Here is a 133927-nt window from a genome sequence, read left to right as displayed (position 1 = left end):
GTTTCCCCTTTTGCCAAGAGCTGAAGGAGGATCTAGCCAGTCAGTTCTGCCCTGGGAGGGAAGGCGTGGCAGGAGGCAGCTCAGTTGGCTTGTTACCCTCTGATGTTGCAGCATCCCTATGTGTGGATGTGATCCCTTTGGTCCCTCCCAGCTCCCAGGACTTTGGCAAAAGAATGAGGTCGCTTGAGAGCTCCCATTCACCCTCAGCCTGAACTTCCAGCACCAGGGCCCAGACACAGCTGTGACCATCCTCTGGGCCATCCATGGAGACCCCGAGGGGACCAGCAGGAGCAGGGAGGTGATCATGCCCCTGTACTCATCACTGGTGAGGCCGCACCTCGAATACTGTGTTCAGTTTTGGGCCCCTCACTACAAGAAGGACATTGAGGTGCTGGAGCGTGTCCAGAGAAGGGCGACGAAGCTGGTGAGGGGTCTGGAAAACAAGTCTTATGAGGAGCGGCTGAGGGAGCTGGGGTTGTTCAGTCTGGAGAAGAGGAGGCTGAGGGGAGACCTCATCGCTCTCTACAACTACCTGAAAGGGGGTTCCAGAGAGGTGGGTGCTGGTCTCTTCTCCCAAGTGACTAGTGACAGGACTAGAGGAAATGGCCTCAAGTTGCGCCAGGGGAGGTTCAGGCTAGATATTAGGAAAAAGTTCTTTACTGAGAGAGTAGTGAAACATTGGAATAGGCTGCCCAGGGAGGTGGTAGAGTCACCCTCCCAAGGAGCGTGTGGATGTGGCATTGTGGGATGTAGCTTGATGGGCATGGTGCTGTGTGGTGTTGGGTGGGTTGGTTTTTGGTGTTGTGATTTGTTGTTGTTGTGTGGTGGGGTTTTTTTGTTTGTTGTTTTTTTGGGGGGTTTTTTTTGTTTGTTTTGTTTTGTTTTGTTTTTTAGGTTGGACTTGATGATCTTACAGGTCTTTTCCAACCTTAGTGATTCTGTGATTCCGTGATTCTGTGACCACGGAGTCCAGGGGCCCAGAGGAGGTGACATGGACGCATGACTGAGGATGGCGACAAGAGTGCTGTGCCTGGTTCCCTCCTGGCTCTATTCACTGCCTCCTGGGTGGCTTTACCTGGAGCCAGATGCAGAAAAGCATCCTAGGGGATGGTACTACCTCTGTGGATAGTGGTGAATCTCCAGCTAAGCCAGCTTCCCTGCCACTATTTTTCCAATGCGGGTAGGGTCCCTTAAGTCCTGTCTGGACCTGTTGGCCCATGGTCTGGTGCCAGGTATGCTCACTCTAACAGCAGGCTCAGGCTCCTTACCAGAACTGTGGCTGCCCAGACCAGATGTGTTCTTGCCACATGGCTCCTGCCAGCAGCACCCAGCAAGCTGCTCCTTCCAGAAGCCCAGCTTCCACTGGTCTGAGCGTGCACAGCCAATGCAAGGGCCATGATGCACTGCAAGGGTGACAAAACTAGCCAAGAGGACAGAGCCAACCGCAGCCATGGGGACCATGGCAGGGCACTGGGTTTCTTTGTGAGTCCCAGGCGGTGGCAGAGGTGAAAGAAGGGTGAAGGATGGGTGCCCCAGCCAGATGCCCAGCCTGGGAGGCAGAGGTGCCTGGGGAGCAATCCTGAGACAAACTAAACAGCTGGACATTTATGTCACCGCTTCTTCACATACCTGGTACAACAGCTTTGGTCCTGGTCGGGGGCTGTGTGCGTGGGGCTCCCAGCAGGTGAAAAGGCAGCTCCAGTGGGCAACCTGGCACAGCAGCAGACGCTGCCGGGAGCCTGTTTTAAAAACAGCCTGCCTGCGCTGCCTCCAAGGGCAGCTCAAAGGGCTCCGACATGACAGCACTGCTTCAGCCTTGTTTGCTCCACAAAGAGCTCATTGGGCTCATCTCAGAAGCATAGCCACACCACCCAGGATTCTCCTCTGAGTGGAAAGAGAAAAACCTGGGCATACTATTTTGAACAGTTGGATGAAAGCTTGGATGATTGCAATTTCTGTTGGGAAGAAGGCAGCGTGGAAAACCCTCACCCTGCAATCAGCCACCACCGGCCACCAGTGGCTCAGCCCACATGAAGCCTGCGGAGTCAAGCGCTTCACAGCCACCCGAGGAGACCCAGCAGCGCTGTTAAGCCCAGCTGGCAGACTGAGGCACAAAGAGCTTATAATCCAGCTCCTTAACCACCTTTTGAAGCCTCTGGGATTCAAAAGGGCCCTGGGACCTGCTCAGGCTCCCAGGCAATAGGCAGCCCAAGGCCAGCAAGCGCCTGGACATCCTTCCCCTCACGCAGTGCTGGTGTGACAAGGCTCCAGGGATGCATGCGAGCCCTTTGGGATCTGTAGGTCAGCATTTGCTGACCCTTGCAGGCTGGTACTACTCTCCTGGCCTGGAAGTGCACTCTGTGCTGAGACCTTCTGCCCCCAGTGTGACCCTGAGTAAAGAGGGATGAAGCTACAGCTTATTCCTCTCATCTAAAGCCACTCATGAAAGAGCTTCAGTTCCTTCCAGAGCTTTCCTTTGCAGGATAAAACTGCTCTTACCTGGCAGCTGCCTCTCAGCAAAGCAGCCCAGGTGAATATCAGGGCTCCATCTTTCACACTCATGGGAGAACATGGTGGAAGAGGCCTCTCCCTGGCTCCAGCCTAGCAAGCTTACAGAGGAGATTTTGCTGCACATTGGTCACAATGGGACTGGGAATTGGAACCCATTTCAGGATTTAGTAAAACCTTAATCTGCAGCCTAATCTCTGGGTACTGCATCTGTGCAAAAGACAAAAAAGACAGATGAAAGGCCTGTAAGGGAGGGTTTGTGACAGCAAAGGCTGCTGCAAAGAGCCAGCTCCTCTTGGCCTTCTGGTTTGCAGAGCTGTCAGGGATCTTTGCCAAGGCCTCCAGGATGAGCCGAGTGCCTGGTGCTGCACTGGCCAGAGGGGAAGAGGGGAGAGCTGTGCTGCTGCAGGCGAGGGACCTCCTGCTTGTGGTAGGAGATGCGTACCCCTGGGTGCAGGGAGCAGAGTACTGCGCCCGAGAGATCTGGCCCTGGGGCATGGGTGGGTGGACATGGGTCCTGATCGCCCACCTCCTGTTTTGGAGCAGCGTTCCCAAGGGCACAGAGCAAACGTTGTGGGCACCTGCTGAAACGCAAGGTAAATGCCTGGCATCAGGACTGAGCTCAGCAACACGGGAACAGCCAGAAGCAGCTGCATGAGCAGCAACGCTGGTGCCACCACAGTCCCCAAGGGTTTGCGCCTTCAAATCCACTGGGGATCCTCATGGGGCACGAACACGGTCTCCTTCCTGATGCCCTGTTCCCTTTCCCTATGGGCACTTCTTATCCTGTCGATCACCGCCTTCAGTCAGGTTGGGCTGAAGATTGCTGATAAGCTCAGCCCATATTATCAGGGGACAGGCACAAGCCCAGATGAAACCTGACAGCGCAACCTTGTTCCAGTAGAAACTGTGCTGCCAGCCAAAGGCTCAGCTCCTGACACTGCTCAAGGGCAAAGCCAGGACCAAGCAAACGGCAAGGTGAAAGCCTTTGCTAGCAGAGTGAATCGCAGGCAGAGCTGAATCAGAGGCAGGAAAATCAAACCTCAGAAGAAGTGGAAGCATGCTGCCCAAGCTGGCAAACAGAGGATAACCAATTTCTCCCTGAGCTCCCTAACAGCACAAATCAGCTGAGTTTTTGCACTAATTGCAGTGTTCCACATCAGACCTGACTCAGGACTCCCCAGCTTCTGGGGCAGTTGAAGGTGCCGCAGGGTGTCAGCAGCACAGACACAGCCTGGCCCACTGCTGGCAGGCACCAGCAGGGCAGCGGCATCCCCCCCACAGCCCCATACCCTTATTGCCACTGTGCCCACCACCATGAGGGGGCAAAAGCCCCAGATATCCCTGGTCAGCACACAGTGCCTGGGCACAGCCTCGCTTCAGCGATGCCCCATGCTCTAGTGCCATGGCTGCCAGAGGGAGGCACAGGTGTGTCAGGGGCAAAGGCACTACTCCGACCCAGAGCCAAATGTGCAGGGACTGCCAGGGCCATGAGGGGTGATGAGTAGATTTAGGGGGCATCTTCAACCTGAGCCCCCCGAGCACAAGCTGTGAGGGACAGGAGCATGGCCCCAAGCCAAACCATCACAGAGAGGTGCCTGACACAGGGCTATGAGCCCCAGCTATTGCTTATCCCCGGAGCAAGCACAGAGCCATGGAGGGTGACTCATGGATGGGCTCAGTGCAGCAGTGAGAGGTGACTGGCACTGCTCTTGCCCTACATTTTCCTCTCTCCACTGCTTCTCCACTTGGTGAGGATGTGTGGGATGAGGACCTGAGCTTTTCAGCCAGTTCTGCAGTGGGACTGCTGGGTCCTGGGCATTCAGGCCTTAAAGAGCTAAAGACCAAGCCAGTCACAGCCCACCAGCCCCACCAGCAGCAGGGTGGTCTTGCCAAACATTTTTGCCCAACACCCAGACTGCTCCATAGCCTGAGAAGCTCTTCTCTGCCCTCAAGATGAAGGAGAGGCATTAGGGAGCAGTAGACCCATAGTAGCAGTAGAGCTGCGCCATAGGGAGCAGCAATGCCAACATACCTCAGCAAGGTAAGCTGAGTAGGCCCAAGGTCCACCGCCATCCAGTAACAATGAGGCAGGTCCAAGGTCAAGCAGGGAGGTAGATTCATAGCTGACTATGGTCCAGGTGAGCAAGGCACAGAGCCAGGCACAGCATGGCTGCACTCTCCCTCCAGCCAGGGCTGGAGCCAGGGCTGAGCTTGGATGCAGCAAGGACGAGGCTTCTCACAGCTCTTCCTCACACCTTAGCTGTTTTCCCATCAGGTTTTGCTAGTGCCATTTGGATGTAAATAAGCCCAGCTCCTGTTCGTTTTTAACCATGGAGTTAGCCAGGTCGGCAGTCCTTTCTCAGGCACACTTTGGTCTCTTCTCCTTGTGGGTGATCAGAAATCACTATTAACTGCCTGTAGTGATCCATCCATATCCATCCTGCTCCATACAGCAAAGAGGAGACTTATTTTTTAACCTCAGGGTGGCTGATACATGAGTTGTCTCAAAGACCTTTGCAGAGCGGGTGCTTGGGCTTTTACCATGAACTTCGAAAAACTCATCTTCGTTTTTTCTGCAAGAGATGCATGTGGCTATCACAAGAATGTTTTTACTCCTGCTCTTGTACGTCTTCTCCTTTACCTTGGATGAAAAGCCATCAGTGCAGACTGGCCTGCCATTTGCACAAACAGAGCAACTGTCTGGAACAGAGGGATGGGGAGGATGGAGGCAGAGTGCTCCCAAATTCTTGCCTTTTGGTTTGGGATGGTGAATTTAGGATTCGGTTTTATGAAGGTTGCATTCCCCTTACTGCCTAAAATCTCTCTGGACTCTCTGAATAGTTTATTCTCTGGAGAGATGTGTGTATTAAAGATCACGGTACTGTAAGTCCCGGGTATTTTCAGGATGACTGCAGCTACATGGACCAATATTCAAAGAAGGGGATGGAACTGAAAGCTGCCTTGTTCTCACTAGGTTCAGGATGAGAAGTGTTTTTGGCTCAGGAACCAGTTCCTACTGACATGGCCATGGTGGATGGCAGAAGTCGGCAGGAGCACTGGGCACTCATCACCAGCCTGTTGTCAGACACATGAGCATCCTTTGGGAGGGCAGAGCCCAGGAGGCTGCAGTCTGCTGAAAACAGGGCAGCACCTCTAAGGAGCTGCCTTTCCCAGATGTCCTTTCAGATGTTTTTTTTTTCTCTTACCTCTTTTGCACATAACTCCCACCTGATGCTGGCATCTTTGTGAGTCTGAGTTTAAGGCTAGAAAGGAGAGCTCCTCTGCTTCTGTTTTACTGCTGGGTTTTGGGGTTGAGAGGTCAGTGTCTGTATGACCATCGAGAGCCCATCCCTGTAAATGACAGTAGTAGCAGGCACCATCATTCAGCTCAGTGCTAAATAATTACAAGAACAACTATTGGTAATTAAAAAGATGCCTCATGCCATCCAGCTTCCTGGCTTTCTGCTTCTTTAAATGGCACTAAAAAGTGCTGGAGCATCAGCAGAGAAATTTCCCTGCTGTTTTTTATTCCACTGCTTTGGAGAATCAGGAATGGTCTTATCCCTCTGTTGGCAAATGTTGGCTTGGTGCAGGAGGATGGGCTTCCCTGCCACCACTGTGAGCCACTGATCTCCAGGAAGAGACACTGGTCTGTCGCTGTTTGACCTCAGCAAACCTGGCCACCCATTTGGGCTCTGGTTCATATAAAAGGTAGTGAACTGTCATCTTTATTGCAGTTACCTGCTTTTTTTAACTGCCCAGTTTCCACTTTGCACATGTCATGACTGAACATACCAATAAACTGGAGTCATCTGCCTCCTTTCACTAATCCCCTCAAACAGGAAGTGGTACAGAACTGCAGTTCAACCTACACTACACAGGACTTGCATTCAGAGGAAGAAACTGTTGCTCGTGTGGCAGATGCTCACGGGAAGCAGTATCAGAGCAGTGTCACACATGGCCACAGGAGGGACGGCATCCAGTTTGCTGTGCCTCCACGGCCCCCTGCTCTGGGATGCTCTCTGTGAGAGACACAGTGGTTTGGGGGCAGGAAATATCATCAAGCTCTTCGGGGAAATCTCATCCATTTTCTTGCTGGTTTATGATGGCTGTTGGCACCTCAGACTTCTGCTTCTACTCCAGTGCTGAACAGCAAGAAAACTTTAAAAACATACCTTGTGTTGCTCATTAATAACACAATGTGGGCCTTACTGCAAAGCGGTTCCTTTAGTCTGGCAACTCTTCTTGGCTGGCTTTAGCAGTGACTTTTTTTAAGTCCTCTCGAACATGTCTAGGTATCAATTCCTTGGCATCCACCATCACTTAGAGTTTGGGAGTACATTGCTATTTGCCATGGGGAAATGACCCTTTTTTTTTCTCCAGATTTAAGCCTTTGCATGGTTTCTCTATCTCCAAGACTGTGCATAAGTCACTGCTTTGCTCAAAATCAGAAAAACTTACTGAGTCATTTAAATTAATTCAGTTTGTGATGGGAACTGGAGTTGATCAAGTGCTGCATGAAATGCTTATGTACTCACTTCTCATTATCAGCAGCTTAAGGAAAGACATGTGGCTTGAAAAAGAACAAAGAGAAAAGATGCAGCGTTCCTTGCTCTTGGCTATACTCTCACTTAGTTATGTGTGAATCTGAGCAGCTGATCCAGATGCTTGTTTTCTCCCTCTTGCTCTTGCTGTCCGTGCTTGTGGGACCTTGTCCCTGCAAAGGCTGGTAAAGAGAGTATTCTTATAATGCTGGTGGTTAGTGACTGGATCATGGAAAATGTGTTGAAATTTCTCATTTTTGCTTACACTCCTGGTAACTACTGTCTGCTGAAGTCTTATGCCAAGTATACACCTCAGCTGAAATGTTTCTTTCTAATGGAAAAAACAGAGTCAATTTTGACTCTTTAAAAATTTTATGCAGTGGCTTGAATATAAATGCTGGCATTAACAAACAGCTATTCTAGAAGACCCCCAAACCTGACTCACTGTAAGGCCCTCTCTGGTGCTGAGCGGCAGGAAGCATTCTCAGCTTCATTTGTGCTCCCACCCCTCCACTCCTGGGAGCTACGAACTCATCCTGAAACTTGGGCCCTGAAGCCTTTGGCCAGAAACTTTCTGATTGCTTGAAAAGGTCAAATTATGGAGCCTTGCAAATCCAGGATGCTTCTCTATCTGGGGCAGGAGGGGAGAAGAAGCCAAAGGTAACTATTTCTGAAGTTTGACAATAGCTAAAAAGATCCCCCAGGACCTACTTTTATTTGTAGCCTTAAATCTTATATCCATGTAATTTCTAAAGAGCAGGTGAGCTTGGTTGATAACTGTGCAGGTCCAAAGCAAAGAACACTTTGTGCATGATGATGCTTTATTTTACAACCAGCTTGTGCAGTGGTGGTCACTTCGTGAGGCTGAAATAAAACAAGTTATTGGCAGATAGATGTGCATGCCAGCCGGCGAGGGTCATGTGCTTTGATGAAGAAAAACACGTATGTCATGTTTTGCAGAAAAGTGCTTGTAAGGTTGGCGATGGGTACACCTTTCATGAGGAAACAGCTACAGGAGGTGAGCAGCAATGACTGTTCAGTGGTGCTACGCTGCCCTCGAGTGTTGCTTTTTAGCAATATCCAAATTTTCAGTGTCAGCCTGCACTACATTGCACTTCTCAAGTTTTGTGGTTGTGCTCCAAGAAAGGTCCTTGCAAGCACATGGATTTTTTTTTTTTTTTACCTTTCATGTAGCAAAAATACTGCTTGAAAAGTGGGCTCATTTGAAGTGGCTGAGGAAAATGGCAGGTTCACTGAGTTCACGCCTGTCTGTGGTTAACGTTTGGCATCCTGCAAAGCAAGGAAAACAGAAGCTCAGCGCTTCGGCTGTCAGCCACGGTTGGACTCTCACATCTCTCGGACTTAAACTGGCTATTAATTAACCACCTCTGCTTCGTGCTGCACCTGCTACTGACATCACAGTCCCTTTCATTTCCTCTTCCCAATGGCTCAGGGGGAGCAGTATAATATGTATGTGGGGTGCATATAAACTGAGAGCCAGCAGCCTGACAATCCAGAAACCTTCACAGGGCTGTCTCGATGCTCTTGCATGCTGCCTGGTTTAGTACACAGCAGTGACTGCAAATTCACACCTTTAAATCCTTGAGCCTTTAAATCCTGGTTTAGCATCCATGGGGGTAACATATACATAAAAACCAACATCCCAATGTTTAATTAAATTGTTAGCCAAGCATCTGAAACGTGCATTTCTCACAATTCCTCAGTCTTGCTTTTAGTTCCGTAGTGCCTGTTTCCCAAGTTGAAAGTGCTGCAGTTTGTGTTTCACTGGCACCTTCAACAGGCATGTTAGACGGAGTATGGTCGCCAGCTTAACTGTGCAATGCTTAGGTCTCACAGAAAGGTGAACAGACAAAGAAATGGAAAAACAACTTAAAAGCCCCAAGTAGGGAAGAAGGGTTATTTCTGGGTGCCAGTTTGGGCTCACAGGTGGCTCAGGGGGCCCGCACAGGGTCCTTTCTTGTGCCCAGCTCTTTACTAACCCAAGCCTCTTACTAGCAAAGAGACAACTGCCAGCTATAGCCTTTAGACAGTAACTTCAAGGTGTTAGTTTTAGGGAGTCATTTTTGTTCTTTCCTCATCAATTTTGTTCTGGCCTCTGGTGCTGGGGTCTGCAGTAAGAGCAGGAGACAGCCAGCTCAGCCAGCCTGCTGCTCCCATCATAGCTGAGCATCCTCCCGGATATGGCTGGTATGGCATGAAGCTGTTCAGGGCAGGAGTGACCAGGGTAACCACGGCAGACATAAATGCAGAGAGGATGCCCTGAGTCACCGTCTATCCACAGCAAAACATCACTGACATCTGAGCTGCTTCAACCACTGAGGAAAGAGCCCACAGTGTTGTCTGCACAAATACATCCTGCTCATGAAAGGGAGAGGAAGAGGGGTTAATTAGGTTGGGGCATGTTTTGTCTCTTTTTCCTGCTCCTGATACTGCCCTGGGCTGGACGCAGCCTCCTGAGGCCAGAAAGCATTATCTCTGCCCTGAAACCAGCAGCAGGAGAGAGCTGAGGGGGACTGCCTCCTCCTCTCGCTATTGAGAAAAGAATGGCTGTCTTGGTACTATGGCCTAGGACCAGGAAGAGGGTGGGAGGGATCTTGAGGCACCACACTTGGGACCAAACATGTCCTGCCACTTGTGCCTAACACCAGCCACAGGACCCGTCACTGGACCCCCCCAGTGCAGCTGTCTGCCAAGCCCACAACAGCATCCCAAGGCGAGGGGTTGCCACGAGAGCAGTAGCAGAGATGGGATGAGACACAGACTCAAGCCCTTAATATTTTGGTACAGATCCCTACACTGGAAGCTGCTTGCTACCTTTCTGTGCTCTACATCTCTCTAGGCTGGAGCTGCAGTAGCACACATTCACCCCACACACAGCTTTTCACTAACTAACACGTTGCAGATAGCAATCCCCTGGGGCTCAGCTCCTCTCCACGTGCTAGGGACAGCACACCCTCACCTGAGGGCTGCCCTATCTCCTGCATGGGCTGTGGGGACAACATGCTCTTCCTGGCCAGCCCTACCGGATGAATCCCCCCTTCACCTGCTCTGGTGGTACAAGGATTGCACATGCATCGACAACTGTCTGCTACCTTTGGGAAGTCACCTTTGGTGGTCCTTGGCTTTTCTGTGCTGGCCTGGAAGGCCTGGAGGCACTGCAGCACACACAGATGGAGAGGGGTCCCCAGCTCTGCAGCTTCCCAGTGCTCCCCCTCTGAGGGGGACATAGAAGGGGTGCTCAAGTGGTGTAAATTCCCTTTTACCTGAGAGGGGATCAAGTCAGAGTTGGTATTTATTAGAAGACCTTTAAGAATGTCCATTAGAAGACAATTAAGCATTTGCTATTAACAGACTCAAGCTGGTACCAACCACAGATAACCAGCCCCACAGTACAGTCACTGACTGTCAAGGGTCACTCACACCGGCTCAGGCAGCAACAGCTGGAAGCCGACCCCGGCTGCTCCCTGGAGTGTTGTACTGACACACCAGAGCCCACCAGGAAGGTGCTCATGAAGTCCCTCAGAGGGGCTCTTCTCTCATCAGATGCTTGTATAAAATCCTGCTGCGTGCAATGAACCCGGCCCACATTACACAACCCCCAGCTGATGCTCGCCTGTGCTGGGAGCCTTGTGGCCTGGTGAGCCTACGCTCACCAGCTCCTGTGGATTCAAAACCACTGCCAGCCTCCAGTCTCTCATCAGTTCTTGGAGGACTTTCACAGGCTGCCTCTCAGCATATACTTCTCCTCTCTGGCCTGCTGTTCTGTGGTAGCTATTTCTCCGTCCACACCTGCAGCATCTGGTCACACAAACTTACACAGCAGGGTCCTTTGGGACACAAGAACTGGCCCATGTGGGCCTGAAGGCATGGTACCCTGTGATGGGCACCACGTACTGACCAGCTGCCACCCAGGTCACAGGGGAACATCTTCTCCCTCTTGGGCTGGCAAGGGAAAAGTGGTCATCCATTTGTAAAATATCCGTGCTGCTATGAAGGACAAACCAAGCCCCGTGTCACTGCTCACAAGCAAGGCAAGACTCCAGTATCCTTGGGGCGCACATCCGCACTGAGGTGCCAGCCGATCCTCCATGGCATGGCTACAGGCAAACCAGCAGAGATTTCTTCAGCCCAGCCCCCAGACGTCCTGGGGAAGAGATCCTGAGGGAACAGAGGCTCCAGAGGGGCAGGTCCTGGAAGCCTGGGGTCACAGCTGGGGCGTGCCAGCCTTGACAGCACTTCCTTCGAACCCCGGCTCTGGACTCTCTCACCCAGCTGCCTTCACTCTGTTTGGTACCTTGACATTGGCCTTCACATGTCTCCTCTTCTGACAGCAGCCCCTGCCCACAATCGCAGCATCTTTGGGAGACTGCATGTAGAGGCAAACAGACCGACAAGTGATTCCCTCAGCCACAGCTCCATATAACTTGCTGTCACCTCAGCTAACTTCTGAGCTACACTGAAAAGCCACAGCACAACACTTGGAGGCCTGAAGCACGAGGGCAGAGGAAGACTGAGGTTTCTATCATCACAGACCCTACTTACCTCCCTGTTCAGTTCAGGCAGTGGGAGCAAGAGGAAGGACAGTGACTCAAAGACTAGGCCCAGCCTGCTCCTGTCCCTGTCACTTACCGTGCAGCAGATGTGACGTTCCTGCAGTGATCTCCACTTGCCAGAACCATCCCTGTGGGGCTGGCAGGGGCAGGCTGTTCCCACACCGTGCTGTGGTTTGTCCTCCACCAGTGGGCCAGAAGCCAAAGGCAGCAGCATCCCATCATCACCTTTTGTTGTACCCTTCACAGGCCCTCCTGCTCATCTTCTGCTGCTCCCTCCCCAGACCTGAATATACACTCAGAATGTGTCCTTCCCACTAGGCTGTGACTGGGACCCCAAGCCCAAGGTAGAACTTTGTGTTGTGTGGGCAAAAAGGGCAGGCAGGGGAAGTGGAGGGCAACATTACGTGGGGCTACTCCAACACCGCAGCCAACCCCAGCACCTCAGCAGAATCTTCTGGGACAGAGACAAGAGGGCTCTTGAACACTGAGCTCTGACAAATGCTCTGCCAAGGCCTGGCAAGCCACTGAGACTTCTCCCTGCCAGCTTGCCAGGCCAGGGAGGGGAATGCCCCCTGCACTGCCCAGGGCGGATGCTGGGCTGATCCTCAGACCTTCGCAACCGAAGCTGCCACGCAAAGGCATCTGAAAACACGGACACACGCATGTGCACCGATCCTGTGCTGAAGGCCTCCATGCCCCAGCCCTCCCACAGCAGCTCCCGCCCGCTTGGGGCAGAGGAGGCCACCGACACATCAGCAGCAGCCCCCAGCCCCGCTCCAGGCCCGCTGAGGCCCTTCCCTCCCGCACACACAGGCCAAACAGGTCCTCTCAGGGTCTGCCTTCCCCAGCACCAGCTACTGCTCCCCGGACCCCGAAGCTGCACCAGCAGCAGCAGTCCAAGCTCCCCAGCCCGGGGGCCAGGAAGGTGGCTAGGCCACGGCAGGCGCTCTGAGGAGTCCAGACCGTGCTGAGGGCGGTCGTGAGGTCCGGCTGCCTCCCCCCAGGAGCGGCCCCAGAGCTCCCACTGCTCTGTGAAGCCCGGTACTGGCCTCGGCCTCCACCCCGGCACCCGGAGCAGGACCGGCGCTCAGGACGGAGGCGACGCCCCCACCATCATGGCGGCGCCCAGCAGGCGCCCGCCCCGTCTCAAGATGGCGCTGGGCGGGCGGGGAGGGGGGGTGTCACGTGATTCCCAGCGGACCAACCAGCTATGGGCGGTCCCTGCGCGGTGGGCGGTGCCTGCGCGACGGGCAGCGCCTGCGCTAAAATGGCGGACGATAAGGTGAGTGAGGCGGCGCGGCGGGCAGGGCTGGGCTGGGCCTGGCGGGGTGGGCCCGGGGCTGAGGTGAGCGCTGGGCTGGTTCCTTGTTCCCGGGCGCTGCCTGCGGGGCTGGGCATCAGCCTGCGTGTTTCCTCCAGGACCCGCTGCCCAAGCTGAAGGACCTCGCCTTCCTGAAGGACCAGCTGGAGAACCTGCAGCGCAGGGTGGAGGACGAGGTGCACGCTGGTGTGGGGCAGGTAACGCTCTTCCCCCGCCGGTGTGTTGACCCCTGTGCCTCGGGGCGGACCAGTCACCCGTCTTGAGGGGGCTTGGTAAAAAAAAAAATCTCTGGGGCACATCTCTGCTCTGCATTCCCTGCACAAGCCCACCCTGCCTGGTGGACTCACTCTTCACTCTTCTCCGCAGGATGGCTCTCTGCTGGCCTCACCCTTTCTCAAAGGCTTCCTGGCAGGCTACCTGGTAGCCAAACTTCGCTTCTCGGCTGTCTTGGGATTTGTGGCTGGGACCTGCACAGGGATATATGCTGCTCAGAACTACGCCGTCCCCAATGTTGAAAAGACAATCCGGGACTATTTCAGTTCACTGAAAAAAGGTCGGGACTAGCAAGGAGCCCTTTGGCAGCGGTGACTGTAGGAACGGTACTCCTTAGTTAGCAGACGCAGAAGATTCCTAGGGCTTTCAGAGGCACGTCACATACACCATTCTTTTACACTGGAAGAGGGCTTTACATGACATCATTGCAAGACATCAGTGGGTCTGGTCATGCGGTATTTATTAGAGCATCGTGACAGCGGTAATCACTCCACTAACCCACAGTAGCTTGGAAGCATCAGCAGCCGACGGTTTGCCAGCTGCCTTTTCCGCTCACTTCTCTCCCCATGCCCCTGTGGACTGAAAGGCTGCTTGTGGCATGTCATCACGCTCACCGCCCATACGCCCTTCCAGATCTTCCAGGAGATCTTCGTGATCTCCTGAGTGCACGCTTTGCCCTAGGAACATCCTTTGTGTGGCTTCCTGGGGAGGCTTGTAGTTCTCTCCCTAACAAAAGACAAAACCATGCTTTTCCACTGCATCAGAAATGTAGCAGGTAACATCCTGTTTTAATCAGGCTCATTAAATTCATGGTATTTGGTCTCTTCTTGAATGTTCTAGGGTGCAAGTCTGTCTGGCCTGTCTGCGCTGATAGTGGCTCGCCCTTGCTGGCTACCACCTGAAAATGGTGATATTTGGCAATGCTGCTGGCTCTGCAAACCGGGTGCTCCGGAGGGGGCTGTGGGGACTGATGCTGGTCTTATCTGTAGCCATATACGGCTCTCATGCTCCCCTCCTGACCCTGTGCAAGGTGGACGGGATGATCCCCTTCAGCTCCACGTCTGTCGTCGTTCTTGTTGAGCTGACAAAACTGATGCTCTCCCTCCTGTTCCTGCTGACCTGGAACCGGGAGCTGTTGGGAGTTGCCGTGTCATGGCGCCATGTTGCTCCCTTTGCCCTCTCTGCCCTGCTTTATGCTGCCAACAACAACCTGGTGGTTCACATGCAGCTCTTCATGGATCCCAGCACCTACCAGATCTTGAGTAACTTGAAGATCGTCAGCACCGCGCTCCTCTACAGCCTCTTCCTGCGCCAGAGACTCAGCATGCGCAAATGGCTGGCTCTCTTCCTGCTGGTGGCTGCTGGGGTGAGCTACAGCTGTGGTGGCCTGCAGGACCCTGGCAGCCCCTCCAAGATGCAGCTGCACATCACACTGGTGGGCTTGTTGCTGATCTTGGTGTACTGCCTGATATCAGGCTTGTCTGCTGTCTACACGGAAGCCATCCTGAAAACCCAGGCGCTGCCTCTCAGCCTTCAGAATCTCTTCCTTTACTTCTTTGGGGTCCTGCTCAACTTGATCGGCTATTTCTGGAGCAGCGCAGAGGGCAGTTTCTTGGAGGGCTTTTCCTCGTGGGTGCTGGTGATTGTGGTCAGCCAGGCCTTGAATGGTTTGATCATGTCAGTGGTCATGAAGCACAGCAGTAACATCACCAGGCTCTTCGTGATCTCCTGCTCTATCCTGGTCAATGCCCTTCTGTCCGTCACCCTCTTCAACCTGCAGCTGACCGTCCTCTTCTTTGTTGCCGTCTCATGCATTGGCCTCGCTGTTCACTTGTACTATGGGGTCACGTAGCTGCTGCCTTCCTGCCTGCGTGCACCGGGGCAGTCTTTAGTCGTTCCTCAGGGGCGTTTAGTGCTTGTGGTGTGGCTGGCCATGTGCCTTCCTGCCCTGCTCTTTGCGGGAAGTTGTTACTGGTGGGTGCATGCAAAACTAGCAAGGAGCCCCTGGAGCAGGAGTGCTGAGGGGGAGAGTGCCCTGTCTCTGTTTCCACGGCAGAAGCAGGGCCCTGCTACAGCCCAGCCAGGCTCTGCCACAGGGTTCCTGCACGATCAGGTGGACCCAGCCTCGAGGGTGGATCCCGAGTGCCTCACTCATGTGGCATATTGCATTTTCAAGCTGCTTCCCTCATCTTCCCCGCACCAAAGAGTGCACCTGTTTCTTGTGCCTGTAAATGCTCCTGCAGTGGTTAGTTCCGCTGTGCTGCAGGCTCTGCATGCAGGCAACCCTGCTGCCGGGCCAGCGTTGATCTGACGCTGTTTTCACTCCCATGGATGGTGCTTCCCTGTGGCAGGGGGGCCATGTCCATCTGATGTGCCCAGCTGATCCCCAGCCCTTGGCTTTGGGGGAGCTTCGGCACTGTGGGAGGTGACCCCCGCTGGCCTGTGCCCCCCTGAGCCCCTAGTGAGGTGGGGAAGAGGGTTTCTCCCTCTGGGACTGTAGAGGTACAAGCTGTCTGCATGGGGCTGGGTGCTGCTGCCTGGAGAGCCTCCTGCCACGGCCAGAGGCGTTTCTCCCACCTCTCTCCATGGTTTTTCAGCCCACTGCTTGCACCAGCCCATGGCTGAAAGGCTGCTGTCCTTGGGCCACATTTCCCCTTCTCAGGAATGGTGTTGCTGGGGACTGCTTTGCCCACTCCCCAAAAGGGAGACAGGACCTGAGTTTGTACCAATGCTGTGGCTAGTGAGTTTCTGGCAGGCAGAAGTCACCGTTGGCTCTGGCCAGGGTTATTAAAGTTGCGGTTCAACAGCATTGTGTGTCTTTGTCCTCCCTGTAGGAAGGTATCTGTTTCTCTTGGCAGAGGTTTGGGGGCCAGGGGCATGTCCAAGCCTGGTGACACTCATCAGTGAAGGGGCACACGCTTTATTCCACGTGGCAGCAGCTTGGAGGCCACCAGCCTTCCCACCATGCCCTCTCTGCTCCTGTTGCAGAGCTGTGCCAGGGCCCATGCTCCTGCAGGCAGGTGCCCCATGACAGAGCAGGGTTTTCCCCATGGGGGCAGAGGCATGAAGCGCTCCCCCTCTTCTGCCAGCAAGCACCTTCCCTGGGGCCAGGTTTCTGCAGGGAGCAGCTCTCAGCAGCCAGCACAGGCAGGACAGGAGGCCTTGCCCTGTGTAACTGTTTTAGCTGGGGCTGGCAGGTCCCCTGGCATCAGGGCTGGTGGCTCACTCCAGAGAGTGGGAGTTGAGGTGGCAGGGGTCTGCAGGCACCCCATCCTGCCTGCCTGCCAAGGCAGCTGCCCTGACCACCCTGGGATGCTGGCTCAGGGTGTCTGTGTGGTGGCATCAGCTGAGCCCAGCCATCTGGCTTCTCGCAGTTGCTGGTTGTGCGCAGCGAGCTCCACGGCGTCCCGGAGCACCTCCTGCAGCAGCACCCGGTGCTGGCGGTCCAGGGCCTCCCTCTGCTCCTCTGCCAGGCGCTGCTGGTCCCGAAGTACCTGCGTGGACACCTGGGGCTGCCTGGCATGGCCCTGGCAGCCTGGAGGTGCGTCCCCAGCCCTCCCTGCCCACCTGCAGCAGGTGCTGCCTGCAGGCCTGCCTCTCCTGCCGGTAGCTCTGCAGCAAGGCCTCCAGGTCCCACTCAGCCGCCTCCCGCTCCCTCCGTGCTACCTCCAGGTTCAGGCCCAGTGTGGCCACCTCCTGTTGCCAGCGAGCTGTGTCCCACTGCAGGGGGTAGGGATGAGGACAGGGCAGCTCTGGGGTGTCTCTGCTCCCTGGGGCTGCCCTGCCCTGGAAGAGCAGAGCCAGGGAAGGAGGAGAGCCTGGAGCCCACGGTGATGGGCTCACTTCCCATGCCCACCTCCTTGGTTGCTTCCTGGCCTGGTGCTGCCCTGTCCCCCAGCTCTTGCTGGAGGAGCAGGCAGTGCTGAGCCTGTAGCCGCTGTCTCTGTGCCTTGGCCAGGGCATACTGGACCTCCAGGGATGAGCATGGCTGGCGCTGGCTCCCTGCCTGGTGGAGGGCAGAGCTGGCTCGGGCAGCCTGGGGACCCAGGGCTGCCGGTGCAGAGGACTGCGGGCCCTGGGTGCTGCCCCTGCCCAGGAGCAGCAGCCAGGGACCCAGTGTGCTCCCACTCACTGTGTCATCCCCAGTCAGTGGCCACGGCTGTGGCGCTTCGCTCAGCAAGGGCTCCTCCAGCAATCCCTGCCCTGTGCTCCCCAGGGCTTGGCTGTCCCCTCCCTGGCTGCTCTCGCTGGCACCCATTCCTGGGTGGGGAGAGGGAAGGACAATGAGCGTGATGTGGTGGGGCTGAAGAAGCCAGTTTAAACAAAGGACTGAGACCTCTTCCAGGCCCTGAGTGAAGCTGTTTCCCACCATGTAAAGTGACACTCCGTGCCCGCATATCAGCCACCCAGGTGTGGCACACGTGCCTGTCCCCATGCTCCAGACCTGCTGGCTCCAGCCTGGCACCAGTCAGAGGTGTTTGGGTCCCAGGCTGTGGGCCTGGTGCTGTATTCCTTGTGGAGACCTGGTCCTGTAGGAGCAGGAGGAGATGTTATGGGGCCACAACCAGGATTCAGGGCTTCTCCTGCACCTGGGTTGTCCCTGGATGAGGGAGCTGTGGCCTGACCTGTGCCCACCTTGGCACTAGGCTGGTACATCTGACTCGTCCTGAGTACCTCAGCCACTGCCTGCTTCTTCTCCCACCTTTGGCTCTTCAGCACCTGGAAAAAGGAGCTGGGGGGTCCTTGCTGGGGCGCCGGAGACCTCCAGGCATGGCGCAGCTCCAGGGACACATCCCACCCCCACCATCTTGTTCCCCCAGGCAGGCAGCCCCTAGCCCCTGCCCTCAGTGCTGGACAAGGATCTTGACACCAGGATGGAGCCTGGATCTCATCTGATGGCGGGGGGATCAGTGCCATCCTGGTCCCATCTGGTGGCCCAGGGCATTCCCCTACCTGCAGCTCCCGCAGGGCTCTCCGCAGCTGGGCCATGACCATCTTCTGCTCAGGGAGGCCAGCTTCAGCCAGCAGCTCTGTCCGCAGCCCTCGGATCTCCCTTCGACGTGCCGCGACCTCTTGCACTGGGTCCCAGAAGGTGGCTGAGATTGTCTTGGCCAGCCCTTTCACCCGCTTGGCCAGCCCCAGGGCTGCCAAGATCTCTTCTCCGGAGGTGTCTGGGAGAGCAGCAAGCCCTGGGCAGGGGCCATGGGGGTCCACCAGCAAGGGGACATCCCAGTGCCTGGCACAGGGTCATGGCTGACAGGAATGAGCAGAGCCAGTGTCTGGCTTCCGATGACTGCAGGTGTCTCCAGGCCAGGGACCAAGTGCCAGGCGTGGGGCAGGGTAGGGGGGAAACCTCAGGGAAGGGACATCCCAAAGCAGGGTCCCAGTCCCAGGGGCTACCTGGCAGCGTCACACACAGCAGCAGGAATGTCAGGCTGTTCCCCTTCAGCAGCCGCTCAACAATCCAGGGCAGGCAGCCGGTGTCAGGCAGGGGATGGCCAGTGGCTGGTGCCCTGTGTGTGGGGCGAGACACACCCCAGGAGAGGGGTAGGGCTAGGACCTACATGCCTGGGCAGGCTAAGCCCTGACCCATGAGAGCCTGAGGATGGGTTAGCCACACTGGGAACAAGCCCACATCCCTGACAGGGGGAAGCAACCCTGTGGCTCCCAGGCACGGTCTCCTACTGGGGTGTCTGGGTCTCTCCTGCTTCACCTCTGGGTACCGAATCCTCACTGACCCCACAGCAGGCACCGCAGTGGTGCCAGAGAGGGGACCCAGCTCAGCCCCAATGCAGAGCCACAGCTCTGGTACATACGGCTCGGAGCAGGGCCTGGCAACCTGGGGGGATGCCAGGATCCTGAGAACTGAGCGCTGGCGCTTGCCGCCCTCCAGCTCCCGCTCCACGGTGAGAGTGAAGAGGCTGCTGGTGCTAGGGAGAGACCAGTGCATGAGCAGGGCTGCAGCAGTGCCTGAAGCCAGCCCTGGCACCCCGTGGCCCAATCCTTCCCGACCCTGTGAGATATCGGCCGAATCCCTCACCCCTGCATGGCTGAGTGACTGTCTGCGGGGGGCTGCAGTGCCAGGATGGCACCCAGCCCCGAGGCATAGACACTGATGGCAGCTTGGGCATTGGGCACAGCAATTTCCATTGCCTCCTCCACCATCCTGGAAGCAGAGAGAGAAAAGAGCGAGCAAGGAGGGTCACATCCACCTGCCTCCTGCATGCCTGGTGCCCCTGAGGGATACTCCTGGCTATCCTCTGGCTTGGGCACCATGCTCCCTGGCCAGCCCCATGCTCGATGTTGGGATACCAGGCCCCCAGGAGTAGCTGCCTGACCACGAGCATCAGGTACCTACAGGCCCAGGGGTGCGACATCCATCACTTGCAGGGCTCGGCTGTCAGAACGGAGCAGGTCCCGGGCTTTGTCTGGGGCGCAGACCTGGAACAGGCTGCGTTAGGTGGGGGGGCAGAAAGAGGGGGCTGCTGGCATCCCACATTCACCAGGGCCCCCAGGTTGCTTGTGGCTGCGCACAGGTGAGGGCTGGGAAGGGAGATATCTCAGAGTCGCTGCCAGCTTTTCCAGCCCTAGGGCCAGGGAAAGGCAGAGCCCTGGGAATGCCAGGCCCCTGTGTGGAGCTTGGCAGGTCCCTGGCAGCATCCGGGAGCCAAAGGGCAGGGCTCGACCTGGTGGCAGGAGCTGGCATCGCTCCTGTGCCAACCAGGCGCACACCGGAGGGACATTCAGGCCACAGGGAGCAGTGGCTGGCAGGAAAAGTCCAGCCACATGATGGGCAGGAAGGTGTTAGAGGGCTCCCCCATTCCCACCATGCTGCTGGAGCCTGGGAGACACTCCATGGGCAGCCAAGGCTTCCCACGCCCAGGAAGTCCTGTGAAGAGGTGAGCAAACCTGGGATCCTAAAGTCTTCAGCCCCTGGTCACCCTCCAGCATAGGGGACTGGATGCCAGTACTGGGGCAATACATGCCCCTTGGCACACCAGAGTCCAGCCAGTGGCAGGGCGGTAACGGGACCACACCCCAGGGCACCCTAGCCAGCCCTGCTCCTGCCCTACCTGGACCAGGCTGACAGTTTGCAGGCTCTGTGCATCACCCCCTACGGCCTCCAGTTCTTGGAAGACGGTGTCGATCACCTGGGGACAAGCTAGTCAAGCTGGGAGCCATTGGTTCTTGGAACCCGTGGCTGGGTGTCACACCCGTACCAGCAGGACTGTGGTCAGTTGGATGACCAGGGAGCCCAGCACCGTGCAGTTGCACTGTCACCTCTCCCTGTCACCTCATCGCTGCCATGCCCTGTGCCCTCACCTGCCTGATGATGCTCTGGAATGGCAGCTGTGTCCCAGGGCCATGGGGGTCCCACAGCAGCAGGGACACACTGTAGCCAAGGGGAACCAGGGCCAGCTGGGGTCTTGCCAACTCCAGGACCTTCTCCTGGTAGGAGAGACATAGCCAGCAGAGCAGGGATGGCATGGCACAGCCAGCATGACATGGCACGGACAGCATGGTGCAGATGGCCCAGCACAGAGGGCATTGGCATAGATTGGACAGCACAACACAGATGGTATGGCACACGTAGCACAGCACACGTAGCCCCAGTATGGATGGCATGGTGTAGATGCACAGCAAGCACGGCATGGCATGGCATGGCATGGATGGCATGGCACAGTGGTGCACAGCATGCCAGAAAGAGCATGGCACGGACAGTAAGGCACAGACAACGTGGCACAACACGGCAGCCATGTCCCAGCACCCAAGAAGAAACAGGGAAGGGATGAGAAACACCAGCAGAGCCACACATAGGACCAAGCCCTGGGTCCCCAGCACTCCCTGTGACACCTGAGGAGCTGGCAGCGGAGCCCAGCACCTCCAGGATCACAGCTGCATGCCCCAGCCCATGGCTTAGGCTGGCATGTCCCTGGCTCATCCAGCTGGGGACAGGGGTGCAGAAGAAGGACTTGGGGCCCACAATACCTGTCCTGTATCCAAGCGGAAGACACCATCAACAGTCAAGCAGCTGTCCTGACACAAAGGAGGGAGGGTGATAATGTTCAGCTTTCCCCCATCCCAGTATGACCAGTGCAGGCTAAAGGAGGGACTGGGCACACTGGGATGGAGATGGCGGGGGTGGAATGGAGGGACTGGCACAGGTAGGGGTGGGAGGGGAGACCCCCTCCCTTTCCCTGCTATCTGGTAACCCCCAGGAGCTGTCCACAAGAGAGGGGCCCGTAGGGATGTAGGGCAGGATCAGCCCAAGGCCTCAGCACCCATCTGGGTCCCGAGCATGGCAGGTGGCTAGGACAGGGCCCCATGCTCCTGTTGGGTTCCCTGGGGACCCTCATTGCCTTGATGCCCATGCCCCTGCCACTCTCACCTGGACCTCCTTCCCAGCGAAGAGAAGCTGCAGGGGGTCTTCGCTGCCGGCCGCCCAGCTTTCCCCTGGCCCTGAAAACACTGAATGTGGAGTGGTGCTGGGGGGTATCTCCACCTGCCCCAGCTCTGTCCCCCCCTGCAGCCTGGGGCCAGGTCCCAGGGCTTCACATCATCCCTGAGCCCTCCCGCTACGACCATGGTGCTCAGAGCCACCAGGGTGGAGAGGACCCCCCCTCCCCATCACCACCACCCAGGCCAGCCCCACCAGCATGGCCAGTGGTCCCAGTGCCACCATGGCTGTGGCTGCCACCCTAGCCCTGTTCCCTGAGTGGGGGTTTGGGCTGAAGGTAGGTGTCCCCAGCCCCAGCTCTACCTGCTGCCTGGTGGAGTCCCACGGCTGCTCGTACACACACATCCTGCTCAGCCTGCCAGGACACAGGGCAGAGGGGGAATGGGCCGGGTCCTGCCCCATGCACCCAGCACCTGCCAGGAGCTGGATGAGCCCCTGGGGAGCTGGGCAGCGCCTGGCCATGTCGCACCGAAGGCAGGGGACAGATCCCTCCAAACCACTCTGTGATGTCCCCCACGATGGCACTCACCTCCCCAGCGTCCATGGCTAGCTCAGTACTGGCAGCCCTTGAGCTGCTGTTTCAGACAGGGCAGGGGATGGGGTTACACAGGGGGATCATGTTCCCCTGCATTATTAATGGGTGTCGGGCACAGTCGTGTGGGCAGAGCCGGGCAGGGACCAAGCCAAGCCTGGAGGCACCATGTTCTGGAGGCTGAGCCAAGTACTCAGCAGGGCCATGGGAGGCAATTGGGTGCCTGGAGCCACTCGCACCATTGACGTGCTCCTGCCTCCAAGAGCGACATCTTTGCAAGCTGGAGATGGGAGATGAGGGACCTTGGACTATCATGAAAGTTTTTGAGCCACAAGAAGCAACCACAAACCACAGAATCACATTTATTGGAGATCAGTCATACCAAGAAAGCACAAAAGGAAATGCTGAAGCTGAGGATCTATGAGGTCTCTGGAAACACAGACTGTGGGAGACAGAAGAGAGTTCCCAGGACAGCCCTGTCCCCTTGCATTTGGACAGGACCAGGCACAATGAGGAGATGCACATGTGTCCCTCCATCTACCACCATTCCCCCTATAGAATGAGATTACAACACTGCCCCTGCCTCCCTGAGCCCCTGCCTGCCCAAATGTCTTCAGGTATAAGGGTGATGCCAGGCTGAACACGAGGCATCATTGCAAATGGAGCAAGCAGCATCCGGGGCTCCATCAGGACCAGAGCAAGGGGTGGGGTTGTGCCTCACGTGGGTGGTGTAAGGGAAAGTAAATACTGGGATTCTGAGACACAGGGATTTCTCGTTCCTCATCCGTTAGACAGCAGCTGCTGCTCCCTATTCCCAGGTCCAGCCAGTAGCAAGGCTGAGCACCAATCCCCAAGATGCAAATGCAGACGCTTGGTGCACCCACGTCCACACAGGTCAACGCAAGCAGAGCAGTGCCTTTGCTAGCACCCATCTAACCACCAACAGCGCTACCACCAACACAAGCACATGGGCGGCACGGCTCCATCCCTCCCCTCCAGCTGCTCAGGGCTGACGTGGGCAGATGGCACAACCTCACAGCCCCACTCTTAACCCATGGGCAGATGCACACCTGTGTGCCCTCGACCACGCAGCAGACCCCAAACCCATCCCAGATCCACGGCTGAACCCTGGGCCCTGCTCAGCCATGCCCTAGCTCCAGACTTGGCCTTTCCACACTCTGGTTTCCCACCCCCCAGCTAGTCCAGCCTGTGTTTGCTTGCAGGTCACATGCACATGTCCACAGACAGAATAGAGAGTGAGGTGACACAGAAAATACCCAGGAATAGATTTTACTGAGAAGGCAGGACAGACCATGGGGATGAAGTGTGGGGCTTGGCCAGGCGAGCGCTGCCTACCTACGACCAGCCCCTTTCTTCCCCGTCCCCGTTTTCCCATGCTTGTTCCCTCCCCAGCCACCCACCGTGATCGTCCCTTTGATTCCTTCCATAGGCATTCCCCAGTAAGTTTTGCACGTTCCCCTGATCTCCCTCAGCATCCCATAATCAATTTTCTCTTTCCTATGAGACGTTTTCTGAATCACCCAGAATAAACCCGTTTTCTTCTTATCAGTTAAGAAGTTTCTGATTGAACCTCTTCGAGGTCACACTTGAGGGGTTTGTCCACCAGTGCCTTGAGAGCTTGGGTCTTGGTTGCTGTCTCTGTTACCTCCTGCTCGTTAGCGTTTGTGTATAGGGGTGTTAAATTTATCCATTTTCCTGTCTTTTGTGGTTTTTCTCTTATGCTGAGTAGCAGTTAAGCAGACATCCTCACAAACCAGACATGCTCGCACCCATGGCCCAGCCATAGCCCCAGGTGAGGAGAGGTGAAGGATCAGCAGAGGGGCTGCGGAGGCTGCAAGGATGGCTGGGCTGGGGGCCACAGGGCTACAAGGTGATGGGGGGCTCTGGGCAGGGACCACCAGACCCCAGTGAGGCTTCGGGCATCTGAGCGCCGCCCATAGCGGTGCAAATATCACAGGGGAAAATGGGTGCACATTGGGGCTTAGGGAGTTAGAGTTGGCCATAAAGAAAACCCCTCTGGGAGGGTGCAGCCCTGGGACAGAGCAGGGCAAGGGGCTTTGCTTGGGGGTTCCCCCAAAACCTGCATGGGCAAAGCCACAGCCACTGTGGGATAACGCTGGGGACGGTCCTGCTCCACAGGGGAGCCTGGACTGGGGACACCGAGAGAGCCCCACACCAGCAGCTGGGGATCCTATGAGTCTTCCCACAGAGCTCCTGGCCTTGCAGCCCCTGGGGCTGAGCCCCTGCGGGGAAGCACTGGTGGGAATGGTCACACGTCCCCTTCACACTCTGCGGCAGGGCCGGACAAGCCCGGGCCTGGATCTGACCAGGCAGACAGCCCCGGCCACGCCAAGCAGGGCGAGGGCAATACAGACAGGGGCAATCACTGCAGCACTGTTACACTGCAGCACTGAGACCGGCACGTCCTTCACCAGTCTGCCCTGGTAGCGAGGGGGAGAGTGACACATGTAGTCCTGGGGCCAGCCCTGCCCAAGGTGCCCCATGCCCGCCAGCGCCTGGAGCCCCCCAGCCCCAGAGCATGAGCAGTTGTAGGGGTTGTCAGCTGCAGCCACATCCTGCAGGTACCCCAGGAGCTTCACCTCATCCCACGGTAGCTCTGTAATCGAGTTGTTGTCTAGGTGGAGGGTGTCCAACATGGGGTAATTCCTGATGGAGGGGGCAGCCTGCAGCATGTTTTGGCTCAGGAAGAGCTTCTTCAGGGAGCTGAGGGAGATGTCTACAGCATGGAGGTGGTTGCAGCTCATGTCCAACACTTCTAGACTGGGAGGCAGAGGTGTGAGGACTTCATCCAAGCCAGTGTCAGACAAGTTAAAAATTCGGAGGGCCACTGGCCACTGGCAGGAAAAGGATGGGTCTGCCATGAGCTTGTTCTGGCTGAGATCTAAATGCTGGAGCTGATGCAGCAGCTGCACACTTTTGCACACGCTGTGGTAGGATGTCAGGTTGTTGTGTTGCAGACTCAGCACCTGGAGCTGAGGGAAAGCCCCCTCGCAAAAGGCAGGCATCAAGCTCTCATCCCCAAGGCTGTTTTGTGCCACGTCCAGGGAGCGCAGAGCTCTGAACACCCTTCCAATGCCACAGGGCAGGCTGGTGACATGGGAGCCGGTGATAGCCAGCTCCTGCAGGGTCTCCAGCCAGCTGCTCAGACTAGAGAAGTCCTGCTCGCGGCCTGTCAGCAGGGCAGATGTCACGTTGTGGAAGTGCAGGGACAATATGGGCAAGTCCTGGCCGGCCATTTCAGCCCAGTTTCCTCTCCCCTTGAAAATGCAGCTCTCAAACACCAGCTCCTGCACCTGGGTGTAGGAGAAGAACCTCAGGACTCGGGCAAGGAGTATCTCAGGCACCAGGAGATCACCAAAAACTATTTTCCTGATGACAAGGGAGCCCAGCATTTCAATGGCAGAGGGGTTCAGGTCGCTGATGGGGAAGGCTACGTATCTCTCCAGCTCTCCCCCCCAAAACTCCACAACAGAGGCTGGGAGGCACTGGATGATGCTGCTTAGGCTTTCCTGGGACAGGTTGTAGCACACACAGTGCTCCTGAGCGCGATCGAAGAAACACCTGCCTTCTGCCTCCAACAGCCCCAGCCCCAGGAGGAGGAGAACAGCCACGTTCATGGTGAATAGCCTAGAAACAAGGAGAGCAATGGTGACAGGCAGCACTCTTGTGGCAGTGGCAGCTGAGGGGACCATTCAGATCCAAATGACAGGAGGGCTGACATGGGCACGTTCAGTCCCTGAGAGCCAACCCTCAGGGACACAGCGCTGCCCTCACCACTCCTGCCCAACTTCCCTTCGCATGGGTCCAGCGGACCCCATCAGCACCCGCCTGGCTACTCAGCCATGACTCAGGGCAAAGCTCCCAGCCCGTTTCACCAGTGAAACACCCAAGAGCCACACCTGTGCCACCTGCTCCTTGGCAGGGAGTCAGCAGCACTGGTCTCACCTCACCCCAAAAGCTGGGTTTCAGCAAGACAGAGTGGCTCCTCCTGAGGCAGCAGGTGCCATGCTCTGCGCTTTTCTGCCTGGGCTGCCTTGCTGCAGAGACTCCCTGTTCCTAAATGACCAGGAAATCCCAGCGATCATGAGAAACTAGAAATGCTGAGTTACAGGCAGCAAAGCCAGATACATCAGTCTGACCGCAGGGTGGGAGAGCCACAGCTCTGTTTGTTTCTCTGCGTGGCGCGCTCTGTAATCTGGGGCAGGAAATTGCAACAGAGGGCTTCATATTTTCCTTTTTCTCACCCAGCAATTTGATTCATTACCAGCCTCCAAGGGGACAGTAGAAAATAATTTCGGAGGGTCTGTATGCATCCCTGTCAGCACCGAGTATTGCTTTGCTGTTCAACTGACGGGAGAGTCCTATCAACAGATTGCAAAAAAGCAGCAAGCAAAGATTAAAGGCTCCTAAGAATGTGCTGACTCAGCTCTGTCCAAGCACCCAGATGGGGTGGTGGCAAGGCAGCTTTGGGGGTCTCCAGTCCAACCTCCTGCTTTGAGCAGGTCTGTTGCTGGCACTAGCCCCGATCAGCCACAGCTTTTTCTGGCCACATCTCAAAACCTCTGACGACGGAGCTCTCCTTACCTCTCTGTGCTGTCACCAGGCTACACCACCCTCCCAGGGAGAAGCTCTCCTCAGCACTTGTGCAAAGCCCCCCTTGCTGGGGGGGCAGCATGAAGCAGGGGTTGGTTTGTCCAGTGACTCACCAGCCAGCTCACCACTGAAAAGTTTCCTTGCCCCACAGCTGCTTCCTCTAGCTGCTGCCAAATCCAGGGCTTAAGTAAGTGCCAAAGACTCCGCAAGTGTTCAGCTCTCCTGCACGTGATCCTCCCCTGCCTCCAGCCAGATGAGACCTCAGTGCTTGCAGGTGTCTTCCAGCTGCTGTTGGTGTTTCCGCAGCCCGTCCTGCCTGCGTTTAGATCCACGAAGTCAGCGTTGGCAGGCACCTGGAGGCAGCCTCCCGACTGCTGCCCTTGCTCCCACTGCGTGACTTCCTGAGCAGGACAGGACTGGCTGTGCCACGAGAAGCAACACGCCACACAGCAACCGCCCAAGTCACTTCTGCTTCACTTCCCTGCAGCAAGGGGCTCTTGCAGCTGTGGGCTGGGAATGGTTTTGGTCTAAATGACAATGCTGCTCGCTTTCCTAGGAGGGATCAGGGAAGAGAGTACCCTAATGCACTGGGGACCAGCCCAAACACACCTTTGTTTCCAGATGCTCTGGGCTTGCTGTGCCTCAGAGCCCACTGGGTGCTGAGCACCCTGCAAGAGGCAATGCAGAAGGGTACGGGACTGTCATACCCGGTATCCACACCATCACCAGATGCCTGTGTCTTACGTAGGATGGGGACAGGAAAAATTCCCATCCACTGTGTATACAGCCCAACCTTGTGAAGGGCGCTTCTTTACCCAAGATCGGCTTCCTTGGCAACCTGGCTACTTGGCTTGGCCAAGGAACTCACATCACTTGCCCCGAGTTACTTAGGCAGCTGGTGGCTGCGCCTATGCCAAAATGTTAATGCTCCCCATCAGCGAGCGGAGACCACTAGGCATTTGGAAAGATCCGTCAGGGATTTTTTCTTCCCCAGGGATTTCTCTGCCTATGTAGGATTTCATAAAGGGTTTCAGAAAGGCAACGAAACTGCATGGCTAGAAGATGCAATTCCCACTTTGTTGTTAATGCTGCATTGCAGAAAGACACTATCAATGCGAGAAGAGCTGGGGCAGAAGCTGCCTGTCCAACACGCTCTGGCACTCTGCTGCTGGGGTGGCTGAAGGGAAGGTGTCCTTTTGGTTGTTCCACCTACTGCAGCTCGTTTTCTTGTTCTTGGTGTCTCAGGTGGCCCGCTGCACTGCTTTTGCTGCCTTTGCTTGAGCAATTTCTTGTGCAGAGGGGTTCAGCAATTCCATGATTCCTCTTCTCCATTCTCAAGTTACATGAAACTGCTCCTGTCTGCATTGTGGAAAAACCGTAGCTGGCTTTCTGAGTTCTCCTTGCTACTTCCCTTGGGTGAAGTCGGCAGCTCTAACTGCCTGGGCCTGCTACCTTTGAATTGCTCATTCCTGGCCACCAGCTGCAAATTTCCCCAAATGGTTTTCTGGGGAAAAATGAGCTCTTCTATCTCCTCAGTGGCCAGCCACGCCCTGCTTCAAAGACATGTGGTTTTGGAGCTGTCTTTTGGGTGATGACTTTGTCACCACAGTGGAAGATCCCAGGACACCAAGCCCTGTTGTCTCACATTTCTGGTGAGTCTCTGGGCTTTTTTGGCTTCAACAAACATGCAAACCAGCCCCGTGCGAGCAGAAACCTTGCCTGAGCCCACAGGCTGGCTGGTTTCAGCCCTGCAAGACCAGAGGAGTTCATCCTCCGGCTGGTTTCCCCCCGCCATGCAGGCTCATGTCCACGTCCCTGCACCCATCCCTAGAGCCGGTGCCGTGACCGCTCCGATGAGGGTCACCACACGCTCCCCATAACTAACGCCAGCCTCGCAGGGCGGCCGGCCAAGCTCCCTCCCGAAGCCGGAGCAGCGGGATGGCGGGGAGTGCCCCAGCAGAGCCCTTGCCCCGGGAAGGGCCCACCCTGGTCCTCCTGCGCTGGGAGCTGGCGAGGCAGGGCGGTGATGGGTGATGGGTGCTGGGTGATGGGTGCTGGGTGCTGGGCCCCGGGGCTCCCCAGGCTGCGGGCGGACCCGCCAGCCGAGCCCTCAGGGGCACAGCGGGGCCCTGGCCGCCGGGGGCGGGGGGGGAAGTCGTCCCGGGCACACCTCCAGGGGCTGCCCGGGGACCAGGCTGCGGCCACGGCAGCAGCGGCCCCGCCGACACCTCCCCGATCCGGCCCTGCCCACCGCCCCGCCCCGGGCCCGGCCCTGCTCGGCCTCCTCCCCGCGGCCCTGCCCACCCCTTGTCCCCGCGGCCCGGCCCTGCCCGGGCCCCTCTCTGCCCGCGCCGCCCCGGCGCGGCCTCCTCCTCCCCACCGCCATGTGGGGCCGGCGGCGGCGCGGGGTCGGGCCCAGCGGCCGCGGCGCGGAGGAGCTGCGGGCCCGGCGGCGGGAGCGAGAGGCAGGTCCGCGGCGGGGCCGGGGCCGGGGCCTGCCCGGGCGGGGAGGGGGCAGCGCGGCAGGACGGGGCCGGGCCCTGGAGAGAGCTCTCGGGGGCGGCCGGGTGGGTTTGTGCCCCCCCCCCCGCCCCGTGGGTGGCGGGGCCACTGGTGGGAGCCCCCGCGGCCGCCAGCTCTGCCCCACAGCGGGACCCAAACAGAGCCCCGGCCCCCGCCCCGTCTGGCCGCGCGTCCCGGGTGGACGGGATGGTTGGCATCGGTGGGCTCCCTGCCCACTCGGGGAAGCGGTTTACTACCTTATTCCTTTTTTAATCCGCGTGGCTTTTCTGCCCCGGATGTCCCCTTTCCTCAACCACCTCTCTGCGGTTTGGGTTTGCCAAGGTCTCACCTACCTAAAACCATCTTTGGGTCCCTCCCAGTGCTGCCGCTCTGGTCCTTGCACCTCTGTTCTCCCTTCATGCTGGTTTGCCCAGCCATGACTTCATGCGTTGGAATATGCCCGTCCCCATGGCGTACGAGGTCTAAATGCAGTCACTGCCTCATACATCCTTCCTGGCTCACGTGAGGAGGAACTGGCAGTTTCCCCCTGTTAAAAGGAATGAGGGTCTTTGGTGGGATGGAGAAGTATCTTGACCTAGGCAGGTGGTGACAGTGACCAACTTGATTGCAGCTCTCAGGAAAGCCCGTCGGCAGGAGCAGCTCATCAGCAAGCGGCTTTTGCGGGAGGATACCACGGCAGAGGAGGATGGACACAATGGAGCAGAGATCGTGCCAGACCCTCTCTCAGAGAATGAGGTGAAGAGCATGACGTTCTCCATGGTGATGGGGGTCCCCGGGGTCTTCCCCAGCCTCTAGGCATGTAGAGGAGCCTGGGTGGGGGCGGGTTCGGGAGTGTTTTCCGAGTGACTGCCAGACATGGTGAGGAACGGTAAGGTTCTTTGTGACCATCTTTGTGCCCTGGGTTTCTTTGCTTCCAGGATTAACGGAATGAAATCTTAACCCTGGTGCTGCTTGAAATTAATTTTTTAATTTTCGGATAGGTTCTTGAGCTGCTCAGAGGCGTGCAGAGGGGTTCAGAGGACAGGAAAAGATCACTCAACCGCCTCCGCTGGGCTCTGCAGAATGAGGAGACTCAGCAGAAGTTTGTCAGGTCAGCCCAGGTCTGGCACTGCATGGCTGTGACCAGGGGCATGTCCAGAGTGGCCCTTTGTCCCAGTTGTTGTGTGGGTGAGCTGGTGTGTGGCCGAGGGTGGGGAGGCAGGAGGTGACAGCACCCTTTGGGTTCCACCAGGCTGGACGGCAGCATCCGGACACTCATCGGGCTCTTCACCAGCAGCCTGGCTGACTTGCAAATGGAGGCAGCCCGCTGTCTCCACGAGCTCTCCCACTCCAGTGACCCTGCTGTGGCTGAGGCATGTCTGCCACTGACCTCTTATCTCCTCACCTACCTCTCAGGACACAGTGTTGAGTTCACGGTAAGACTCATGCTTGTGTTTGCCAGGGCTCTGGCACCTGATAATCCTTTGGTAGCAGTTGGGTGTTGACCTCTTTTGGCCAGCCTTAGCCTAACATGGCTCACATAGGCGTGCCGGTGGGAAGGGGCCCTCTGGAAGTCTCTAGTCCAGCCTTTCCCTTGGAGCAGGACTGTCCCCTGTGCTAGGCCAAGGCAGTGAGGCTTCATCTGGCCAAGTCTTGGAAATATGGAGACCCCCTTCATTGTGCCCCGTCACAACACCAAGAGGAGTTTGGTTCCATCGTGTTTGCGCCTCCTTCCAGGTAGCTGCAGGCTGCTCTTAAATGCTCCCAAACCTCATCCAGGCCAGGCAAATCCTTCTGCCGCAGCCCGGGACGCGGTGGTTTGCCCCATTTGAAATGGGTTCCTCCTCCTCAGCTCCAAGTTCTGTTTGGGGAAGCAGGGACTGAAGGCTGTGGCAGTTGGACTCCATCATCAGACGTGTGGTCTGGCCTCTTGACGCAGGCTGGGCCTGGGCAGGAGGTACCTTGGTGTCTGTGTGGTGGATAAAGCAGAAATACTAGACGCAGGTCAGTTTAGGTGTTTTAAAAGATCTTGGAAAAGTGAAAGAAAGGAGCAGCTGCAGGCTGGGATGCAGGGACAGCTGCTTTGTCAGCTTACCTTCATGCAAAAGCAGGCAGGCTTTCGTCAGGTCGGGAGGAAGAGCAGAGCGCCTGTGGCTCCAAGCTGTGCAGTTTGATCCAGGCGAAGGAGCGAACAGTTGGAGTAGCTCTGGGACACCCGTGTGTTCTGCCAGCTGCCGAGCAGTGCACCTTGGGCAGCGTGCTGTGCTCCTTTGAGAAGCAGACAGGATCAGAGCTAAGGAACAAGATGGGGAGCAACCCCAAGGTGATGATCACATTTTAATGCAGCACATGCGCAGTCTCCAGGAGAATACTGGTGAATTAGGGGGTCTCCCAGAAATGTCAAAGCAATAATTAGAAGCCTGAAAAACCTCCAAAGTAGAAGTGATCAGATCCCAACCTGAGCCAGATAGAAAAAGGATAAATTGAAGCTGATACAGCTGGGAACAGGGTAGCTGGAGAGTCCAGCAGTATCCATCTATGTTTACCCCTCTGAAGACAGCTTCTCCCCTGCTCAGGGGAAGTGTGTGCCCTAGTCCTGGGGTGCAGGGACCTAGAGGCCTTGCTGGCTGCCCAGGCTGGCCAGGGTCCCGTTGGGGAGCGCGGAGAAGGTGACCTGCTCTCTCGGGCATGTTTCAGGAGCTGTGTTTGTACACGCTGGGGAACCTGGTAATAGAAAGCGAAGCTGTGAGGAAGCAGCTTCTGCCTCAAGGCATCATTCCAGTGCTGGCATCCTGCATCCAGGTGGGTGAAATAGCTCAGCCACACGCGTCTCCTTCCCTGTCCCAGAAAGACGCCTTTTCTTACACCCTTTAGACACTGGCTGACAGTATGGAGTTACCAGCCCTCCTTCCAGCTGTGGCCATGGGCAGAGACCCCTCTGCAGACAGTTGTTCCCTTGCGCGTGAGGGTCTCTCATGGGCTCTCCTGCACTCCATTTTCGGGGCTCAGGTCACCACCTTGTGCTCTTCTCCAGCTGAATCTCTCGCATTCATAACTGTGGCTTGTCAATAAACAGTCTGTAACAGAGGGAGCTGCAGGCTTCTCCCTTCTGCACGGCTTGGGTCCAGCAGGCATACGAGGCCAACACAGTGAGCAGGGCTGTTGTTTGCAGATCTGAATGCTCAAAGCAGCACTGCTGCTGTGTTGGGGCTCCTGGATCCCTACAGCTGCAGCCCATGTGAGTGCAGGGAGGGGGGACAGCTCAGCTTTGGTGTGGCCACAGTTGCTCCATCACTCCCAGTCCCCTGCTGTGGCCCTCTTCTCCAGGCATGGAGAGATTGCGCCGCTCAGCTGCTTTGGTTTGGTGTTACAAAGAGGTATTGCCCTCTCACCAGCACAGCAGCTGGCAGCCTGGGATCCCCCAGCTCTGTCATGCGGGATTAGCTTTGTTCTGTTTGATTGCAGTCCCCGCATGAGGCTGTGCTGGAAGGTCTGGGCTACGTCCTCTCGCAGCTCCTCCAAGCCAAGGAAGCCCCCACAGAGATCATACCGTGAGTCCAAGCCTCGTAACCCTGCATCAGGATGGGCCCTGGGGCCCGGCGTGGTATTTGCGTGCCAGGGACAACGACGCCTTTCCCATCCCAGTGACATTAATAGTTCAGAGCGGAATCCTACCAGAACTATGGAGGTTTTGTTGCAGATCAGGACACGGGGCTTGACTCTTTTTCCTCAGCCTCATCTAAGCAGACAGCTCTGGTATTTCGGTAAAGGACAGTGTTGAGCAGGGTAGGCTCGCAGGGAAATTCTGGCTGTATTCCTCCTGCAAAGGAAAAGATCAGCTTGACAGCCCCAAGTGCCAAAATGTGACCCCAGCCAAGGTGTCCTGAGTGCCCCCAGGCCCTGCCACGGACAGGGAGAGCTTGTGCTGGGCCTTAGTGGTGCCTGAAGCTGCAGCCCTTAGGTAAGAGTCTCTTCCAGGTGTGTTTTTTGGAGCATGGGGTCCTCACAATGGGGGAGAGCTGCTCCCTGCTCGGTAGCCAGGGCTAGTGTCTCCCTGTTAGTTGTCTGCCCTGCTTGTGCTCTGGCCCATACCTCCATTAACTCTGCTGTTCTGACCCCAGCTTGGTTCTGGACTCTGTTCTCCCTCAGCACATGCTTCGACTGGTTTGCTCTGGCCTCAAGGCTGGGATAGGAGCAGCCGTGGAGTTTGCATGGTGTCTCCACTACATCGTTTGTAGGTAAATGCACTTTTCTCTTCATTTTGAGTTCCCTGGGGGCAGCCAAACAGGGAGGCATGAAGGCTCGGGGTCCTGTGAGGAGACCTGGATTGCCTTCTCTTGCCCCTTTCCCTTGGGAAAGAAATTTCCCTGCCATCCTGGGCATTTCCAATCTTGTATTTGAGCACACATATGCCGTTTGCAGGATCACTGAGTTCCTTTACAGGGTGATAACAGGTGATAAAGCTGAGGAGGCTGTTCCTAGTCCTCTGAACCCCCCAGTCGCCTCCCCACGTCTGGAGTTGTCCCCCACACTCCCCAAGGCAAGCTCCCTGAATCCTCACGCTTCTGGGGTTGGCCCAGTGTCACCTGGCCGGGCTGGCTGCTGCCAACAATCTCTGCCTGCCTTGGTGTGGCTGCTCTGGTGCCATCCCTTTCAGCAGCCCCAGCAGAAAGGAATGTGTGGGTACTCAAAGAAGAATCGGGGCTGTTGTTTCCAGACCCACAAAGATGATTCCAGTGGATCTGTTTTCCATGGGCTTTTAAACTTTCTCATAAGCTGCTATTCAAACATGAAACAACCCCTACGGTGGTTCAAGAGAGCACTCCAAATTTCCACGCCCCATTGTTTGGCGAGGGCTGCAGCAGTTTTCGCTCTCTGAGCGCTGAGAGCAACTACGCTGTCCCTTCCCTTTGCAGCCATACAGCCAACGCGGCATTGCTGTCGCTGGGGGCCTTGCCTGCTCTCACCTCACTCTTGCTCGACCTGGCTTCTGAAATCCCCCAAGATGCTCCTGAGGGCCTGGAGCTGGTAAGACGTGGGTAGGATGCTGGCTGTTCTCGGCATTGCTGTGGGGATGCAGTCCAGCTAAAGGGCTTTGTGTTTGCCACCATCACAGCTCATCTGCCCAGTGCTGCGGTGTCTTGGCAACCTGCTCGCGGAGGAGACCGGCTGCGAAGTCCAGATGCAGGACGAGCGCCTGCTCATCGCCCTCTTCCTCATCCTGCAGTGCTTCCTCCAGCAGCACCCGTTCATCGTACAAGAGTGCCTCTGGCTGCTGAACAACCTCACAGGTGAGTGTCCCAAGGGGCTGTCAGCAGAGCCAGAGCTGCTGCAGAGACCTGCCTTGATTGCTGGGAGACTCGTGGCATCTTTTCTACAGAGACCTCCCTCAGAAACCTCGATTTTATTGACACATTCCTCCTTTGCCCACCCTAGCGGATGAGCCCTTCTTCTGCTCCGCTCTGCTCTCCCTGGACTTGCTCCCAGCCCTGCTGCAGCTCCTGCCGTGTTCCCAGATGGCCAGTGTTTTGGTAAGAACTTGCTTCATGCCCCAGGTCTGGGGTCAAGCACTGGACTTTCAGGAACATGAATCCCGCACGCACGGTGCTCAAGTTGGAGGTTGGTGTGGGGCGGTAGCAACAGCTTGGCAGAAGGTCTCATGTTGTGGTAGAGTCACCATCCACCTCCCCTGAAGTCACTATGTCTGTATTTACCCTTGACAGAGTCTTATACCAGCAGAAGAGGGGTCCCAAGGCGGGTGCCTGCCAGCACCTCGAGTGGGCCCAGGGAGGCTGTTGCCACCTTCTTTTGGAAGACCTTAAAGCTTTAGGGGGTCCTGGGGCAATGCTCTGCCAAGGGGTGGGTGGTACAGCTGCATCTGCTTGGCATGGGGATGAACAGTGCCTTGGGGTGGGGATGAAGGCAGCTTTTAAAGAGCATTCAAAATCCAGCCGGTTGGTGAGCACATGGCTTTGGGGAAGCACCTGGCAGGACCTCCAGGGAGGACACGGGGAGTTCTCTGGAGCCCTCCTAAGCATCTCAGGAATCTGCCCACTAACAAAGCATTCGTTGCTCACTCCCTCTCATGGCTTCTCCGTCCAGGTCCTGACAGTTCTGTGCAATATAGCAGAGAAGGGGCCAGCCTACTGCCAGCAGCTGCACCAGCAGCCTGCCCTGCCCCTGCTGCTGCCCACCCTCGCACTGCCCGACCCCGAAGTGGTGGGGCAGTGCCTCGAGCTGCTGCACCTCCTCTTCCTGCACTGGCCAGAGGTAAGAGTGGGGAGTGCCTGTCCCAGAAGCAAGCATGAGATTGTAAAGCCAGGGATGGGGATTATTATTATAATTTAAATAATACTGCCTTTAGTCATTGCCACACTAGCCCCCCCACTCCTCAGCACACAGACAGGTGCCCGAAGGGAGGCACTTTTGTGATACAGAGGGTGGAAGCCCTTCTTACGTCTCTGGGGAGTTCCTTTTCATTGACAATGACTGGTTTTGGGCAGGTTGGTTGTTCCCTTTGAGGTTATTACGGGGGGATTCTTTTGAGCCTGTTGTGCTTACTTGAAGCTCTGTGCACTCCCGGCCAGCGATCAGCATGGCTGGATTTACCTGGCGTGGGACTTGAGTGTCTGGTAGGGCTCTGGGGAATGCCTTCAACCCCGTTCCCTGGGCTGTAAAGTGGTGGCTCTGGGCAGACAGGATCAGCTGTAGCAGCTACTCAGGTGGCAGCCAGCCAGCTCTCACCCCTCTCCTCTCACACAGGCTGCTGCTGACTTTGTCAGGCAAGGTGGGCACCAGGCCCTTGAGCAGCACCAGAGCACCCCAGAACTGCAGGAGCGGGCACAAGCACTGCTGGACATGGTCAGGCAGCCCCTGGGAGCCTCTGCCTTCGGTCCCTGCCACGCCACGTTGTCTGCCTTCTAGGCCACACCACCTCCCTTCCCTCCCCCTGCGCTCCAAGGAGTAAACTGTTTGTTCACCCTGTGCCCTGCTTTCCCAAGGGCTGGTTAGGGGTCTAACCGCCAGCTGTAAGCACTAGTGCTGGCTGCACAGGGACGCTGGTCCTTGGCAAGATATGGCTGTTTCCGTCCTAGTCGCCACCTCGTAGCTACCAGCAGTCTGCCCCAGGCCTCCCCAGAGCTTGGCGTGGGGGCAGAGCTGAGCTGCTACCCGGGCAGACAGGCTCTTGATGCTGGGTAGGTGGTGTATAAACCTGGCAGGATTGTCCATTCTCTCCAGCATCTCCTTTTAGCTTTAAATCCAACATGTGAAGCTCGGGGTAAGCACATTGCATTTATGTGATTGATAAGTTAAAGATACATGTTTTACATTAAAGATCATCAGTCATGTCTTCAGCACGCGCATGTTTACTGTCTGTCTTCACACCTTGCTTTTCACAATGTTCTCCAAGGCCTTGGCCACTTCGTCCACGGTAAGGTTGTTCAGCGGCACGCTTTTCTCTTTGCCAAACTCTGCGGGAAAGACAGAGGGTGGGAGAGAGGGCAGGTGCCTTGGTCCTTTTCTGGTGCAAGGGCAACCCAAAGGCCTGATTTAGGTTTCCCAAGCGACATTGGCATCACAGCCCAGGCTCCCGTCACCACCCTTTTGCACCCACCACTCCCCCGTGTGCCTCCCTGTGCCCAAGTTATTGTTTCCACCTTCTCTTTATTCTCAGTCTTTCTCTTGGAGAGAAGCCAATGCAGCCTAACGCATTTCCTTGCCTCTTTCTGTTAACTTCTGCTGCGCAGCAGCTGGGCAGAGGCCACCACCACATCCCAAAGCAGCCTGGTGGCTTTCAGCCTGCCCACATCAAGATGCTCACCAACACTTCAGTAAAATAGTGCTGGAAAATTTGCTGTTCCTACTGCAGGCCCTACCCGGGGGTATATTTCCCTGCAAGTCACACACAGACAAGAGACAGGTACTATACCAGCAGGTTGTACTGGCCTGTGTGCTCGCACTGGGAAACTCATGCTTAAAGCCTTTAAAGAGGAGCTTTTCTGCTCCCTTCTTGGCATTTTGCTGAGAGCACAGTGAACACAAAGAAAAAACAGAAACATTTTTCTGTATAGGAATTCTAGGGAGGCAGGAGATTACAGTCATAACCGGCAAATCACCTTCTGAGGCACAGGTCCCTTTTTTGCCTCCCACCAGATCACGCAGCAGTAACACACTTCTCTGAAGTCAATCCCCACCTTGCCTCGTGGACAGCTGCTCCCTCTCCATCAATGTCCCTTACTGTAATCGCTGAAGCCCCCATTTGCTGCAGACCGCAGGGCTCTGGCGCTCGCTTCTAGTTGTCCTCAGGGGGTGCATCCCGGCGGGCATCCCACACTTACCGTACCGAGCCCAGAGCTTGGGCTGGACACCGGAGCACTCGCGGATCAGGATGGGGAAGTCGGGATTTGCCTTTTTCAGGGTCACATAGTGCTGCTCGATGAAGTCTCTGGGGAGGGAAGGAGGAACAGCGGATCCCCGTGACTAAGTCAGCTGGGATCGGGCACGGGGGGGCCGGGCAGGCTGAGGGCAGGCCTGTGCCTCACTGCCCCCCATCAGGGCCCGGCCCCGGCCCCGGCCCCGGCCCCGGCCCCGGCCCCGGCTCACCTGACGCCGCGGCTGCCCGCGGAGCGCTGGCACAGGTGGATGCGGAGCTCCCGCAGGCTGCGGCCCAGACCGCCCCCAATACCCCTGACAGCCGCCGCCGCCGCCATCTTCTCTCTACTCCTGACAACAACATGGGGGCGTGGTTTCGGCGCCCGCCAATCGCAACCCCCGCCAATCGCAGCGCTCGCCAATCACAGTGTTCGCCGGCCAGCGGCCGGCCAATGCAGGTGGGGGGGCGGGCCGGCCGGCCGCGGGGGGTGCTGGGAAAGGGGAGCGGCGGTGGAGAGGGGCTGTGGTGCGGGACTGCGGAGTGGGGCGCGATGCCGGAGCGCGACAGTGAGTGGGGCGGGGGGACAGGGGACAGCGGGGGGCTCTGGGACACCCCGGGGGCTGGGGCGTCCGACCCTCGGGCGGGCGGTGCCGCGGCACTCGGGGGAGTGGCCGCGGGGGGGGGGGTGGCTGTAGGTGTAGGCCCTCCCCGGGCTTGGGGCACCGGGCTGCGGCGGGGGAGCGGGAGGACCCCCGGGGAGGCACGGGCACACCCCCGGCCTGGTGAGGGGAACAGCCCTGCTGGGGGACGGGGGACGGTGACAGCATTAATAATCGGAGGGGGACACTTCCCGGGATGGGGCCCCGGGGCAGCCCGGGGGTGAGGAAAGGTTCGGGCGGGAACGTGGGGACAAACCCGGGCGGGGGGGAACTGTGCGCGGGGCATTTACATTGGGGGTACACTCTGGGGATGGGGCAATAGGGCATTTCTGGGGGTGGAGGGGATGCAAAGGCAGTCCCGGGAGGTGGGGGGGATGGAACACCCCCGGGGGAGGCAGTAGGACACTCACTGGGAGGGCGCAGAGTCACTCGGCTTGGGGGGGCGGCAAGGTCTTGTGGTGGGCAGTGACACCAGGACCCCTTTGCCCCATGCACCCCGGTGAGGCTGCCCCAGGGTGTCAGCAGCCTGGGCTTGGCAGAGGAGCAGGATGGTGGGTGAATGCTGCTCCCTTCCCTGTTCCTGAGCAGGGATTGGGCTGGGAGGATCGTGGTGGTTGGAGGGGGGTTGAAGCCACGCAGGCAGACTCTGAGCGCCCTCTTTCCTCTCGTCCCCCAGATGAACCGTTCTCCAACCCCCTGGCCCCTGACGGCCACGATGTGGATGACTCGCACTCCTTCCACCAGTGAGTACGGTACTGGGGTGGGAGTGGACCAGGACTGTGGGGCCCAAGGCTGATTCCCCTGTGTAGAGGCTGAGAGTAACTGGTGCAGTGCAGCCTTTGGGCTCCCTCCATGGCTCCCCATGTCTGACTCTGTTGTACAGGACGTGCTGGCAAACCCTCTGCCTCCTCAGAAGCCGTCAGGCTGCTGAAGCTCATTAGGGAATGATGGTTTCTATTTTCTCTCTTTCTTGCAGGTCCAAGCTGACCAATGAAGACTTCAGAAAGCTTCTCATGACCCCGCGGGCTGCACCAACATCTGCGCCACCATCTAAATCTCGCCACCATGAGTGAGTAGGACTCTGTTTCACAGGACTGTGGGACAAAGCATGTCTGTTTTCTCTCTGGGGCTCCGTTCCTGCCTGACTCTCTCCCTCTGCGTTCTGCAGGGGAGTATCTAAAGGGGCTTTTGCTAATGAGCGTGCAGACAGGGCCCAAGGAGCAGACCTTAGCCTTCCTTTGTGCTTGGGTCCATGCAAGCTGTACATGTGTGTGTGTTAAGTGGAAAAACAGGTGGGTCAGGACTACTGTAAATAACAGAGCGAGTCTTGCATGGCTGTTAAGACTCTTTGTGCAGGCAGCAGATTTAGTTTTGTTCTGTGAAAATTGGTGCTTTCCCCTCCTCTCCCTGCTGACAGAGTGGAATTGGGGAGAAATGGGACTGTGCTGTTCCCATCTTTGAGCATCTTAGTGCCCTGCTGTGTCTGAGGGACTGTTCTGTCTAGCTGCTCATGTTTGTATGGCTCTGCAGACTGTACGTGTGGTTTCTCGCCCTTTTCCAGGATGCCCCGGGAGTACAATGAAGATGAAGACCCAGCTGCTCGCAGGAGGAAGAAGAAAAGGTAAATGGGGAAAGCGATGCATCAGGACTTGTCTTCGTACATCATGCCCCTCCCATGGAAGCAGGTTCTGAGCTCTTGGGCTACCAAAGAGGACCCTGAGTGGCCTGGATGAGTTTGGGGCTTTGGAGGCAAGCAGAGTGAGAAGAGCGCAAACTGAGTGACTGTCACTGCTTGTGGGAACAGATGTGGGAGGGCAGCAGCAGGATGGGGGTGAAGCTTCACCTCCAGAAGAAGCAGGAGAGACTCTGCAGGTGTCTGGCAGAGCAGAGCAGTGGTGGGAGATCTGCACTGGTGACTGTTGTCTTTTGGGGCACATCTGCACAGCAGGACTGCACTTGACCTCTTCCCTTTGGAAGGAAAGACTGAGCTCCTCTTTAGTTAGTCTTGGTACAGCAGTTTCATCTTGTCTGGTGTCCTCCAGGCATGTTGTCTCCCGTGGTACTTTAGTACGTTTTTGGGGAAGGGGTTGGGAGCAGAACAGGTACGTGTGGGGCCTCGCGGGCTGTTACCTGACCAGTGTGTCCAGAGTATGAATGTGTCACTCTAACACCGAGCTGTTTTTCCAACCCCAGCTATTACGCAAAGCTGCGCCAGCAGGAGATAGAGCGTGAGAGGGAGCTGGCCGAGAAGTACAGGGATCGAGCCAAGGAGAGGAGAGATGGTGTGAACAAGGACTACGAGGAAACAGAGCTGATCAGCACAACTGCCAACTACAGGGCTGTGGGGCCGACAGCAGAGGCGTACGTGAGCTTGCAGCATGGCCTTGTCTTGCCAGTCTGCTCCAGAGGGGCTGTCTCGTAACTGGCTCCATTTTTGTTGCACAGGGATAAATCCGCTGCAGAGAAGAGGAGGCAGTTGATCCAGGAGTCCAAGTTCTTGGGTGGTGACATGGAGCACACTCACTTGGTGAAGGGTCTGGACTTCGCGCTGTTGCAGAAGGTGAGCGCAGATACCACTATGCTGCTCTTCTACCTTGTCTGCTCCCACAGACAGAGAGGGTGGGCAAGAGGGCAGTAGTTGCCGCTTACAGGTGCTTCAATCTTGTCACTGTGGATTTCTCTTTCTGGGAAAGATTTATGAAGGGTTGGAGAGCTGGTGGAAATGGGCTTACTAGTTCTGGTGGGCAGCAGTGTCATAGATTGGTCTGTAATGTATGTATTTACTCTGTGGCCAGGTACGGGCTGAGATTGCCAGCAAGGAGAAGGAAGAGGAGGAAATGATGGAGAAGCCCCAGAAAGAGACTAAGTGAGTGGTTGAGGTTTTTCCCTCCCGAGCGCAGCTGCCTCCTAGAGGAGGATGCAGAGGAGGCATGCGCTTAGCATAATACTTCTGTTTCTTTTCTGTTTCTGTTCAGGAAAGATGAAGATCCTGAGAACAAAATTGAATTTAAGACCCGGCTGGGTAAGACTGTGTGGATGTGACTGTTCCCCACCTTGTGTTGTGCTGTGAATGTGGAAGAAATCCTGGAGGGTGAATGGAGGAATGAAAACCTTTAATCATTGAAGGGGGAGAGTCTGAGGTATAGGCATCCTGAATTTGAGGGCTGGAGGAAATGTGTCTCTTGAGAGGTGATTGTGATGTTTCTGATAAAGTAAATATGCTTCACTATGGGCTTGTCCGTTGCTCTCCGAAGAGCAGCTCTCCCACGTGTTTCCTTCCCCTCTAGGTCGCAACATCTACCGCATTCTGTTCAAGAACAAGGCCTACGAGCGGAATGAGCTGTTCTTGCCGGGGAGGATGGCCTACGTGGTAGATCTGGATGATGAGTATGCTGACACCGATATCCCAACCACGCTGATCCGGAGCAAGGCTGACTGCCCCACCATGGAGGTACCCAGCAAGCGTCCAGGTTGCCTGACCGCATTGGTCTGAATTGGCCAGAGCAGGTCTTGGCAGGAGGGGTTCTCCGACGAGGGAGTCGGATGCTTCCTCTGGGATTTCTCTTTCAGGCGCAGACCACGCTGACCACCAATGACATTGTCATCAGCAAACTGACGCAGATCCTCTCCTATCTCAGGCAAGGGACCCGCAACAAGAAGCTCAAGAAGAAAGACAAAGGTAGGAGCTGAAGTGAATCAAGTAGAAGGACTTAGTGCTGGAAGCATATCCCAAAAGAAGGAGATGCGTTGTGGCTTGCTGCATTCCTCTGCGCCATGACGCAGTGGACTTAGAGGACAGTGATTTCCTATAGCTCCCCAAGCACTGCATCCTGAAGGGAGGCTGTTCTGTGCCAGGATCGCAGGGGACTGGCTGCTGAGAAATTATAGCTGCAAGGGTGGCTCGTGCTGCTCTACTCTTCCTGGTTAAGGCCCATTTCCTTGGGGAAATGTCCCCTGTTGGGGAGGAACATAGTGGCTTCCTGAGAGGGCTAGATATGATGTGGTAACCGAAGAGGAAGTCAGGAGGACACCCTCCAGGTCACCACTTTTGGGGCTTGGAAGCCAGTTTGGGGACAGGGAAGCAGTGCGGGTAGCAGTCGATGATGTGCCTCTCACTGCTCTTGTGTCCTTGCAGGGAAGCTGGATGAGAAGAAGCCCCCTGAAGCTGATATGAAGTAAGTGCCTCCCTGCCCACAGGCTGTGGGGTCACAGCTCTATGGCTTAAGGAACGTCTTTTTGGCCCAGCACATTTGGAGAGGGCTGGGTTTAGTGTTTCTGGAGTGAGCCACCTCTTTGGACCTGTGGTTTGAAGGACAAGGCTGGAGGCAAGCTCTGTTTTCTATTTCAAGCTTGAGGCAGGCAAGGGCTGTCTGTTGTCCTCATCTACCAGAAGCAGGTCCAGGCAGCAGAAGGAAGCAGTAACGCAGCGATACCTCTGACAAATGTAGAAGCCAGTTCTAGCGGGCATCCTTAGCTCTCAGTGTTGCATGCTCCTTTTATTAGGTTCCAGTTCAAAGGGAGGTGGTTGTGGCCTCTTCCCTTGCACCACCCATAACTGGAGGCTCTTTTCCACTTCTAGCATCTTTGAAGATATTGGGGATTATGTGCCCTCCACTGCGAAGATGCCACGGGAGAAGGAGCGGGAGAGGTACCGTGAGAGAGAGCGTGACAGGGACCGGGAGCGTGACAGGGACCGAGAACGTGACAGGGACCGGGAGCGCGAGAGGGACAGGGAGCGTGACCGTGAGCGGGAGGAAGAAAAGAAGAGGCACAGCTACTTTGAGAAGCCCAAGGCTGATGATGAGGTGAGCCTCTGCTCGTGAAACCTGGACTGTCCTACCTGATCTCTGCCTTTAGGGAGTGCAGCTGTGGGGTTGGTGTGGTGAGCCTGGTGGCTTTGGGTGTCTCTGGTTGTGCAACCACATGTGCCAGTGTTCAGCTGTTGCTGAGCTCTCTCTGTCCAACCAGGGGCTGGTGGGTGGCTGGGTGCTTGTCCTCTCCTTCAGCAAGTAAGGCAGGACTAGCACAAGCCAGTAGCTTTTATGGTTTAGCTCTGTGCTTGCCACAAACAGTCTTAAAGTGGAGCTGCACTGTCACTTGCCTGCGTTCAGCCCTCCCGGGTGACTTGTATCTCTCCCTCTTCTTTGTAGCCCACAGACATCGACAAAGGTGAGCCAAGTGGTGTGAACATTTGAATAAGACTGGACGTTTGAGTGAGGCCATACGGGGTTGCAGACTGCAGAACTGCTTGGCTTGCTGGCCTGTGTGAGCTCCCTGCTCTCCCAGAGACTGCTATGACAGAGGGAATTGCCTGCCATGAGGGTTTTGGGGTGAAGAGTCCTGTGTCTACAGGCTGCTGCATGCCTGCCCGGGTTGAGTGTGTGTGCAGATCCTTCCCTGGCAGCAGACCAGCCTGAACAACCTTATGCTGGCTGTAAGCTGAGGAGGTTTCAGGGTCTCCTAGGATCAGCCTGCCCCAGTCTGTGCTTGAACTGGTTTGCTGCTCCTCGGTGTTCTCCTGGCTCCTCTTCTTCAACCTCATATGCACCCTGTCCTTCTGCCTGTTACCCTGGTCCCAGTGAATTGGTGGTGTGGAAGGGGACTCTGCCCAGCCCAATGTGTATTGCAGTGAGTTGTTCCTCCCCCAAAACTCAGCCTGCTGCTCTGTCTGTCCCAGGACCCGGCTCAGCCAAGGAGCTCATCAAGTCCATCAACGAGAAGTTCGCTGGAGCCGCTGGCTGGGAAGGAGCAGAGTCATATCCTTTACTGTCTGTGCCAGCCCGGCTGATGTGGGGCCAGGCTTCCCTTGCAGGCAGGCCTTGCCCAACTATGGCTGTGTGGCTGTCCTTCCTCACTTGGGAAGGTCTTCCTCCTGTAGCGGAGAAATGCCGCCCAAACCTTGCTGCCTGTACACTAAATGTAAGCTCTGCAGCCTCTGATTTGGTTGTGTTGGGGCAGGAGATGACTCTTTGGCTGGCTGTGCTTAGCCCTTAGCTGTAAGGCTACATGGTGATGCTTTCCTTGACTGTTGTAACATTGAAGAAGCCAGAAGACAAGAAGCAGCTGGGGGACTTCTTTGGCATGTCGAACAGCTACGCCGAGTGCTACCCTGCTACGTAAGGAAGCAGCAAGAAGCTGTGGGTTGGGAACAGGGTGTGCCAAGGGGCTGCTTTTCTCTGGCAGCAAGAACTTGAACGTCAGCCCCACTACTTGTTGGCAGAAGCGGGCCGGGCTTTGTCTGGGGTTGCAACCTACTGTTAAAATGCTCCCCAAGTCCTGGCAGGTTCTGGCAGACCTGGCCTTTTCTTAGCTGGTCTCTGCTATAAATGACTAACTGGAGTCTGCTGCCCCTCAGTGCCAGGGAGAGGCTGAGGTGGCTGGGAGTCTGCTGGGTTCCCTGGTAATTCATGTGCTTGTTGAGCTCTGGCCACAGAGCGGTCCCTTGGAAGAAGAGGAACAGCTTTCAGCCTGCAGAATCATCTTAGGAGCATTTGCAGTCTTGGATGCCCTTGTGGTACAGCTCACCTGCAGGGCTTGCAGCTGGAGGAACTTGTCTCTGGTCCAGGAACTGAGTGTGTTAAGTCTGAGGCCAGGGGAGATGGCTCCCACCAGCTCGCTGCCTTGTGAGCATTGGAGCCCAGCTCCAAGGTCCTGACCCATGTCCCAGGGACCCACTTTGAGCTCTTTCCTTGTCTTTTCTATTACAGAATGGATGATATGGCTGTGGATAGTGATGAAGAGGTGGACTACAGCAAAATGGATCAGGTATGCCATCACCAGCTTCTAGGACCAGTGAGCTAGGCATCGGTGCAGGCTGAGAGGATCCCACTGAAGAGAAGCAGGCTTGTGCAGAGGGGTTGAATGCCCTGGAGCTGGGTCTTGAATGTGTTTTGGGGTTTGCTGATCTGCTATGGACCTGGGTCTGGGCAGGATCTATTGTCCCAGGGAGCAAATGTGCGTCTCTGGCACTTGACCAAGAGGTGTTGGGGAGGTGCTCTAGTCCGCCTCAACTCCCTCTTCCACAGAATCTCCTGTCTGGGGCTTCTTGGGCAGGGGATATCGGAGCCAAGGCCAGATGGGGTGCACAAGCCCATTGAACTGGGGCCGATGAGAGATTGAGATCTTGCCTGGGCGTGTGGGGCTGCATGAGAAGCCCTGGCCAGCGTCAGCTAAGGACCTGCTCCGAGTTGTTCTTTTGCTGCAGGGTAACAAGAAAGGACCTCTGGGCCGCTGGGACTTTGACACGCAGGAGGAGTACAGCGAATACATGAACAACAAAGAGGCTCTGCCCAAGTGAGTGCAGCCTTTGTAACGGGCTGAGCAAGGATTCTGGGTGGCGGTGGCAGTGCTGGCCAAACCTGGGTCCTGGGGGAGCTTAAAGCAAGAAGGGGGTTCCCTGGTGAGGACCCAAGGAGGAGCTGTGGATCCTGGGCCTGGTGGCTTCTCTTTGCTCTTAATGTCACTTTTGAGGACTCCAGAGCCCACTTGGGCCCCTGAAAGCACCAGCTGGCCAGGAGTATGGGCTCGTGGCTGGGGCAGACATGTCTCTTCCCTGGGCAGGCTGTGGATCCCCTGCGAGCGCTGAGCTCTGTCTCGTTCCTTCCCCAGGGCGGCCTTCCAGTACGGGATCAAGATGTCTGAGGGACGCAAAACCCGTCGCTTCAAGGAGACGAATGACAAGGCAGAGCTGGACCGGCAGTGGAAGAAGATCAGTGCGGTGAGTGCCTGGTGCTGCGGTATCATCTGTTTAGGCCATGAGCTGCCGGCATAGCCCAGGAGAACTCCCACCTCGTCCTGCCCTCGCTGTCCTAGGCACGGCTCTTTGGTCCAGCCCATGTCCTGGCAGCCAGGCACTGCTGCTCTGCATGTACAGCAGGGCTAGCTCTCTAGAAGCTGGATTTGCTCCTTGTGAGAGCATCAGCCAAGTATTTGGGGCTTCAGGACTGCAGAGGCATCTGGAGCTGTTGCCCTGGGAGTAGTCCAGATCGGGGGCTTTTTGGTCTGGACTCTACAGCAGATGGACATGTCTAAAACCAGTAGCTCGGAGCCATCCAAAGGGGCTTGGAGGGGACCAGGCATGTTTAGCAGCTCCCTGTTTTCTAACCACCAGAGGTGGGGGTTGTCCTGGCAGGGTGAGCTGGCCATGAGCACCCCAGCAATACGGGATGGGCTAGGGAAAGGTGAGAATAGACAGTCCTTGATGACCAAAATGGAGCAAAGGGGGAACAGACCAAGCTTCTGCAGACTTTGGGCACCTTGTGGACAACTTCAGCTCACCTCAGCTTGCTCTGGCCTGACTGCAGCTCTCCCTGGGTGTATCTTGCACGCTACAACCCCTCTGCTGGGGTTGTGGGCAGTCAGCTACCCTGAGGGTAACAGGACTTTGTGCTTTCTCTGCAGATCATCGAGAAAAGGAAGAAGTTGGAGGCTGATGGGTTAGTAAAGTTGTCTCTGCTCTGGGCTCAACCGCAGGGCAGTGCTGGGGCTGCAGCGGGCAGAGACCTCCCTGCCAGCTCTCAGCAGTGGGGCTGGAAGGAGATTGGAGAACATCTTAGTCCCCTCAAGCTGCTCCTGCCCTGGTCAGCTCAGCAGAGCCTGCAGGGCACCTCTCCCCTGCGCCATGGGTGGGTGCTGAGCAGACCCCAGGGCAGTGTTGGGGCTCCTCCTTAACCAGACAGTTCTGCCCCACCCAGCTGCGTGCCCCGAGAAGCTGTTGGCCCGCTCCCCCCACTGTTCTGTGGGGTGAAACAGTGGACCTTGGTGCTGAGCTCTGGATGGGAGGGGGACAGAGCTGTCTCCCCTGCATCCTGACCTCTGTCCTGCCCCTCTGTCTCTTCCAGGGTCGAGGTGAAGCGGCCCAAGTACTGATGCCTCCAGTATCTTCTCCTCCAGCTCCTGGAACCCTGGCCTGCTGGATGCTGCCTTCCCAGAGCTTGCTGGTATGCTCTCCTCTCCCCCCACGCCATCCACTTTCTGCTCTGGGCTGGGCAGCACGTGTCTCCCCCAGCTATGTGCTGTGGGGCTGCGCTGAGGCTCTCCCCTCCAGTCTTTGTATGTGATGTGTAAATGTTTTAGTCGTAATAAACCTGCATTAAATTTGTGTGATGGTCTGTTTGTGGGGGCAGAGAGAGGGGACCTGGGCTGGGCTCGGGTCAGCGGGGCTGCCAGGACTCCTTTTCCCACCCACCGGGCCCCACGTGGGTCTCAGGGGGTGAGCCCTAGCTAAGGATGTTTATTGTGGGAGTCTTTTGGGGTGGGGGCACAGCCCCTGTCAAGCCCTGGATAAAATTAGCAAATAATCCCAGCTGAGCACCCTGTGCCTCAGTGTGTGGGGAAGAAACGGGACCCTTGCGTGGGGTACAGCAAGATGAAGCAGAGGACACGTACCGCTTCCCCTGCGCAACCTGCCACGCCGGCCGCCAGCGGTGGGGCTGTGGTGGGGCTGCGTGTGCCACGGGAGCTGCAGGGTGGGTGCGATGGGGCCAGCACCAGGCACAACTGGTCATGGTGGTGCAGGGCCAGCAGGGAGCTGGAATGGCAACTCTGGGCAAGGACGAGGATGCTGCTGGTGGTCCCTGGCTGGGCTGGGGCCCTGGGCAGGACCTCGGGGCCAGAGCGACGCCTGGTCCCTAGCCACCCCCCTCCCCCGGGACATGGGGGAAGAGGCCACGGTGTTCCCCGTGGTGCAAATTAGGGGGCCTGTGGGGGCTCCCACTGCCCAACAGCTAAAAAGCAGGAAAAAATGAGGCGGCGGGGAAAAGGCCGGGGCGAGTCCCGGCAAAATGGTCCCCCGGTACCGAACCCCTCGCGGGGCGCGACACAACGAGCGTGTGACACACGGCAGCAACCGCCCGGCCCACGCGCGACGTTGCCGCCCCGCGCCGCTAGATGGAGCGCGCCCTGCGGCGGGGCGGTCCCATGCAAATGAGGGGGGCGGTGCTATGCAAACGAGCAAAGCGCCTGCGCCCGCCGGGGACGCGCCATGGCGGCGCCGGGGGAGGTGAGCACACGTTGGGGCAGCGCGGTCCCGGCCCCGCCGGCCCCGGCCCCACCGCCCCGCTCTCCCCCAGGGGTGCTCGGAGCCGGCGGGGAGGGAGCCGCGGTTGCGGGACACCCCCGAGGACATCTGCTTCGAGGCGACGGCCAACGCCATCGCCCTGCACCCGGCCCGGCCGCTGCTGGCGGCGGGGGACGTGGACGGCGACGTCTACCTGTGAGTGGGGCCGGGGGGGCTCCGCCGGGGCGTGGGGTGCCGGTTATAGGGACCGCTGGGCACCGGCCGTCGGGGCTCCCCGCCCTCCTGTGGGCCCTGGCGAGCCCGACCCGGTACCGGCAGGTACTCGTACTCCTGCACCGAGGGGGAGAACCGGCAGCTCTGGTCCTCGGGGCATCACCTCAAGTCGTGCCGGGACGTGGCCTTCTCTCAGGACGGGCAAAGTGAGTGCGGGGGACGTGGGGTGGCACCGGGGCGCGGCGGGGGACGCCGGGGCTGGGGGCCCTGACGCAGCTCCCCAGAGCTCTTCACCGTGTCCAAGGACAAGTCCATCCACATCCTGACAGCGGAGGAGGGACGGCTGGAAACGCGCTTCCCCAAGGCCCACGGGTAGGTCTGCACAGGCGGCTCATCCCCAGCGGTGCCCACTGGGGCAGCGGCCCCTTCCCTCCCTGCCAGGGCCACGCAGCCCTGGGCCGGGCAGGCAGAGGCCGGAGCATTGTTCCCTACTGCTGTGGGAGCCATTCGCCCATGGCGTGAGCAATGACTGTGCCGACGCGGGGCTGGGGTCTCTGCAGCTCGGCCCTCAACTGCGTGCTGCCCATCGATAACCACGTCTTTGCCACGGGCGACGACGGCGGAGCGCTGAAGGTGTGGGACCTGCGCAAGGGGGATGCCATCTTGGAGGCCCGTCAGCAGGAGGAGTACATCAGTGCGATGGCTGTGGATGGTAACGGGAAGATCCTGCTGACCGCCAGGTACCGGGAGCTCCGTGGCGCCGGGGTTGGGCTCCCCCGTGCCCACACAGGGCCTTCCCTTAAGGCTGGAGGAAGCACCCTGTGCCGTGTCCCATGCTCACGACATGCCCCTTCCATCTCCCGCAGCGGTGATGGCACCCTGGGCGTCTTCAATGTGAAGAGGCGGCGCTTTGAGCTGCTCTCAGAGCCGCAGAACGGGGACCTGACGTCTGTCGTGCTGCTGAAGGTTGGCACTGGGCCCTGCTACGGAGCAGGGTCCCGCGGATCCCTCTCCACACCCCGGGTTTCTTGTTCTGCCTCTGCCTTACTGTCCTCCATCTTGCCCAGAGGGGGAAGAAAGTGGCGTGTGGCTCCAGCGAGGGCACTGTCTACCTCTTCAACTGGGACGGCTTCGGGGCCGCCAGCGACCGCTTCGCTCTGAGAGCCGAGTCCGTCGACTGCATGGTCCCCATCACGGACAGCATCGTCTGCGTGGGGTCCCTGGACGGAGTCATCAGGTCAGGGGGATGGAGTGGGGCGGGATGGCGAGGGATGGAGTGAGGAGGGTGCGGGACAAGGTCAGCCTCGCTTAGGAACGAGGGAAGGGAGGGTACGCCAAGCTTGTGCTGGTGCGGGCAGGCGGGCTCGCGGTGGACCTCGGGGCGCTGCCTCCCTGCAAGGTCCCCACTGGGCCCCATCCGTCCCCAGGGCGGTGAACATCCTGCCGAACCGGGTGCTGGGCTGCGTTGGGCAGCACCTGGGGGAGCCCATCGAGCAGCTGGCGGTGGCCCCGGGCGGGCGACTCTTGGCCAGTTGCGCCCACGACCAGAAGGTGAAGTTCTGGGACGTCTCCTCCCTGGGGGGGCTGGTGGTGGACGACTACCGGAAGAAGAAGAAGAAGGGGGGCCCGCTGCGGGCCCTCAGCAGCAAGGCGGCGGGCAGCGGGGAGGACTTCTTCGCCGACCTGCAGGACGAGGCCGAGCCGGAGGTGGCGGCGGGGAGCGACAGCGACGACGGTGACTGAGGGGCCGCGCCCGGGCCGGGGAGTGCCGCCTCCCCTCCGCGCGGGGGCGGGGCTCTGACTGGCCACGCCCCGTGGGTGGGCACACACCCGGGGGTGTGGCTCTGTTCAGCCACACCTCGAAGGCGGGGTCACGCCCGCATGGCTGCTGTCGGCAGGCCGGGAGCGGGCATTCTGATTGGTTCTTAGGGCTGCCGCTCAGGCTGGGCTGCAGGGGGTTCTTAAGGGGACCGAGCGCGGGGTGGGCAGCGCTTATGGGGCGTCGGAGGCCCTGGAGGGGGGAGCCGGGGAGGAGGTTGGGGACGGTGTGGCTGAGGCTCCCTGGGGAGGGGGGGGTGTCTCTGACATAGGAGGGACCCGGCGGGGGGTCTTCCGTATGGGGGGGGGGGGCTTGGTGGGGAGGACTTGGCTGGGGGTCCCTGGTGAGAGGGACTGGGGAGGGTGGTGACCGAGGGTCCCTGGTGTGTTGGGGGTCCAGGGATGGGGGGATGTGGCTGGGGGGGGGGGGGGGGAGGTCATGACTGAGGATCTCTGGTGGACAGGGTGGAGATGGGGGGGGGCAAGGCTGGGGTTTGCTGGTGTATTTGAGGGTCCTGGGACTCGGGGGGGGGGGGGGGGGATAACATGGGGTCCGGCGTGGTCCTGAGGTGCCTGCCCTGGGCAAAGGGGTCCTTCCCTTTCCCGAGGGCCCCGCTGTGCCTGCAACGCTGACTGGGCCAGCGTGTTCATTAATTTGACATCAACTCTATTACAAATAAACCCAGTGCCTTTCAGTTCTTAGTGCCTTGTGCCAATGTTTGGCTCACCCCAACTTCCTTGGCACCCCTGGCACCTGCCTACAGGGCGCTGGGGACAGGGGGGACAGGTGGTGGCCCTGGGCAGAGCGCCCTGTGCCCACGTGTCACGGCTTGTAGCTGGTGGTACGAGGGAGCCTGGGGTTTTTTCCCGCTGCACCGAGTGGCAGGGGATGTCCTGGGTGGCTTGGCCGTGGGCAGAGCAGCGGGTGCCAGCTGGTCCCTGCTGGGCAGGGTGGCTGGTGGCCTGGGGAGGCTGCGGGCAGTCTGGACCTGGGCAGGGGACAGGCACCACCTTTCCCTGCCGTGGCGGAGCATGCGGACTGGGTTTCATCCGCACCCGCGGAGTGGCCCTCCTAGAGCGGTGCTCTCCCCCCAGCCCCGCAGCCACCAGCTGCCCCACACACCACCTTTGAACAGCGCCCTGGGCTGGGAGCCAGATGTGCCCAGCGGTTGGGCATCTCCAGGTACGCAAGGCTCTGGGTGCAGCAAGGGGGTCACCGCCAGCACCCAGCTTTCCTGCCCAGGGGCCAGACCCTGCCCTCACAGCCCAACCCTGGGTGCCATCGACCTTCTCGACTCAGCAAGGGCCACGTGGTTGACTGACTTGGAGAAGAGCACGCTGTTGGTGCAAGCAGCTGTGAGCATCCAGCAGCTCTTCAATGCCAACACCCAGTCCGGCCTGTCCCAGTGCCATCAGGAGGCAGGGACCCTGGGAGACCACGGGTTAGGGGGTGGCCCACATACCACTGGTGGGTGACAGGCAGCACGGACCAGGAGAAGGGCATGCAGGGCTGCAGCATCCCATGCCATCTTGTGCCCCCCACATCCTGTTGAGGTCCTGGCTGAAGGCAGAGCCGCCTCTGACCCGAAGATCCCTGTGTCCTTGGTGGCAATGAGATGCCTGCGAGGCAAAATGCCACTGAAACCCTCGGCATCGCCTACATGTACTGGGTGCCCAGGGCATGGTCCTCGGGGCTCTCCAAACTGGTACGTGCTCCTGACCCCCCCAGCTGGCACAGGAGATGCAGTTGAGGGTGCCACACAATGCTCTTGCCCAGGCTGCCATTACATTCCTGGCTCGGAGGATCAGCAGCACCAACTCCATCAGTGCCCTGGGTGAGGTGACCAGGGCCAACATAGAGGAAGTGGCCCATGCCATCGGCACAGATCAGCACATCAGCAACTGCTTCCTCAAGGGCAATGTGGGTGGGTCCTGCACCCCCTCTGTCCCCATCAGGGACAGCACAGCAGCTCCTGGGAAGCACAAGGAAGGTCTCTGATCCACACCAACATCCAGGCTGGGACACCATTTAGCCTTGTGGAACCATTTGCCTGACCAACCTAGTAGCCTTTTATGACAGAGTGACTACATCAGTGGACAAGGGAAGAGCTACAGATGTCATCTATCTGGACTTCTGGAAGGCCTTTGACACGCTTCCCCACAACATCCTTCTCTCTAAACTGGAGACAGATGGATTTGATGGGTGGACTGTTTGGTGGATAAGGAATTGGCTGGATGGTCACAGCCAGAGAGTAGTAGTCAATGGCTCAGTGTTCGGATGGAGATCAGTGATGAGTGGTGTCCCTCAGGGGTCCATATGGGGACAAGTACTGTTTAATATCTTCATCAATGGCATAGACAGTGGGATTGAGTGCACCCCCAGCACGTCTGCAGATGTCACCAAGCTGAGTGGTGTAGTTGACACACCTGAGGGACAGGATGTCATTCAGAAGGACCTGGACCTTGCAGATGTCACCAAGCTGAGTGGTGTAGTTGACACACCTGAGGGACAGGATGTCATTCAGAAGGACCTGGACAAGCTTGAGAAGTGGGCCTATGTAAACCTCATGAGGTTCAACAAGGGCAAGTGCAAGGTCCTGCACCTGGGTCCAGGGAAACCCCAGTATCAATACAGGCTGGGGGATGAAGGGATTGAGAGCAGCCCTGCCAAGAAGAACTTGGGGGTACTGGTGGATGAAAAACTGGACATGAGCTGGCAATGTGTGCTTGCAGCCCAGAAAGCCAACCGTATCCTGGGATGCATCCCCAGCAGCATGGCCAGCAGGTCAAGGGAGGTGATTCTGCCCCTCTACTCTGCTCTGGTGAGACCCCACCTTTAGTACTGCTCCAGCTCTGGTGTCCTCAGTACAGGAAGGATATGGACCTGTTGGAGCGGGTCCAGAGGAAGGCCACAACAATGACCAGAGGGAGGAACACCTCTTCTATGAGGAAAGGCTGAGAGAGTTGGGTTGTTGAGCCTGGAGAAGAGAAGGCTCTGGGGAGACCTTATTGCAGCTTTTCAATACTTTAAGGGTGCTTACAAGAAAGATGGGGACAGACTTTTTAATTGCATCTGTACTGATAGGACAAGGGGTAATGGTTTTAAATTGATAGAGGGTAGATTCAGACTAGATATAAGGAAGAAATTTTTTACGATGAGGGTGGTGAAACACTGGAACAGGTTGCAGAGAGAGGTGGTAGATGCCCCATCCCTGGAACATTCCAGGTCAGGCTGGACGGGGCTCTGAGCAACCTGATCTAGTTGAAGATGTCCCTGCTCACTGCAGGGGGGTTGGACTAAATGATCTTTAAAGATCATTTCCAACCAAACGATTCTATGATTCTATGACAGATCTACCTGGCAACTTTTTTTTTCCCCTATCATCCCTCATGGCCCCTGCACTTGTCCTGTCTTTTTCCAGCTTGTCACCTGCCTCTGGATGCTGGGAGTGGAGGGAGAGGCTTGCAGCGTCACCCTCCCTAAGGGAACTTGTCGTGTCCCCAGCTGGCACTGTCTGCCAGAGCGTTTGGGGGAGGGCAGCTGGCTCCAGAAAGATGTCCTCAACCTGGTCTATCTCCAAGGCTCTGAACCCCCTGGAGGTGGCTCAGTAGTGGCAGCTCAGCTCCTGGCCCAACCCGCTGCCGCACCTCCTGCCAGGTCCTCCAGCCCAATGAGTGCCGGTGCCACCGCGTCACTGTCCACATTGCTGCCTGACTCTTCAACACCATGGTGGCCAAGATCACACCGTTGGGCTTCACCTTCCAAACACAAGGTACTAGAGGGGCAGAGGTAGGGAGGAACAGTCGAGCTGGGCCATTCCCCTACCTGCAGTCATTCAACAAACAAACAGTCACATATGTGATGAGTGGCCTGATCTCTGCAGCTACACCTCAGAGCAGCAGCAAGGAGGAAGATTTACATGCCGGGACCCAGCAGAGCTCAGCTTTCCCTCTTGGCCCAAGGTGTCATCCAGCAACGCCATCAGTAAGCACCAGATGGCCAAGTGTGCCCACCTGCACATCTATAGCCTCAGAGTGAAGAACAAGCAGATCATGCAGGACCTGTCCCACTCCATGAACTCAGCTGAGGGGGTAGGGCCAGTGCACACCTGAGGTGGCCAGGACCACAAGCCACTGGTGCTCCCCAGCCTCAAGGCTTGGAGCAGGTCCCCGGTGCCATCCCAGGCCTGGCAATTGTATCCCTGAGAGCATCATCCTGCTGTGACTGTGCCAGTTTCCATCTTGCCTGGTCTCCATTGCCCATGCATGCCACACCTGGAAAGACAGGTTGGACTTGGTGTTGGCTCTCAAGTTCTGCTGGATGCTGTCTTCTTGAGACCTTGCTCAGCCTGGTCTCCATTGCCTCAGACCCCTCGGAGACCTGTGGCAACACACATGCCATTGTCATCTGCACATCGACTTCTTCAAGGTAAGATGCTCCAGCCTTTACTGTGGTAGCAGGAAAGACTCGGCACCCTTGGGGCTAGTCCTCTTGACATCAAATCTGCCCATTCTCCTCCCCTGTGGGGTTGCTTGTTCCTCCCCTTTCAGCTCTGATCTGCCTCGTGGAGTCTCTACCCCCACAACTACCTCCACCCCGGCTGCCACTGGGCTTTCCCCTCAGCAGACCCCCTTGGCCCCTGTGGTTCAGGGCTCTCAGCCCCGTTCCCATCTTCAGCAGCTCCCCTCAGGTGTTTTTCCAGGAGCTGGACTATGAGTGAATCTACTGGGCCATACTGGTGCCCTGAGGCTCTTAGGGGCTTGTGCTCCAGGTTCAGACCATCAGCAAGAACATCAGGCAGTGCCACCCCTTCACCACCACCAGCACCATCACCCAGCTGGACATCCAGGCTCCTCCCGTGAAGAAGATGAAGCAATGATGTTTCTGTAGATACATCTTAAGGTAGCTGTGAAGATGTAGTGTATCCATACGCGGTAGATGCTGCTGACCATGGATGCACATGGGTGGGCTCCCCAGGGAGGAAGATTCCCTCTCTCTAGGGCGCTTGCCGAGGCCAGGCTTGTGTCTCTCATTGCAGGCTGTCTTAATAAAAAGACTTGGCTGCTTTGGGAGCTGGAGTGACCCTTCCTCCAGCCCTGCTCCTGGGCGATCAGTCTCCCACGTGGTCCTGAGCCACATGAAGGCTGGAACACATCCCCAGGGCCCGTATAGCCCTCAAGGCCTTTGGGGTGCCTCAAATAGCACTGGTAGATCTCCAGGGTGCACAGAATGGCCCGCAGAGGTCCCAGAGGAGGGTGTCAGAAGAAAAGGCACATTGGAGCCCCCGCAGTGCAAGGAGGAGCACTTTGAAGACACCAAAATTCACTCAGAGACTCTTACAGATGCACAGCCAGAGACAGTGAGGGTCCTTGTGCATGTCAGGAGGGATGCACAGACCTCCGGGGAGTAGAAAAAGGCACTTGGAGCTATCTGAGGGTGCACCAGGCGGCTTGTGGCGGATTCCCCCCGGGGAATCTCCAAAAGGAACAAAGATGTCACTCAGGTGCTGCCAAAGGGAGCTGGAGGGTCCAGATGCGTATCAGAAGGTACCGGTTGAGCTCTGGGAAGCAGAGAGAGGCATGCAGGGCCATTCGAGGTGCACCAAATGGACTCATACCCCACGGGCCACATCCTAATGCTCTGGGAGACCTTTGGGGCCCTTCAAAAAGCACTGGTTGACCGGTGTTGAGTTCAGAACGGCCCTTGGAGGACACGGGAAGGCACTGTGGAGTCCCCTGGTGTTGCACTGCAAGGCACCTGGGCAGCATAGAGAGACACATAGAATCCCCTTAGGTGCACCAAAATGCACTGGGGACCCTGGTGAGCACAGTGAGGCCCTTGGAGGCCACCAGGGACTAACAGCAAGGCACCCGGGTCCTTTACACAGGAGAAGGGACTAGCAGAGCTCTGTACCCAGAGGCACCCAGGTATGCCCTGACATGCACTGGACGCCCCCAGTGCTCATCTGAAACCAAATTTAGACCACTGGGCATGCTGAAATGCACTTGGGAGGCTGTGAAGAAGAGCATAAAGGCACTAAGATTCCCCAGAGGTGCACCCAAAGGCACTCAAAAGACCACTGGGGGCTCATCAAGAGGTGCTTGGAGGAGGCTGGAGCATACCGAAAGGCACTCGGAAAGACCCCAGTGAGAAGCTGGGGACACAAAGCTCTATGTGCCAGGGACTGCTGCTTCCCACAGGAGCAAACGCTGCTTTCAGGAGCCCAGCAGGCTGTGGCTCTGTAGCCTAGAGGATGGATCCAAGTCCCACCATATCCCTTCTCCTGCCATTGGAGAAGACAGGCTTCCTGGTGTGGGGGGAGAGCACCGATATGGTGCTGGACAGGCAGGGAGCTGAGGATGCAGGAGCAAAGGACAACATTAACACAGCCGGTGCTTTCCAGGCTACTTTAATACCAAGTGAACAGCATGCAGCCAGACCTCCTGGTCCCGAGGAATCATTCATAGACAGCCGGTAACCTCACGGCTGCTTCCCCACAGCGCAAACGGCCCTGCACCTCCCAGAGCCCGCAGACACTCCCCCTCCTTTAAAAAGCAGCTCCACCAGCCCATGGGACTTCCCCCATTCACCAGGACAGTCCCTGTGTGTGGCTTTGTCCTCACCTGAGGCTGTTCCTCAGGAACCAGGCATGCCAGCGGAGGACAGATGGTCCCTGGGTGAGCCCAGGCAGCCCCAGGGTGCCCTCCACCCCCCCGAGCCGACACTGGCACTCTCTCCAAGCAGCTGCTTCTTCTCCCAAGACCTGCACTGGGCCCCTCCACCGCAGCAAAGCAACACAAACCAACTTAAAAAAAGCCAAACTAGGCAGGTAAACCTACAACCCCAAAAACCAGAACTGTCCCCAAGGGCCGGCCGGGGACAGGGCAGCTGTCACGGAGCAGGCCAGCAGTCCCATCCCCCAGAGCCGGCTCTCAAAACAAACCCAAACAAACTCAAAGCAAAGCTGGGTCAGGACCAGGTCCCCAGCGGGGCTCGCACGCCGCTCCTGTGGCCGGCGGCACCGAGGCTGGAGGCTCAGGTTCAACTCATGGCTCGGGCAGAATGGCTGCCTACGTCAGCTGGTATCCTACAGCGGAGAGGAAAGCGTCAGGTTCTGCGTGGTGCTGTGGGGAGCAACACCCCAAAACCCCCTCCCCCCTTGCATCCTCTGATTCCAACCAGGAATCCCACAAGGAGCTGAGAGCCACTGGGGTCACATCTAGCAGGGGGGTGACAGTGTTTCAGCCCTGCCTGCCAGGCTGGGTCCCCCCACGTACTAGAAGCACCACAGCTCCACACTCCCAGGAGACGCTCCAAGACTTTGGGGAGGCAGGGGGTTGGCACCGATGCCGTGCGAGGACTCACCTAGCATCCGGAGAACCTGCAGCGCCATTGCAACCTTCGCCTCCTCATGCCCGCTCCTGCCTGGCCCATCCTGCCGGACCCACGTGAACCCACTGAACGGCACGGGGCACCCTGGGATCACCACCCGGCACCAGAACCGCAGCCACCCGTTGGGGTTTGCCTGGACGCACTTGGTGAGGAACAGGGGGGTCCCCAGGTACTGACTCTGGCACAGGGTGTTCAGGCGGTCCAGTGCGTTGCGCAGCACCGGAGAGAGGGGCGCCTGCTTGGGGACCCCCAGGCACTTGACCCCTTGCACCCGTCCGGATGATGGCTTCTCCTCGCACGACTGCAGTTTCAGCTTCAGATCGGGGTTCAGCCAGTCCACCCTCATCTCCACCCCACCAAGCCTCATGTTGCCTAGGAGAGACCGGCAGCAGCTGGCAGGAGATTCTCACGCACCAGCCCTTCAGTATCACCCCACCCCGTCCCCCAGCGTCCAGCGCAGTGACCCCCCCAGGTAGCTTGGCACTGACCCACAGTGTACAAATTGCACAGGATCCTTTCCCCTGCCTCCACGGCCCTTCACGTAGCCATAGGGCAGTTGCTTCTCCATCTCCTTTTGCTACCGAGGTGGGCTCAGGGCTGCAAATCTCAGGGGATTTTAGGGGCAGCCCGTCTTTAGGGACAGGTGCAAAGATGTCAAAGCCAAACGCTTCTCAGCTGCGGCAGAAACGGGTACAAATCAGGACTTTGGAGGTTCCGGTTGGATGTGTCCCATTGGAGGGCAAGCACAATCACAGGATGGGGCACTGAGGGGTAGGGGATCTCCATCAGGAGGGTTTAATAACTTGGTCAAAGCTCTGGATGCCTTGGATTGGTACTGGTGATGCTCCTGCTCTGAGCAAGCAGCTACCTGAAGACCTCCAGCAGCCCCTTTACCCCACCACCGCTACATCTGCACAAGGACTGCTGGGGATCAGCCCCACTGAGGACAGCTGGCCTCCCACAGGACACAGGGAGAGAACAAGGCATGTCTCAAGGCTGAAGTCACCTCGCAGTGGAGTCTGGAGATGGAATCAGTCCTTCCTTAGAGACACCAAGAAGACCAGCCCAAGCAGCATCCCACAGCACCCTGGCCTCCCACTTACCTTCCATCAGGGTTTTCTTGGCCATGGCAGCAGCCTGGTGCGAGCTGTATTTCAGCACAGCGAGCTGGGCCCGTTTCTGGCAGGGGCTAGTGTACAGGGTGATGCTGAGGACCCCCTCCGTGATCCGCCGCAGCACAGCCTCCAGCTCCTGCCGGCTCACCGAGGTGGCCAGGCCATCCACGCTCAACTCGCACTTCTCCGTGCTCTTGCACACCACGATGGCATATCCCTTCTGCACCTCAAAGTTGTTGAAGGCAGCGATGGCCTCCTTGGCACCACGCCGGTTGCTGTACTTGGCGTAGGCAAAGCCCCGGTTGAGCCCACTGAAGGTCATCATGAGGCGAAACTCGTAGAGCTTCCCCACGCTCTGGAAGAGCGGGATCAATGCGTTCTCGTACACGTCCTGCGGCAGCTTCCCGATGAACACCTCTGTGCCGGCCGGCGGGGGGTCGCCCACCCAGCCTGCAGGCACACAGCGACATGGTGCACGTGGGTGAGACCCACCTCGCCTCCGTGCCCACCGGGCACCCTATGTGCCATGCTCCCAGGGCATCACGGCACCGAGATGCTCTTCTCACATACCTGGGGGGGGGCCACCATATCGCCTCTGCCCATTGATCTGCACCAGGTCGATGCCGGTTTCTTTTGCCCAGGCAAGCAGGGCCATCTTATTGGCCTGGTTGATACTGTTGGTCCACGTCTGAGGAGGAAGATGATGCTGGTGCTTTTCTTGGCAAAGAGTTTCCAACCTCCCAACTAGGGGCATCCCAACCCTGTGAAGCAACTGCAACACCTAGCACCAGCCAGCACACGGAGGAGCAAATGCTGAACCCCTCTGCCCTCAGGAAACCTGAGGAGCCTCTCAACACTGTGCATCCAAAGGACTGCCCTGCCCACTGTCCAAGCCTGCTCCACATGAGTAAGTCCAGCAACTTTGGTAGAGCACAAGAACACCAACAGTTCCCCTATGGATGCCTGTAAGGGCTTTGAAAGCCAAGGCACAGGCAGCAGCTGGTTGGTGCTGCAAGAGGGGGCTGAAGCACAGAGCCAAGGTGACCCATCACATCATAAGATCCCAGGCAGGCTGGGACCCCAAGACAGCCAACTCTCTTCCACCAGCATCTCCTCAGGCTTTTGAGGACGTCAAGGAGGGTCTGGAGACACCATCCATGCAGCAACACCATCAGGTTTTAGCTCATTAAGTACCGCGAAGTCTCATCAGGGCCTCTGAAACTGCATACTGAGGGGGATTAACCCTAGCTCAGCCTAAAATGAGGTTTGGCTGCACCTCGTGCATCTCCAGGTGCATCACCAGGTGGTGGCACCTTTCTATCTCCAACGAGTTTCATCTTTCTTGAAGACCAGAAAACACCTTTTGATGAAGGTGGGGACCCGTATAGGGGAAATCTCTGCTGAGAGGGCACAGAAAGACCAGCCACACACACCACAAAGCCTCCTCCATGGTTCTGCAGCTCCCAGGGCTGGGGCCCAGCACAAGGCACCTCCATGCCCCCCCGGTCCGGGGAGATGCCAGGGGCTCTTGGGAGAGGCAGGACCCGGCTCTTCCCCAGCGGAGCCCAGCTGAGCCCGCAGCCCCCGCCCATTAGGTGCTAACGCGGCTCATCACCACCCCCACGGTCTCCGGGGGGCACCGGGGCCGCCAGCCCCAGCACACCGCGGGGGGGGGGCGGAAGGGGTGCGATGGGGGCAGCCCCGGGCTGGGGATGGCACCGGGCTCGGGACCGGCGCCGCCCGCCGGTGCGCTCCGCGATGGGGCAACGCACCGAGACGGGTCTCGGGGGCTCCGGTCCCCGCCCGACGGCCCCGGGGGCGCCCCGAGAGATCACCTCGCCCCCCCCCCGCCCCGGGACGGGACACACCGAGGTGAGCCGTGCCCCGCACAGGGGGTCCCCCCCGCCCCCGCCGTGCCCCCCACCTCCACCTCCATCGCTGCCGCCGCTCCTCCTGCTCCTCTTCGCCGCCCGGACGGGCTCTAGAAGGTTCCAACGCCGCCGCTCCGCCCATCGCGCCGCGGCTGCTCCGCCCCGGGCGGGGCAGGGGGGACCCGGCGGCAGCGCCCGCCCCACCGCCAGGGAGCAGTGACCCCTCCCCAGCGGCCCTTCCACGCGAGGAAGCCGTGGGGCGTGGATTTAAAAACCTACCTGGTTTGGGGGAGATGCGTGGGTCGGCAGCGAGGGGAGCTGGGGACGGAGGGCACCCCAAGTTACCCGCAGGAAGTCGGGGGACCCGTTTCACCCGTGGGTGGGGCACGGGGAGCCCACCCAGGGCTGCGCGGGGAGCTCCAGCCCGGCTTGTGGGGGGTTTGCTCTGCACATGGCACAGGGGGTGGCAACAGCGGTCAGATCCGGAGGCAAGAGGGAGCATGGCAGCTGAAGAAACATCCCCCGTGACATTTAAGAACCAGCTCTTGCTCAGAGGGGAGGTGAGCAAATCCCCACCCCAAGTGGAAAGCAGGGACAGGAGTCACAGAGTGGGAGAGACAGATTTATTATGTTTCTGGGAGCAGCGCCTTTACATTTTGTTTGGGATAAGGTCACCTCCCTGCAGCCAGAGCAGAGAGATGGGGTGGGATGTTTATTCGAAGCGACAGGAACAAGAAGCTGCAGCCAAGACCCCGGGGTCTGCTGACAGCACGGGGCTCACGTGTCACCGCAGCGACGGCAGAGGGGAGGCCGGCGTTTGCCAGAGCCACCTGCAAAACATCTTGCCAGCAACATACTTGAGGGCCAGGGCATGTCATAGGAGTCTGTGCAGCCCCTCTGCTCCCGCCGGGAAAGGGAGGGCGTGAGACAAGAATAAATACAGCTTTCAAAGGCCCCCCTGACCCACTGCCACGCAGCCTGGCGAAGGCATTGACAGGAGGAAATCTGTCAGCCAGAATCCAACAAATGAGTAGACGTGTCCGGAAGGGGTTTAAGGCTGGCTCGTTCGCATCCTGATCTCCTCAACCAGGCTCTCCCTGCGAACGTTGACCTACGCAGGGGAAGCACAAAGTTCCTTCGATACAACACAAGCAGCTTGACGTATCGTGACCTTCTCTGGTCCCAGAGGGATGGCCCTCACCACATTCACAGCCCTGTATCTCGGGAGATCACACCATGGTGCTGTCACCAGTCCCTCTACGGGGATGGAGTGGGCTGCAGCACATGCGGAGCTCAACCTGTGAGAGCAAGCACCTGCCTGCGACCCTGCCGAGCCCTCTCCTGCCCAAAGACCGTGAGAGCAACGCTCTTCCCAGTCTCCTACTAGTTCCAAAGCCAAGACCAGTGCATACATCAGCACTAGTCCCACTCGTTCCAACAGGGCATCTCCAGGACCTTCAGCGATGGTCCCGTGCCCTGGAAGGAAAGCGCAAGCAGCCATACAACCCACTAAATCACCCCCCCACACTCCAGGCTCCTGAACTGAGGAATAGCTGGAAGTTCACAAGGAGGCCACGTGATGGGAGACCCTCCAGAGCTGGAGACAACAGTGCTCTGCAGCACTGGGAAACTGCACGGGATGAGGAACTGGACCATGGGGTGTTTCAGAAGTCCCTGGAGAGACCACTGTTTGAAAAGATCTCATGAGGAAGCCAATGTATAAAATCCTGAGAACCTGTGATAGGGAGCTTGGTGGCAAACTGACCCTAGAGCACACACTCCACAGCAAGTCAAGAGGGGCTGAGAAGACTCACCTCGCCCAGTCTCCAAAATTGCACCCACAAGGCCACCACCATCAGTCCACAGCCCTCACCTTCAGTCTGCCAGCCCTGGCTTGCACCCCGCTGCCTACTGTGTGTGGAGAGCCTCCCCCTCACCACACCTTCTGCATAAGCAGCTTTCCTGAGCCTCGGAGGCTTTTCACATCAGGTGGAAGTGCCTTACTCCTCTGATCTGCCCTTTGGGCACTACACTCAAAATGTGGGCCTGCAAAGCCACCTTGCCGTGTACAACTCGATGGGACCACTACAGAGCAGGGTACGGATGGGTCTGGAGGGCTGGCCTGAGCTGGGATCAAGGGTCAAGTAGCCACCCCCCTCACGCCAAGCTACCATGGGCCTCACCTCTTCCCTGGTTGCCACGACCCGCAGCTTGACAACTCCATCCTTGAGCTCCTGCTCACCCACAATGGCAACAAGAGGGATGCCTGTATCCTCACAGTACTGCAGCTGATTCAGCAGCTTGGGGTTCTTCTTGTACAGCACTTCTGCCTGAAAGAGAACGAGAGCAGAACATCACCATCAGCACTGGCCTGTTTCTCTGCACCCCCGAAGCAGGCACTGCTGGGCCAGTCTGCTAATTGCTGTCTGGTGAGCGTGGGGGTGTGCGGTGGGGGAGAAGATGGGCTAATGGAGAAGGCCGGACATTACAGCTAACGGATAATGCAACACAGCTCAAAGGTACTCACAAGACCCTGCTTACCCTGGGAAAACACCAGGTCATTAGCTCTAGTCTGTATCAGACCGGGGCTGACGCCTGCAGTGTCCCTACAGGGTCAGGGGCCCGACAGAGCACCCAGGCATTCTCCACTCAGGGAGTCTGCCTGCAGCAGGCAGGGAGCAGGGCCCTGCCACACAGCTTGCCTTCGGCCTGCAGAAAACACAGCCCAGGCTCCTCCCTGGCGCCACTCTCCTCCTTGCAAGGCTCCACGGTTTTTGCTTTTTTTTGGAAGCAGCATAGTATCCCAGCAGCCACGCTTCAGGGACTGGAGTGTTGCCTGCTTTGGGAATCTGTTCTGAGATACAGACGCAGCCAGAGCAGCCCCTGCAGTGTTACAGGGCTAACCAAGTCATGCTGCCCAGCCCTTCCTGGAGAACATCTGATTCAGAACACCAAGAAGAGACAGGCTCCATTAACAAAGGTAATCTGCTGCCCACCTTTTCCCTATGACTCCTTCCTCCCAAAGCAAACCCAGATCTCATCCATTCCTGGCACAGAGAGCGGACCAGGCAGCTCCTGACGTTGCCATCACCTGATCATACCTTGATTCCAGCATCCCACAACTCGGAGATGAGCTTCAACCGCTCTTCAAGGAGCTTCTTTTGGGCAGAAGCCACCAGCACCTGTGTCTCTGTTGTCCTGATCTTTTCCTCAGAGGCCTAGAGAGAGGACAAGACTCAAAAGATGCCATGGACATACAGAGGTATCTAAGACCCTATGAGCAGGAAGGGTCCCCACCCCAGGCCCATCAGTTTAGGAGTGATGAGGATCAGGCTCAGTGAGATGAACAGCATAAACTCAGAAGAGTCAGGGAAGCTCCACAGACCCCACGCTGGAGCAGAAGCTCATCTTCTGCAGTTGTTCCACGATGGGGGCTTAACACAGCCTCCCTCCTGCACTGCAGGCATGCACAGACTGAAGGATGTGCTGAGAATGAGCGATTTCCCTGCCAGCTTCTGCCTAGAGACTGTTCCTCCACACCCAAAAGCCTCCCAGAGATCTGCTCTGAGCAGCTCAGTAGCAGCAAGCTCAGCAGAAACCGGACAGAGGCAGCTGCCTGCTCTACAGCTGGGATGGAAACTATAATTTAGATTAACAGCAGCGAGCTGAGATGCTCCAGCACTGTCAGGAGCCACCTGCTCCATGGCAGAAGTTGGATACTCAAGGTGGCATTTTCCTGCGCTGCTTTCACTGAAAAGAGTTCTTTGAAAGGTCACTTGCAGAGGAACGAACCTGGCCAGGACTGGAGGTGGTGGGGGAAGAATTCAGTTTCCACTTAGAAATCCTGGTTGTGTCTGGCTGCCAGGAGAGAACTCCCCACAACAGGCCTCTGGGGGGGGGCGGGGCGGAAATGTGCAGCAGTGTTGTGGGAGCCTACAAAGGCCTATTTTAACACACATTGAATGGGACTGAGGACAGCCCACTGGTAGAGCAACTCTGAGGAGGGGGGAAATAGGAAAAAGGTATCTGGGAACCCCCTAGAGGCACTGCATTCTCTGTCCTGCGACATCTGATCCCTGTCTGGTCTCTGTAGTGCCTTGGGCAGGACAGGTACATGTGCGAGGCTGCCTTCTCCCTGTAGAGAAGTGCCAGCTTGCCAAGGAGAACGTGGGGTCACACGGATGCTTAATGCAGTGGGGAACACTAAGGCACCTGACCTGGGTACCTAGTAGCACTGAGAATTGAAGTGTCCCCTCCAGCTGCAGCTGAAAAAGCCACCTCCAAGGGCTGCTGGAAGAGGGGTCTTGTCTCCAGTGGGAGCCCCAGAGATCATTTCTCAAGCCAGAGAAAACAGAAGATAACGTCCTGGTTCTGACTCCTGCTGCAGAGCACAGTAGGGGCCTGGCTGGCTTCTCCATCAAAGACTGCAGCAAGGAAGACTCACTTCAGTATCTGTTGGACTGGGGGTACACAGGGAGGATGTAAATCCTTGCCCTTCCTCCATGCTTAGTTGAGCACCAAAGGCACCTACCTCTACTCTCTGCTCTAGGATGGAGAAGATCCGCTCGATCCCAATGCTGACCCCCACACAGGGCACCTTCCGTCCCTTAGGATCAAACATCCCCACCAGCCCATCGTAGCGACCGCCTCCAGCCACGCTCCCAACGCTGACTGGCTCCTCCACGTGGTCGTTCTCCTGCTGCAGCAGGACAGCCTCAAAGATCACCCCCGTGTAATAGTCCAGACCCCGCGCCAGGCTCAGGTCAAAAGAGATCTGTGGGACACAAGGGAAGCCCCGTCACTGGGCGCACTCGGGGGGCCCAGCCACAAGGGCAGCATCCCCTCCTGCCTCCGCACCTCCTCACCTTCCCTGTGATGCCAAACAGGGTCAGGTACTCAAACAGCAGCTTCATGTCCCCCAGCCCCTCCTTGGCCAGCTTGTTCTGGGACAGCTTTGGGTCCTGGAGAAGCCGCTCGATCAGGTCCAGGCCACCTGTGGGAACAAACCATGCCTCAGGTCTGTCAGCGCAGCAGCACCCACAACCACGGGCCCAGCCAGCCGTGTACGTGCCTTGCACCCCTCTGTCACTGGCCCTGCCTGGCCTGGAAGAACAAGGTCAAGGGCTTGACCCCACAGCACTCACCGTGAAGCTGGACATACTCCCCAATGTGATCCGCAGCCTCGGGAGAGAGCCCCTTCTCTCCTACCATCTCGCTCCTCACTTCCTCCCACGGCATCTGCGAGGGGAGAGAAGAACATCAGCCACTGCCCCAGGAATATGGTCTGTCCTGGGGAAGGTCTCTGGTGGTCCTGCTCCATGCAGGTGAACAGACATACCTGCCCTCAACACATCTTGACACTGCAGAACCCCATCAGTGTCAGGGTGGTTAAGAGATGCATGAGAGAAGCAGCAGATGAAATGCTCTCAGGGCATGGTCATAACTCAATCTCTTGTACCTCTGCACCATCTGTTTGCATCCCAACCCTGCAGTCAGCAAAGCGACCCAAAACCTTGGAAGCTCCAGGACAAATACTTTGGTTTTGATTTCTGGACAAAAATCGAACACCTGTACTGTGCAAGCACTGAGTTTGAGAGATGTCTTGCTGCTGTGGTTTCCCTGGTTGGGTACTTAGTCATAAACACCAGCCAAGAAAGTGTTGCTTGTCATGCCTACCACCTGGAAAGGCATGAGGAGATGGCTAGGTGACACAAAAATCCAATGTAAGCAGAATAACCTGTTGACCAAACTGACCAAAGTCTTGATCACATCCGGCTGCACTGAGATAAATCACAGCATTTCAGTAGAAAACCAAGGAAATGATCCCATTCTAAAAAAGGCCAATCCTCCCTTCCTGTTGCTTTTCCACGCATACACAGTCCCAAAACCTACATTTTGGTCATGTCTTTGCAATAGATCTCACTGCTAACAGAACTTTAAGTGAGCCTTCCTCTAGTTGACTTCAGTTGGCCATCAAACAAGGCCTCCAAAGAAAAACACAGTTCGTCCTTGAACAAAGCAACATGAACATATGAGATGTCATACAAGGCCGCTTTGTTTAACAGAAGGTTAGGACCACTGCTTTAAGCAATCATCCCACAACCAGCGTGTTCCACAGACACACACACACGCCTCCAAATTCTACTTTGGATCCCAAGACAAGAAAACTGGGTTTTCAGACTGCGCTTCATTTTAAGGTTCCTCTTCCTTAGCTATTAGTGGAGGACTAATATAGACTAATGTTAGTGGAGATATTTATGGACTGATCTCCAGCATCCTTTTATCTGACTAGGGCCTAAGGCCAAGGCAATTAGCTGCAAATAAGAAGTGTACTGGCACCTCTCCTTCCTCCCAAAAGACCACATAAGGGCCTGAATCCCTTAGAGACCTTCACAACAGCCAGTGCTCTTGAGGCAGCTTGCTGAGCACAAACCTGTGGGTACCTCCTGCCTTGTGTCTTACAGAAACAGCTGCACATACAGGGGGCTGTTCTCTGTCACACCAAACTTGAGTAAGCCATACAAACAGCAATGTCTACACACAGCACATTTTATAAAAGTACCTGTGCTGCATGCCCAAATCAGCAGCGGTGTGAATGACGTGACCAGGAGATGTGGGATGGGCTATCACAGTCTCACAGCACCGGGAAGAGAGATTACAGCACTGAGCAGCACGTTGTCCCTGTGACTGTGTCCACCCTGCTAGAATGCTGCACAGGCCAGCCCCAAGGAGCCCTGTTCCTAGCAAAACATGCTTGCACTCACGGCAGCCACAGATGAGTGTGAAGACAGGATGTGAGGGCACACAGTGCAGTGCAACACCAAAACAGACCAGCCTTCCCCTGCCCAGGAGGCAGGAATATGCTGCTGGGGTTATTTTTCAGGTCCGTGTTTCTGATCTTACTCCTTCTCATTCCAAATCCTTTTCTCTACTTCCAGGTAAAATACAGAAACCTCATCCATACACGTCCACCTCACTTCTCTTTGCTGTCTCCCTGCTGCTCCTCACCACCTCCTGAGGGTCCCACAAAAAGCCAGAGGCACATGCTGTCCAGTGGTGCCCTGATCACGCTGAAACAGCCTGGCCAGCAACACACACATGCTGCAGACTTCGTGTCCTTGGCAGGGATGCTAGAATCACATCACTAATCAAGAATACCACCAGCTTGCAGGACAGTATTTATGAATAGGGTCCTGGACAACACAACAACTCTGGCAGCCTACTCACTTGTGGATTTCCATTTAACTTGGCCCTGTCACCTGCAAGCTAACTGCCTTACAGGCTACGATTACAGACTATCCCTTATGATTGCACTTCTATACTCCTGCATTACCACAGAGATTTACCATTTATATCACGCTCGCCTTGCAACTGAGGTCTGAAATTTTAGTAGAGATTGGACTAGATGATCTTTCGAGATCCCTTCCAACCTGGGCTGTTCTGTGATTCCAGGACATAACTGTGATTCCTCACACCATCCGACTGAACCTGAAGCATTTGAAAAGGCGTTTCAATGCCCTGGCCCAGTCTGGGAGCAGGTTTTCATGATCCTGGTTCATAAGCAGCAGCACCTTAAGAAGGCTAAGGTTTGGGATGTTGAACCTCCCATGGGAAGAACATTTCTCCCTTCCTCATTTCCATTTGTCAGGACCTCATGGGATACTAGAGAAGAAAGCATAGGATCCAGTTTTCCTATGTGACTGCCATGCCCTGCATGCCTCCCCTCCAGAGGAAGGGGGCAACAAGAACAGCTCAACGTTTATCAGCATTTTCCAGCCAGTTCTCATGGACCATGGTAAGAGCAGCCCAGAGGGACAGAGACTCACTGAAACTCCAGCAGCAGCAGTTGCAGCCCAGGGCTCCAGCCCGTACCTTATCCAGTTTGTCAACACTGGAGCAGATCGTTCGGAACTTGCTGTCTGGGACACCACAAACTGCAAACATCCCATCAAGGATGCGCCGATCGTTGACCTGGGGGAGAGGGAACAAGTCATTAACTATGAACTCAAACAGATGCTTCAGCTGCATCCAGTTTCTCCCCTCTCTAGTTTCAAGCATGGAAGAGAAACTAGCAGATGTCTGCCAAGATTTTTTGCTGTTTGCGATTTCTGTCTCTTTCCAATTCCTGGGGAGCTAAGCTGCCTCTCTGCCCACAGCAGGCCAGCTAGTACAACTGACCTACCAAGCCTGGGTAGATGTATCACATTCTCCTTCTAGAGCCACAGACACATCCACTCAACAGAGAAGAAAAACCAATGGGGCCTATGAGTCCTCTCATGTGGACATGTAAAGACAGCTTAGAAACAAAACACGGACTGAGGAGATAAGTTCAGTATGCTACCCTGCTCTCTCAGTGAAAGAACAAAGGGACATCTGATTATGTTAAAACCTCGCTAAGGAAATTTTTTTGACAGTATACTGAATTCCATCATTTAATTATGCTTTGTAATAGTAGGTAATTGAGGCCAAAGGCTCAGATGGATTCAACATTTCCATGGGTAGAGAGAACATCTACAATTAAATTAGGCAGAAACAAAGAGTGCTCGGAAGTTTGTAATCCTCCAGCATGAGGCATGACTGCCACGAGACAGTGGCTCATGGAAGACAAGAATAACCGCAGACAGGTTCTTCTGCTGTTCCCCATTGCAGGGGTGCCTTCTCATCCTCAAAGGCATCCGCTTTCACCCCTGCCCAAACACACAGTAGCTGGACAGGCAGTTCCCATGCACAGCTCTTCAGCTCATCCCAGACAGGTTCAAGGGTAGGTAACTGCCCCCCTACCCAGTGGGGGCTGCACACAGGAGCGCAACACCCAGCCCGCACTGCTCACCTCCCCCGCAGAGCCCAGCAATGACCCAGCTCTGGGTCCCTCTCAGAGATCCCACCGCCCTCCTGCACACGAGGGACCCATCGTTCTCCTACTGCTGTACACCCTTCCCCATCCTGCCTGACCTGCACACCCAACACCATTTGCTGCCAAACCAAGGTAACAGAGATGTTTTAAAGCAAATAGCAAGCTCAACCTACAGTAAGGCATGACTCTTCTTCTGGAAGAGGCCTCAGCCCCAGAAAGGACTTGGTGGGAAGGCCAGAGTCTGCAGACAACACAGCATGTGCACTGAGCAGATGTCCTGGCATCACGACCTGGGACAAGGGCAGGGATCCTGGGCCACAGCCTGTGTTTTACTGCAGGCAGTGAATATGACAGTCATCTGGTTACTTGGCTGCTGGACATTTTGTGGGGGACCATGGTTAATGCCATAGAGAACTCTGCTAACTGCAGCCTCAGGAAACCTCCTTGCATTCCCAGCTAAAGTCAAGTCTGAGCTGAGGTCCAGCCTTTTAGCATATACACCATGAGGTGGCAGAGAGGTGGGACAAACTTCTGCATCAGGCCTTAGTGGGCGTTTCAGCAGGAACAGGTGCCACTGTGTAAAACCACAGGAACAATGACCACTGCTTCCCACCGTGGCACAGAGAAACCCACATGGTCTTACCTTAATGAGAAAGTCCCCGAGCTGCAGGTCACCCAGGATCTCATGCACAATCTTCAGGCACTCAGCATCAGGAATCATCGGGTCAAACTGCCCAGCAATGTCAAAATCCTGGGGCACAGGAAAAGGCAGTGAGCAATTCAGCACTGCTGGTGTGGCTGCAGCAATACAGCTTCAACTTTGCTGTTAAACAGCAGTTTGTTTACAAAAAGCAACAAAAATGGGATGTAAGGGAGCACTAGCCCTCGCTGATAGGACCCAAAAGCGACAGGATGTGGGTTATGACCCTCTTTCATCGAAGGCAGCAGTGCTTTTGCGTCCACTGCATTGCAAAGAGTTTGTACGCTGTGTCGTGGCCAGCGCAGACAGCTAGCAAGAAGCCATTCCGATTCTCCCTGCTTTCTACTTCTGGCGGCGTGTGACCTGCTCCCTGCCTCTGACACAGCAGCTTACTGTGTGGTACACTTTGAAACAGAGATCCTTGAAAAACAACACAAAGGAGACAGCAGAGCGATCATCAGCAGTAAATAAATAGAACAAAGGAACCAGGAAGGGGAGGAGAAAACTACTTATTATTTGGTATGACCTGAATGCCAGATGTTTCACCTTGATTCTTGGGATGTTCTTTTTTTAATATACATGCCAGTCAAGTTAATGATCAGGGAAGAACACAAGAGAAGCAATCTCAACTGAGGCAAAACCAAAGTTTCAACTGCTAAGACAGAAAAAGAAATCAGAAAGCCTGAGTGCTCTTCACCAGAGATTACCAGATGAACTAGCATGTAGAACTAAAGTCCGACAGACAGATGTCTTAATAGGCTGGTACCCCATGACTAGAAAATAGCAAAGACAACATCAATGTTCAGAGAGAAATAAAACACAGAAGCAACAACAGTCCTCTTATTCAACTCCTATTTATGAATCCCCAAATGCAAAGCCTTCAATGAGATTTTGAGTACAAGAATATTTTTAATTAAGTGGGGAAATTTCAACATGGCTTCACCAAGCTTCCAAAATAAATTGGGGCAATGGAAGAGGAAAGTTAATCCCTGATCAGCTGAGTGCAAGAAAAGCTGATGCAATCCCCGTGGAAGTTGGGCAAGGTCTGGTACAGTTAGGAAAGTGCTACTGCCCCTGTACGTGACACAGGTGAAATCTCACTGAAAAAACCCCAACCAAGGGCTCATGAATTGTATTTAAGAAAAGATGCAGAAAAAGCTACTAGGCTGAGCAAAGAAGCAAAGCACCTCCAGGGAGAGAAGGTAACAGAGCTTGATTTACGGGGTCTAAGGAGGGGAAGATTTCTCTAAACATTTCCCAAATGTTTAGCTGGGAAAGGGGAAGAATCTATATCAAGGGATGACAGCTACCGTTTAAAGAGCTGCACTGGCAGTAGGAGAAGTAAACTATCAGACACAAGTAAGTTTAGCCTGGATATTAGAAGACTATTTCTAGCTATCCTAGGAGCAAGATCTTGGAACAGTCTTTCAGATGAGACAGAGGCAAAGAACCCAAGTTGTCTGGAAATGGGAATTCACCAAGCTGAAGCTGGAAAGTATCCACAGGGGTTGTATAATGAAATATGAATATTCTCAAACAGGAATTTGTTTGCAATATGAGGCCCTGGGGACTGTGTTAGTACAGCAGAACAAAGCCATTCCTCGGGGCAACCACAATCATCTGAGAAAGCCACAAAGGAAATTGCTTTCTTACCTGTTCTGTCATTTGGCCTCTAGGTTTTTCCCTCCCTTTGAAACAAAGATTGACAAAGCACAGGACAGAAGTAGCATATGCTACGGCTGAGTCACTCGCTCGCCTGGTTCTATGTCCTGATTCAACACATCCAGGAGTTCAGCTGTTGCCAGATTTGGGATCAGAAGGAAATTTTGCCCCTCCACTAGGCTGGCAAGCACCGTGGGATGGAGCAAGAAGCTGCCCTCCTCTACACTGCAAAGCAGGCCAGATACCTGGGGCACGTGGGGGCTGTGTTACAAAGTTCCCTGATACATCAGCACCCCATGTCACAGCCATCATCCTCACTCTCCCACTCCCAAGCTGTTTTTCACACCCATAAGGGCACACTAAGGAGAAGATTAGTGGATCCTCCTGAGCTTTCCACAGCCACAGGGAAGGCCACGGCAGGGTGACACAGCCTTCAGTCCAACGTTTTTATGGTGCTACGTCCCCGCAAGTGCTACCCAGCCTACAGCCTCACTCAGCAGCGTCCCTGTCAATGGCCAAACTCACACACTGGTAGAACTCCCTGTAGCGGCCCCTGGTCATGGCCGGGTTGTCCCGCCTGTACACCTTAGCGATGTGGTAGCGCTTAATGTTGGTGATCTTGTTCATCGCCAAATAGCGAGCAAAGGGCACCTGAGATGGTAGGGTTAAGGATGGGAATGGGGAGAGATCACCCCACCCAGTTATCAGTCACAGGCAGTGCTGGGTGCTTACTATCTCCCCAACACCCACCACAGCATGGCACACACACGTGGGGCAAAGCAACTGCTAAGAGACAGCGGGACTTGCCACAGCTCCCCAAGGTCTCCACAACTGTCCAAGACACAGCCCACATGTGCTGCCATTAAGTGTCCCTACAGGCATCTTCCAGCACCACCTTAGGTTGGATCTCAGTCTCATGTGGGCTGTGTACTGCAGCAGCCTAGTCTGGGTACCCTGCTGTAGGAGAAACCCCACTCAAGGCAGATCTTCCTTACCTCCACATACAAGCGTTACTTCACCAAACAGAAGTAACGTGCAGTAAATAATCGAGCAAGGGTTCTGCACCCACTGAACCACACTGCCTGGTCACGCTCTCCCTGTTGGTACAGGGTCAGAACCAAGAGACTGTACTCCCTCCTCCTCCCTTGCCCCCTGGATAGCACTAGCCCAAAAGGAGGGTGGCAAAGGTGACAAGACCCCTCAGGCTGTGTCAGGATACTGTCAGGTCATAGCGCAAGGACAGCAGCTCTCCTCCTTGATCTTTCAGATCGTAGATGAGCTTCGAGTCTTCACCGTATTTCCCTGTCAGCGTCTCCTACAACAAAAGGACACAGGAACAAACAGCATCTTCAGTGACAGTGGATCAGCCCTAGAGCACACAGAAAACAAGGAGAGAAAGGGAGGACACCTAGGAGACGGAAAAAGGAAACTCAGCCCTCAACACATCACAAGCCTTCCACTGCAAGTTCCTCACCAGCTCAGCCAGCTTGCTGTGTCCTCACTCACCTTCAGCTCAAACACCGGTGTATCAATGACTTCTGCTCCATGGCGCTTGAAACAGGTGACTATCGCATTGAAAACTCTCTCACGAATGGCCATTTGCTTGGGGCTGTAGTCCCGCGTACCCTGGGTTGAGATAAGGAAAAGAAGAGCAAAGGACACATTGGGTTAGAGGCATGCAGTGGAGAGAGACATGAGAGGCAATGTGAAGAAGCCATCACACTGCTAACAAAACCAGAGAGATCAGGTCCACGCACCAGATATTGGGAGAGGTGGTAAAAAGCAGCACCAAAAAACACTGGAAACTATCAGGACACAGCTCAGACACGATCTGCAGAGCTAAATTTAAGTCAGGAGTTTCACAACGCAGGAAACAAAGGAGCTAACACAGACCCAACAGTCAGAGAGTTCAGTGCTTTTGAGCATGACAATGCAGCTAGGATATGTCCACAGCTCTGATTCAGATGTATTAGCCAGACCCCTGCACAACAACCCACCCCAAGAGGTGGAATCAGAGGACAAGCACGCTTTGAAGCTGTGGAACAACCAGCAACTCTACAATTTCCAAACACACAGAGAAAAATAATCTTTTCAAAGCACGAAACCTGCGAAGTGCCCATCTACTGCTCACTGGGATGTGCTTGCTTTTAATTTCTTCGCTGTTAAGAGTCACTGAATTATTTCGACGACCACATTTAGGCTCTCAGCAACACATAAATCATTGCTCATTAACTAGACCTCCCACTTTCATTTTCTAAGGACTGGCAGTTAGGCAGGAGGAAGCAGCGAGAGCAGGCGCTTCCTAACACCCCACCTGCAGGTCGCACAGCGAAGAGCAGCTTTCAGCAGTACACTGACATGGCTGAGACAGGCTGGAAACCCAGGCTGTGGTTCCCTGGCACTCACAGAGTTGCAAAATCCTCTCTCCACATCTTTGAACAGTGAAATACCCTTCCACTTGCAGGTTTCACACCACAATTACATTTACCAAAACATATGATAAAGGAAATGGACAAGGGAGACAGTTTTGAGACATTTCTTAAGTCAGTGGCATTAACATAACCTGTTTTATTTGTAAGCAACATTCATAACTGTCTCCACGCCACAGCATGCAAGTGCAGTTGGTCTCTGGTCAACTGCTAGTGATGAAACATCCAGGTTACAAAAAAATTCAGCATAAATTGCATTATGGATACTATTCTCAAGGGCCTGGAGACTGAAAAGCTACCCCTGAAGGAAGGGTCCTTCTGCAAGAGGACACAGAAATGTCAGCAGCTGGCCCGACCTGCTCAGTAAACGGGATTACCTGCCCCCACAGACTAAGGCAATGACCAAAAGCCACAAGACCTTTCTTGCTCCCCACGTTTCAACATGTGGTGAACATTCCTGGCAAACACTGCTGGGCATCTGGATGTCTTTGGCTGGCTTATGCTTTGCTCACAATGAGCCTCACACCAGCAGAGCTGCACTTCGCAGCACTCCGTGCTCACCCAACCTACCAGCAGCTTCATCCACTCTGTCCAGGCTAACAGGGAACAGCACCAGCTTGAGGATCCTTGATCCATGAGCGCCGATGTCTGCAGGTACTTGTGGGGTCAGTGCTACAAGAACTGTAGAGTCCTAGCCCTAAACTCACCGGGACAATGCAAATCATGACCTTACTTCAAATAGTGCAATCCAAGCAGATATGAGACCTCTAACGCTGGGCAGCTATGATAAAGCTTGACCAAATGGGAATTTAATTTCCTGACCATACCAGCTAGTGGTTGGCTTGTCGCAGAAGCACCAGAAAACCTTTAAGTTAGTAGGGTATCTGAGTCAGATGCTGTCAGGGATGTTTTCACCCTTCTCTCCCCCCCTGCTAAAAGCAAAAAGGGAAAGAGAAAAGAGAAGAAAGACAGGCAAGTCTGTGCTGAGATTTTGCACACACAGGTGTGTGTTGTGGGTGACATGTGTGTGCATGGCAGTAGGTCGTGCATACAGAGAGGCCTGCAAGTGCGTGTGCTGGGGGAAGTTACCTTCGGGGTCTTGAGCACAAACTTGTGTTTCCCCTCATCTCCCCCTAGCTGTGCCTTCATCTCCAGCAGCTTCGCCACCTCCTTTGCAATCTGGGGAGGGAAGAGGGAAGGAGCTGGGGGTAAGCCTACGTGCCAGGCCCAGCCCACAGGCCTTCCCCAATACCTTCAGCCTCAGCATTCCCAGTACACCCAGACTCCCCAACCTCAGCACATCCACTATTCCCAGTCTCCCACAGCAACCAGAGGGGCACTCCCTGCTCCTCTCCAGTACTCCCCACTTCTGCTACAAACAACCCAGTCTCAGCACCCCCAACACCCCCACCGTTCTCTGACTCCCACAACCTCCATTACCCTCAATACCTGCCTCCCCAGTCCCCACACCTTCCATTCTACCAGCCTCTGCACCACCCCCAGGCCCAGCACCACCAGCTCCTGCTACGTGCACCCAGCACCGGCAGTCTCCAGCATCCTGTTCCCAATCCTAACGCCGCCAAGCATCCTTCTCTCCAATCTGATACCAGTATCACCAGTTCTCACTCCCAGTCTCCCCTACACTCTCTCCCCAGGCACCCCAGTCCCTCTGCTCTCCAGCCCAGCCCAGTACTCCCATCCTCCCCAACACCTTTCTTCCCAGTATCACCACTCCTAGCCCAGCAACACTTACACCAGTACTCCCAGTTCCCCACAGCACCCTCCCCCTAAGGCCAGCAACCCCAACCACACCCCAATCACCTCAGCAGCCCTCACTCCAGCCCAGCACCAGTAACCCCAGTTCCCCCCAAGCCCCTCTTCCCCATGCCAACACCCCCAGTGCCCCAGCCCCCTCTCCCCAGGCCAGCTCCCCCTCTCCCGGTCATACCAGTCTCCCAGCACCCACTCCCATTCACACTGGTCCTCCCCCAGCACCCCATTTCCAGCAACCCCCGAGCCCCCCCTCCTCAGCTCCGTACCCGACGCCCTGCCAACCCCTTCCCAGCCCCGCGGGCGGGTGCTGGGACCAGCCGCACCTCGTCGGGATCAGCCTTATCTTGCTTGAGCCTCCGCACCGCCTCCGCCTGAGCCCGCACCGCTGCCTCCTCCGCCATTGCCGGCCGCGCCTGCGCACTGCCGCCCTACAGCGACCGCGCCTGCGCACTGCCGCTCCCCCGGAACGCGCCTGCGCACTGCCCCCCCCCGCCTGCGCACTGCTGCTGCCGTGCGTTGCCTCAGCAGCTGGCCCGCGCCTGCGCACTGCTGCGCCTCAGCGCAGCGCCGGGGCGACAGCGGGAAGAGGCGGCGGCGTTGCGAAGCTCAAACAAATGCCCGAGGGTGGGTTTTGCGTTTTGGTGCGGGTTTTTAATACATAAAAATACAGAGTTCTTCCACGCTCGCCCCAGCCGGAGCCTGCCCGCGCAGCTGCACCAGCCTGCTGTTGTGTCCCTCCCTGAGGGGGGCCCTTGCTCCCCCCAGGCCGGTGCTGCGGCCCAGGCTCCCCCGAGCGCGCCTGGCCCTGTACCCAACGGCAGAGCCCGGCTGCAGGCTGTGGCTGGCCCTTGCAGCTCTCAGAAGGGAGGGGGTGGCCTTCCACTGCCACCCTCTCCCTAGGTCCTGAACTTGCAGGTGCCCAACACACCACAGATTCCCCCCACACACTCCTGAGCTCAGCCTGATCCTGCTTGAGCTGCACCACATCCATCAGTACCCGTGCCACCACCACAACCGCCTACAGTGGATGGAAATGGCTATAGTTACAGATCCTGCAACATTTGGAACCCACAAGCTTGTCCCATCCTTCAGAGCAGTTCAACAGAAGGTTAACCTGGTGACTGCACTGTCTGTAACTTTTAAAACCCGCTTGCTCCTTTCCAAGCAGATACTCCATGTTGACACTGCCTTAGCCCAGGCAGATGAGCCTCAGGCTAGTAGATGGTGACCAGACTTCAGCAGGAAGTGAATGGCTGAGGGCACTAAAAGGTTCCAGTTGCACAGCGGTTGAAGACAAGCAGCGTTGGCCAGAAAAGTCCTAGGGCTCCAGCCTTCTTCTGATCTCATCAACAAGCTTTTCTCTTGGGATATCAACCTACAAAGCAAACAGAGAGGAGGAGGTAGCAGCACTGGAACCTTGAGCAGAGCACGGTTTGATGTGGCCCTAAGGACTTGCTGTGGATACCAACGTGGTTTGTGACTGGTTTTCTGGAGCAGTCACCCGGCAGATCGGTGCTACAGCTCCCCAAAGGACCAATGTCACTGAGGGAAAACCCAGAGCCTTTCAGTGATATCTAGATTGTGGAAGCACTTTTGAAACCTGGTGTAAAAAAGCATTCTCACCTCCTCTCTTGTTGCCACATCTCGCAGCTTGACAACTCCATCTGTCAGCTCTTGCTCTCCTACAATGGCAGCAAGGGGGATCCCCATGTCCTCGCAATACTGTAGCTGCTTCAGCAGTTTAGGATCCTTCTTGTACAGCATCTCTGCCTAGGAAGGAGTGGAAAAGGTAGATCATTAATGCAAAACTTGCTCTGATGAATCTTGGAGCAAAACAGCCAGCACCAAAACCCCACAGAAAACTCTGCCTCATTATTCCTGCAGCAAGTGGTTGCCTTTACTGGTCTCAGCTGTTCTCCTTCTCTGCCTGCTAGATCTCAGGCAGCCCCAGATCTTGAAGAGACACACAACTAATAGAGTTGGTCTTGCTGTGCTACAGCTCCCTTCAGGCTGTCCCTCCCTCACCCATACCAGTGCCAAGCCCCAGTCCTTACTTTACCTTGATCCCTGCATCCCACAGCTCAGAGATGAGCTTCAGTCTCACAGCGAGTAAGTGTTTGTGAGGTGTGGCCACCAGCACTTGCGTCTCAGTCGTTCGAACTTTCTCCCCGGAAGCCTGCAGGGACAGACACGCTTGTGGGAGTGACTGGCTCTGACAGAATCTGCAGCTTCCAACAGAAGCTCGTCTCACCTTATCTTCAGACCTTAACTTAGCTCCCCAAAACAAGTATACTTAAAAGCTAACCATCACCACTCAGTGAATGTTACTGAGCAAAGCTAACCTTCCAGAGGCAAAAAGAGTGCACAAATAAGGCAACCTGGGCACATTTAACGAGTCCGCCAGAGAATCTGCATTGTGACACACTACTTGATCATGTGCTGCTGTTCCCGTGGCACCTTGGCCGGCCTGCCTGCCTCCCTCCCTCCCAGATGGGACCTGGGCAACTTTCCAATGTCTCCATTGATTCTTCAGATACAAACACATTGCCTCAGCCTCACTTGCTGCAGATCACAAGTTCAGAACTAAACGCAGAGTGATGAATCTCCTCACAGGCTTTCTCAGGGTGCTTATTACAGAGAGAGTGCCACAGCTGTTACCAAGTTCATCACTTCACAACCCCCAGAACAGAAAACTTCACAGGCAAGAGACAAGAATAAAGTGACCAGGGCACAAAGTTCAGAGCCAGGACCAGAGCTCAAGGCCTGTCTCTAATACTTCCTTGGCGTCTGCTACGAAATGCTGCCCTCAGCTGCCCATGCCTGCATCCTGATGGGCTGCAGAAAAGGGCTCTGTCTTCTGTGCCTGGACATTCAGGCATGAGAGGAGCCACGCTCTCCCCCAAAATTCTGTCTCCTCTAACAGCGTGGAGCTGTAGAGCTCTACAATAAATGATACCTGGTTTCCTAGAGCCCTCCCCCACGCACCGCCTGCACCACCTACCCTCACTTTCTGCTCTAGGATGGAGAAGATCCGCTCGATCCCAATGCTGACCCCCACACAGGGCACCTTCCGTCCCTTGGGATCAAACATCCCCACCAGCCCATCGTAGCGACCGCCTCCAGCCACGCTCCCAACGCTGACTGGCTCCTCCACGTGGTCAGTCTCCTGCTGCAGCAGGACAGCCTCAAAGATCACCCCCGTGTAATAGTCCAGACCCCGCGCCAGGCTCAGGTCAAAAGAGATCTGTGGGACACAAGGGAAGCCCCGTCACTGGGCGCACTTGGGGGGCCCAGCCACAAGGGCAGCATCCCCTCCTGCCTCCACACCTCCTCACCTTCCCTGTGATGCCAAACAGGGTCAGGTACTCAAACAGCAGCTTCATGTCCCCCAGCCCCTCCTTGGCCAGCTTGTTCTGGGACAGCTTTGGGTCCTGGAGAAGCTGCTCGATCAGGTCCAGGCCACCTGTGGGAACAAACCATGCCTCAGGTCTGTCAGCGCAGCAGCACCCACAACCACGGGCCCAGCCAGCCGTGTACGTGCCTTGCACCCCTCTGTCACTGGCCCTGCCTGGCCTGGAAGAACAAGGTCAAGGGCTTGACCCCACAGCGCTCACCATGAAGCCGGACATACTCCCCAATGTGATCTGCAGCCTCGGGAGAGAGCCCCTTCTCTCCTACCATCTCGCTCCTCACTTCCTCCCACGGCATCTGTGAGGGGAAAAGAAGAATATCCGTTGCTACAGGACGTTCTCATCACCCACTGTCGCCACCAGCCCACGTATTCACAACACGTGAGGGAAGACAGCAGTCAGAAATCTCACTAGTAATCCGCATCTCTCTCACAGTAATTGTTAACAGAAGCCACTGGATACACCAGGCTTTATTCTTAACCATGCTCAAGAGCTCCCAAAATCCTTTACAAACACCAACACCTTAGCTGCTGTGACCCTCTTTATGATGAGAACAGCCATGACACTGCCCAGCCCGAGACATCCACCCCCAGAGACTGCAAGCGATCTCCCCACGAGCACAATGCTGACCTTGTCCAGCTTGTCCACGGTAGAGCACGTAGTTATGAACTTGCTCTCTGGGATGCCACAGACGGCAAACACGCCATTTAAAATCCGTCGGTCGTTGACCTGGGGGTGGGAGAGGCACGCTTAGCTCAGAGGAGATCCCCCCGCCACCATTTCTTCTTGCCCCAGAGGTGCAGGAAACTGCAGCTGTTGGCGTTTCCTCATGCCTTTACACCAGCGCCTCAATCCCACGGGAAGGGAAGGCACAGAGGTGTGAAAACCACAGGGCTTTTACCTCACCTTAATGAGAAAGTCCCCGAGCTGCAGGTCACTCAGGATCTCATGGACGATCTTCAGGCACTCGGCATCAGGAATCATCGGGTCGAACTGCCCGGCAATGTCAAAATCCTGGGGGCAGGAGAAGCAGCAGAGGCTCCTGGCACAGCTGGGGGACTTCAGCTCCGCCAGGCACACCACACAGCCCCGCAGCAGCTGAAGGCAACCCAGCCAGTAAAACCCATGCCAGTCCCCGGAACACTCCTGCCCCGAGCGGTCTCAGCCCCTCGCGCGGCAGCGGCCACCACAACACTCACGCACTGGTAGAACTCCCTGTAGCGGCCCCTGGTCGTGGCCGGGTTGTCCCGCCTGTACACCTTAGCGATGTGGTAGCGCTTCATGTTGGTGATCTTGTTCATCGCCAAATAGCGAGCGAAGGGCACCTGGGGGGCCGAGGAGTTAAGGACAGGAACGTGGAGATCCCCTGAGCTGCAGAAAGCTGAACCTCAAAGCTTCCCGCCTCCCTTTCGCTTTGCCAGCTGCTCCCCAATCTCTGGGGAGATCATCAATCTAGGCTGATGATGAGTATGATGAACCACGCTGAGCTCCTCCAACACCAGGAAAACTCCATCTCCTTCTTCTGAACCACAGTATGTCGACACCTCGCAAACACAGACCTCCGCTAAGTCATTTTGCCCTCTTATGGTGCGATCGGAGAGAATTCAACGTATAGCACAGACATATAGACATTAAAGAGGAGAGCTTTTTGGTGAGACGTGGAGGTGGAGAAGACCCTGGATGGACTCCTGCTTTGTATCTGCAGCAAACAAACACTGCTGCTTTCTCAGAAGAGCTACCGAGGCACAGGAAAGGTGGGATGGACAGGACAGGGGCGCACAGAGGTGGGGACTGTAACTGGGAGGAGGTAAAACCAGTATGGTGGAGCACACTGGTGCATGTCCACAGCCCACAGGAGAAAGGGCCACTTTGCTGCAGATCCTGGACTGGCGGTGGGGTGGTTTCAGGTGGGGTCACACCAACGACAACCAGATCAGCTGGGGCATCCACCGCTCAGCGGGAAGGGGGTTTCCGTCACCCCGATGGGACCCACAGGCAGGGCAGGGCAAGGGTGACCCAACAAGGCAGAGGTGGCAGCGACCTTGGTGTGCCACCGTCCCCTCCACGAGAGCCGCCGGGCACAGGATACGGTCAGGTCGTAGCGCAGGGCCAGCAGCTCCCCTCCCTGGTCCTGCAACTCGTAGATGAGCTTTGCATCCTCCCCGTACTTCCCTGTCAGCGTCTCCTGGGGAGAGACGAGGGGGCTGGCAGGGCGGCAAAGGACCGGGGCGGCTCTGGGGCACAGGGTCCCCCGGGGACAGGGGACAGAGCACCAGAGCACAGAGCCCGCCCCCCCCCCCAAGCCCCACAAGTCAAGCAGAGAGTAGGGAGGGGCATAACACACATCCCCCCTCCAGCCCCCTCAGACCTAGGGCAAAAGGGGGACCCACAGGCCCGTCCCCCCCACACAATGGGGACCCAAGAGGGGCTGTCACGGCTGCCCCCCCACCCTACAATGCCCCACACGGGGGGATCCCTCAGCCCTGCCCCAAATCTGCCCCCTCAGCCCCGGGGAAAGGGGGTGCTCCCCAGCCCCGCAGGAGGAGGAGGGACCCCGCAGCCCCCCACGGCCCCACGGAAAAGCAGAGGGGGGGTCCCACAGCCCCGGTGGGGGTCACCCCCCGCACCAAGGAGAAGGGGGGGGGGGGTCCCGCCGCCCCCCCGAGGCTCCCCCGGCGCCGCCTCACCCGCAGCTCCAGCACGGGGGTGTCGATGGCGGCCGCCCCGTGCCGCTTGAAGCAGGCCACTACGGCTGCGAGGAGCCGGTCACGGAGCGCCGTGTGGGCGGGGGGGTGGTCGCGGGTGCCCTGGCCCGGGACGGAGAGCGACCGTCAGCGGCGGGGACGGGGGGAAGCAACGCCCGGTAACCACCGGCGCGGGCCCCGCTCCCCGCCGTTACCTTGGGCGTCTTCAGAGCCGGGCCCCGACCGCCGCCGGCCGAGTCCGCCGCCGCCCGCACCTGCCGGGACAGGAGGCCGCAGTCACCGACCGGCCCCGGCGGATGGGGCGGCCAGTACCGGGAGACGTTCACTCGGCCCCCGGTGGGGCGCGGCGGCCCGAGGCGGGGACCCGCGGACAACAGACGCCCAGCGGTGGCGAGCGGCCCCAGCCGCAGCATGGCCGGTCCCGGGGAGCCCGGAAGCGGCCAGGCCACGCGACCGCCCGGTGCCGCTGCCTCGCGGCGCTCTAGGCCGGAGCGGCGAGCACTCGTTGGTGCTCGGGCGGACTGCCTCGCTTTACGGCCCGGGCGCCACCGCGCGACAGTTTCCGTTCCCTTGTCGCCCGCACCTTCAACATGGCGTCGGGCAGCGGGGTAGGTGCTGGTGGCGGTAGGGCCGCGCCCGTCGCTTTCTTTTTTGCTCGGTAGGCCCTGGACCGTGCCGGGGGCAGGGCCGGGATGGCTGGGGCCGCTCTGGAGGGGCAGGAGGAGGGAAGGGCCGCTCCGCTGTGGCTGGGCCTCGCTTGGGGCCTGCTGCTAGGCCGCGGGGTGAGGGACCCCTCGGGTGGGGGGGAAATGGAGGGGCCGGGTGGACAGGGGCCCGTGGGGAGGCCCCATCCCTGCTTTTGATACCGCTGTGCCCTCTGTGTGTGGGCGGTGGGAGATTTGGGGCTCCCTCAGAGGCCCTGATGCCTTCAGGGCTGGAAGGGGAGTGGACCTCCACCCCGATCTTCCCTTCCTAGGGCCAGGCCTCCCCCGTGGGAGTCCCTATGGGGGGACCAACCCATCCCAGGGGCCTCCTGGGGCTGGGGGACAGGGGTTGGAGGCAGCTCCCTTTTTCCATTCCCTTGCTTGTCTTGCCCCGTTGCTTCTCGGCTCCTCTGGGAAGGGGTTGCCTGTTACCCGGCTGTTTCTCACACTGTCCACCTGAAGTTTCTGCTTGCTGCCATCTGCCTTGTACGGAAAAACCTTTCCATGACTGTGATTCTGGTGTCTCTGATGGCTCCTGTGTAACTTGATTATTTTACTGGTGTTGCTCAGTTTGTGTAATGTGGCAGTGAGGTCTTTCTGCCTTTATGGATCCCGCAGGATTTGGTGTTAGTAATGCTGAGACGGGATGAGTGAGGTGGATGCCATTGGCGTAAAGTGACTGGAGAGCCAGGCCGGTTTAAACACCTCCAGTAACACCCCAGACAGCTGTCAGCACCACAGGGGCTATGCTTTTCTGCTTTCTTGGCCGATCTTTTCTTCACTTGAAGCCGCTTGCTGAGAAGTGAGCAGTGCTGAGAGAGGTCAGGCAGCAAGGTGGCTGCCCAGAAGTGAGATGGGGCTTGTGGTTCTCAGCTGCTGGTGGTTGTGTTTGTGTTGGATCGAGCCAGACTTGAGAATCCTGTATTATTTTATAGGCTTTGATGCTGATACTGGACAGATCGTTTGGTGTCCAGCTCCAGAGGGAACAGGGAGCTTTGGGGCACTTCTGGTTTTTAATTGCTGTTACTTATTTGGGAAATACTCTCTGTCATCCAAAGCAGTTCTTAGAAAAAGATTTTAGGGCTTGCAGCCACCCCTGCCTCCACCAGACCAGTTAAGAGGAATTCCTTCAGATAATGTCTCACCAAGATCTTGTTACGCATTTGGGTTTCATTTCTTTCCCTATGCCTGGACGAGGAAGATTGGTAAAAGAGCTGTGAAGGACTCTTTCCCTTTTATTACAACAGGAGAGTGAAGCAGCATGTAAATCGCCTCTTCCCTGGGCTCCCACCAGCTATGATTTGTGATAATGTGCTGGTATGCAGGAGAGTCTAGATTCTGGAAAATACCCCCAAACGTTAATTTACACTCCGTGATATTTTCTTTTCTTTTGCTCAGGGTGGTTAATAAAACCTGTTATGACATGCTTAAAGTGCTTAAGAAGCTCTGGGAATAAATGAGAATTTTTCAACGCCTCCCAAAGGCATTTTCATTCCTATCAGTAGTTGTTCGTTCCATTTGAAGGATTGCCAGAGGAGAAAACGTTAAATGACTGTGCTGCTGCTATAGCTTCAAATGGGATTTATTTCCTTTGGATTGTGATTGGATTCTTGATTTGGCTGAACGGAGAAGGCAGTGGAGTGTGTGGGGGTCCTTCTTTCCCGGAGGTGTTTTAAAATACATCCGTCCTTTTTTTAATATGAAACTGAGAGCCTCTCACCGCTGTGCTGAGTGTAATGCAGCTTTTTAACCAAACAAGAGTTGTCTTCTCAAGAAAATAAAGAAGTGTCTGAGTTCTAAGCTGTGACGGTTACCAGGTACAGGGGCCTTAACTGGAGACGGAGCAGGCACTGGGAAGAGGCTGTGCTGGTCTGGTGAGAGTAGACTTGAATGGAAACGGGATTCTTGTCCAGTCACTTCTGCCCTCAGCGTTGGTGACTAGGTAAAAATCCCCCTTAAAAAGAATAGCTTTTGTATTCTTCAGTGCCAGCTTCACCTGAATTCAGCTTCTCTTCCTGCAACTTACCCTGTCGCTGCCAGTGGAGAGTGCTCTGGGGAGCTGCCGATCACCAGTCTGCCTCAGAGGTGTTTCTTCCCTTCCCTGCATGTCTGCAGTGTGAAGCTGCGGGAGTGGGACAGTTTACCATGCATTTCATACAGGCGCTTCCCTGGTACCTCCACGCCCTGACTTGACAGATGGGCATTTCAGAGCTTTTTCTGGTTTGCTTGTACGCGTGTCTTACTTGAAAAACTCATACTGGTTCCTATGATTTCATAGCAAACTCAGCGCTTTGATTCCTATAATGCATAGACATACTGCTGATCTCTTTGAGAGCAGGTATACACAGCCTTCTGTACTCCTGCATTTTAATCAAACTCTTTATAATTCGTGTTGTGTTTCACGGCTTCTTCATCTGATATTTGCAGCTTGGGTTTAATTGACTTTTGGAAGAGGTATGTGTAATGTGCTAATGACTGTGCTGTGTTTGTCAGGTGGCACTTCTGTGGTCTTAGATCAATGGGTTTAAATCCCGTTTGTGTCTGGCTTTCAAAGCGAAAGCCTGGGTGATCTTCTCAGGAGCTATTAAGATAAACTCATTACTTTTCTCAATGCTTTGAAATCCTTCTAGAAGAAGCAGATATAGGCATGCTCAGTGTTATTTTCTTAAGCTACATCCCTAGGTACATTCCTAGATATGAAAACAGGGGACACGGGGATGTAACATAGTGCCCCTAATTTACTGCTGTGGCCTCACAGGCCAAGTGATTCCACCTCTTTCCCCAGTCTCCCCTCAGAGCTAGTCAAACTGTATAATAAATGTTAATACACTTTGTTTCCTTCTCAGACTAAGAACCTGGACTTCCGCCGAAAGTGGGACAAAGATGAATATGAGAAACTTGCAGAGAAGCGGCTCACAGAAGAGAGGGAAAAGAAAGATGGTGCGTAGTGTACTGACTGCAGGCAAGCTTTGCTCATTTGGCAGTGAGTCACCCAAACCCTTTAAGTTTCAGAGGGAGAGAGCCGCTGGAAGTGAAATCCTGAAGGGAAATAGCAGCAGTTCAAGGCTGGCTTACTCTGATCCTTTTTCCTGTGCTTGCCACTGAATGTATTTTTTTGACAAAAGTAATTACTGAGAATCTTTGCCTCTGTTTGCCTGTTCTTTGGGGAGGGAGAGAAACAAACAACCCCTGGAAACAAGAAGATCTCGGATTATAACCCATGTCAGAGCTGGAGATACCTCACAGATCTGCCTGGTTCTAATAGGAACCAGGAAATAGTGAGGAGGAAATTATATTCTTTACTGATTTTTTTCTTTTTTTAAAAAAAAAAAGTGCAATTTCTGCAGGAATCAAGTAGTTCCCAGGTTCCCAGTAGTCCCTCTTCATCAAGGGCAACATGAAAGCGTGTCGAGCTTGACCTTTTCTGATAAACACTTTGGTTTTTTGCTTGTGTTTTAGGCAAACCAGCTCAGCCGGTCAAAAGGGAACTTCTGCGGCACCGAGACTACAAAGTGGACCTGGAATCGAAGCTGGGGAAAACCATCGTCATCACCAAAACTACCCCTCAGTCAGAGATGGGAGGGTAGGTCATGGTCTTTTTTGTTGGAGTCTCAGAGTTGTGCTGGTCTCAGAGACCACAGTGCTGTGATACAGCAGTGAGCCCTTACGGTGCACCAGGTGGTGATTTCCTCCTTTGTTTTGAGCCTGGTGCAATGGTGCTGCACTGTATCACCCTTAAACTGGGTCTTTTGGGGTAATGTATGGAAGAGACGCAGCAGGCTGAGCCCCTTCGGACATTATTACTTGATACCAGCGTTGCTTTGCCCACCTGTAGAAACAACTGAGGCAGATCTCTGCTGCCGCTTGGGTTTTGTTAGCCAGGAGGCCTGCTTGCAGTGAGAGCCTCTCTGCTGTTGATTTGAGTTTCTGATTTGGATATCTGTGCACTGGGAATGGGAGAAACATCCACATACCTCTCCTTAGGAAAGGTGTTTGGCCACTGTTTGTGTGGCTCGTGTTTGTCCAAAGGCTGAAAGGATTCTTAGCTCATCCTAAGCCATCAAGAGGTTGAGAAGAATGCATTAAGCTTGTACCATTGTACGAGTAAGCCTGTTAGTGTCTCACCATCATAGCCTAACAGCCAGCAGTGCCAGGGAGATGCGCAGCCCTGAACGGCATCCAGGGATGGAAGTGCGAACCCTGGCTGGGTTTTTGCAACAGCTCTTAAGATGGGCTCTTATAAAGCAGGGAGCTGATGGGGTGATGCGAGGTGATGGGGATGGGAAGGCTTACCTTGCAGCCAGGTGAGAGCCTTCAGCAGGCTGCAGTCCAGAAACCTGGCTGCGTGGCCAGCCCTGCCTTGGAGGAAGGCAGCCGAGCCCTGCGGTGTCGCAGAGTCCATCCCACCCTGTTGGTTGTGACTGGAAGGGCAAGACGCTGTGGCTGATGTATTACAGATCAGCTCATAATTTGGTTTCTATCGTCTCTCAGAGTGGTGTCTGCATAAGGGTTGGTACCTCCAGTGATAACTCGGGCAGCTCTGTCGGTCTGGGGGGTGCCCTTGCGCATTTGTTTTCACTGTAATGGAAGTAGCTTCCCTCTTGCCCTGGAGAAGGAAGCCGTATCCCAAGTGACCTGCAGGTTTCACATTTCAGATGATCTCAAAGAGTTGTTCTGTGCGATGAGGTTTGTCTCATGCTTTGGCGTTAACGTTTTCTCTCTCTCCTGCCAGGTATTACTGTAACGTATGTGACTGCGTGGTGAAAGACTCCATTAACTTCCTGGATCACATCAATGGGAAAAAGCGTAAGGATAATTTTTCTGCTGTATTGGAGGGTTGGTTGAGTTGGAGGGCTGCTGCAGCGCTCTGGGCTGTTCCCTTCACACATCACCAGCGTCTGAGTGCTGAACACCTATACATGGATCAGAGTGTGCTTTGGACGTCAGGGATGTAGGCAGTGTTTGCTCATGAGAGCTGATGCCTTTATCTCCTGGCACCTTCTCCAGGGTGCTGGACCACTCCTGTGGAATAAGCCCACAAGAATTGGTTTACTCTGGTTGGGTGAATGTATTTTCCCCACTCAGAATGTCTGCACTGCAAGAAGCCCAGGGTCAGCAAATCCTGATGTCTCCTCTGAAAATCTGGAGAGAGGCTTTTTTACAGAACTCAAATTTTAAAGAAATTATCAGATAAGTAAAAGGTACGGGACTAGCCCATTTTTGGATTGGAAGCTTCTCTTTGTAGAAGGTATGAAGCTCAAAACTAGCTGGTCCCTGAGCTCCAGAGTACAGATCAGAGTTTATAAGGATGGAGGCTGTGGTTTGCTGAGGATGAGCAGAGACGGGAGTGGGGCAGGATGACCCCGGAGCTGGGTCCAGCAGTGTGGTGGTGTTACTGTCCTATACCTATACCTAGTTCTTCTCTCCACTACTGTAATGATGCCATTATCTTAGCCCAAGATAAAGACAAGAGATAAAAGTTCCCAGTTTATCAGTCTGTTCCCATACTGCATTTAACTTGAAAAAGAGGACTGTGCCCTCATTGAATTGACTCTCATTTCACGACTGTGGGCATTGCTTCTCCTTGACATGTTCAGAGGGTGGGGAAAGTGGAGAAAGCAGAGGAGCAGCAGGATGCACTGACGCACTCTTGCCATGTTGTTCCACTCCTGAAGGTGATTTTGGCTCCCTGTAGAAGTCAACGAATGGCCCCTTTTCAGAAGGGCAGTGATGTATGCGATCCAGACCTGCACGCTTGGCGGCTTGAACCTTTGAGAAGTGGGGGATTCAGAAGAGGACCTGAGGGACTGTTTTCTGTAGCTAGGAAAAGAAAACCCAATGTGTTAAAGCCCTGTGCTTTTATGTGAATGAGAGGAGGACGCTGAAGTGCTTTGTTTGACACCTTGGGAGATTAGCAATAAGGCCGTATGAGAGAATCTGGAATCAAAAATCCAGGCATGACTTTGTGCTTGGGCCTGAGATGAAGGGTTGAGCTGGGGTTGGAGAGCGGCTGATGCATAGCTCTTCAGTACAATATGATTTACAGAATAAGTTTGGGAGCTTTTGATCCAGTCCATAAATCTGGCTGAAACTTGCTGTTGTGACAATCCTCTTTCTAGTTCCTGGTGCATAGTTTGAGCTTCCAAGTGCTGCTGCATCCCTGGGACAAACCTGTGCACGGCTGCTGGAGTCAACAGGCTGTTTGGATCCACGAGGCAATGCATGTTGGAGGCATCACCAGGGATGGCCCCTTCACCCTAGGCTTACTCATGAGCTGAAACCTGGGAATCTGCTCTAAGCAGCCACTGAATCAGAGGCCTGGCTTAATATTTCATGTCTCTGCTTTAGCTAGAAGTGTCCTGTGCAAGCAGGATCTCTTACCGAGAGCCACTAATATCTTGTTTAGCTTCTCCCACAGCTGAGAGATACCAGCTTACCAATTTTGTTCTAGCCCTTTTTTCAACACTCCAACCCTGCTTTTTTTCCACTGGTCCAAGGTTAAATTTCCTGAAGCATCAGAACATTGACATGATGGGAACCATCCTAATAGGGAACCTTAAAAGAATAGGCTGCGTCCTCCTTGTTACAAGTAATGTATGGATCGTTGTATGGATCATTGTAGTCACTGGCTGGTTTAGATGATGGTGTCCCCCTAAAGCAAATCCCCTCTGACATAAGAAATCCCAATCCACATAGGAATATGGGACCAGATGAGGACAGAAAGTGCGTGCCTTTCTGGGGGAGGAGGCACTACTGTGTCACTCCCCAAGCTGGGTCTGGGTTACCTGGCACATCCGTGCTGAGGCGTGGCGTGGAGAGGAGTCCCTTCAGGGGACTGGGCTGGGCCATGCCAGGCTCTGCTGCTTGGGAACATGGGGGACAACGCTGCTCCCTGCGCTTTGGTGGGTGGCCTGTGAGTCAGTGTGGTTAGGCCAGGTTGGAGCTCTGAGCCTCAAGAGCGTATGGCCTTGTGCATGAGTGTAGTCTGGGCCTGGAAGCTGCTTTGAGGGGACGGATGACAAGCAGGAAGAGGCTGCTGTGCTGAGATATTTAAATTGGGATCAGGGATGAGGACTATCTGCAGATAGTCAAAGGCTACAAGTATTGCTGAACACGGCTGATTCCACTCCTGTTTTCTAGACCAGAGAAATCTGGGCATGTCCATGCGGGTGGAGCGCTCCACGCTGGACCAGGTGAAGAAACGCTTTGAGGTGAACAAGAAGAAGATGGAGGAGAAGCAGAAGGACTATGACTTTGAGGAGAGGATGAAGGAGCTCCGTGAGGAGGTGAGTCTGGGCAACGACTGATGAAGCAAAGCCTGCCAGAAACATGTTTTGTGAGGAAATCAACCCTGGTTCCTAATCTTGTTCCACAGAAGCCTTGTTCTTGGTAGCATGGGCTTCTTGTCTGCTGCTATGAGTGGGTTTTGTTTCTTCGTTGTTTGCTTTTTAAAAGGTTTTCTGCTGCTGTCCCTGGAAAGCCTTTTCCCCTCTTTCTGTGTGAGGATAACTTTTGATGTTTCAGATTTCCATTGAGCGCAGCACAAGCCTGACAATGCACCCGTTTTTTGTCTCCTATTAGTTGTGTTTGAACTTGTGTGCTCCGATAAGCAGATCTGTGTCTTTGTTCCTTATCTTCTATGGTCCTTAGGATTGCTGGGATCCTTCTCCACATGGCACGTTGCTTCTGTGTGGCCTCCCTGAGCGTGGAAGGGTTTTGTGGGTGGTGTGCTGTGGTGTGAGATGTGCGTGGAGGCAGTGAAAGACAGCAGATTCCTCTCAAACTTGGGTGTAGGTGTTAGCTCCCTGACATGAAGATCGAGTTTATTTGAAAACCTGCCAAAGTTCTGACAGTTGAGGAGCTTCTGTGGACGCTTCTCGTCCATCAGCAGTCACATAACAACCAAACGTTAAAAATCGCTGCCCGTTTGAGTCTCCCTGCCCAAGCCGTGAGCTTTACTTCGCCGCAGGGGTGCTCTGTTAGGGTGCACACGGAGCAGCCATGTGCTCTGCTCTCGAGCAGGCTTTGGTGCTGCTGAGCCTGATTTATTTGGGAGAGGCAGGAGACAGGTGCCCCAGCAGTGCAGGGAGTGCTGTGAGTTGAAAAGCTTCTGCCAGTCAATGTATGGCAACAAAGAAATCAGCAGCAACTTTTGGTGTAGCTTTCTCCAGGGCACAGCTGTCTTCAGTAGCTGCGGCGCAGCGGACGGTGATGGGAATGGCAGAGCAGTTGCTAAGTTGGGAGTCGAAGCCATGCTTCTACGTCGCCCGGTACAAGCCTGGCGCTGTTCCAGGGCTTGTGATCCTTGCAGAGCAAAACACTTTGATTAGAGCAGCACAAACTCTTTGATGCCAAAACCCCCCAAAGCTGCTCAGAGCTTCAGCTTCTGTTCCAGTGAGCAGCTGTCACTCTGCCAGGCTGAAATCCAACAAGCAGCAACACTCAGCATCGCAGTCACTGGAATGGGGCATCGTACGAGGGAAAGGCCTCCTGCTTTAAAAACAGCTCCTTCTTGCCTCAGCGCTGATTCCAGACGAAACTTCTGACGTTTGTTCAGAAGAGAGAGTTTCATAACACTTCTTTTTGGCTCCATCTTGTATGCGTGACTCTGCTTTTGGGGTGGTAGGTGGGGTGGTCTGGAGACAGTGGGAAACCTCCTCCTCGGAGACTGCAGGCCAGCATTTCTGCTGGCTATTTTATTTCCTCAGACACAACCCTGGTGCTGTTGGGAAGACTTGGGTTAACTGTGCAGTGCCCGGTGTCTCAAAAGCTTACTTAGCTCAGGAGGTTCAAATTATCTTGCTGTTCTGTCCCTTACTGCAGGAGGAGAAGGCCAAAGCCTACAAGAAGGAGAAGCAGAGAGAGAAGAAAAGGCGGGCAGAGGAAGATTTGACGTTTGAAGAGGATGACGAAATGGCAGCTGTGATGGGTTTCTCTGGTTTCGGCTCAACCAAAAAGAATCACTGAGCAGCTCTGGACTCTCCTCTTTCTTGAAACAGATTGTTTTTACCCAGGGGACTCTGGATAACTCTTAAAAGACTTGATTGAGGACTTGTATGTAAATCTCCCAGTAGAAGTTGGCTGGAGGAGTTGAAAAGCGATTCCGTGCTCTACCTGTGCTGCAGAACAAGCTCCGCCTGTCATTAGCTTCCCATCTCCTTCTGTGTCCTAGATCCGACTGCTCATCACTGCTCTATGGCCTTGTGTGTGCCGGGAAGTGTTCTGCTGGGTACGTTTTTGTGTCAATAAAGTGCAGCAGTTCTGTACAGATGGTCTGGTTCAGGATTAATGTAGTTGTCAACCAGGCATCGTTGTTCTGGGCCCTAGTTGTTCTAGTTATCAACTGGGCTGTGTGTTTGAGACGCAGGGAGTGATTCGGTTTCTTTTTGGATCACGTAACTGAAGGAAACGTGCCGCAGTGAGCGGTGTTGAGCAGTACAACTTTTATGGCTTGTGCTGAGCAGAGCTGGTGGCTGCATGGAGTCTGGGTTGCTGAAACTTTCCTGTGTCTTTTATCTGCAAGGGATACTTCCCTGCTTTTCTTTGTGTTTCATCCTATAACTTTGATATCTTTAAGGCAGGGGAGAAATTCCTCCCCACAACTGATCTAGGATAGAGCGAATGAAAGAAAGGTGTATGCAATTTGCCAGAAATAAATGGATCGTTTTAATGGGTCCTTTGGTGGGAATTTGATTCGTTCTTTGTTTTGAGAGCTTCTGCCTCCCACTGAGAAGAGCTGCTGATATCTCCCAAGCTGCGCAGAGCTGGGGGTGGCCTTGTGGGGACCTCGATGGAGGCAAAGGCAAGGCTTGTGCCCCCTCTCTCTCAGCTCAGCTGCCCTGTGCAGGTAGTTGCTGTCATTCTTGCCTTTTTAAAGTAATTCTGGAGATGGGTGTAAGAACATGGGAGGGGGGAGGGAACAGAGGGGAAGGGGGCACAGGACTGGGGACCTGCATTTCCATCAGGCAATCCAAGAGCAGGCTGGGCTGCATTCCAGATTTTACCAGCCTTAAGGGCCATTTTTTTCCTGCCTACTGGCTACCAGTGTCTTTTCACCTCTGCCCTCCCCTAAATCCACTTCATTTCTGCTTTTATTTACTTCAGTCAAACCTTGTGTGACTCATTTCCGTCTACAGTTAGGATTTATATTTTGCGTGGCTGGGTTTTCGTAGCTCTGTCTCACTCTCCTCTCTCTTTTTATGTATATTGATGAGATCCTTGCCCTTGCCCTTCTCTGTACTCGTATGAAATTTCCGACCCGAGAAAGGCTGCAGCGTGTTTAGCCTGCTCTTTCTAATACATCTAGAACAAATCCTGTAATGCTTTGCTGCTGTTTTAATTCCTTAATCTTAGACTGCTGACAGCTTCATTGCCTCGGGTCTTTCCGCTTCAATTCAGATTATAATCCCCATTGAAGATGCTATTGAAATGATATATAGCCAGTCAGATACAACTGTCCTTGGAGGTTTGACCCTTTTAACTTGGCAATCCTTTGACTTCGGCAAACGCTCTCTGAGCACACGAGCTGGAAGGGCGACTTTCATTCCAGCCACGTACCTAGCGCTGTTCAGACTGCAGCACGTGGCTCGGGCTGAATGGGAGAGAGGAGACGCTTGTGCCTTTGTGCCCTCCGGGGTGCGAAAGGGATGCTGCCGTGGTTTCATATGCATTAAAAGTTTAGGACGCTTCAGAGAAGATTTAGCAGCAGCCATTTTGTCCCAGCCACCAGCTCTGCAGACAACCAGACCCTTGTGGCAGCCTGAATTCGGTTTGGGCTTCCGGGGAAGGGGCAGAGGTTGCCCTGCACCCTCCTTCTTGCCCAAGTTGTGAGCTTGGAGCCAGTGGCTGCTGCTTGCGTTTCCCCACGGAGCATCCTGCTGTTCTTGTACGTCCTGGTGCACCCAAGGGGCGAGGTGTGAAAGGGGCAGCCTCTGAAAAACCTTCCCGTGGAGATGGACGGGGTTGCGCAGCCTCCTGTCGCTGGGCTGGAGCCTGCCCAGGCCTGACCCGGCGCTTCTGCCTGCTGTTCTCCCACCTGGGAGATGGGGAGGAAAACCCCCCCACGGTACAGCCGGGTGGGAGAGGGCCTCTTGGTAAAAAGCTTGCGATACCCAAACTCTGTCCCGAGGCCATCTGCATCCTCTGGGCTGAAGCCCCAGCCCCAGCATCTCTGCGCTGCTGCAGCCTGGTCCCAGCGCTGGGGCCTCTCTCGCCGGGGGAGCGCGGCTCTTTGTCTCGGTGGCTTGCTGGGAGCAGTGGTGTGTGCGGCAGCAGATACAAGCTCCTGCTGGATTCCCAGCAGCGGGAGCTGCCTCTAGCCAAGGATGAAAAGCTGGTTTCATGGGAGGAAATAATATTTAGAGAAGAGACAGATAACATTCCCTGCACCCGCCCTGTTAACCATTTGCTCCCATGGCTGTTTAGTGCTGCTGTGGGGTGTTAACCCTTTGCTCACTGCCCCCCAATGCTGGAGCAGTGGTTCTCCATGACTCTTCATTAGCACTCTCCATGCTGAATTGTAAGGCTGCTGGTGCTGGATGTGCCCGCGTGCGTTAGGGCTTGGGGTTTTAACTGGAGACAGGGAGGCCCCAGCTCTGCAACTCTCCTTCCTGCTTCCTCCCACCAGCAAACAGGGACCAGGTGCTCTGTGCCTGCTGATTCCCACTTCGCTCTTGCCTGAGCTGTGGCCCCTTTTGGTGCAGCTTTTCCATGGGTTAAAACTGGGAGCTGATGCAATAAGGAGGGACATTTCTCATGGTTCCCACATCCAGGCTGGCTGGGGTATCCTGCCTGGTCTTACCATGAAAATGTTTTGAGGTGCCTGGAGCCAGCTTGGTGCTTGTTCTCAGTGCCTGGGCAGAGGGTGCAAGGCTCTGCCCTGGCCACAGAGCAGTTCCTCGCGGCGTGGGGCTCAGAGGACCCAGGGGGAGGATCTTCCAGTTCAGCAGACCAGCCTGCACCCCCTCTGTCCCAGCCAGGCTGGGGACCGTGGTCAGCCTGAGCTGGACTACTATGGCTCCACCCCATTAAATATTGATGTCATGGTTGGAGAAGCACTGGGGTGTCACAGCAGACCCTGGAGAAAGCACAAATCTATCCTGCCCCCACCACTGCTTCTCTCCCAGCCCTCGTCTTCCCTAGCCTCATCCTGGGAGGGAGGACTGAAGCCTCGTGGAGGGGCTGAGCACCAACACCCCCAGTGTGAAGCTGCTTTTCCCCCTTCCTGTAGAGGGAACTGGGAGGCTGTTGTGCACCCCCTCAACCCTGCCCGCTCCTGCTGTCCCACCTTCCTGTCACTCTCTTTGGGTCCTGGTCGGGACTAGAGCAGCAACAGCTTAATCCAGCCCAGGATTCCCACAATCCCAGTAAAATGACTGGGATCAGGGACCTGCAGTGATCCTGGAGATGAAGGAGTCCCTGCCTGGCCCTGTGCGTTACTCTGCCTTGGCCAGCTGAACCCTTACCTGCTTCAGTGACTTTATTAGCAAAAAGACCCAGCTTTTTAGCAATTTACACCAGTTTTACATCCCTCCCTCCTGAAAAAGAGGTTTAAGAGCTTGGCAGGAGCTCCAGTCCTCCCACTGCTCAGGCCATAAGCTACTGCTGCCCCAGTTAGGGTGCTGTTCTTGCCATTTGCCATCATTAAGCTAAACAACATCCATGGGCGATATCCCAGGAAAACCCCCCTCCTGCTTCTCTTTGACCCCGTACGGCGATGTCAGGAGGATGTACCACCAAACCCCTGCTCTGCTGGGGACGGGCTGCGAGGCCCCCCGGTCTCGCTTCCCCCATCAGCCGACCTTCTGCTGCGGCACCATCCCACACAACCCTGGAGCTGGTATTTCTGCCCCCCCCCCCCCAGCTCTATGGACACTCTGTTTACTAAGCATCACCCCAATCAGTCAACCCTTGGCCCAACCTGTAATCTGTCCTTTCCTCAGCCGGTGGGACAAGGTGTCCCTGGGGGAGAGCCCGATCTGTGCAAGGGCAAAGGTTCAACCCCTGGTTGGAGCTGGTGTTTCCGCAGAAGGGAGTGGGAAGGGATGGGAGGCTGGGGTAGGGGAAGGTAGAGACTTGTGGGGGAGGTCGCTGGGCTGGGAGGTATTTGCTTCCCATCTGGTGCTTGGATGGGAAGCTTGGACATCCATTTTCCAAAAAGGGCCAAGCAGGGAGCGGAGGACACCTGCAGCAAAGTGGTGCTTGACCTGGAAACCTTGGCAAGTTGGGCCACGCTCCACACACTTAATACTTGGGGATGAGCCAGGTCAGGCCACACAGATGGGGCCAAGGTGTCCTCGAGTGCTCCAAACTGGCAGGAAGGAGACGGCCCCAGTGGCTCCCCCCATCCCTGTCGAATCTGCTACCGCAGCCAGGTTGGACTGGAAGTTGCTGGAAGGATGGATGGTTTCTGCTGGGCTCGGTTGCGGGGCTCCTGAGCAAAGGGGAGGTATTTCTTTGTTGCGAGCAAAGTAAAAAACCATCATCAGCCAGAGAACAAACAGCTCCAGGCTGGAGAAGGATCAGGGAGTGGGGAAAATGGGGAGGGTGATGGGGAGGAATGGGGGGGAGCGAGGAGACAGGGCATCCCGCAGGAGGTTTTTCGGGGACTTGTGATCTCAGAGCAAATTTCTGTTGTTGGCTGCGCACCAGCGGCACCATTTCACCAACTCACACGTGCCTTCGCGCTGAGCGCCTGGAGGGGGTCAGGGCCGCTCTGCGGAGGGCTGCGGGAATATGGTCCCTGCTCGGAGAGCGTCTGATCTGCCAGGCAGCCGGCAAGCCCCGGGGGCACTGCCATGCCTTTGTTCCTCCTTCTCTTTCTTTTCCACCTTCAGATATTTTTTTTTTCCCTCTGCTTCCAGCCTGCTGCGTATGCAGCACTCCCCCCCTTTCCACCCACAGTTCCTGTCTTGATTTTCCTTCCCCTCTACAAATATGTGTTCCTTAGGCTCTTTCTCCTCCCCATGCGGGTCCCCCCATCAGCGTTGCCTCCCCAAACTTGTTCTTTTTTTCCTCCCTTGCCCCCTCTCCCTGTGTTCCCACAGGCCCTCCTTGTCCCTTGCCCTGCCTGCTCCTCTCCCCTTCCTTCCAGCCACTCGGGCTCCTGTTCGCTCGCTCTCTGTCTCCCCTTCTCTGACAGTTTGGGGGAAATCTGTCTGTGTCAACGCACAAATTCCATTATTTATTGGCTGAGCGGAGCGAGGTCCTACACTCGTCTGTAATTGTCTGTAGATCAAAGCGCCTGCTGATGGCAGCTTTGCCTTCTCAGAGCAGAACACCACCCCCAGCTTCAACGCTCCCCATCCTCCCGGGGGAGTCGGGTGTGTGCGTGTCAACACCCTCGATGACTGATCTCCCAGACAGAGAGGAAAGAAGTAGGGCTGGTGGGGGAGAAAAGGGGGACCTGGAGGATCTGCGAAGCTCCTGGGAGCAGATGGGGATGTTGGGGGGTGTCTCGGGGGGCCACACAGTCCCTGGCAGGGACTAGGGGAAGGTGGAAGCGGTCCTTATCCTGGGAATGGGGACAGAGAAATGAAGTGAAAGGGGGGACGGGGAAGCAGGAAACATCCCCATATCTGTCCAGGACTGGAAGAATTGGAATTTCTTCTCCCGAGATGCATCCCCAGAGATCCAAGATGGCTCCATAGAAGCAGGTGGCTAAAAACCAGCAGTGGGGATAAAGGACAACGTGCCTTTTTCTACCTTTCCCTTCTGAAACCACCAAGCTAGCCCAGGGGTGTGGGACTTCAAAGTGAAATTCAGGCACCCATTTGTTGTTTGGGCATTGATGCAAGGAGGTGTGTGTGGGGAGAGGACAAGAAAACATCCATCCCCAACTCCTGGCCCTTGGCCTCCTCGTTGGGGTCCCAACTCCAACATTTCCAGCTGCTATTTAGCGGAGCGGAGCGGAGCGGAGCGGAGCGGAGAGGAGAGGAGAGGAGAGGAGAGGAGAGGAGAGGAGAGGAGAGGAGAGGAGAGGAGGAGAGGATTTCAGGATCAACGCACAGGACCTGCCAAGGGAAGGTGTTAGGATTATGTTTGGGCTATGTTAGGGTTATAGCCCCTTCCCTGGAGCCCTTTGGGAGCTGACAAGGTTCTCCCTTGTGGCTACAGGACCTTCTTCTCATAGGAAAGAGCAGGTCAAATTTCTTGTAGGATCGCCCACATGGAGGGGAGAGCTGCGGTGGTTTCTCTGCTGGAGGAGGTGAGGTCAATCAGAAGCCCTCTCCCCAGGGCCATTCTTCCCATTTCTTCCCCAGTCTCCCCTGGGGAACTTGGGCTTCATGAACCCACATCTTCTGTTCCACATAGATCTGCAGACACCAAGAGACATAGACACCATCAACAGTTCTGACAACTCGATCCCCTCTCACTGTCCAATGCATGAAGCTGTCTGGCTCAAGCCATGGGTCTGCATGCCTTTAACTGTCCTGTTGTCCCCAGCTTCTCCTCCTTGTGGCACCTCCCTATCCCTACCATCAAACCTCTTCCAGTTTCTTTTTGCACAGAGTTCAGGCAGTTTCACTTACACTGCTCCCTGTAAGGTATTTTTTCAAGCTTTAAATCAGTTTTTTAACCTTCTTTCAAAACTTCAGGCACAGGTGCTGTGCACAGTATTCCAAGATCAGTCACACTGGTGCCTGACAGAGGAGAGGTGTCCTGTCTCCCAAAACCTCTGCTGTTCCCCCATGCAAGCATCACACTGTTGCCCACCCTTACTTCCCTGCTCACTGCCCCCCTCTTCCTTCTCAGTCCTTCCCAGAGGACAGGAAACAATCCCACAGGACATTTTAGGAGAGAGCCTCTAAGAGGATGCCCAGGACAGTACGAGTCCCAGCTTTCAGGATAATGGGGACACAGTCCTTCTTCTGCTTTGGGTCCAAGGTCTCTTACTTCAAGAGGAACAAGACACCAGCCATGAAAGCAGCTCCCTTAGTAGGCTTGGGCTTGCAAGAAAATCCCCCCTCTGAAGCAGGAGCGAAGACATTGGCTTCCTGAGCTGCCAGTGAAGTCTGCGTCCTACAGGGAGCCAGAACTGGCTCACCCAGAAGCTGAGCGGGACTGGTGCCCCATGTCCTGAAAAATGTTCAAAAGTAGATGACAGCTACAGAGCATCTGCTCGGAGCTGAGCCTGTGTCTCGGCCTCCATCTGTCCCAGGCAGAGGGGTTGGGGGATTTGTTCCTATGTCTTGCTGGCCAAGAGAATCCAGTGTAGTGAGAATCCACCAGTAGTGGCCCTTGAGTTGGTCACATCAGCTACACCACCTTCCACCTACAAACCACATGGAACTTCAGGAAAACTTCACTGACACATCCTGGGTCTAAACCTGCCTGGTGCAAAAGGTCTACCTGCACCGCTGCCAGGGAATATGAGGGTGCTGAGCAACTCAAGCGCCTTGCAGGACAGAGCCCATGGACTAGGACTTCCAGTGGAAATGGAACTTCAGCATCCTTCATTGCTCCATACCCCACCTCTGGGCAAGGCATCTGTGAAAAGAAATGGCTCCTTGACAAATGCAGAACCCGTGCTGTCTTGAAACCAAGGCTCTCTGGGCAGCAGTCTCCCTCGCCTTGGTGACCATTTCACCTCCGCTCAGCGTGGCTTGCTACAGATGGGGGCTTTCCGAATCACACAATGGTTTTGATCATTTGGGACTTCTGAAGGTTCCTGGTGCATCCCTGCTCAGAGCAGGGCCAGTAGATCAGGTTGCTCAGGAAGATCTCCAAGGCTGGCAATTCCTGCCCCAGTCTGGTCCCTGTGCCAGTGCTTTACCCCTCTCACGGTGAAGAATTTTTTCCCTAATACCTAACAAGAATTTCCCTTCTCCAGCTCATTGCTCGTAGCTTCTCATCCTGTCCTCTGAAAGGAGATTGGGCATGTTTCATGGTTTGCATCCCAGCACCCAAGGGCAGGCAGAGTGCCCCACCAGCCCTGATAAACACACAGAGACAGCCACCATCCCCTTCAGGGCACTGTTTTTTCCCCCTGAGGGAAGGCAGGGAGCCAATGCTTTGGAGGACAAGGAGCACTGATCAGGGCATCCTGCTGCACAGAGCTTTGTTGCCTCAAACCCTGAGCCCTCAGCACCTGACCCTGCACAAGCAACCCAGGACTGACTTACCAGCCGCGGGGCCAGGGCTGCTCTCGCCTTCAATCCGGAGACTCCCCCTCCCACCATGGTTGTCCTCCTGGGCACTGCAAACTATAACTGCTCTCGCTTCGAGCAAGAAGGGAGCAGCAAACCCACATGCTCAGCTGGGCAGACGGGCGCCTTGGGGAGCTGGGGGAAGGGATGTGTGGTCTGGCAGGGACAGCTTTTCTTGCAGACCCTTCTGCTGCCCCAGAACACAGCGGCCAGGAAAATGGAGTGACGGTGGTGGCTGGGCAAGGTTTGGTGCTTGCAGGCAGCTGGGTGATGGCCCCTCCACCCTTTGCTCTCTGCGTGGCTTTTCTATGGCTGCTCAACCTGCGGCATCTCCTGCTTCATCCCACCCTGATCTCGCTGGCTGGCCTGCCAAGGCACATCAGCGCTGACCTGTGGCAACCAGCCACCCGCCCGCCTGTGCCAAGACATCTCAGAGAGACACCCCCCCCGCTTCTTCTAGCTTCCAGCATCTTCCAAAAGCAAGCTTCTAGCTGCGTTCTGATTCCTTACCCCGAAAGAACAGGGCTGGCAGCTCAACGGTCCCCTGGGACACAAGAGGGGACTTAAAATCTACAGAACATGAAGTGGGGTGTTAGCTGGGGTGCTGGACTCTCCCCATGTCATGTCCCCCATCCTGCTGTCCACCCTCCTCTGCTATGCCCCCCACACACACACCAAAAGGCTCTTTTTTGCATCCCCCATCCCTCTGCAGCACCCCCAGCCACCCCCCAGCCTGTGCCATTTCTTTCAGGAAAGGGATCCTGGGGACAAGCCTGTGCCCCCTGTCAAGCCCCTCACTTTTTACCTTGGTCCCCTGGAATTGTGGGGGCTGGAGCATGGCAGGAAGCAACCCCAAGTTTTGGGAAGGTGAGGAAAAGGAATAGGATGGGACTATCCCGTGACGTCCCTTAGGGGAGGGAAGCAATGGGGGGATGGAGGACGGATCCCCCCCAGGGAAGCAGCGATGGAGAGCTGGGGGGCGGGGTGGGGGCATCGCCGAGCAGAGCTGGAAAAGGGCAGGCAGGACCGGGCAAAGGGGCTGAGGGGGGGCACGGATCCTGCCGGGAGCAGGTCGCACCCGGGAGGAGGGAGAATGAATATTTTAATCTGAATCGAACAAAAGGGCGAGAGCCGCTCCGAGGTTTTTCCCGGAACGCACTTGGTTGGAGACCGGGAAGATCTGGAGGGGGGGAAACGACACCACGAAAATCTCTGTGTCCAGTGTGTGTTTTACCCCCCAAAATCCCCCTCTGGCCTGAGCAGCCCTCGGGGGGGCTCCCCGGAGCAGCCCTGCCCCAGCCATCCCACCTCCGGGGTCCCAGCCCCGAGCAGGGCTGGGCGGTGATGCAGGGCGGGGGGGGCAGGTCGGGGATTCGGGGGTGGGGTGGGGTGGGGGGTGGGAGGATTGTGGGATGAGAAAGAAACAGATCGGGGGGCGGGGGTGGGGGGGCGGGGGGTGTGACAACGACCATGCCAGGGGTGGCCCTGGCGTGGGAGATGGTGCGGGGGACGGGCCGGCCGTGACCGGCGCTTCCGATGCAGCCTGGGCTTCGTTTCCCGGGAGCCGTCCCGATTCCACCCGTGAGCGACCCGAGCCCACGCGTGACCCAGCCGCACAGCTCCTTCCACCTCTTCGCCCCGCGGCGCCACCCCACCTTTGCCCGCGCCTCTCCCTGACCCGCGGCCCCACGAGCGCGGCACGTCCCGCGTGGGTCGCGCTGCGCTCCCAGGGACCAAATCCCTCTTCCCCAGCCCAACAAACCCCTCCAGCCCCGCCGCCTCCTGCTTCCTCCGGTCTCCCAATCGCCCCCGGATCCTGCCTCCCACGCGGGTCCCCGTGGAGAGCTGGGGGGGGGCCGGCGGTTCCGTTCCCACCGGGGGTGGGGAGGCAGAGACAAAGGCGGTGAAATATCACTGCACGGCTAAAGCCGCTCCGAGCCCCGCCGAGCCCTTAACTAGATCGTTAGAGGATTATCCGCGCCCTAAGCAGCCCCGGGGCGGGGGGGGGGGGGGGGGGGGGGGCGGCCGCCCCGTCCCGTTACCGAGCGCCCCCGGGGACGGCGCCGGTGGGAGGCGACGGGCGGAGCTGCTCGGGCGCGGCGGCGGCTGAAGACCGGTCGGCGGGGAGAACGGATCGGCCAGCGGAGGGACGGTGATCGGTACCGGGGCGGGGAGGGGGGTGGTCGCAGGGGGCTCCGTCTGTCGCCCTCCGGTGGGGGACCCGAGGCTCGGTCCGCGCCCGCCCCCTGCTCGCCTTCCGCGGGAGGCGGAAAGTTTGTGCCCGCGGGGGGAGCCGCCGGGAGGGGTGGGGGGCAGGTCCTCGGGTCTCCGGCAGGATCGTGCCCCGAGAGTCCGAGGGGGCTGGTACTGGGGTGCCCGGTGGGGGACCGGGATTAGGGGCGCGGGGCTGTGGGCAGGCGGGGTGTCGGGGGTGGGAGCAGGCAGGGAAGGAGGGGGGGGGTCCCTCTGTGCCTCCGCACGGATGGGCTCAGCTTTATCCAGGGCTGTAATCCCCCCCGCTCCTGTAATTAAAAACTCCGCATTACAAGGAAAACGGTGTGCAGGGAAATGTAATCAAGTCTGGAGGGGCTTAACCATCTGGTAAAGGTTAGGACCAGCGCGGCGGGGGACGCGGCCGGGGGATTTGGCAGCCGCCGCGATCCGGGCTCCTCTTAATCTACCGCGGGGACGAGCGCAGCATCTGCGGGGTAATACCGGTGCCTCGGACAGCGATCGGTCTCTCTGGAGCTCCCACCGCCGTTAACGGGACCCCCCCCCGGGGCTAGCCCCCTCCCCAGGTGCGTCCGGCTCCGGTAGAGAGATTCTGGTGGGGCACCGGCGCCGGGGTTGCATCGCTTCTCCGGGGCCAGCAGGGAAAGGGTTAAGCAGCCGCCGGTGGCCGCGGCTCGGCCCCCCCAGCTCCGGGCAGAGCCCTCCCGCCCCCGGGAGCCCGAAACTCTTTGGAAGTGCAAGGGGCGAGCGAAGGCGAGGGGGACGCGGCGGCGCGAGTGGGATCCCGCTTCTCCGGGAGGGCTGCGGGGCCATGGGGGCCGGAGCAGGCTCCGGGCGGGGGCAGCTCTTCCTCCGCTCCCTCCTCTTCCTCCTGCTGGCCGGGCCCCCCGCACCGCGCCCGGCGGGTGGGCAGCTGCGCTACGCCGTGCCGGAGGAGCTGGAGCACGGGGCCTTCGTGGCCAACCTGGGCGAGGACCTGGGGCTGGACGTGTCCACCCTGTCAGCGAGGCGGTTCCGCATCGTGTCGCGGGCCGGGGCCAGGCAGCACCTGGAAGTGAACCTGGAGAACGGGATCCTCTTCGTGAATGAGCGGATTGACCGGGAGGAGGTGTGTGAGGCTGGTGGGACCTGCCTACTCCACCTGCAGCTCCTCATCGAGAGCCCGTTGGAGCTCTACCGCGTTGAGGTAGAGGTGCTGGACATCAATGACCATGCGCCCACCTTCCCCTGGCAAGAGTATGTGCTGGAGGTGGCCGAGTCCGCCGTGCTTGGTGCCCGCTTCCCATTGGAGAGTGCCCAGGATCCTGACGTGGGCACCAACTCGGTGCACACCTACCGGCTCAGCCCCAACGGTTTCTTTTCGCTCGAGGTGCAGACACGCAGTGATGCCAGCAAGTTTGCAGAGCTAGTGCTGGAGCGCGCCCTCGACCGCGAGCAGCAACGCACGCACCAGGTGCTGCTCACTGCTCTCGACGGCGGTGTCCCCGAGCGCTCAGGCACAGCTCAAATCCTTGTCACAGTGCTGGACGCAAACGACAATGTGCCTGCCTTTGACCAGCCCTCGTACAGCGTGAGCCTTCCTGAGGATGCCCCTGCTGGCACCCTGGTCATCCAGCTCAATGCCACTGACCTGGATGAGGGTCCCAATGGGGAGATCGAGTACTCCTTCAGCGGGCACGCACCACCGCGCGTCCGGGAGCTCTTCCATGTGGTGCCCCGCAGTGGGCAGGTGCTGCTGAAGGGCCCCCTGGACTATGAGCGGGCAAGCCTCCACGAGCTCTATGTGCAAGCCAAGGACCGGGGACCCTCGGCTGTGGCCGTACACTGCCGGGTGCTTGTGCACCTCCTTGACGTGAATGACAATGCGCCAGAGGTGACCCTCACGTCTGTGTCCACGCCCGTGCTGGAGGATGCCCCACCAGGCACCGTCATTGCTGTCATCAGCGTTCTGGACCGGGACTCTGGGGACAATGGTCGTGTGAGCTGCGAGGTCAGCCCCGACGTCCCCTTTGAGCTCCACTCCTCCTTCCGCAACTACTACACGCTGGTCACCACGCAGGCACTGGACCGAGAGGTTGTGCCCGAGTACAACGTAAGCATCACAGCACGGGACATGGGCTCGCCAGCCCTGCTGACCCGCAGCGTCCTCACCATCCCAGTATCCGATGTGAATGACAACGCCCCACGCTTCCTCCAGCCTTCCTACAGTGTCTACGTGATGGAGAACAACGCACCAGGTGCCTCCATCTGCTCCGTCAGCGCGTTGGACCCCGACTGCCAACAAAATGCCTACCTGTCCTACTCCATTGCTGATGGGCACATCCATGGCATGCCTGTGGGCACCTATGTGTCTATCAACTCAGACAGCGGGCACATGTATGCCCTGCGCTCCCTCGATTATGAGCAGATCCGCAGCTTCCAGATCCAGGTTCAAGCACAGGACGCAGGTTTCCCCCCACTCAGTGCCAATGTCACCGTCCACATCTTCGTGCTGGATCAGAACGACAATGCTCCGGTCATCGTTTCCCCCATGCCGCGCAATGGCTCTGTGGCCACCGAGCTGGTGCCACGATCAGCCGGGCCTGGCTACCTCGTGGGCACAGTGTCGGCCGTGGATGCGGATGCAGGGCTGAACTCCCGCCTCTCCTACCAGCTCCTCCAGGCCACTGACTTCACCCTCTTCAGCGTGGCACCAGACACAGGCGAGCTGCGCACCCTCCGCTCCTTTCTGGAGCAGGATGCAACCCGGCAGCGGCTGGTGGTGCAGGTGCGGGATGGTGGGCAACCAGCCCTCTCAGCCACCATGTCCCTCCTGCTTTCGGTGGTGGAGACCATGCCTCAGACTCTCTCTGACTTCAGCGAGTTCAGCCTCCCCCCAGAGGTCTCCTCATCCTCCCCACTCACCCTCTACCTCCTTGTCTCCCTGGGCTCCATCTCCTTCACCTTCCTCCTTGCCATCCTCATCCTCACAGCCATTCGGTGCCGCGGAGAGCGCTGCTCCCGCGGAGGTAATGGCTGCTCACCATCCCTCTGCCAATGCTGCCCCAGGGCCAGACCCTCCCCTGACGGCCTGAAGGCGTCCAACCTGATGGCACAGCCCCCCGCAGGGACCACGGCTGCCACCTGCCTCGACGTGCCTGGGGGCGGCCCCCCAGGCTACTGCTACAAGGTCTGCCTTGGTCCTGAGTCTGCCCAGAGCGACTTCATGTTCCTCAAACCCTGCAGCCCCGCCCGGAACAACGAGAAGGACCCCGGGAAGCGGTCCCAGCCAGGCCAGCATCTCCAGGTTTCCAAGCAGGTAACGCCATGCCCGCTGGTGCTTACCAGCGCTCCACAGGTCCCCCAGCCCCCTCCCTCAGCCTCTGCCATGAGATAAACCAGGCACAGCTTTTCCCAGAGAATAATTGGCGTCTTTGATCAGTGCAGGAATTAGGAGCAGCAGGAAACTTTTCAGTGAGCTTCCCGATGGGTCTAATTACTGGGGGAGCGTTAGACTCGGCTGGGGTGAGAGGAAATCCCTTCCCGCTGCCTTTTGCACCCATTAGAGGCAGCAGAGATGCTCCGGTGTCCCGGAGGGGTGGGAGGGTGGGGGTGGCATCTCCTTCGTGTGAGTGAGCAATTCACAGTGGGACAGCCTGAGCATCACTGCCGCTCCGCTTCCCCCATGCCGGCGGAGGTCCGCAGTGTCCCGCTGCTGCACTCAGGGCTGGTCCTGGCCCTGCCAGCACTGCTCGTGTCCCAAGTTCTGGCACCCAGACCTGGCTGCTGTGCCAGCGGGGAGGGAGTGGGGTCTTTGGGGCGGGATTTTGATGTCAACATTTGTTAGGTATTGAAATGAGGAACGTCTAATTTTCCTGATGAAAGACTCTTTTCGAAACGCGATTACAAGGATGGAGAGTGATGAGGCGTCTAATCCACTTACATTTGACTTTTAATAAAACAACCCTTCCAAGGAGAGCCCAAGACTCGCTGCCAACAGGCTCTCCCTGCGCGTCTCCTGCACCGCTGGACTCACTGTCTATTATGTTAACGGGATTTTCCCCTAGTTGTTTGCAACCCCTCTGTGACATCGGGTGCGCAGCCAATTTCCGCACCTCTCACCCTTTGGTGCCTGAGACCTGGGCTAAATTGCCACCCCACCTGCAAAAAGGGCTTTTTAAAATCAACAGAAATAGGAAAAGCCCCTCTCTCTCCCCAGAAGGGCAGACCTTGGCAATTAAACTCCCAGAGATGGAGAGCAAGCCCCAGACAAGTCCAGTATCTCAGGATGGTGGGGAAGGTCCAGAAGGGAACAGGCTGGTTCAATGCTGCCTCAGTTTCCCTGAAATGGGAATGTGCTGCTTGCTTCTCCACAAAGGGCATGTGCAAAGAGGAGATGGGGTCCTGCAGCCCTGGCTACTGAAGCCTTGTGCTGGCAGGGCTGGGCTGATTAGCAGAGGGTCCCAATAACCAGCCTTGCCCTTCCCTGTGTTTTCCAGATCAAGCAGCCCAACACAGACTGGCTGCCTCCAAGCATGCAGCGACCTGCTCTGAAGAGGTACCAAATCCAGCGGAAGGGGGATGTGGGGACGGGGAGGTTGTCTCCAACGTAGCTTTGAACCAGTCTCTTCTCTTTAGCTCCCAGAGCCTGGAGGACGTGGGGGAAATCCGCAGAGCCCTCCAGAAGGAACACGAGAGGCTGTGCACGCTGGTGACCCCTGTGTCTGGTTAGTATTGGGGTGCTGGGCCTGGGAAGACCAGACCCTCTTGTCACTTGGTGGAGATGCAGTGGGGGGGGACACATCCTTGCTCCTAGCAGTAGTAGAGTTTTGCGGGGTAGAAGGGGTGTCCAGGCTCCAGAAGGAAGCTTGGTGACACATGGCCATGGGCTTGCACCCTGGGACATGGATGTGACTGTTCCACTGAGCTATGGATGTGACCTCCCCTGAGCCAGTTTCACACTCATATTTCCTCCAGAGTTTCAGAAGGCTTCGGGAGGCACCAACAGCATCTGGACACCCCAGTACAGCCCCTTGTACCCGGGGCACATCCCAGCCCCGGATTATCAGCACAACGTCTACATCCCCGGCACCCCCACTCTACTTTCCAGCAAAGACGGGCCTCTCTTCCTGGGCCGGGAGAACAAGAACAGCTTCTCCACCTTTGGCAAGAGGAAGAAGATGACAACTTACTGTGACATGCATGACAGCATGGTTATCAACAACGACCTGAAATAGTGACCAGCGCTGGGCCTGGATGGCTCTGCCCAAGGCCTTGGGAATCACTTGCATTATTTCAGCTGCTAGGTCCACCCGCAGCACACAGCTTCATGTATGGACCACTAAGGACTTTGCAGGACTGCTGAGATAGTGGCTCACCAGGGTGTGGGGAAAGGATTTAAGGAGCAAGAGACTGAGAAGTCATAGGGATGGGCAGGAGGAGGGGGGGCATTTCTCCCATCTCATCCTGCACAGCTGTGTTGGCAGCAGGTGTTGTTGGGGGTCCATATGACCAGATATAAGCAAATCTGCCTTGAATTTACCCATTCCCATGTCCCCTTAGGGACCGTCCATCTCTGTAAACATTGTCACTTCTTTGTCTTGTTTGGCTGTGCGAATGTACTGAGCTGCATGCCTGTATTTCTGTCCCAGTAGGCATGGAAAATGTACACAGACCAAGCCTGGTTCAGTCAAGCCTGACCCCACGTACTGGGGCAGCAACCATTGCTTTGTCCCTGAGATCCAGTGGGATGTGTTGCATGTCCAGAGCAGCTGTTGGTGTCTGGCTTCTCCGGGAAGTTAGTGCAAAACCCAACCATTATGGGTGCTTCCCTTCAAACCCTGACCAGACATTTGCAGGACTGGAGACCCACAGTCCAGGACACAGCCAGGGTCCAGGACACAGCCAGTCTTTGCTCTGGGAGCAGCATGGGCTGGAGCACACGCAGACTGGATGGCTAGAAGAGCTGTTTGCTTAAGCCACTGAGAGATGCACAAGGTGAGGCCCTGCTGGGTAACTCTTTAACCCAAGGCAACATCATATGAAAGAAAGACAGTTTCCCCACATTGTAGGGGCCCCAACACAGGTGCCAGTCCTCTTCCCTCCTCCCCCTGCCCTCACCCGGATCTGTTTTCCCCAAGTCCTGAATGCCTGTGGGAACCCCTGCAATGAGCGCCCCACCTGCATAGGACAGACATCTCCCACTGCACCCTGCTTCTCTTTAAGGACTTTTAGCTGGCTGTCAGAAGCCCTCACGGGCAGGACTCCAGCCCCAAAACAGTCTCTCCCCCTGCCCTGCTCACCCTACACCTGTCCACCAGTCTGTCTGCCAGCATTGCCAATTGCTCCTGTCACGGGACAGTTCATTTCCAATCCATCTGTGCAGAACATGACAGCTCTTTCTAAACTGAGTTTGTTTCATGATGTCTGATTTGTACCAATAAATTGTATTTTAATAGCTCACCCTGGCTCCTGGCTGTCCCTGAACTACACATGACAGTGGGAATCAATGCTCAGCTCTTGGAGGAGGGCTCTCAGCTCCAGCAGACATGCATGTCCCTCTGACCTCCTTAGTTGCTGGAGCAGCCCAGGAAAGCTCATTTTATTTACTTCACCGGGATGCTAGGGGCTCAAGGTCCCCTTCTCTCCCTCCCTGGACTCAGGAGCACTTTGGGGTCATGGCCAGGAGGAGCCTTGTGCTGGAGATGTCACACATTTCCTTGCTCCATGCTCCAGCTTGGGCAGAGACTCTGCAAGGATTTGCACCAAGGTATGGACATAAAGGGCTTTGAACTCCTGGGAGAGGGGCTCGATCTGGCAGTAGTGACTTACTCTTGTTATTGAGCATTGTTTTATATGGGTCATTTAAGCTTTCCCCTGGATGCTCGACACCCACCAGCTTGCCTCAGGAGTTGCAGAGATAACCTGGATGTGTGCCAGGTGTAGGGACCAACTGCCTGGGAATATGAGAGCCTGTACCTGCTGGTGGGATGACTCTTGACTTGATGTGGGAAGTGGTTCACCTCTGGATGAAGTCCTGAGATGCCCACACCATGGCTGTCCTTCTCTTACCCCCTGCTTGCTCAGTGAGTGGCTTGGGGAGGCTGCAATGCGGCTTTTGGGATTAACCCAGAAAAGTCCTTGTCTACGAGTGGGTAACGTGCTCTTTAGTGGAAGCGGGGGGCAGGAAACACTCAAAGGGGCCCCATGGGAGTCAGGGACCCTGGAGGACTGTGCTTTGGACATGAAAGGGACCTCGCTGCTTCTGGTGACTTCAGTCCCAGCTCATATCTGCCTGACTGTGAGTAGATGAAATATTCCCTGTCCCAATTAGACCGTAGGATGAAGGATTTTATGCTGCCGAGTGCATTCTTCAATGGTCCCCGCAGAGAGTGTTAAGGGCAAAAAAAGAACCCCAAACAGCCAGTGCCTGAGACCCCAGTACAGCATTAGCCTGTTTCACTGCCTCAAAAGAACAAGAGAATTATGTGAAGTGATAAAATAAAATTAATAACAGCCTCAAGAAGTAATAAAAGCATCAAATGGACCTGATTCCCTGCAGGGGCAGCAAGTATCTCCCTCTCCCAGATTAGCTCTGGCAATATCTTCCCTGCCATTTTCAGGTGGTGCTGGTCAGGCATTAGGAGAGGACTGCAGCCCCTCTCCAGTGAGCCCACAAGGGCTCAGCCACTGCCCCTCTGCAGCAGGGCCAAGCTGTTAGCTGTGTTTTAGCTCTCACAGCAAAAGCACCCAGTACACATGCTTCATGGTATCCAGTATCTAAACAAACGCATTGAGCTGGTGCTTTGTATCAGATTCCCAGGTGTGGCTTCCCAAAGGGAAATTGATCTCCAAATTGATCCCCAAAACCATAGGCATTTGAAAGTGACACTTTGCATCCCCGTCTCTGGAAATTCATGGGGTTGAGCAACCAAGTGGCCAGCTTTCACCACCTTCCCGCAAGTGTGTCACTCTCCAGGGTATTTTCTTGGCATTTTTTAACCCCTACTACTAAGGCTCAACCGGCGCCCAGTAAATTGCCTTCCTCTCCTCTCCATTACTCCTGGCCATCCTCAGCCCAGGAGATGAGATAGATACACACATACGTCTGTGCCTGTTGCTGATCCCCAGGTTTGCATGTTTAGGTCAGGCCTCTTCCAAAAGGGATTTGAGGGTCAACACAGTGCCCAGCCCAGGCCCCAACACCCCACATTCCCTGAGGATCTCCTTTTGCTTAGTTGAAGGAAATCCTGCACTGACAAGAGCTCAGTTTCAATCTTTCTTCTTGATCAACATATTGATAAAAAGGACAATAAAAAGGGACTTTCTTCAGGGGAGAGAGCACTTGCTTAAACCTAATTCAACCACACTACTATCCCTTCTTCAAAGGGCATGCCTGGTCAGAATCGACCATCTAATAGATGAGATCTCCTTTGAAGATCTCCCGCAGGGACAGGGTGTCATTAAAAATGCAAGGTCTTTGCCCTGCAACCAGTTATTTTTACAACTCTTCCTGTGCTTACACTCCTGCACAGTTCATGAGCATTAGCTGGTTTCTGTAGTCTGGTAATGCACTGGGCACGAGAGCCGCTTTGGAGACATACTCAACAGAATGCTCTCTATATGCCCCTCTCACACGTTCCAGCTCTCAGAGGTCCAGAGGCAAATATGGCTTTCAGGGACCTGCCAGCCAGCTTGAGATTTGCTTCTACAACAGCGGGAAACCTGCCATGTGGTGCAGTTGGCTGCAAAATGCTGCAGGCCATGCTAGGCAGGCACATAGTGCTTCTGGGCACCAGTACAAATAGGGGGTTTTTGTGCTCTTGCTATTGCTGAATAGACTCTTTGGATGGAAACATTACTTATATCTCTGTAATGACTTGAAAGCATGTACCAGAGAGACAAAATGAACCCAGAGGTAGAGAGAAAAGAGGCCAGAGAGAAAGACCCAGAGGGGCTGGTGCTCAGCCTTACTCCTGTCTGCCACGCATGGAGTCAAGTAGCAGCCAGCGAAGCCCGTAGGAAACCTTAGTGGGGACACAGCACTCTGCATGCAGTCAGGTTAGGCTGGGTAGAGCCATGAATACAGGCGGTCTCAGCTCCCCAGAGGGGTCAGTGCCAGCAGGACAAAACTAAAATCCATGGGGACCAGAGGGAGTCTGCGCATTGACCTTGGAGAGTTCTGGATCCAGCCCAAAGTCTGTGGTACTCAGTCATTAATTACAGTCTCCAAAGATGCTAGGACTTCTCACTTGAAGATGATGCTGGAACGAACACACCTTAATTTAGCCAAGACTGGGTCAAGGTCCATCCTGATTTCTTTTCAAATTGCTTCAGTGTCTTAAATATGTCCCTGGACTCACCCTATAGAACAGCCTGCTGTTCTTGGCTGGATCCCCTCCTCCTGCTTCCTTTTTGATCTCAGTAGATGTTTTGTAGAAATAAATATCCTTTAGCTTTTGTCATATTAATTTAGCCTCTGCCACACTGAAAAATGGTCTGCATGATTGTCACATGCTGATTTTCTCTGCTCCTTTGCACCTTTTCTTTTTTTTACTGCTCTGAAAACATCAGTTGCCAACTCCTCCGCAGAGATCAGATGAAGAAACAGGCCTGGGCTAAGTGAAGCTTTTGCCTCCCCAGTTTGCCTATAATGTGTTTTCAATCTAAGTGGTGGAAATGTCACTGACTCTGCAGCGTTCACTCAAGTGGAATTAATGCTTCTTGTTAGTGATAATATGACTTAATCAGCTTAATTATTGTGAGACATAAGTAGACACCTTCGTGTATTGAATAACTTACAACATACTGGACCAAAAAGCACGAATGAAGGCTTTGAAAATAAATTAAATATGACCTCTAGTGCAGTCTGCACTTTGACTAATGATTCATCTCCCATGAAAGTCAATGATTTACAAATCTTACATTTGAATAAATGATACATTTTTTGTGTTTTAAACAATAGCAGTCGTTTTTATTTCAGCATTCGGAATTCAAAGTGTTTCTCCAATGCCACGAAGCAGGGCAAACAAGTTCATGTTAAACGGATTGAAAAATAAAACATTTGTGCAGTCAACCATTAGAAATACATCCAGAGGATCTGCAGGCATTTGTGATGAGATATTTATTTTAATTCATTGCTAGGAATATCTGCAACAACAGGTGAAAAAATGCATCAGAAGAAATGAAGAGAGAGCGAAGATTCCCAGAAGGGTCACTAAGGTCTTCACATCAAATCCATTCATTTCAATAACATCTACAACAGAAAATATCATTAAATAGCTCCAGAAATGTCTTATCATACATTTTGCCTGCACAGAAAAGAAATCATACTTATACGAAGGAAAGAGAAGCAGGAAAAGCAACCATCAATCAAGAAAATTATTATTAGCATTAGTAGGATCTCTGATAGGCCAGGATGCACAGACTCTGTGATAGCAGGCTGCATGTAAAATAGAAAAATTGGGGTTAAATTGCTATGTGAACCCAGAGAAAAGATGAGCTGTCTGAATTTATTCTGTTTTATTGCAATGAGTCACTGAATTTCTGTACCCAAATCTTCCCCTAAAAAGCACTGGAGTTCATCGTGGTGCAAACAATAACGCAGATCTCTACACGGGGATTTTTTCAGCCCAAGTCTATCTGAAATTCAGAGGTTAGTTTAGACTCTAGCATCACAGGGAAGCCTGGCTGGTTTGGTGAGTCTCCTCTTAAGTCCATGTCCATATTTCTTGGTGTTTTAACTAACAGAAAGTTTTTTCGTACTGCCAAGGGTGAGGGCTGAGGGCTCTAGGCTTAATTTTTCTGTCAAAGAGCTGCTACTCTTTTGCACCCAGTTTATCACAGCTCTTGCTCTGCAGTTGTTCAGTCTGTATTGACTAAAGCTCCAAAGCTCCCCTGAGTATAGATGGAACATATCCACCCAGGTATGTAAATGTAAGGAGTTGGACCTGGGGCTGAATCCCACCTGTAGAATCCCTCTTGTCCCCAGTCTCTTCCTTGATCTTCCTTTAGTATAATTTACCAGAAGTGGAGATAAAGCTCTATGTGCCCAGGACCTGCCTGTCATTAGCATTTTATCAGAGACCAGAGGAACAGATTTGCTATTTGCTTTGAGTCTCCCCTAGAAGACTAAAATTCAGAAATGTAATCCTGAAATCAGTTCCTAAAACTAAAGCTTAATTTTTCTGTTGCCAGGAAATACAATGTTATGTTCAGTTTGCTGACCTAAACCATCTTTTCTTCCTCTTAGTTTCCACCTGCAGAATAGTTTGGTAGTTGCCTCAGTATGTAAGGAGATCTACAGCTGGGGTTGAATCCTTTTCCCATGTCCCCCAAGAGTCCTCTTGGCCGGTTGTGCCACATGACATGAGCCATTTGACTCCCTCAGTGCCTGTCAGATGGCGCTCACCATGATGGTCATGTTCCTTTGATATCTGAATAGACTTCAGCATGCTCCTCCTGTTGTTGCAGGGTCCACCCTCATGCCCTCTTTTCTGCCTCTCTTTTGGCTCAAGTTTTATACGCACTATAGTTTCCCAGTGAGGTTGGATCAAATCTGACCCTGCTTTGAGCAGAAGGCCGACCCTATGACTTCCAGGCATCCCTTTCAGCCTCAGTCATCATGTGAATCCATGAAGATCCCATGCTTTAAACTGCCAAATCCCTAGTGAAATTGTCCCCCCTCCATGTTACCCGCATGATCCACACCACCAGCAGCACCCAACTGTGCCAAAACCATCCTATTTGCTGTGCTTGTGTCTACTGAGCCATCTTGTGTGCAGTGCTGTGGTGTCTGAAAACCAGGGTGGATTTATGCAGGGTATCAAGGCTGACCAGCAAGACACTTCAGGTCTTGCAAGGGAGGAGTTAGAAGATAATTTCTGCTCCTCCTATCTTGGGGACCAGCAGGGGCAAGTTACGAGCTTTGTTTTAATATTATATCTTCTTTAAAAAGATAAAAAATATATTAAAAACTTGGATCTGAGCTGCAGGGAAAAATCACAGCACAGAGCTTGGGAACATAACGGGGACCCTCATGTCTTCCCCCAAGGCTTTCTGTCTTGGTAAATCACTGTCTGTCTGCCTGCTGAAGGAATGAGGAAGGAAGACCACTCTGGGACCCACTTGTGAAAAGCTTGATTCTGTTGGCATGGAAAATTTTTTTCACAAAGGACCTCTATACGCAAACAGAAAATGGAGATGGAGTGGGAAATGAGCCCAGAAAAAAATCACAGAAGTTTTTTGCTGCCTGCAGGTGGAATTCAAGTGAAAAAGACGTGGGGTAAAGGAAGAAAGAAAAATGAAACAGCCTCCTCTCTGCATAGATTGCACTGCTGGAGAAGCTTTGAATCTTACAAAGCATAACAGTTGTCTGCTCAGAGGTTCCTTCCCTGGGGACTTTGCCTGGGATAGTTTCATCCATTTATCCCTGACTCCTGCATCTGCATAACATGCTCACAGAGAGAGTTATTAGTTTAATTTTCTTGTGAATTACAACAGGGGCAGAGAGAATTAGAAAATACTTTTTTTTTTAATTATCATTACTTTTTGTTTTCCAGTTGAGAGATTGTAAATGAGGCTATTCATCCTGCTAACATCAGTAGGGACCCAGACCCAAGCTTTTCTGGGGTAATTGGTTTCTGATGAGCAATCACTTGTAAAACCAATAGCAAAGGCAAGAAACGAAATACAAATTTTCCCTTTGCATGCCGAGCTCTTCATTAGGATTTTGTGTCTAGTTTCTTTCTGGGATTCAGTGGAAAAGCCAAGAAGTTGTAAATAAGGCAGTGGACCAAGCCTACAAGGAGTTTGTATTAGCGAAAAATCAGGAGAACAGCATTGCCCGATGTCCTTGGGAAGAGATAAAGCAGCTGCAGAATCCCTCAAGCTACAGCTTTCTAGTGAGCCCTTTGGCCAAACTAAGGACTTGGGCAGGAACCAGAGACAGCAGATCTTCTCCTAAGCGTGTGTTTTCATGTGGGGCAGGCCTGGGTGCGCCTCTGCCCAAAAGAGACCAAAATGTTGAGGAAAGCAAAAAAAAATGAGAAACAGGTGTCCATGCTGCAAGTCTAACAAAGGTGGCTGATGGAAATTTGCAGTCCCTGGTATCCTGCAGTTTGCAAAATATAGACGACCTTATTATCTGGATTTGTTATAAGGGCTGAGTGAGACTGTGAGTCAGGCTTCAGTTATCTTTTTTTTTTTTTTTCACCCAGTTCCAAGTGAGGAGGCTGCTAATCTGCACTAGCTTTTGTTTCCCTGATGAACGTCATGGTGCTTAAGGCTTGATTTATTTATTTATTTTTGTGGCAAATTAAGCATCAATCTAGATGCAGCTTTCAGTGTTTTCTAGGTTGGGGTTGTGGGACTGTCATTCATTGGCTTAACTGGATTGCTTGCTGCTTTATGTATTTTTTCAGTAAAATCTTTTGGCATGCATACAGCTGGTTGTTGCCTTAAAGATGAGTAGAGAACAGCAGGCTTGACAAAGACAGACAACATTTTTAAGCTCATCTGCACAGAAAGACCTCCAAAACAAGAATGATGCAGACATATCTCTAACAAAACAAACCAAGCAAAACTCTTCAAACAAATCCACTTTTTCAGCTTCCAAATGCTGAAAGCTGATACCAAGTAAACAAACACGTGGAGTAAAATCAATGACTGGACTCAGTCCTGGGCAGCCTGCTTTGAGCAGAGGGGGGTGGATTAGATGTTGTCCAGAGATCTCTTCCAAACACAACTATTCTGTGATGGCAGCTTTTTCCTTTCCTGAACCCAAAAGAGACAGACATGTCGCTGTGGCCACAGCAAGAAAGGAGTCAATTCAGATACTTCCATATTTGCATAACATTTGCTTACAACATACAGCCCAATGCAATACTCCGTGTAGCTGTCAAGCAAACCAGTTTCTGTTTCTCTCATTTGGAGCCAAGATTTCCAGGACCTGGATGTATGCTGTACTAACCATGCCTTGCTACCAGTTGCACACCAGCCAGGCTCTGCTGACTGCCCCAGCTGTTTGGCCTCCCACCTCAAACATCCATCAACCTTGTAATTTTGGTACTGCTTGAGAAGAAGCAAGTGTCTTTCCATGATAATGCCTGGGATCATTCACCTAAGCTTAAACATTGGAAGTTTGGGGAATATAAGGCATTGAGGAGAGAAGAGGTTTTAGCTAAGACTGTGGTGTGACCTAGGAAAGGTGGAAGAAGACCAGCTAGTCCCAGAAGTTTTCCAAATTGCCCAAGCCCCTGGAATCTGTGATGATAATTCAACCCTTTCTGCCTGCGATGTGGGCAGAGGTTTGTACCAGACTTGTACCTTCAAGAAAACTTGTGCGATGGGAGGCTTATGCCTTCCTGTTAAACTGTACAAGGACAACCCCCAGGGCCTGACCCTGCACCCTCATCACTACTGGTACCTGTTTAGAAATCTGTACAGGCCGAAACAGAGTCTGCAGGTAATGAAGCACTTTTTCCTACTTTGAATAGGTGCCCCATGAGCCCTGGTTGCCCTTTTCTTTCTCTCTTCCCCAAACATTTCGACATGCCCTTGCTCTGGGGAGAGCTGAAGTTCCCCAATGAGTTCTCTTTTGCTTGCATATGCTGGTTGATAGTCAGAGGACACTTGCATTTTGTGTTTATTGAGATTTCTGTCCTCCAAGTGATGAAGAATATGGCTGATCCTTTCACTCTCAAGGCAATTGTGGTGGGGAAAAAAGGGGAAAAATGCAGAAATTTAATCATTCTGACTTCATTTGCTTGTTTTGTTACAACGTTCTACTTTGCAACTTTTTGGATATGCCTCGTATTTCCCCTTTTTTGAGCTCCTGCAATGAGGAGGTTGGGACTGAAAAATTGCAAAACATCAACAGATCATATAATTATATATCCCTGTAAAATGTGTATGTTATTTTAAAAGATTTAGTCATAGTAAAATAAACTCTGACTCAATTTGTCACAAGCACAAAGTGGTGAGTGATTGAAGAACATTTATCAACCGAGAAAATATTTTTGTTGCTGTTGCTGGTTTTGCTCATTCTCTGTTTTAACCTGTGACCTGGCCTAGGAAACTCATTGAGGACGTATGTATGTGGGAGGTCTGTGAAAGAAAAAAGGAGATGGCATGCAGGACCTGCACAGCTGGTGTGCAGCAAAGGAAAGTGAAAGAAAAAAATTATGGTGGGAGATTTTTCTGATTTAACAGCCTATGCGAATTTCTGCCATGGGATAGTATTTGTAATTGTTGTTACAGAAAGAAGGAAGAAGGATGGGTAGGACATGGAAAAGTGGATAAAATAACCACTATCTGACCAGGAACCCTGTACCAGTGTTGGAATTTCCCTCCACTCTCTTTCTGGTAGATATTTCAGGGAATCTGTGGTATTACAGGAACCTACGGCTAGGAAAGAAAATTGCTATGTAAGCAGGGTGTAAGGTTTCCACCTGAAATCACAAAGAGCTCAGTCTCTGATAGCCCACAACCCCCCTTCACATCATGCTCACTGGCCACCTTATCACAACATCCCCAGCTTTTACATTCTGATTCTCCTTTCCATGGCAAGCCTGGCTGGTATCATTTTGCACAGTTCTTCCCTATTGCTGTAGAGCAAGGAGGAAGGAATTATTTTTCCTTGCTTTATTTGCGGAGGCTGAAATGAAGAAAACTCACCCCTGCACTAGATCTGTTGGGCATGGGGAGCATGGTGAAGGCAAGGAAGTGGAATTATATTGCAAATGTCAGGAGCTATGAAAAATGTAACAGACTTTAATATCCTTCTGCTGTTATTGCTGAGAGTGTGTCTCACCTGCATTCACAGAAAGTGAAGTGCCTTTTACCGAGCCCAGCTGCCACTGAGCAGAAAAGATTGCCATGCTTCCTATTTTTATTTTAAAACTGCACTATGTCGTACATCCTAATAATAAATGTGCTTTCCCTCCAAACTCTCACTTTAAGAATTAACTTTCAGCTTCAAGACTTAATTTAAGCCCTCCACCTTTAGGGTTAACCCCTACATCATGCTCAACCAAACTTCAGCCCCAAATGTCCTGTTACTTAGACCTTACAAGTGACTTCTACGTTCTGAATTATAACCGCAGCCCCTATCTTCTGTGATACCTAATGCTAACTGGTGCTGAGCCAGCCACTTGGATGCTTCTCTGAAGATGTAAAACATTAACCATGCATCTCTCCATTGCTCACTTTCCCGTGGGGTTGTGTTTCAAGGTAAGTGGTTTGCATAAGATCCCTCAGAGACCTGCATTTAGTTTATTCAGTAGTATAAACAACCTGCTACTTTTGTGCTTCTCCCTACAGAGCAAAGAAAAGCCCATTTTATACATTAAAATTGAACGTAGTGTTGCTGAAAGGTCTGTGATGGCTTTTTCTGGAGCTCAGAGCATCTTATCTGGTTCCGGGAGGGGTCACTCAGGGCAAAAGCAGTTTCGCCCTGTACGTCCCCCCCTCCCCTCTTAAGACCCTATGCCCAGGAGGGAGATGGGGACACCGGCCCTCAGCTCTGCCTGTCTCGCTGCCTGTACTGCCCAAGGCAGGGGAATTCATGCCGAGGGCAGTATCGTTTTTCTTCATGGGGTTGTTTTAACTTCACCTCGACACAGGGATCCCCACGGTTCGGAAAGCAGCTCCGGGAAGGGGGAAACCTGGCTCTCCGCGACCCAGTTCGCATAGCCCTGGGAAGTAAAGGGCGTAAGTCCCGACTCCTGGCGTTTTACTAGGAGTCACGACATGTCGCTCCCTGCCAGGCACCGGCGAGGCGGGCTGCTAACGGGGCGCCTCGGCTTCCAGCCCCGCCGCGGAGAGCAGCACCGGAGGGCCGCGACGGCTCGTCCGTGCTGTGCCCGGGGAGAGCGGGGCTGCCCCGGCAGCACTCAGCGGTGGTTCTCCCCGGGACACGGGGGCTGAGAGGGCCAAACCAAGGCTGGCATCAGACCTAGGTCAGTTCCCGGACGCTTATACGCAGGATCGGGGCGCGGGGGGAGGACAAGAACTTCACCCTTTCCATCCTTGTCAGGTCGGTGCTGGTAAGGCACAAAGAGGAGTGGCGGGAGATAAATGAACAGCTCCCCCACGCCGGGATTTGAGCAATCAGGAAATATAATCTGAGCTGGAAAGTGCCCGAGCATCTGTTGGGTTATTAATAAATTGTATGCAATCTGTCCGGGATGAACCTCGGGAACCATCTGCTCCCGAGCGGCAGCTCTAATGGTGTCTGGGGAATGAATTTAGCAAGCGAAAAGCAACGGGATCGTCCAGCCGGGCTCCCGAAGTGCCTGGTCTCCGCACAGCTTTTCCAGGGTGGCATAGCACGGGGGCTCCCCCACTCCCGGGACAGGATCCCGCACAGATGCGCAGAGAACTGGAATTCAAGCCGAGCGTGGGCATCATTTCTCCAGCCTCCCAGGCTCGGTCAGCTCCCGGGGAACTCGCCCTCTCTTTCGAGATCCTTTCCAGAAATCAAAGGGTTCCTGGGCCAGGGAGAGCCCCGCTCCCAGGGCTGCCTTCCCCCACGCGCGGACGGGGAAGCTGATCACGCCTGCTTGTCCGCTCGGTCAGTGCTAATTGCCGCCCATAAATATTATTCTCCACGTTTTATCCTCCACCTCTAACGGTGGCTGATGTGTTTTCTCGGAGCAGGTGGTGAGGATTTCCAGCTCAGCTCCTACCAACGCTGAGCAGCCTGACGGGGCGGGCCGGCTGTAAGACAGCCCGTCGCCGGGGCTCGGTGCCTGCTGTCCCCCGGGAAAACGGGGACGTGCTGCGAACGTCCAGATGTCAGGGATGTTAACTGGGGAAGGCTGGGGGCATGGAGAAGTTATAACAGGAGCTCTCATCGCGGGATGAAGAGCCAAAATGTTTGTTGTTGGGGGTATCTCCGCCTGACCGCGGTCGGGTGGGGTCTGTGTCAGCAGACGCGCTTTCCCTCAGAGGAAGAGCCCAGGACCGGGCAGCCCGCGGGCAGCGCGCCCCTCGAACACTTGACACGTGAGAAAACCGGGCTCCTATAAACCCCACGCGGAGGAACTCCAGCCTAAATAAAGGCCAGTTGAGGATGAAACCTACAGCACAGGAGGAGGCTGACAGAGATCAAGCGCAGCCGCCGCTCCGGCGGGGCCGCTGGGTCTGGACGGCCCTGCCCCAACGGCGGCTGAGAGCGGGCAAAATCGTCCCTTCCCCCTTCAAGGGTGACGGGCGAGAGCTCAGACCCGCTCGGGGCTACCGCACCCGCTGCCGATCCCCGCAGCAGAACCCGGCCCCGGAGCCCCCGCCGCCGAGGCCGGGGTGGCCGCTGGGCGCTCGGCCTCTCGCTGCCGCCCGCTGGACCGCGGCCTGTCCCGGCGCGCCGCGGCGGGCGCAAAGGCTGCCGGGCACTTCCGGCGCAGGGGCGGAAGCGGGGCCGGGCTCCGCCTGCTCGGCGGGGAGGCCTGGCAAGGCTGCGGGGCCCCGCCGGGGTCGAGGAGTGGCTCCGCGCCCCCCCGGGGAGGGACGCGCTGCCTTGGGAGCCGTTTGGAAGTGGCCGATTTTTTAATTTTTTTTTTTTTAATGCGGTTTGCGAGCGGGACCGCTATTCGCTTCCCGCGGCTGGCGGCGGGGGAGCCCGGCCGAGCCGGGAGCTGGGCCCGCTCCCCGGGCGAGCGGCGCCAGGCTGAAGGAGCCGGGCTCGCAGGCAGGCGCTGGGCTTTGGCCGGGGGATCTGGGCGGCCCGCGGCCGGCAGCAGGGCGCCTGCGGGAAGGCTTTTGCGTGACCCTGCGACGGGTCCTGTCACCGTCCGAGTGCCAGGCGGGGCGGCAACGGCGGTTGAGCCCACAGCAACGGGCATCGCCGGCAGCTTCCCAAGAAAGGCCGGAGGAGGGAAGGTCCAGCTCTGCCAGGGTCCTGCAGGCAGAGGTGGAAAGGGACGGGTTTGGTGTCCGTTCCCTGCGGTCTGAGCCTGCCGCCGTTATGTTCGGTGGTTGCTGAAGGTGATGTGCAGAAGCGAGGACTAAACCCCGCGGCGGTGAGTGCTCCAGCCGCTGAGCGAGCAAGGTCTTCCCCTTCTCCGGCCGCTCTGCCCGGGAATGCCCCGCAGAAGGACCGGTGGGACCCCATACGGGCGGTCCCTCTCTCGGTGATTAGGGCCCTCTTAGTTGGGGGAGGAGGCTGTTTGAAAAGCTTGCGGTCCCAGGAGGGCTTTGAAATCAGACGTCGGCTTTTCTGTGCCGTTGTCTAACCGCTAAACTGCGTTCAAGAGACGTGAAGAACTCGCTTCGCAGGAAGGCAAATCCGACAATGTGAGCTCGGGGCTCGCCTGCCCTTCAGGAGGGGACAGGCTCTTCTTTCCAGATCCCCGACGACGGGGACAGTCGTCCCGAGCCGGCTGATGTGGAGCTGCTGTGCGGCACTTTCCATCTCAGGGATGGTAAAGCCGGAAATGTCCTGTGTCACGGCAGCGCTTCTGCCGGAGCTGCTGCTTTTTTCCCTCTTGCCGATTCTCCATTTCTTGTCTCAAAGTGTAACTGAAGTCATGCTTTGAGTTCAGAGGGGGTCGAACTAGAGCTTTCCAAATGTCCCTGGAGAAGTCCGTCTGTCTCTCCACTGTCTAAAGAACGACAGGAGACGAACCTTTTGGCTGGTGTTTGCCGCTGGGCTGTACTTGCTTTTCTAAGAATCCAGCGTTCACTCCGTGAGCTCTGATGGACGAACTGAATTCGGAATGTCGAGAATCGTGGTTAATTTTTTGCAACAGTTTAACTAGGCTTTCACCCCTTCCTATCAAATGGAGGAGACTTAGACTAACACCCGGGCACTTGGTGGGCTGTCGGGGTGTAAAGGTGAGTAGCTTTTACTGATTTTTCTGTACAGATTCTGTCTTGATGTGGATAACGACTCCTCATGTCTTGCTGCTTAGTCAGAAGCACAGGGCATACTCTGAGACTGACCAAAGTTGGAGTAGTGAAACTAAGCCTGCCACCAACTCGGGTGCTTTTTGCGGGATCATCTCAGCTTTTCCCTATGACCTTGGCTTCTCATTGGAGATACAGGTGGTATAAAAGGCAGTTCCGTTGTACCTCTGTGATAGCAGTGCAATGCTACAATGCTTAAGGATTTGCCAATGCTACCCACTACCCTACGCGGGTAGCAGCTGGATTTAATCAGAATGTGAGAATTTCACGTAGACTGGATTTGAGTGAGCAAGAAACATCTCTTCCAACATGTAAGTTATCCTGGAGTCTTTAACCGTTTCTTTGCGTACAGAAACGATTTTATCCCTAGCTAAGCTCAGATCTCCGGCATTGTGGGACCATTTATTCCAGCTGCTGCTTGGTGGATATAGAAACGATGCAGAACAGTGTTCAGACCACAGAAAAAGGGACACCATGTCCTATATCTCTGGCGTCAGTGTTTGTCATCTCATTAATAGCTGTTTTGCTGATTTTAAAACATCCTACTACATTTTACAGCAATCTTAACTTAGACCCTAGCACAGCTCTAAGATACTTGAAAATAAAAAGGTGCTCTTTTTTGCTCACATCGTCACTGTGTTTTCATCCCTATGAATATGGCGTTAAATATTCCTCCAAAGAAGATCTTCTTATTCCAGGTAAGTGGATTAACTTAGCAAGCGGATAAGTAGGAAGACAAAACCAAACCTATCCTGCTTAAACACCTCTTGTCCTGGACTCACTTGGAGCGAGTGTGATGAATTTGTTGATCTGTCCCAACATCTCTTCCTATGTATGAGTCAAGGCAGTGAGCTCTACCCAAACCTTTATTTCCTTTTCCTACACGAATTAAAACAAAGTGCCAGAAAACTCCAGGCAACTCAGAGGTCGGGAACTTGTCTCTGGATTAACTTGGCAAAAATCGTGCCTTGCAGAATCTTACTCGTCGGTCTTCTGTTATCAAAAAGATCAATTCTGTCGCCTGCACCTGGAAAAAGTTAACAAATACCGTTCTACTTGATAGGATAGATTTGTCTCTGTCTGTTTACTTGTGGTCTATGGTAATGACGGTGTGAGACTGCAGAAAATCCGTGTGTAGACCTAAATAATGGAAGAGAATGACAAACCCTGTGTGGGCGTTATGAACGCGATAGGGATGTGCTAATGGGCTTAAGTCCGAGTCCCCAGCAGCAGTGCCGTTTCCCGTGGGCTGCTCCGCTCGAGACCTGTCCCATTTATTGAAAAATATGTTTAATATAATTTATGGCTGGAGGGAGAGACCATTGTTCATCTTCAAAGGCTGAACTACAAGGATTTGGGATATGAAACGTGGTCTGTCTGAATGCCTTCCTCCGGGAGAAAACCCTGTCACTGGTCGGGGTAAGGAAATGCAGGTAAGTTACAAAGACGCAGCAGGAAGACGAGTTCGTCTTTGCGTTTTGATGGCATAGGCCACACAAAAATGGCATCAGGGACGGATCTGGAATCAAGACATCACTGCTGTCCCCGGAAAGCCTGACTACCCTCAGCGGCAGATTTCCGTATGAACCGGCGACGCTGTGGAGATCAGTTGGGCAGGAATGCAAAAAGGTCAGTAGGCGCAATCGTGTTCAATAATATTTTGAACTGTGGTCTGTGTCCATGAGCTGCAGAGGAAAGGACAGAAGTGGCTCTCATCCTTAGTCTGGCTGCGGGAAGGGCGGCGGCCGCGGGGCTGGTGTGCCGCAGCCCGGCTACCCGCGGGGGCCCGCGCAGGTGATGGTGAATGCTATCGAGGGTGGAGAGGAGCTGTGTGGGCCGGCGGCGGATTTTCCCCTGCAGCTTCAAATGGTAGTCGAAAATCCTCCCACAGCCGCGCACCCGGTTTTGCCGGGGTGGGGGGGCGAAGTAACATTTATTCCGGTATCCTGCGATACCGACGAGCCTCCGGCAAAAGGCGAGCAGGAACGGAGAGCACAGATAGCGGAAAAACTGAGCCCTGTCTCATTTAAAGGACGGATCTCGCCCATGGCACGGCTCTCTTCTTCCTCCTAAGGGGCTGGAGTCACCACGCGTGTTGACTGCGTCTTCTCTCACCTCTGCCCTCCCCTGTCCCCTTCGGCTCTGAGTAAAGGGAAGGGTGGAGTAACCTGCGTTTCTCAGAGTCTGGTCTCCTTTTGCGTCTCCTTTCCACTCAGCGTTTCATAGCAGGGTGGTCACTTGCGCTGTCAGCAGAGCTGATGGGTAACAGGGAGTATCTCCTGTGAAGGAGTTATCGCCGAACCCTTTGACCCTCCTGTTCCCTCAGAGGGATGCTGTGGGGGGAACCCAGCGACCACGAGTAGGGGACCTGTTTCCCGGTTTTCCCTTTTCCTTCTACCCTCAGTCCTTACGAGACTTGCTCACAGCACCAGCGTGTGAACGCCCTCACCCCGGTGGCTTGGTTACAAAACACTTCTAGATATATTTTGTTGCAAGAAATGTATAGAACTGCATGTGAAACGCCCATGTTTTGGGAAAAACTTCAATTAAATTTCGGAGTTTCTAATAAAGGAACCCCAATCAGGGTCATCTTGGGACATGTCCCATTGATTGAAAAATATGTTTAATATAATTTATGGCAAGACCATTTCAATGGGAAACAAGTGTGAAAAATTAGTTTTCGGCTACTTGAACTGAGGACAGGATCTACAAATCAGGATGAATAAAGGTGACAATAAACACCAGTCCAAAAGAAAAGAAAGCCTCTCCGAGAAGAATTAAAACTGTGATGGGTTTTTTCTGCCAGTTTTAACAGAAGAATAAAATTCAGGTCTCAAAATTAGTTGCAATTAGCAAAAAGCACCGTGTTTCAGACAAACTGGCGAAAGGGTGCTCTGCGAAGAAGCTGGGAAAAATCATACGCACTTCTCCTAAACCAGTACGTGAAAAGGCTGGGGATGAGTATTAGGCAACAAGTGAGAAAGAATTTAGATGCATGGAATGGAAAATGCAAAGATGAACTAAACCAGCGCGATTTGCAGAGAACCGTAAGAGGCAATTCGTCCAGATGATGATGCCGCTTTGGCCTAATAAAGGTGTGATGAAAGCGGGGAAGGGCGGGGAAACACCTTCCGGCGCACATAAAAAAAGAATGCCGATGAGAAAAAGAGCGGCAGACAGAGGATGTGCAACCCCTGAGAAGGGATGACTGTACAGTGCCCATCTAAAACCGCTTCGATAGAAAGGACCGTAACGACACGGTGGGGAGAAGAAGGAATCGCTGACTGCGATCGGCATTGGCGGGCCACAGCGGCAGTGCGGGGGGGCCGTGGTGCGGGTGCTGGTGCTGCGGGAGGCCTGGGCGGCGGGCAGGTGCGCTACTCGGTGCTGGAGGTAGCAGAAGAGAACGGGAGGGCAGAGCAGGAAGGAAATAGGAAGAGAAAGAAAGGAAGGAGAAAAAAAAAACGGAAGAGAAAGGAAGAGAGGACCAAAGGGAAAAGAAGAAGGAAAGAATGAGAAAGGAAGATGGAGAACAGGGAATCTATGCAAGGAAAAATTAAGCAAGGGAGAGAGAAAGGAGGAAGAGGAAGGAAGGAAGGAAGCACGGACGGCGTGACAGAGGAGCTTATCAGCAAGCACCAACGTTATCTCTGCATGGTTAATGCAGTTGAGGACTTCAGTGTCCTCGGTACTCAGGGACGCTGTGTAAGGCTTGATGAATAGTGGTGAGGAAGAAGAAAGAGCTCTTGCCAGGGGGCATGTCCGTGCTCCATGACGGGTGTGATGTAGTCATTTAGAAAACATGTTGGTAAAGGGCACAAAGAGAGGAGAAGAAGAAGGGAAGGGGAAAGCAGGAAACGGAAGAGGAGGCGTAAGGGGATACAGAAGAGAAGGAAGGAGGGAACAACGGAGAAAGAAAAGCATACAAGTAGGAAGCAAGCAACAGAGAAAAAGAAGATGAAGAAACGATGAAGGAGTTCACTAGCATGCACCGAGGCTATCACTGTACACTGGAAAGGAGGAGAGGGAGAGAAGGAAAGAAAGAAAGACGAACAAGAAAGATTGAAGCAAGGAAGGAAGAAATGAAGCAAGGAAGTAATAAAGGAAGGAAGGAAGATGAGAAAGAAGAGAAAGGAAGAAGCCCTAAAGGAAATTACCAGGGTGCAGCGACGTGACCTGTAGACGCTGAACGGAGTTGGCCCCTAACAGCCTCCGCCTTGGTTCGAGCACTGCCTTCCGGCGCTGCTGGCCCCGTAATTAATGAGCGCTGATGGCTCGGTCTTTGGCGGTCTCCGCCGCGGCGCCGGAGGCGACTGGTGAGCTGCCAGCGGGGTAAAGAGGAGAGAAGGATGGAAAGAGAAGGGCAAGGGGAGTAAAGACGAGGGCGCGGCAGGGCAAGAACGAAAAGGAGAAGGAAGGGAAGAGAAGAAGGAAGAAAGAGAAGATAGTGGAAATAGAAGAAAGAAACGAGAAAAGAGAAAGGCAGAAATAGCAAAAGAGAGAATTGAAAAAGAAAGAACGAGGACAGAATAAGCGGAAGAAAGAGGAAGAAAGAAAGGGAGAAGGAAATGAACCAATGTACGCAAGCAAAAAGCAAGCAATGAGGGAAAAATAAAGACGAAAAAGAGACAGGAGGAAGGAAGGAAGGAAGGAAGGGAGAGGGGAGGGAGGCGATGAGCGGCTCGGGCCGGCGGCGCGGGCGGTGGTGGGCAGCGTGTGAGGCGGCGGAGCAGCACACGGTGTCGCTGCAGGCTCAGAAACGGCGGCGGAGCGGAGCGGAGCGGAGCGTCGGCTCCGCCCCGGTGCGGCGGAGAGCCCGGCTGTGAGCGCGGGGGCGCGGCGCGGGGCGGGCAGGAGAGCCGGTGCGTCCGGGCGGCGGCGGGGAGCCGTGCGGGGCCCGGGCGGGCGGCGGCAGCGGCGATGGGCGTGTGGTGGGGGCCGGTGGTGCGGGTGCTGGTGCTGCAGGCGGCCTGGGCGCTGGGCGGCGGGCAGGTGCGCTACTCGGTGCCGGAGGAAGCCAGGGCCGGGACGGTGGTGGGCCGGCTGGCGCAGGACCTGGGCCTGGAGGCGGGCGAGCCGGAGGCGCGGCGGCTGCGGCTGGTGGCGCAGGGCCGGCGGGCGAGCGTGGAGGTGAGCGGGGCGAGCGGGGCGCTGGTGGTGAGCTCGCGGCTGGACCGGGAGGAGCTGTGCGGGAAGAGCGCGCCGTGCGCCCTGCGCCTGGAGGTGCTGGTGGAGCGGCCGCTGCGCGTCTTCCACGTGGAGCTGGAGGTCACCGACATCAACGACAACGCCCCGCTCTTCCCCGCCGCCCGCAAAAACCTCAGCATCGCGGAATCGTCGCTGCCGGGGTCTCGTTTCCCGCTGGAGGGCGCGTCGGATGCAGATATCGGAGCCAACGCGCAGCTCTCCTACACACTCAGCCCCAGCGAGCACTTCTCTCTGGATGTGCAGAAACCCGAGGAGGACGGTGAGTCCTTATTCCTGGTGCTCACGAAACCTCTGGACCGGGAGTCGGTGCCCGTGCACCGGTTGTTGCTGACGGCGAGTGACGGGGGCCGGCCGTCTCTGAGTGGCACGGTGGAGCTGGTGATCTCGGTGCTGGATGCGAACGACAACGCGCCCCAGTTCAACCAGTCGGTGTATAAAGTGCAGCTGCCAGAAAATACGGAACGCGGCATTTTAGTGATGCGTGTAACCGCGACGGATTTGGATGAGGGGACGAACAGGAATATCTCGTATGCTCTCCAGCTCTTGTTCCCTCAGGATGGAAGAGACGTTTTCGGGATCGACAGAAAGAGCGGGGAGATCCGTCTCAGGGGTGACTTAGACTTTGAGGATGTTGGTCTCTATCGCCTGCAAGTGGATGCGGCGGATCAGGGAAACCCCCCGCTGTCGGGTCACTGCAAGGTGGTGGTGGAGGTGGTGGACGTGAACGACAACGCGCCGGAGGTGTGGGTGACGTCGCTGTCGGTGCCGGTGGCGGAGGACGCGTCGGTGGGGACGGTGGTGGCGCTGCTGAGCGTGTCGGACCGGGACTCGGGGGCGAACGGTCGGGTGCGCTGCGCGGTGTGGCCGGCGGGGCCGTTCGGTCTGGTGGCGACGTTCGCGGGCTCGTACTCGCTGGTGCTGCGGGAGGCGCTGGACCGGGAGCGGGTGTCGGAGTACGAGGTGGAGGTGCGGGCGGAGGACGGCGGGGCGCCGCCGCTGCGCGCCAGCCGCGGGGTGCGGGTGCCGGTGTCGGACGTGAACGACAACGCGCCGGCGTTCGCGCAGGCCGTGTACACGGTGCTGGCGCGGGAGAACAACGCGGCGGGCGCGGAGCTGGCGCGGCTGTGGGCGCGGGACCCGGACGAGGCGGGCAACGGGCGCGTGAGCTACTCGGTGGCGGAGGGCGGCGTCGGGGGCGCGTCGGCGGGCGGCGGGTGGCGGTCGGCGTCGAGCTACGTGTCGGTGGACGCGGAGAGCGGGCGGCTGTGGGCGCTGCAGCCCTTGGACTACGAGGAGCTGCAGGTGCTGCAGTTCGAGGTGCGTGCGGTGGACGCGGGGGAGCCGCCGCTGTGCGGCAACGCCACGGTGCAGCTCTTCGTGGTGGACGAGAACGACAACGCGCCGGCGCTGCTGCCGCCTGCCGGCGGCGGGCCGGGGCCCGGGGCCTCGGGCGAGGCGGCGTGGGTGCCGGGCGCGGGGCCGGGCGCGGGGGCGTGGTGGGCGTGGGCGGCGTGGGGGGCGCCGGCGGGGCAGGTGGTGGCGAAGATCCGCGCGGTGGACGCGGACTCGGGCTACAACGCGTGGCTGCGCTACGAGCTGTGGGAGCCGCGGGGGAAGGGCCCGTTCCGCGTGGGGCTGTACAGCGGCGAGGTGAGCACGGCGCGGGCGCTGGAGGAGGCGGACGGCCCGCGGCAGCGGCTGGTGATCGTGGTGCGGGACCACGGGGAGCCGGCGCGCTCGGCCACGGCCACGCTGAGCGTGTCGCTGGTGGAGGGCGGGGAGGCGGCGCTGGCGGCCGCGGGCTCGTCGTCGGGGTCGGGGTCGGGGCTGCGGGCGTCGTCGGGCGCGGAGGGCGGCGCGTCGTCGTCGTCGAGGAACGTGTGGCTGGTGGTGGCGATCTGCGCGGTGTCGAGCCTGTTCCTGCTGGCGGTGGTGCTGTACGGGGCGTCGCGGTGGGCGCCGCGGGCGGCCGTGCTGTCGGGGCCCGGGCCGGCGACGCTGGTGTGCGCCAGCGAGGTGGGGAGCTGGTCGTACTCGCAGCGCCAGAGCCGGAGCCTGTGCGTGGCGGACGGCGCGGGCAAGAGCGACCTGATGGTTTTCAGCCCCAACTTCCCGCCGCCGCTCGGCGCCGCGGCGAAGGAGACGCAGCCGGAGCCGCCCGCTCTCCTGGACACGGTCAGTGGCCCTTCCTTTCTCGCCTCCCGCCCCTTCCCCCCTTGTCGCCCTTCCCGCCCGCCCGCTGGGCAGTCGGTGGTGGGAGCCGGGCTCAGCCCCCGGTGCCTGTGGGTGGTGGGTGCGTGCTGGGTGCTTGCGGCTGTTCATGGGACCTTTGCATCTGCCTTCGGGTCCTTGCGGGAAAAGTAAAGGTATTGCCGCACTCGGGAATTCTGGGTGTGAGTTGTTCTGCCGTGGAATGAAATCTGTGCCAACTGCGATGAGAGCTGCCACGACATCGGCTTTGGAGAGGCTCTTGCTTGGTGATGTGCAGCATTTCCCCCCGAGCTTGCAGAAGGAGTGAAAGAAGCGCAGGCTGTGGTGGTTCCAGTCTCCTGGCACCTTTGGTGACAGCTGAGCGTGCTGGTATTAGGTGTGGTTTCTTGTGGAAATCTCTGTCCTCCTCCTCTGTGATTGTCCTCTGCAAGGGATGTGATGCCAGGTGACAATTGGCACTTCAGGTTTTTCTGTCCCCCTGGTGTAATTTCTCCATTTTTATTTGCACAACAGTTTCATTAGGCAGGGAAGGCAAAATGGAATTTTCCTATGATCTTTTCCCAAGTATATTATTACTCTACTTAGTAGCATAAAGTGTTCAGGTAGAGGAATGTGACCCGAGGTAAGTGCTACCTAAAGGTAAGGGGAATTTTCTTTGTCTTTTCCTGCTCCCCCTGACCCCCAGGTTGTGGATTTGCGTTTCTGGCCAGAGAAGTAGCATAAAATATGCTGCCCTGTTCTGATGTTCCTTCAATATTTGTATCATCAACCACATTGTTTCAAAAGCTTGGACATCTTCTTTTCTGAAAAGTAGGAAACAAACAAGCAAACAAAAAATCCCCCAAAAAAAGAAAGAACCACCCCTCCCCAAGAAAACCCGAACCAAATTCACCTACATAGTCGATATCATCCGTTACGGTGGTGTGCTCATCAACATTTGGGCTTTTCTCTCAGAGCATGAAATCAGTGCCATTGCCATTATTGCTGTGCTGACATCACCTTTAGAAAGAGTATTGCTCCCAGGTGTGCCACGCTTCCATTTGAGATAGGTGAAGCAATGCCAAATACGAAGGGTCAGCAGCAGCGGGCCTTCGGGACTCCGTGTATATGGTACATCGGTGTGTTTTTCATGGTGCTCTCATTGCTGGGAAGGGTCTGCGAAAGTCGGATTGAGCCTTGAGGTGGGAAAGGAAACTGTGGCACATCCCAGAGGTGAATGTGGCAGCGGCACTGCGTAGGGCCTGGCCCTTTCCTGATGTGAAGGGTGAAAAGTCAAGATGGTGGGGGTGAAAAGTAAAGATGTTGCCCCATCCCGCAGATTTTACGGTCCGCAGCTGAGGTTTGGTGTTCTGGGTTTGAGTTGTTCTGCCGTGGAATAAAATCCCTGCCGATTGCGATGAGAGGTGCCACGACATCGGCTTTGGAGAGGCTCTTGCTTGGTGATGTGCAGCATTTCCCCCCGAGCTTGCAGAAGGTGGGCAAGGCACGCAGGCTGTGGTGGTGACAGACCCCGTGCACCATTTATTGCCTAATTGCCTTTGCTGACAGCTGAGCGTGCTGCTATTAGGTGTGGTTTCTTGTGGAAATCTCTGTCCTCCTCCTCTGTGATTGTTCTCTGCAAGAGATGTGATGCCAGGTGACATTTGGGACTTGGAGGTTTTCTCTAATTCCCCATTTTGGTTCTCCCACCAGACTGATTAAGCAAGTAGGAACGTTGTTGCGGACTTTTCCTCTGTTCTTTTCCCAAGTATCTTGTTACTCTACTTTGTAGCATGAAGTGTTCAGGCAGAGGAGTGTAACCCGAGGTAAGTGTTAGAAACGGGAATTTTCTTTTTCTTTTCCTGCTCCCCGCCTGTCCTGCAGGTTGTGGATTTGTGTTCCTGTCCAGAGAAGTAACGTAAAATATGCTGCCCTGTTTGATGTTCTTTCAGAATTTGTATCAATGGCCACATCATTTCAGAAGCCCTGGAAATCTTCTTTTCTGAAAAGAACAAACAAACAAACAATCAAAAAAAACCCCAAAATACATATAACTGCCTCCCCAAGAAAACCCAGACCAAATTCTCCTACATAATCGATGTGTTCCATAACGGTGGTTTTCTCGTCAACATTTGTTTTTTCTCTCAGAGCATGAAATCTGTGCCATTGCCATTGCCTACCACTGACACTCAGGCTGTGGTGGTGCCAGTCCGTCAGGCACCATTTGTTGCCTTATTACCTTTGCTGACTGCTGACCGTGCTGGTATTAGGTGTGGTTTCTTGTGGAAAACTCTGTCCTCCTCCTCTTTGTTTCTCCTTTGCAAGATCATGATTCAAGGTGACAACTGGGACTTCAGGCTTTTTTGTCCCTGTGGTGTAATTTCTCCATTTTGTTTGGCCCACCAGCATTATTATACAAGTAGGGAAGGCAATACGGACTTTTCCTATGTCCCTTTCCCAAGTATGTTGTTATTGCAGTTCGTAGTATGAAGTGTTCAGGGGGAAGAGTGTGACCCAAGCTAGGTGTCAGAAACGGGAATTTTCTTTTTCGCCCGCACCCAAACCATGTTATAGACTTCTGTTCCTGGTTGGAGAAGTGACATGATACGATGCACGCTGGCCTGCTTTCATAGTCTTTCAATATTTGTATCAGCAGCAACAGCCTTATGGAAGGCCCAGAAACCTTTTTAAAAAACCCCAAATTGTCCTATACTTTCAATATCATCCATTACAGTGCTGTGCTCCTCAGCATTAGGGTTGTCCTCTCACAGAAGGAAATCAATGCCCATTGCCAATAGAGCTGTCCTGACACCATCTCTACAAATAGATGGGTAACATTTCAGAAATGTAACAGAGCTCCCAGGTTTGTAATATTTCCATCCCAGACAGCTGAAGCATTGCGAAACATTGAGGGTCAAGTTCAGAGAGTCTGCTGAACACAGCGTCTGTGATACCATCTGTGTGTTTTTTATGGTGCTCTCATTGATGGGATCGGTTAAGGACTTAGATTCGGGGCCAGAGGAGCAGCGTGACATATACTGGCCTGGTACGATGTTCTTTGAATATTTACCTCAGCAGCCACACCCTTACAAAAGCCCCAGAAACCTTATTCTCAACAAAATAATCTAACAAACAAAGAAACAAAAACAAAGAACCCCGTGGATAACAAAATCCCAAACCCAAATTGTCCTAGAGAATCAGTATCATTCGTTACATTGGGAGCTTTTCACGGTTTGGGTGGTTCTCTCAGAGCATGAAATCAATGCCATTGCCATTTAGAGCTGTTCCGACATCACCTTTAGAAAGAGTAGAGAGCCTGCTGGTCTAGATGGTATCATCTGTATGGTTTTTTTACGGTGCTGTCATTTGTGGGAAGGATCTGCAAAAGCTGGAGTGATCCTGAGGAGGCATGTGGCAGAGGTGCATGTGGCAGTGGCACTGAGTAGGGCCTGGCCATGTCCTTACATGAAGGGTGACCTTGAGCAGTGGGAAGACTTGTCTGCGGGAACTGGAAATCCTTGGGAAGACCATGGGCCATGTCATAAGAAGAGAAGAATGGGAGATGATGTGCTTTTCTGGAGAATACATGTCCCAGCATGCAGAATGGAGGATGCCTAGAGGGAAGCATGAGGCAGGAAGGGCACGGAGTGTTCTTGCCTAGGATCCTTTCTCAGGCTCCCAAGGGTCTAGAGTTGGAGGCCTTCTGGATCTGGAGTTCGTACATAGTATTGCAATGTCCACAATGTCCTTTGAGGTTATGAAGATCTCCTGCCAGAGACAGTCCCTTGTGCTGCTGCCTGCCTTATGTAAGAACTATGTTGGTAAGAGGAGATGAGATGTAGACTGCTGTCTGATGGACCTTTCCCTTCTTGTTTTCGGGAAGGTGTTGTGGGTGGGAGGGTAGCGCTTCACTCTGCGGTCCTTGTGTAGTGGTGGGCATCTATAGTAGCTTCCACAGCCGTTGATGTTGCCATGATGGTTCCTTACTCGTCCTCAGGCAAGATCTGTAAGAGGATGTGATGAGGTGGGTGTAATCTTTGTGCTCTCGACTTCCCCTGCTTGTGCACTTGCACAGTTGGCCTTGGTAGAGATGGTGTGTCCCCTTGTCCTGCTTTACTCATTCAGATGTTGCCCTGATGGTTCCTTAGTCATCATCCAGTTATGTGCACATACCTCCCAAACACTGCAGAGCAGCCCAAGTCTCTTTTTCTATGGTAC

The 133927-nt window shown here is 55.4% G+C and overlaps 13 protein-coding genes across 13 annotated transcripts; 8 read left to right on the top strand and 5 right to left on the bottom strand.

Annotated features, from left to right (window-relative positions):
* The first annotated feature begins 12896 nt into the window (after window positions 1–12896).
* On the top strand, window positions 12897–13521 carry LOC132318355 (SLC35A4 upstream open reading frame protein-like). Its single transcript, XM_059825457.1, has 3 exons — window positions 12897–12911; window positions 13049–13147; window positions 13317–13521. The coding sequence occupies exons 1-3, from the start codon at window positions 12897–12899 to the stop codon at window positions 13512–13514; spliced, it is 312 nt and encodes a 103-aa protein (XP_059681440.1). The 3' UTR covers window positions 13515–13521.
* Window positions 13522–14126: 605 nt separating this feature from the next.
* Window positions 14127–15593, top strand: LOC104254337 (probable UDP-sugar transporter protein SLC35A4). Its single transcript, XM_009808061.2, has one exon. The coding sequence runs from the start codon at window positions 14128–14130 to the stop codon at window positions 15073–15075; it is 948 nt and encodes a 315-aa protein (XP_009806363.2). The 5' UTR covers window position 14127; the 3' UTR covers window positions 15076–15593.
* An 8923-nt stretch (window positions 15594–24516) lies between these two features.
* On the bottom strand, window positions 24517–25872 carry CD14 (CD14 molecule). Its single transcript, XM_009821056.2, has one exon. The coding sequence runs from the start codon at window positions 25870–25872 to the stop codon at window positions 24517–24519; it is 1356 nt and encodes a 451-aa protein (XP_009819358.2).
* A 3360-nt stretch (window positions 25873–29232) lies between these two features.
* TMCO6 (transmembrane and coiled-coil domains 6) lies at window positions 29233–36592 on the top strand. Its single transcript, XM_059825451.1, has 12 exons — window positions 29233–29317; window positions 29982–30106; window positions 30352–30461; window positions 30603–30786; window positions 32048–32152; window positions 32816–32901; window positions 33472–33588; window positions 34267–34378; window positions 34467–34641; window positions 34787–34881; window positions 35453–35620; window positions 36113–36592. The coding sequence occupies exons 1-12, from the start codon at window positions 29233–29235 to the stop codon at window positions 36272–36274; spliced, it is 1524 nt and encodes a 507-aa protein (XP_059681434.1). The 3' UTR covers window positions 36275–36592.
* A 37-nt stretch (window positions 36593–36629) lies between these two features.
* NDUFA2 (NADH:ubiquinone oxidoreductase subunit A2) lies at window positions 36630–38061 on the bottom strand. The gene is made up of 3 exons (XM_059825458.1): window positions 37955–38061; window positions 37690–37796; window positions 36630–36822 (listed from the first exon to the last, which is right to left on the bottom strand). Exons 1-3 carry the CDS (start codon window positions 38059–38061, stop codon window positions 36731–36733), a joined length of 306 nt encoding a protein of 101 aa, XP_059681441.1. The 3' UTR covers window positions 36630–36730.
* Window positions 38062–38248: 187 nt separating this feature from the next.
* On the top strand, window positions 38249–47483 carry IK (IK cytokine). Its single transcript, XM_059825448.1, has 20 exons — window positions 38249–38290; window positions 39060–39126; window positions 39360–39452; window positions 39945–40004; window positions 40577–40744; window positions 40829–40943; window positions 41179–41249; window positions 41359–41405; window positions 41671–41834; window positions 41954–42062; window positions 42519–42558; window positions 42963–43188; window positions 43534–43552; window positions 44061–44139; window positions 44419–44499; window positions 45091–45148; window positions 45588–45676; window positions 45992–46100; window positions 46784–46818; window positions 47224–47483. Exons 1-20 carry the CDS (start codon window positions 38275–38277, stop codon window positions 47249–47251), a joined length of 1674 nt encoding a protein of 557 aa, XP_059681431.1. The 5' UTR covers window positions 38249–38274; the 3' UTR covers window positions 47252–47483.
* An 882-nt stretch (window positions 47484–48365) lies between these two features.
* Window positions 48366–50357, top strand: WDR55 (WD repeat domain 55). The gene is made up of 8 exons (XM_059825625.1): window positions 48366–48383; window positions 48454–48596; window positions 48720–48820; window positions 48899–48986; window positions 49175–49354; window positions 49481–49580; window positions 49682–49851; window positions 50042–50357. The coding sequence occupies exons 1-8, from the start codon at window positions 48366–48368 to the stop codon at window positions 50355–50357; spliced, it is 1116 nt and encodes a 371-aa protein (XP_059681608.1).
* Window positions 50358–57503: 7146 nt separating this feature from the next.
* On the bottom strand, window positions 57504–59694 carry DND1 (DND microRNA-mediated repression inhibitor 1). Its single transcript, XM_059825624.1, has 4 exons — window positions 59511–59694; window positions 58929–59390; window positions 57799–58197; window positions 57504–57520 (listed from the first exon to the last, which is right to left on the bottom strand). Exons 1-4 carry the CDS (start codon window positions 59692–59694, stop codon window positions 57504–57506), a joined length of 1062 nt encoding a protein of 353 aa, XP_059681607.1.
* Window positions 59695–61438: 1744 nt separating this feature from the next.
* On the bottom strand, window positions 61439–76630 carry LOC104257061 (histidine--tRNA ligase, cytoplasmic-like). The gene is made up of 13 exons (XM_059825449.1): window positions 76553–76630; window positions 75546–75635; window positions 73534–73653; window positions 73247–73342; window positions 72553–72678; window positions 70309–70416; window positions 68684–68782; window positions 65956–66049; window positions 65677–65804; window positions 65343–65585; window positions 63913–64029; window positions 62995–63141; window positions 61439–61922 (listed from the first exon to the last, which is right to left on the bottom strand). The coding sequence occupies exons 1-13, from the start codon at window positions 76628–76630 to the stop codon at window positions 61863–61865; spliced, it is 1506 nt and encodes a 501-aa protein (XP_059681432.1). The 3' UTR covers window positions 61439–61862.
* A 378-nt stretch (window positions 76631–77008) lies between these two features.
* On the bottom strand, window positions 77009–82757 carry LOC104264894 (histidine--tRNA ligase, cytoplasmic-like). The gene is made up of 12 exons (XM_059825452.1): window positions 82539–82757; window positions 82327–82446; window positions 81729–81824; window positions 80839–80964; window positions 80546–80653; window positions 80270–80368; window positions 79844–79937; window positions 79565–79692; window positions 79231–79473; window positions 78289–78405; window positions 77853–77999; window positions 77009–77604 (listed from the first exon to the last, which is right to left on the bottom strand). Exons 1-12 carry the CDS (start codon window positions 82755–82757, stop codon window positions 77548–77550), a joined length of 1554 nt encoding a protein of 517 aa, XP_059681435.1. The 3' UTR covers window positions 77009–77547.
* A 165-nt stretch (window positions 82758–82922) lies between these two features.
* On the top strand, window positions 82923–92724 carry ZMAT2 (zinc finger matrin-type 2). The gene is made up of 6 exons (XM_059825454.1): window positions 82923–82952; window positions 85895–85988; window positions 86508–86631; window positions 87781–87854; window positions 90189–90334; window positions 91872–92724. The coding sequence occupies exons 1-6, from the start codon at window positions 82935–82937 to the stop codon at window positions 92013–92015; spliced, it is 600 nt and encodes a 199-aa protein (XP_059681437.1). The 5' UTR covers window positions 82923–82934; the 3' UTR covers window positions 92016–92724.
* Window positions 92725–103238: 10514 nt separating this feature from the next.
* Window positions 103239–107643, top strand: LOC104264127 (protocadherin-10). The gene is made up of 4 exons (XM_059825438.1): window positions 103239–105725; window positions 106906–106964; window positions 107045–107133; window positions 107384–107643. The coding sequence occupies exons 1-4, from the start codon at window positions 103239–103241 to the stop codon at window positions 107641–107643; spliced, it is 2895 nt and encodes a 964-aa protein (XP_059681421.1).
* Window positions 107644–127231: 19588 nt separating this feature from the next.
* Window positions 127232–129883, top strand: LOC132318416 (protocadherin alpha-6-like). The gene has a single exon (XM_059825623.1). It carries the CDS (start codon window positions 127232–127234, stop codon window positions 129881–129883), a length of 2652 nt encoding a protein of 883 aa, XP_059681606.1.
* The last annotated feature ends 4044 nt before the right edge of the window (window positions 129884–133927 follow it).

This window comes from Gavia stellata, chromosome 16 (assembly GCF_030936135.1).
Source record: "Gavia stellata isolate bGavSte3 chromosome 16, bGavSte3.hap2, whole genome shotgun sequence".
NCBI classification, from domain to species: Eukaryota; Metazoa; Chordata; class Aves; order Gaviiformes; family Gaviidae; genus Gavia; species Gavia stellata.
The sequence above is the reverse complement of the archived record's forward strand: the minus strand, read 5'-3'. Positions and strand labels throughout refer to the sequence as shown.

What these genes read in the sequence shown, in the direction of transcription:
- LOC132318355 (XM_059825457.1), top strand. An exon ending in TGCACGCTGGTGTGGGGCAG is followed by an intron (nt 13,148 to 13,316) that starts GTAACGCTCTTC and finishes TCTTCTCCGCAG; the next exon opens with GATGGCTCTCTGCTGGCCTC.
- LOC104254337 (XM_009808061.2), top strand. Translation starts at nt 14,128, where the DNA reads ATGGTGATATTTGGCAATGCTGCTGGCTCTGCAAACCGGGTGCTCCGG.
- CD14 (XM_009821056.2), bottom strand. Translation starts at nt 25,872, where the DNA reads ATGAACGTGGCTGTTCTCCTCCTCCTGGGGCTGGGGCTGTTGGAGGCA.
- TMCO6 (XM_059825451.1), top strand. Translation starts at nt 29,233, where the DNA reads ATGTGGGGCCGGCGGCGGCGCGGGGTCGGGCCCAGCGGCCGCGGCGCG. An exon ending in GCCCCCACAGAGATCATACC is followed by an intron (nt 32,902 to 33,471) that starts GTGAGTCCAAGC and finishes TTCTGACCCCAG; the next exon opens with CTTGGTTCTGGACTCTGTTC. An exon ending in CTCCTGAGGGCCTGGAGCTG is followed by an intron (nt 34,379 to 34,466) that starts GTAAGACGTGGG and finishes CCACCATCACAG; the next exon opens with CTCATCTGCCCAGTGCTGCG.
- NDUFA2 (XM_059825458.1), bottom strand. Translation starts at nt 38,061, where the DNA reads ATGGCGGCGGCGGCGGCTGTCAGGGGTATTGGGGGCGGTCTGGGCCGC. An exon ending in GCGGGCAGCCGCGGCGTCAG is followed by an intron (nt 37,797 to 37,954) that starts GTGAGCCGGGGC and finishes TTCCCTCCCCAG; the next exon opens with AGACTTCATCGAGCAGCACT. An exon ending in CAAGCTCTGGGCTCGGTACG is followed by an intron (nt 36,823 to 37,689) that starts GTAAGTGTGGGA and finishes TCTTTCCCGCAG; the next exon opens with AGTTTGGCAAAGAGAAAAGC.
- IK (XM_059825448.1), top strand. An exon ending in CTGACTGCCCCACCATGGAG is followed by an intron (nt 41,835 to 41,953) that starts GTACCCAGCAAG and finishes TTTCTCTTTCAG; the next exon opens with GCGCAGACCACGCTGACCAC. An exon ending in GCTCAAGAAGAAAGACAAAG is followed by an intron (nt 42,063 to 42,518) that starts GTAGGAGCTGAA and finishes GTGTCCTTGCAG; the next exon opens with GGAAGCTGGATGAGAAGAAG.
- WDR55 (XM_059825625.1), top strand. An exon ending in CTTCTCTCAGGACGGGCAAA is followed by an intron (nt 48,821 to 48,898) that starts GTGAGTGCGGGG and finishes GCAGCTCCCCAG; the next exon opens with AGCTCTTCACCGTGTCCAAG. An exon ending in TCCCTGGACGGAGTCATCAG is followed by an intron (nt 49,852 to 50,041) that starts GTCAGGGGGATG and finishes ATCCGTCCCCAG; the next exon opens with GGCGGTGAACATCCTGCCGA.
- DND1 (XM_059825624.1), bottom strand. Translation starts at nt 59,694, where the DNA reads ATGCCCCTAGTTGGGAGGTTGGAAACTCTTTGCCAAGAAAAGCACCAG. An exon ending in ATATGGTGGCCCCCCCCCAG is followed by an intron (nt 59,391 to 59,510) that starts GTATGTGAGAAG and finishes GTGTGCCTGCAG; the next exon opens with GCTGGGTGGGCGACCCCCCG. An exon ending in CAAGAAAACCCTGATGGAAG is followed by an intron (nt 58,198 to 58,928) that starts GTAAGTGGGAGG and finishes GGTCTCTCCTAG; the next exon opens with GCAACATGAGGCTTGGTGGG.
- LOC104257061 (XM_059825449.1), bottom strand. Translation starts at nt 76,630, where the DNA reads ATGGCGGAGGAGGCAGCGGTGCGGGCTCAGGCGGAGGCGGTGCGGAGG. An exon ending in CACCGGTGTTTGAGCTGAAG is followed by an intron (nt 73,343 to 73,533) that starts GTGAGTGAGGAC and finishes CTTTTGTTGTAG; the next exon opens with GAGACGCTGACAGGGAAATA. An exon ending in TCCTAGAGCAGAGAGTAGAG is followed by an intron (nt 64,030 to 65,342) that starts GTAGGTGCCTTT and finishes TCCTCTCTCTAG; the next exon opens with GCCTCTGAGGAAAAGATCAG.
- LOC104264894 (XM_059825452.1), bottom strand. Translation starts at nt 82,757, where the DNA reads ATGCTGCGGCTGGGGCCGCTCGCCACCGCTGGGCGTCTGTTGTCCGCG. An exon ending in CCGTGGACAAGCTGGACAAG is followed by an intron (nt 79,938 to 80,269) that starts GTCAGCATTGTG and finishes TTCCCCTCACAG; the next exon opens with ATGCCGTGGGAGGAAGTGAG. An exon ending in GGAGTATGTCCGGCTTCATG is followed by an intron (nt 79,693 to 79,843) that starts GTGAGCGCTGTG and finishes TTGTTCCCACAG; the next exon opens with GTGGCCTGGACCTGATCGAG.
- ZMAT2 (XM_059825454.1), top strand. An exon ending in TCACATCAATGGGAAAAAGC is followed by an intron (nt 87,855 to 90,188) that starts GTAAGGATAATT and finishes CCTGTTTTCTAG; the next exon opens with ACCAGAGAAATCTGGGCATG. An exon ending in TGAAGGAGCTCCGTGAGGAG is followed by an intron (nt 90,335 to 91,871) that starts GTGAGTCTGGGC and finishes CCCTTACTGCAG; the next exon opens with GAGGAGAAGGCCAAAGCCTA.
- LOC104264127 (XM_059825438.1), top strand. Translation starts at nt 103,239, where the DNA reads ATGGGGGCCGGAGCAGGCTCCGGGCGGGGGCAGCTCTTCCTCCGCTCC. An exon ending in ATCTCCAGGTTTCCAAGCAG is followed by an intron (nt 105,726 to 106,905) that starts GTAACGCCATGC and finishes TGTGTTTTCCAG; the next exon opens with ATCAAGCAGCCCAACACAGA. An exon ending in CAGCGACCTGCTCTGAAGAG is followed by an intron (nt 106,965 to 107,044) that starts GTACCAAATCCA and finishes TCTTCTCTTTAG; the next exon opens with CTCCCAGAGCCTGGAGGACG.
- LOC132318416 (XM_059825623.1), top strand. Translation starts at nt 127,232, where the DNA reads ATGGGCGTGTGGTGGGGGCCGGTGGTGCGGGTGCTGGTGCTGCAGGCG.